Source organism: Acipenser ruthenus, chromosome 22 (genome assembly GCF_902713425.1).
Source record: "Acipenser ruthenus chromosome 22, fAciRut3.2 maternal haplotype, whole genome shotgun sequence".
NCBI lineage: Eukaryota > Metazoa > Chordata > Actinopteri > Acipenseriformes > Acipenseridae > Acipenser > Acipenser ruthenus.
Window position 1 is genome coordinate 30,154,438 of NC_081210.1, and position 144,179 is coordinate 30,298,616.

General features: G+C 41.0%; 6 protein-coding genes across 9 annotated transcripts; all 6 read right to left on the reverse strand.

Moving 5' to 3' along the window:
- Positions 1-5,904: 5,904 nt before the first annotated feature.
- Positions 5,905-28,816, reverse strand: LOC117431046 (homeobox protein EMX1-like). Its single transcript, XM_058996494.1, has 3 exons — positions 27,975-28,816; positions 9,897-10,081; positions 5,905-8,433 (listed from the first exon to the last, which is right to left on the reverse strand). The coding sequence occupies exons 1-3, from the start codon at positions 28,315-28,317 to the stop codon at positions 8,266-8,268; spliced, it is 696 nt and encodes a 231-aa protein (XP_058852477.1). The 5' UTR covers positions 28,318-28,816; the 3' UTR covers positions 5,905-8,265.
- A 9,804-nt stretch (positions 28,817-38,620) lies between these two features.
- On the reverse strand, positions 38,621-39,955 carry LOC117431739 (homeobox protein not2-like). Its single transcript, XM_034053038.3, has 2 exons — positions 39,448-39,955; positions 38,621-39,246 (listed from the first exon to the last, which is right to left on the reverse strand). The coding sequence occupies exons 1-2, from the start codon at positions 39,818-39,820 to the stop codon at positions 38,873-38,875; spliced, it is 747 nt and encodes a 248-aa protein (XP_033908929.2). The 5' UTR covers positions 39,821-39,955; the 3' UTR covers positions 38,621-38,872.
- Positions 39,956-46,258: 6,303 nt separating this feature from the next.
- LOC117431368 (beta-1,4-galactosyltransferase 7-like) lies at positions 46,259-52,185 on the reverse strand. 2 transcript variants are annotated; one of them, XR_004548675.3, is made up of 7 exons: positions 51,512-52,185; positions 49,727-50,077; positions 49,059-49,284; positions 48,505-48,588; positions 47,979-48,083; positions 47,085-47,310; positions 46,261-46,731 (listed from the first exon to the last, which is right to left on the reverse strand). XR_004548675.3 is itself a non-coding variant. In XM_034052226.3 (6 exons), exons 1-6 carry the CDS (start codon positions 51,562-51,564, stop codon positions 47,155-47,157), a joined length of 975 nt encoding a protein of 324 aa, XP_033908117.3. In that variant the 5' UTR covers positions 51,565-52,185; the 3' UTR covers positions 46,259-47,154. The 2 variants fall into 2 exon arrangements, 1 of the variants encoding a protein (XP_033908117.3); XM_034052226.3 differs by having other exon boundaries at positions 46,259-47,310.
- Positions 52,186-53,080: 895 nt separating this feature from the next.
- Positions 53,081-57,350, reverse strand: LOC117431242 (transmembrane emp24 domain-containing protein 9-like). Its single transcript, XM_058996497.1, has 5 exons — positions 57,138-57,350; positions 56,140-56,240; positions 55,746-55,871; positions 55,506-55,652; positions 53,081-54,683 (listed from the first exon to the last, which is right to left on the reverse strand). The coding sequence occupies exons 1-5, from the start codon at positions 57,286-57,288 to the stop codon at positions 54,534-54,536; spliced, it is 675 nt and encodes a 224-aa protein (XP_058852480.1). The 5' UTR covers positions 57,289-57,350; the 3' UTR covers positions 53,081-54,533.
- Positions 57,351-57,814: 464 nt separating this feature from the next.
- On the reverse strand, positions 57,815-65,511 carry LOC117413480 (vesicular integral-membrane protein VIP36-like). 2 transcript variants are annotated; one of them, XM_058996495.1, is made up of 8 exons: positions 65,208-65,511; positions 64,184-64,302; positions 63,657-63,774; positions 62,333-62,415; positions 61,160-61,321; positions 60,543-60,657; positions 60,219-60,338; positions 57,815-59,903 (listed from the first exon to the last, which is right to left on the reverse strand). In XM_058996495.1, the coding sequence occupies exons 1-8, from the start codon at positions 65,404-65,406 to the stop codon at positions 59,743-59,745; spliced, it is 1,077 nt and encodes a 358-aa protein (XP_058852478.1). In that variant the 5' UTR covers positions 65,407-65,511; the 3' UTR covers positions 57,815-59,742. The 2 variants fall into 2 exon arrangements, with proteins under 2 accessions (XP_058852478.1, XP_058852479.1); XM_058996496.1 differs by lacking the exon at positions 62,333-62,415 and adding an exon at positions 62,203-62,282 and having other exon boundaries at positions 65,208-65,510.
- Positions 65,512-73,071: 7,560 nt separating this feature from the next.
- Positions 73,072-138,359, reverse strand: LOC131696650 (5-hydroxytryptamine receptor 4-like). Of its 2 annotated transcripts, XM_058996500.1 has the most exons (8): positions 138,070-138,359; positions 117,429-117,510; positions 109,318-109,464; positions 109,002-109,202; positions 102,052-102,205; positions 99,589-100,154; positions 89,765-89,849; positions 73,072-76,252 (listed from the first exon to the last, which is right to left on the reverse strand). In XM_058996500.1, exons 2-7 carry the CDS (start codon positions 117,452-117,454, stop codon positions 89,786-89,788), a joined length of 1,158 nt encoding a protein of 385 aa, XP_058852483.1. In that variant the 5' UTR covers positions 117,455-117,510; positions 138,070-138,359; the 3' UTR covers positions 73,072-76,252; positions 89,765-89,785. The 2 variants fall into 2 exon arrangements, with proteins under 2 accessions (XP_058852483.1, XP_058852482.1); XM_058996499.1 differs by lacking the exon at positions 89,765-89,849.
- Between the last annotated feature and the right edge of the window lie 5,820 nt (positions 138,360-144,179).

A 144,179-nucleotide genomic window follows, 5' to 3' on the forward strand; every position in this document is an offset into this window, starting at 1 on the left:
TCTACATAAACTGGATGGATGGATGTGCAAATACATGAGGAGAATTAAAGAAAGGCTGATGAAACAGGTAAGCAGAGAAAAGTAAAATTACAACGTGTTCAAAACATCAACACCTTGGATTCACACACCTGGTCCCAGAATAAGTACCACCTACACGCTGAAGAAATCAGATACCAACCTGGCTGAGGTTTTTTCTTCTTTTTCATATCACACAGTCAGATCTGGCAATCAAAACAAGAATGTTACACCTCCATGTCTGCAGGGAATGCTGCAGAAAACTTGACAGAAAAAGTACGTTCTGCTACAAATAGCGGATGCACAAAACTTTTCTCCAGTATGGTTAATAGAACTACGGCAGAAACTCTGTGTGGAGCAGAAAGCCACTTGGAGGCAGCGATTTGAATGAACACATAATGAGGAACGTTGTGTTCTACGTTTTCCTAAGTTACCTCTCTCGTTCATCGCTAGGCAGCATTATAAAAACATCGCCACTGTAGAAATGCAAGACAGAACACACAAAAAAACTCAAACGCAACGTGAAATGTAAACCGCGGTTTGCATGACATGGTCTGGAAATGTATCATTGACTGTTGATAACTTATTTGTTACTGTGCGATAAAGCAAACCTTCTTTTCTGTAACATTTCTGTTCAGAATGAAGTATTTTCTTTTTGTTTAGCTTGTTGGCAATGTAGGAAACGGCTCCCAGTATTCCTGTTGGGGGTCCACGACTCTCCCAGAAGCGATTCTAAACAGGAAGAGATAGACAGTGTCACAAGAGCAGATAGCAGCGAGGGGCAGAACCCTTGTGCAGGAGAGAGGGGTTCATGGGCATCTGTGACACTCATGCAGTGTAGTTAATAAGTGCTACGGGCAGTGCTGTGTGAGGCACAGCCATTACAGATTCTATCCCCTGTCGGTGAGGTGAAATGAGATGAGGTTAAAAGCTCTGTAATGAAGAATGCAGCTCTTCTGCACAGTGGTTAAGATGCCCTGCCTTCCACCCTGTTACATAAGCAATTGAAATGGTCCATCTGCACATTCATTAACTGCACTCATTCAACAGCGCCAAATACTTAAGCACACTCAAACGCAAACGCGAATGGCATTTCAGGTTTGAGAGTTTGAAAGCAAGAGCATCCATGAATATTGGAATATTTCATCTGCAACACTTTAGAATAAACGCTGACAAATTCACCTGAATTCCAGCAACTGAACAGCTGATGTTTTCTAGTCATTTTACTTAATTTAATTTCTAGTGATAAAGAGGAGTAACAAATAAAAAATGGGCAGAGGTTCATAATGAAGTAAAGTGGAAGTGCTTAGGAGTAGCAGACCTCCCATCTGTACAAACCTGACTTACTTTCTCACATGTACTACACTCAGAAGTTAAGCCACCCTTTCTCACAAAGCAGGGTGATCAAAGAAGCGCTCGCCTCAGCCTGTTAAATATCACCCCTAAAGAAAAGGTGTTGAGTGCAATGTACAAACTCCGCTTAGCTTATCCGAATAGGGAAATCCTGTGTACAGTAAAACCACTTGAACAGTGATAACCGAGCTGCTGTCTTTGCACACATCTCTACTAGACCTGGATTTCTTATTCATTCATTCTATTTATTTTTTTTGCTCAGCAGATCAATGGGGGAGACATGATTTATTCCACCTCCGACAACCAGCTGGAACACATCTGAGAGGGCGGTGAGTTTCGTGCCCCTGCTACACCCACTTAACTACTAGCGCCATCCATCCAGCCACGACTGCGAGCACCAAGTTGTTCAGTAACTCAATCATTTGTACACTGTATATTGTATATTGTGTACGGCTTGGCAGACAGACAGGCTGTTTCATTTTTAATGCAATGATTGCATGAGACCAAGATGGGCTCTTTCACGCTAAGGACTGTTTTCTTAAATCCTATTGAGATTTATTAAAACGAGTTTGCAGTTCACGAAAAATAAAAAAAGGATTGAGTATTTATTTACAACTGCAAACACAGTAAGCTCAAAGAGCAAACAGCAGGGTATGACTAAAGCATTCCCATTGCACAGCAGTTTGAGTCACCCCATTATTTAGAGTAACTATTCCATTAAAGCACAAATCAAAAGCAGAGGAGATTCCGATACAACCGGCAAGCGCACCCTTCACCCCCAGATCCTGTTCCCTACAAGGGAAGAGGGTCCGTGCCGTTGTTTAATCAGAGCCTCTTCTAACAGCAGAGATCAATCCCATCCGCCCCTGCCGACCAAGCCCAACACTGAGCTGGCACTTCATTGCTCTAGTCTTGGTCCTGTTTACATTTACATGCATGGAGGCTGGCGGGATTCTCCTGCAACAAGTGCTGGCAGCTACAGCACCAGACCAGGCATGCTGCTGACATCACTGGATTGTCAGTCTCCCCGGCTTGGTTTCCTTCTCATCGCCAATAGAGAGGTAAAGGCTGCACCCTGTGTACTGCAGAACCTCAGAGCAACTGAGCCACACCCTGCAGACCCTGCAACATGACATTAAACCTGCAACCCAGACCATCACTGAGCAGCCCATACTCAGCAGATGTCATCCAGGGGGTATGACCTCTTCAGGCAAAGCAATTACTTCATATATTTAAATAATGCAAAACACCAATTGCCTTCAGGTGGTATTCATTAATTCACCACAAAAACCTACCAATGCCTCTGAATCAAAATTGTACTGTGCAGAATATATATATATATATATATATATATATATATATATATATATATATATATATATATATATATATATATATATATATATATATGTTGGCCTATACTACAAATAATACTGCAAAAATGAATCAATTAATACATAATAACCGGAGTATATCAAATAGCTGGCTTGTTCATGTAAGACACACAGTGCTGGGCCGCCTGCAGAGATCATTAGGGAACGCGCTAACCCGGTCCCACACTGCAATAATGGCGTGGTGCTGAACAGAACATACTTACCTAAGAAGAGGAAGAAGAACGCACGCCTCTTCAGCTGCAGATACACCCACAGCCTTAATACCTGCTGAGAAAACAAAACCGACACCTGAACAATGACATCTCTTCACACTCTTAGAGAGCTCGGGTTGAATTCCTATTCAGTAAAAGCTTTCCCCTATGTAAACACTGTGCAAGGAAATGTTCAAGCGCACCGTACATACTTTCCACGTTTAGTTTATTTTTTCCGTCACTGAAGCGTCCTCCTAATTAAATTGGTATTGCTACACTTCAATGTTAACACAAGTTTCAAAAGGGATAGATTATTATTATTATTATTATTATTATTATTATTATTATTATTATTATTATTATTATTATTATTATTGCATTTGCTCATGTTAACACGTCGTTGGTGTTTATGCCTTCTTTAAAAGCAGGATTATCAAAAATCAAACACCCAGCCTTACAAATCTGTAAACACGTGTCGGGGAGGAAATGGGTCATAAATTCAATGACACACGTTTCGATTAGAAGTCTCCTTCAATGCTATTGATCTTATTACGTTTATGTTAGTATTTCTACAATCAGCACGAGTTACTGTAATATTTATGAATGAATTGCTAAATTAATTCAATAACCTTTTATACAACCTAAACCTGGTCAATCACAACATATATGCCCGTGCTGTGGTAGTTCCGATTCCCGCATTTATATCACGCCGGTGGAACCGTTTGATGATTTATAAATAGCTCCTAATCCGGTCCAACACTGTTCAGTCAGAATGCGGGATATGCGGCAATGCAGTTTCTATGGAACATTTGGCCCACTTGAAGATGAGGCCCTAATGCATTTTAAAATTAAAAATACCTACCTTTGTAAACCTGTTGAAATACCTCACAGCCTCCAAAGAATTAGTTTAAGCGGGAAGTATATATCAGCACATGCCGTGCTGAATTCCTGAGCCTACCTGTTTGTTTTTAATGCTCTTGTGTAATCCACAAACTGTAAATAAGGTTTGTTTAGAGTGTTTTAACGACTGTGTCGTTTAATGCATTGCCCTGGAGCGAAGGAGCGGGGTGTGGCGTGTGTTTCCCCCCCAAACAAGCCTTCTTAAATGTATAGACATCGACAGTGCACTAAACAGAGCGGGGCTGTCTGTCACCACTTCGATCTGATTTGGCGTATAACTCGTTAAAACAAAAACTTTGTGAAATTTCAGAAATGTAGAAACGTGCAAAGACAGTGTTTTTTATGTTTTAATTCTCTTGTAATATAATCCCGTGCTGTTTTAATGTGACCCAGTTGAGACCGAATCAGTAAAGGCCTGTGTTGTACTATCGGCCAGTCTGCGGTAATGAAACAGTGATTTATAAAGCATCATTTATAACTTTGGTTTTATACCTGCTAGTATATAATACACCAATAAAATGCATTATCCTAATAAAACACATATAAATAAATTAATCGGGTGCAGCAGAGCATTTTTTTTACCGACTTATATTCACACAACTTTGAATTACGTCTGTTTACGTAATTAGAGGGAACATTTAGGGACCAAAAATATTATTATTATTATTATTATTATTATTATTATTATTATTATTATTATTATTATTATATAATAATAATAATAATAATAATAATAATAATAATAATAATAATACACGAGGATGTAACCTATGCTATTTAAACCAGGTAAGCAATATAATTGCCACACAGATAGCTTATACCAGCCAACAGTGCATTTGAGGAAAATATGCAGCCATTATAAATTAATCGTTTAAATTAATAAAATGAAAACACATTTAATTTTGGTCCGACATGGGTGATGAGGCCGTAGTCTAAGGTAATTTATATATATATATATATATATATATATATATATATATATATATATATATATATATATAAATTATTAATTATTTTTCTTATTTTAGTCCATTCTGTTAATTTGTAAGCTATTTAAAATTAATTAATTTATGTAAAGGGATTTAAATGAAAAATAAAAATAGCCTACTTTTTATATGGGTTTCTGATTAAATACTACTACTACGACTACTTAATAATAATAATAATAATAATAATAATAATAATAATAATACAATTGTATTACTAATATTTTTAGATATAAAACTTTTTTTTAATTCCAATGTTTGTATGTTTTTAGTATTTAGAATGTTTATTTTATGATACCTGTTAGGTAAATTAACTTCAAGAAGACTTTTCTTGCAAACAAACTGTAACTTTTATTGTGGAAAAAAAAAAATTACTTGGAATAATTTTATTACAGTCCACATGGTTCGTCTTTTACAAACGGATATCAATTCTATACAACCAAAACAGAAAACATATATTTTACAAGCAATGTTTCGAAATAATAATAATAATAATAATAATAATAATAATAATAATAATAATAATAATAATAATAATAATAATAATAGGAACACACAAACACACACATCTTCTATATAAAACATCACATTTCAGAATGTATTCCTGCATGAAAGAGATCCAGTAAGCGTGCTGAAGAATTGGAAACGTGTGTCGTGCAGAGCTTCGTATTCCATTCTCTATCATTCTCTCAAAGCCCCGTTTACTTTCGAGTCTTTACTCAGGAACAGAAGAGGCGTTCTGAATACAATCGTTTGATCCAATAGAGTCAGATTTCTGAGCTTCCAAATTCTATGCTTCTAAAATTTGCCAGCTTTTATTATTAAGGTTTACAATACGAAACATCAGACTACGGTAAAGGGTTTTGTATTATTATTATTATTGAACAAGTTTCTAATTATATTTTATTTGAATTGTAAGTTAAAATATTCCTCTAATTCACAAACAGTAAGAGAATATTTTTAGAACAATATTTTGTATATATATATATATATATATATATATATATATATATATATATATATATATATATATATATATATATATATATATATATATATATTGCAATTGTCCTTAAAAGTGAAAAACAAGGGATTCATTCAGAGAAAGAGAATGAACGAGACGCTGCTGTGCACAGATGAACCCTGTTTGAGTAGACCTAACAGGGATTTAGATACGCGATAACGAGAATTTCATGGTGAAATTATGTCAATATCCTTCTAGACTTCAACATTTAAAGAATAAAGGAAAACTAAACTTAATTTACAAAAAAAAACAAAAAGAAACAAAAGTAAATTACAAGTGTCCATATATTGCTGTAGTCAGTAAACTGCAATAGGCGTCTTTATTATAATGCAGACGTCATACTTGGACATACTAAGATATAGCTTCAATAATTTAAAACAAACACTCACACAAGCAGTCTGTATTTGAAGACGTCAAGATTCCACAGGGAAACAAATTCAGATTGTGTTAATTAAGATTGCGTTATTATTATTAGTGCTTAAAGTCCCAGTGCAAATTCTGACCATCACAGAACGATTCTTAGCAATATCGTTTTTTTTTTCTTCAAAATGACTGTTTTTAAAATTCCTTTTATTGCAGCATACAGGAAATCCTGACAAAAATGTTATTTTTTTTTCTCGTCGCTTTTAAGTTCGTGAATCATAGGAAACAATTATTTTAAAAAACTAAACTAAACAAAAAAACGTAATGCCTCCAAAATCAGTCATCATTTATTTACATTTTTTTTCTTTGTTTTTCCAAAACTTTCGATGTCCTCACGGCATGAACTGTCTGAACTGCAATCACTGTGATATTCTCCCAGAGCGACAATGATCCTTAAAATCCAATCAAAGCCTAGCTGGACACACCTGAAGTTGCAAAAAAAGGTTGTTTTTTTTCACTTGATTACTTTTGCGGTTTTAGCCCCCTTTATTGCACGCGCATTGGTAATGCTGTGTACGTCAGTGTTTTTCTTGTATTTCAGATGTTAAACTATATTTACTGCAGGGAAACCCCGAAATGACACCCCCACTGACGCCCTGTAATGGTTTGCACCTCAAGACTTTGTACAGGTAACTAATTAATAACGGAGATGTGAGCACAGATCAAACAGTCACAGATCAAAGCTTCCTTTTGCACTCTGTATCGAATAAAAACGAATCCGACTGAATAAAATGCAGTTGGCATAGCGACATTGGCAAAAATGAACCTTGTGTTTTATTCAAACATGGAGGCTCATCTCTGACTGATGCAATGTGTTTCATTGGGAATGGTTTTGCAGGAACCCTATAGGCAGTTTAGTTTACAGTCTCTCGCCTTACTCCCTCAATTTCGATTCAAACCCCAAATAAGGTCAATCAGGTCTCGGGAACATGAGAACCATTGACCAGGCATAAAGGTTCTGAGGAATTATTTCTGTTTTCCCTCAAAACCTGGGTTTTGCTCCGATCCTAGAATTCTCCATGTTTAAAGTATAAGGAGGAGAAAGAACTTCGGAACCCGTTCTGGTTTTTTTTGTTGTGCCCACACCAGTGCAAAGCTGGCACTGGAATAGATTTCAATTGCAATTGCGTTGCAGTAACTGCAGATTACCATCACTGGCACTGCATTGCAACGGTAGAGCAACTCTAAGTGCAAATGATTCCATACACCTGAAGGGTTGTAAAACGAGGAGGAAACAACTGGAGACATTAGTCTGCCTACCAGCTTGCTTCCTGCAGGGTTTACTGCATTCAGATGTTCACCTTGTTGGAAACATACAAGCACTCTTGACACTGCTGCAAACAGAACTAAAATCCAGCTCAAATATTAATGGGGTCTGTTTAAACCAACAGGGATTGGAGAATGTGGCCTACAATTACTGCAGGCTTCAAGGTTTTTTTGTTTTTCATTTGCCAGGAATAGCTGACGTGTGGTGTGACTGTTGTTTCTTGTGAGTTGCTTCTGCCTAGACTGTGAGACTCTGCTGGGATTTGAACCCGGGATCACCGGGCTCTTAGTGCTTTATATGCACCCAGATTTGCACAGACCATTTGTTTCATAATGATTTCCTTTTTCATACAATGTTTTCAGATGTTTCAGGCTTCAGTGATCATGTCTGAATTGCAGTCCTTTTTATGAAATAGATTTCTGAGTACATTTGAATTGCTATTCTGCTATTAACCCTCTCCACCCTCCCTCTTCACTGTAGTTAAGATGCAAGTGGATAGCTTTTCTTCTTTAATCCTGAAAGACTTTTTAAACGGTTTGGTAGGTGGTGTATTTGCACAATTTGATATTCAGTCTCGTCTTGTGTGGTGCTCTCCAAAGCCCCACATGTCGCGTAGCACATTCATTTTGTAATAAAGGGTCTGAGCTGCTGCACAAGGCTGCTGGCTGTGATGTGTTTTTCTGGTTCAGTGTGCGCAGGGCTGGTGTGTTCTTCAGTCCTCTGATAGGATGTCGATATCCTCGGGGCTGCCCTGCTGCGTCGCCACCCTCCAGCGACTCACATGCTGGCTGCCCTTGCACTTCTGCTGGGATTCGGGAGATTCTTCTTCCAGCTTCTGTCTCTTGTGTTTTGTCCTTCTGTTCTGGAACCAGACTTTTACCTAAAAAACACATTGCATAATAATAACGCTAACAATCATCATCATCATCTTCAGCATCATAATCTTAATGATAATAAAAGATGTTGGGATTCATCTCAGAACCGCGGTGAAGCATTCTGAAATCACGTATGAGAAATTACCAATCATCTTAGAGAGGGTTTGTCAAACATTCCAGTACATCACCTGTGTATAGATGTCTGGATGTCATCAGGTGCACTGAAGACACAAAACAGTCTTTTTTTTTGTAATAGTACTTCATGAGTACAAGCATTGAGCTGCCAGAGCCTGCATGGGATGCCATCTCTTCTATCAGAAGAGACCCCAGCACACAACATGCCTGCCTATAAAACAGTAGCACTGCTCTTTAAAAAGGATTAACCACCATGGTATTCACTCATCCAAAGCCACTCCAAATTGTTGCTTGTGAGTACAATACTGTAGGTACTTCCCACCACTCCCTCACATACCAAACACTACGTGCTTACAAGTCCTGGGCTCTCCTTGGCTTTTTCATTTCACAAAAATCTTAAAAATGGCTAAATTACAGCTTTGTGTTTTCATGAATGTCTTTCAGTACACACACCATATACCTGAAACAGATACCTATAGTAATTTAATGAGAGCTTTTAGAGGATATGATTTTCTCATCCACGCTTGAAGGACCACATTATCTACACACAATAAAAGTTAATAAGTGTATCATTTTATACTCTAACAACATACTTCACAAATACTAGTTATACGTTTTTGGGAGTTTTGTAACTCAATATTTCCAGCCAAAATTATGAAGAAAAAAAAATTGAATCCTGCCGAAGTTTTACCTGAGGCGTAAACCTGTGCTGCACTATATAATCATGGATATGCGTCTGTCTCTGAAGCAATACCATAGAAGGATCCTATTTCATGCACTACATTAAAAGGTGTACAAAGACTATATAAATCATGACATTAAAATGTTTCCTAGAATTCAATTCTTCCAGACTGTCATGGGCAAGATAGATCGAAACACAGACAACAACCAACACGTCAATGAATGGATTGATTTAATAAGTGCTGATAAATACTGAAAGGGAACGATGGGTTCGAGTACCAGCACAGCCCTGTTAACCAGGTCAGTGATGAGTGGAATGGTCTGTTTACTACACTGCTGGTCCATATATACAGAGTGTAGGAGTAAATATCTTGAACGACCCTTTACTATTTACACCACTCGCTCCCTGTTATTATTACCCTAACCCCAGCCCTAATCATATCCTTAATCATTACAACCCATTACCTTATACTTAATATTAAAAAGTCAGCTTGTGCAGCTGGAATCCTTGCGCAGCCCTGTCCGATCGTGGTGTTCTCTGCGTTTCCTTGCGATTGGCATTGCGGGGTTGAATCGATTGCGTCCCCTCCCAGCCCTTCATGTTTCAGGCGTTTGGAATGTGCCGATCCCTGCCCTCTCCTCTGACTCTTACCTGAGTTTCTGTGAGGCACAGCCCGTTGGCCAGCTGCTTCCTCTCGGCTCCCACCACATAGTGGTTCTTGTCGAAGGCGCGCTCCAGCCGCAGCAGCTGCGAGGGGGAGAAGGCGGTGCGAATGCGCTTGGGCTTGCGGGAGAACGGGCCATGCAGGAGCAGGCTGTCAGGGCTGCTGTCCTCACCTGAGGGAGGGGGAGACAACACCAGCATCAGAACACGAGTAAACAAAATGCTGGATCATCTGCATTCAGTGTCAACAGCATGGCTTGGTAACCCCTTCCATACCCTCAACACCCTCTCTCTCTATCTCTCTCTCTCTCTCTCTCTCTAGAGAAGTGTCTCCTACCCTCTGTCCTGTCTGTCTCCTCTTAATTTCCTCTGGTCCTGGTTTCCGTGCTGCGCTTGGAAGTATTCGTCAGGGTTCATTTTGTCAGCTCCTGCTGTATAAAGACACCCCCAGTGGCAGCTCTGACTAGATCATTGATTTCAAAAGCAGAGGGTGATTAAACCCACAGGTACTGTTCATTGAGTTTAACGTATGAGCGTGCTTGCTAATTCTGGTCCACCCCACTGCGGCTGCCAAACACATTCCTAGTACTGTGTCTAAAATGTGCTACCGGTAAAAGGTTCTGTCAACAGTGAACGGAACAGAAACAAAAAAGTCATGACAACAAAATAGATATCAAAAATAGACAGTAAAAGCACTGACTCCAGCCAAGAGCTGGTAGGGTCTGTTTTCAAGGATATCGTTTTTGTCAGCAGCCCTGGAAGCAGTTGATCTGAACAGAACTGGCTGCCGTTTCCTCATTTAGGACCACCCACGTGAACCCTAACCGCAGTCTGGATGTACAGTATTTAACTACATCACTGTAACTGGAGCTATGCAGGGGATACCCACAGTGTGGGATGAGAACTCCACACTCATCTCACAGTCTTCATCTGTTTCCAGCAGCAGAAAGCAAAGGAAGAACACTCCTCTCCTGCTTGCATGTTGCACACAGCTGACCACTTACAAGTAAAACTAACAGAGGTTTAGGATTCATGCAAAAGAACAATTTTTACTAATAACCGATGATGGCACTGACGGCCAAAACATCAATCAATCAATCAAGCTGGAGCTGGGTGTCATCAGCATAGGAGTGAAACATGAGGCTGTGTTGGCGGATGAGGTGACCCAAGGGAAGCATGTAGATATTGAAGAGAAGGGGCCCAAGAAACATGTGTCTGCTGTGTTCTAGTTTGGATGATTTGCAGCGATGAACTTCCAGCACTGCATCCCTGTCTGTTTAATCATCAAGTATGGAGGCCCTGCAGTGGAATCTGCAGCTCCCAGTCAAAGTGAATAGAACTCAATGGAATCAGAACACACTTTTAGACACTTTTCTAAATGGGTCTCTCTCTCTCTCTCTGCTGACCTTCGGTGCCTTCTGTAGACTGTACTTCAGACTGCTGTTATAATGAGCCCATCGTCTACAATAATGAATATAACAACTCCCAAGTCAGTCATTCTGGGGGAGTGTTTGATTATCTATTAGCAGCCTGCTGTTTCTTTGCACATGGTTCATGGAACACAGGAACTCTTTATAACCAGAGAGGGCTTTGCAGGAATGAAGGGTGCAAAGGTGCAGTGACTCATCTCTACGCCATCACGAGGGCGGTAACACTGACGGGAAAGCAAGCGCTGTAGTTAACATGGCATCTGCCAGCTCTCCAGGGAGGGCAGGTTTTTAACAGCCTTGCGATGCTAAAGTGACAGCAAAGAAAACACTCTTTCAACCAAGTGAATCTACCATCATTTAACAACTGCAAGAGATCATCAATCTGCCCTGCTAGAGATCATCAGTCTGCCCTCACATAACAACTGCTGGAGAGATCATGTGAGAGTGGCATGTGTAGGCAGGTAGTCTGTTGTCCCGTGAAGGGATACCGCTGACGGTTCCTCTTGCACATGGCTCGGTGTATTATAATTTAATACAAACCACAGGGTGATGGCCTGAACTTGGCAAATGAGAAGGTCACACACTGATTTCCATTCAAAAGTCATTTCTATTTCGGTCTGGCGAGGCCTCGTAAGGAAATGAACTAAGCTGGAAAAAATGCAAAGCTGATTGTCGTTTTCAGGCGCTCTTAAAGCAGTTAATCAAATCTGAGTATCGTCTGTTTGTGTTTCGCAACGATGTCATAAAGGGTAATATTAAAATGACGGCCTTCTATGCTTTCAATGTTTTTTGAGCTTCGCCCATTTAAGCACAACATCTGCCACGCCAGGAGCAGGATCCACATACCGTTTATTAAAATCAATGCGTAAAAACAGAAAGATTTTACATAAGCAAATGTGGCTGTACAGCCTGAGCCCGCCGTGCGTGTGGAGTGTGCCAACATGAAAGGAGCGTAGAAAAACAAAAGCCATTTTTAAACGCCGCTAAACAAAACAAGGACCGGGTGAAAGGGAGGGGGGTTGCATGATTAGAAAACAGGCACAGCTGCAGAATAAACACCTTGCTGTACCAGAGAAGCCACTGAGCGCGTGCATCTCGTTTTGTTTAATGGATTCAGGTCAAAAAGCGATCAGGCCTAATGGCTTAGTTATTATGTCGGGCCAAGACTATTAAATGCAGGTGGCACGAGCGACACAGGTACTAGTATTGGTGATACACAAAGTGCCTGCCACACCGAAGCTGCTCCAGAGTGTGCCTGCTGGACACGGGGCTTTCAAATCCTCTGCACCCACTTTTTCTTTTTTTCATGATCTTCGCTTGGATGCCGATGAAGTTGCACGCTGCTGATTGCTTTGTGATGTTTCAGGGGTTGTTCAGAAGGTTTGGGGTGCAGACAGAGCTGCTGTTGGCCCGTCAGGGTTGTGAGATCGAGGCGTGTTCCTTGGTGTTGAGCACTTAGCAGCTCATTTTCTTCACACCATGCCCGGCTCTTTAACCTTTTTCTTTGATCAGAAATGATGACTTTCAGAAGTTGGACTGCTCTACGGCTTCATAATGGCAGGCGAATGAAACAGACACGTTTATAGATTTTTACAACAGCCTCCCCCTCCCCCCAAAACCCTGACTCTGCCTTTTAACAGATAATCATATGCTGACACACATTGGTGTGACTTCCTGTGTTAGTTGCATGCTTTTTATTAAAAACCAGGCTTATGCTTTACAGGATTTTGCATGGTTTACCATGCTCTAGGCTACCTTTCTCTAATTAAGCTTTATTCTAATGCTTTTACCGAGGTATACTGGAGTACAGGTATCAGGGATTTGTGTCATCACTCTGTGTTGTGACAAGGACATCGATAAGATAAGAAAGGCACTGTTTCCAAAGACCAGGAAGGTCATTAAGAATCCAAACCAACCTACGCTTCTGTCTTTTGTGCAGCAGTGTACAGTGTTTTACTGTCTCAAAAACCACAGAAGCCAGCCCATGTTACTGTAGTTCACTCCTGAGTAAAGACATGGTATCTGTCACACATACTTTCCACAATGTTTTATGGCTGGTCTGCTCTATTTAGACACCTTACAGCGTTACCTCCCTTTGCCAAAAATAGCAGATTTTCTGTTTTGGCATAAAAAGGAATGCAGTTTCGCTTCTCTGGAGTGATGTACAGTAGGGTTAGGGGTAGGGTTAGGGTTTTGATCCCACAGAAGACAATGTCGGTGGTTTAGCTGAAGGGATAGAATGTAAACGCTGCATGCTGCAGAGGAGATCCAACTGCTTGAAACTGAAGCAATCAGCAAAGCCTTGCAATCGAAGCCGTTGATTACAATCCAGAAAGAAATACCGGCAAAAACTCTGCACGTTTCAGCTGGATTCTTGTTTTCATTTTTAAAAAGGGGCAGCGTAAGAAATAGGCCTCAAAACCCAATGTACAGTTTGTCACAAAATAATTTTGTAAATGGAGTCAAAGTGTCAACCACCAGCACTTTTACTCGTCCTATTTGAATATTTCTTTATAACATTTGTTTGTTTGTTGGTTTGTTTTTTTTGCTGCTTTTGAAAAATCCTTTTGAATATGCATTGGGAGGATTGTTGACTATTTAAAGTTTTGGTCGCATTGTGGTTACAAGAGAAACCACAGACAGTACAGTGTGTGAGTGCAGGGTACAGCAATGTCCTGCAGTCTTGTCTTGTGCATTTAGTCCATGACAAACTGGTGAGGCAGGAGACGAGCACATCCATATTTCCTCTTTTTTGAGGCTATACCACAGCTGCAATGCAATTATGAACTGGAACTGCAGTACAGGCATTACGCAGCCGAACTGCAGCTGCATGCAGCCTACACGGCACTTTGTGCATCCATTCATGTGCTTTCTCTGCATCAAGCTGCCGTTTGTTTTTCACCTGCCCTCTGCCTCACCTGGGGCACCGCCCCACCTCCAGATCTCCGCTGGGGATCGGAGAAGCACAATGTCCCTCCAGACCCTGCCCAGCAGTGGCTCTACACCCTTCCGAACAGTAGGGAGGATCCCCGGGGGGGCAGCGAGCAGACAGATGCCAGGATATCCTTGGGGTAGACGCCCTGCCTGCGTGGCTGTGAAACTGGCGAAGCACAGATGGCATCCTGAGTGGGGCTGCTGCTGTGTGCCATGACTGAAGCTTGAGACGATTGGTGTAACCAGCCTGCATCTAGGTGGAGAGGAGGTGGAAAGGGGGTACGGTGCCTTGGGGGGATTAGGGAATCTTTCAGTAGAAGAGTGCATTGTGATATCGCGTTTCAAAGCAACCTGGTTGTGAGTTTACACTTCAATAGTGCAGAAGTGTGCAGAGCGTGCATGTCCGCACACAATGCCCCCAGGACTGAGGAAGTGTGAGCAGACAGGTGGCATTTCTGTTCAAGGTCGTTAAAATAAAACTTACATGCCTGACAATAACAAAGAGTGGTAGTACAGACAGCCTGTCCCGGTATTGTGAACATTGTAATTTCTATTAATAACAATGTAATTACTGTGTATGACAAATTAATTCATATATATATATATATATATATATATATATATATATATATATATATATATATATATATATATTCTACACTTTATCCTGAACCATAAACCCAGCATGAATTCATCATCATAAGAATTCCTGATAAGATGTATAAGTAACAATGGCATGACATAAGTAAAGGAGGGTATAGAGACCTGACCTCGACGAGCACCCTACTGGAGCACAGACCCCAGTAAGTGTCTGTCATCTTTAAAGGGCTATAGTGTGAACAAGGTTCAGATAAACAGACTAGCCCCCTAATCTTATCCATGAAGTGGATTTCAAAGTGGCAGCCCTCGAATGAAAGTCCAGGAGGCTTTATAACAGTTGCATGGAAAGCAGTTGCTGCAGATTGGTTGCCAGGTTGTGAATTTGAACATTTGAAAGATGAGTACAATAGCTGTATTTTCACTCGAGCCTCTACGACACTGATGCTGTCTGTTTTCACGGTGGTTTAAGAGATCCACGGGTTCCAGGGTAATTCAGTAAGTGCTGTCATTATTAAAGAAACCGCCAAGCAGCAAGCAGGCTGATCACAGCTCATGACACTCACGCCAGGTACTCCTCTCCCTCTATCCCCCAGGCAGTATTTAGGCTTGTCTAAACACTATTTTTACAGTTATTGGACACCATTAGTAAGTAGATGTCTTTTGTCAGTAAACAATGGGGCTTTATCTTCCCCCCGGATCTGAGTAACAACTTCCAGCAATTAGCTCAGCGAAGCCCCCCAGGACTCTGGCTTAGCCCACTCTAGAGCACCTGACAGCTCCGAGGCTGACCCACTAGCAGGGAGCCAACCAGCCGACAAGCGCTCCTTCCTCCTGTTAGTCACTGGGATCACCCATCCTGAGCACTGCTGCGGAGTCTGGAACACAACCAGACTCCTGTTAGTCACTGGGATCACCCATCCTGAGCACTGCCGCGGAGTCTGGAACACAACCAGACTCCTGTTAGTCACTGGGATCACCCATCCTGAGCACTGCAGCGGAGTCTGGAACACAACCAGACTCCTGTTAGTCACTGGGATCACCCATCCTGAGCACTGCCGCGGAGTCTGGAACACAACCAGACTCCTGTTAGTCACTGGGATCACCCATCCTGAGCACTGCAGCGGAGTCTGGAACACAACCAGACTCCTGTTGGTCACTGGGATCACCCATCCTGAGCACTGCTGCGGAGTCTGGAACACAACCAGACTCCTGTTGGTCACTGGGATCACCCATCCTGAGCACTGCCGCGGAGTCTGGAACACAACCAGACTCCTGTTAGTCACTGGGATCACCCATCCTGAGCACTGCCGCGGAGTCTGGAACACAACCAGACTCCTGTTGGTCACTGGGATCACCCATCCTGAGCACTGCTGCGGAGTCTGGAACACAACCAGACTCCTGTTAGTCACTGGGATCACCCATTCTGAGCACTGCAGCGGAGTCTGGAACACAACCAGACTCCTGTTAGTCACTGGGATCACCCATCCTGAGCACTGCCGCGGAGTCTGGAACACAATCAAGCACGAGGAGAACCCAACCAAACACTTCCGGGGAGTTTCAGTGTACGTTGTTCAAAAGGACGCACTTCTTTAATTGTTTAGGACACTTGTTGGATCTCTCTAATGTACGAACAAATGATCAAACATGATGTTTTATATGGAAGGTGTGTGTTTTATATAGATGTGTGTTTTATATAGAGGATGTGTGTTTTATATAGAGGATGTGTGTTTTATATAGAGGATGTGTATTTTATATAGAGGATGTGTGTTTTATATAGAGGATGTGTGTTTTATATAGATGTGTATTTTATATAGAGGATGTGTGTTTTATATAGAGGATGTGATGTTTTATATAGAAGATGTGTGTTTTATATAGAGGATGTGTGTTTTATATAGAGGATGTGTGTTTTATATAGAGGATGTGTGTTTTATATAGAGGATGTGTGTTTTATATAGAGGATGTGTGTTTTATATAGAGGATGTGTGTTTTATATAGAGGATGTGTGTTTTATATAGAGGATGTGTGTTTTATATAGAGGATGTGTGTTTTATATAGAGGATGTGTGTTTTATATAGGAGATGTGTGTTTTATATAGAGGATGTGTGTTTTATATAGAGGATGTGTGTTTTATATAGAGGATGTGTGCTTTATATAGAGGATGTGTGTTTTGTATAGAGGATGTGTGTTTTATATAGGAGATGTGTGTTTTATATAGAGGATGTGTGTTTTATATAGAGGATGTGTGTTTTATATAGAGGATGTGTGCTTTATATAGAGGATGTGTGTTTTATATAGAGGATGTGTGTTTTATATAGAGGATGTGTGTTTTATATAGAGGATGTGTGCTTTATATAGAGGATGTGTGTTTTATATAGAGGATGTGTGTTTTATATAGAGGATGTGTGTTTTATATAGGAGATGTGTGTTTTATATAGAGGATGTGTGTTTTATATAGAGGATGTGTGTTTTATATAGAGGATGTGTGTTTTATATAGAGGATGTGTATTTTATATAGAGGATGTGTGCTTTATATAGAGGATGTGTGTTTTATATAGAGGATGTGTGCTTTATATAGAGGATGTGTGTTTTATATAGAGGATGTGTGTTTTATATAGAGGATGTGTGTTTTATATAGAGGATGTGTGCTTTATATAGAGGATGTGTGTTTTATATAGAGGATGTGTGCTTTATATAGAGGATGTGTGTTTTATATAGAGGATGTGTGTTTTATATAGAGGATGTGTGTTTTATATAGAGGATGTGTGCTTTATATAGAGGATGTGTGTTTTATATAGAGGATGTGTGTTTTATATAGAGGATGTGTGTTTTATATAGAGGATGTGTGTTTTATATAGGAGATGTGTGTTTTATATAGAGGATGTGTGTTTTATATAGAGGATGTGTGTTTTATATAGAGGATGTGTGTTTTATATAGAGGATGTGTGTTTTATATAGAGGATGTGTGCTTTATATAGAGGATGTGTATTTTATATAGAGGATGTGTGTTTTGTATAGAGGATGTGTGTTTTATATAGAGGATGTGTGTTTTATATAGAGGATGTGTGTTTTATATAGATGTGATGTTTTATATAGAAGATGTGTATTTTATATAGAGGATGTGTGTTTTATATAGATGTGATGTTTTATATAGAAGATGTGTATTTTATATAGAGGATGTGTGCTTTATATAGAGGATGTGTGCTTTATATAGAGGATGTGTGTTTTATATAGAGGATGTGTGTTTTATATAGAGGATGTGTGCTTTATATAGAGGATGTGTATTTTATATAGAGGATGTGTGTTTTGTATAGAGGATGTGTGTTTTATATAGAGGATGTGTGTTTTATATAGAGGATGTGTGTTTTATATAGATGTGATGTTTTATATAGAAGATGTGTATTTTATATAGAGGATGTGTGTTTTATATAGATGTGATGTTTTATATAGAAGATGTGTATTTTATATAGAGGATGTGTGCTTTATATAGAGGATGTGTGCTTTATATAGAGGATGTGTGTTTTATATAGAGGATGTGTGTTTTATATAGAGGATGTGTGCTTTATATAGAGGATGTGTATTTTATATAGAGGATGTGTGTTTTGTATAGAGGATGTGTGTTTTGTATAGAGGATGTGTGTTTTATATAGAGGATGTGTGTTTTATATAGAGGATGTGTGTTTTATATAGAGGATGTGTGTTTTATATAGAGGATGTGTGTTTTATATAGAGGATGTGTGCTTTATATAGAGGATGTGTGTTTTATATAGAGGATGTGTGTTTTATATAGAGGATGTGTGTTTTATATAGAGGATGTGTGTTTTATATAGAGGATGTGTGTTTTATATAGAGGATGTGTGTTTTATATAGAGGATGTGTGCTTTATATAGAGGATGTGTGCTTTATATAGAGGATGTGTGTTTTATATAGAGGATGTGATGTTTTATATAGAAGATGTGTGTTTTATATAGAGGATGTGTGTTTTATATAGAGGATGTGTGTTTTATATAGAAGATGTGTGTTTTATATAGAGGATGTGTGTTTTATATAGAGGATGTGTGTTTTATATAGAGGATGTGTGTTTTATATAGAGGATGTGTGTTTTATATAGAGGATGTGTGTTTTATATAGGAGATGTGTGTTTTATATAGGAGATGTGTGTTTTATATAGAGGATGTGTGTTTTATATAGGAGATGTGTGTTTTATATAGAGGATGTGTGTTTTATATAGAGGATGTGTGTTTTATATAGAGGATGTGTGTTTTATATAGAGGATGTGTGTTTTATATAGAGGATGTGTGCTTTATATAGAGGATGTGTATTTTATATAGAGGATGTGTGTTTTGTATAGGAGATGTGTGTTTTATATAGAGGATGTGTGCTTTATATAGAGGATGTGTGTTTTATATAGAGGATGTGTGTTTTATATAGAGGATGTGTGTTTTATATAGAGGATGTGTGTTTTATATAGAAGATGTGTGTTTTATATAGAGGATGTGTGTTTTATATAGAGGATGTGTGCTTTATATAGAGGATGTGTGCTTTATATAGAGGATGTGTGCTTTATATAGAGGATGTGTGTTTTATATAGAGGATGTGTGCTTTATATAGAGGATGTGTGTTTTATATAGAGGATGTGTGTTTTATATAGAGGATGTGTGTTTTATATAGAGGATGTGTGTTTTATATAGAAGATGTGTGTTTTATATAGAGGATGTGTGTTTTATATAGAGGATGTGTGCTTTATATAGAGGATGTGTGCTTTATATAGAGGATGTGTGCTTTATATAGAGGATGTGTGTTTTATATAGAGGATGTGTGTTTTATATAGATGTGTGTTTTATATAGAGGATGTGTGTTTTATATAGAGGATGTGTGTTTTATATAGAGGATGTGTGTTTTATATAGAGGATGTGATGTTTTATATAGAAGATGTGTATTTTATATAGAGGATGTGTGTTTTATATAGAGGATGTGTGTTTTATATAGAGGATGTGTGTTTTATATAGAAGATGTGTGTTTTATATAGAGGATGTGTGTTTTATATAGAAGATGTGTGTTTTATATAGAGGATGTGTGTTTTATATAGATGTGATGTTTTATATAGGAGATGTGTGTTTTATATAGAGGATGTGTGTTTTATATAGAGGATGTGTGTTTTATATAGAGGATGTGTGTTTTATATAGAGGATGTGTGTTTTATATAGAGGATGTGTGTTTTATATAGAGGATGTGTGTTTTATATAGAGGATGTGTGTTTTATATAGAGGATGTGTGTTTTATATAGAAGATGTGTGTTTTATATAGAGGATGTGTGTTTTATATAGATGTGATGTTTTATATAGGAGATGTGTGTTTTATATAGAGGATGTGTGTTTTATATAGGAGATGTGTGTTTTATATAGAGGATGTGATGTTTTATATAGAGGATGTGATGTTTTATATAGAGGATGTGATGTTTTATATAGAAGATGTGTGTTTTATATAGAGGATGTGTGTTTTATATAGATGTGATGTTTTATATAGAAGATGTGTGTTTTATATAGAGGATGTGTGTTTTATATAGAGGATGTGTGTTTTATATAGAGGATGTGTGTTTTATATAGAGGATGTGTGTTTTATATAGAGGATGTGTGTTTTATATAGAGGATGTGTGCTTTATATAGAGGATGTGTGTTTTATATAGAGGATGTGTGCTTTATATAGAGGATGTGTGTTTTATATAGATGTGATGTTTTATATAGAAGATGTGTATTTTATATAGAGGATGTGTGTTTTATATAGAGGATGTGTGTTTTATATAGATGTGATGTTTTATATAGAAGATGTGTATTTTATATAGAGGATGTGTGTTTTGTATAGAGGATGTGTGTTTTATATAGAGGATGTGATGTTTTATATAGAAGATGTGTGTTTTATATAGAGGATGTGTGTTTTGTATAGAGGATGTGTGTTTTATATAGAGGATGTGTGTTTTATATAGAGGATGTGTGTTTTATATAGAGGATGTGTGTTTTATATAGAGGATGTGTGTTTTATATAGAGGATGTGTGCTTTATATAGAGGATGTGTGTTTTATATAGAGGATGTGTGTTTTATATAGAGGATGTGTGTTTTATATAGAGGATGTGTGTTTTATATAGAGGATGTGTGCTTTATATAGAGGATGTGTGCTTTATATAGAGGATGTGTGTTTTATATAGAGGATGTGTGTTTTATATAGAGGATGTGTGTTTTATATAGAAGATGTGTGTTTTATATAGAGGATGTGTGTTTTATATAGATGTGATGTTTTATATAGGAGATGTGTGTTTTATATAGAGGATGTGTGTTTTATATAGGAGATGTGTGTTTTATATAGAGGATGTGATGTTTTATATAGAGGATGTGATGTTTTATATAGAGGATGTGATGTTTTATATAGAAGATGTGTGTTTTATATAGAGGATGTGTGTTTTATATAGATGTGATGTTTTATATAGAAGATGTGTGTTTTATATAGAGGATGTGTGTTTTATATAGAGGATGTGTGTTTTATATAGAGGATGTGTGTTTTATATAGAGGATGTGTGTTTTATATAGAGGATGTGTGTTTTATATAGAGGATGTGTGCTTTATATAGAGGATGTGTGTTTTATATAGAGGATGTGTGCTTTATATAGAGGATGTGTGTTTTATATAGATGTGATGTTTTATATAGAAGATGTGTATTTTATATAGAGGATGTGTGTTTTATATAGAGGATGTGTGTTTTATATAGATGTGATGTTTTATATAGAAGATGTGTATTTTATATAGAGGATGTGTGTTTTGTATAGAGGATGTGTGTTTTATATAGAGGATGTGATGTTTTATATAGAAGATGTGTGTTTTATATAGAGGATGTGTGTTTTGTATAGAGGATGTGTGTTTTATATAGAGGATGTGTGTTTTATATAGAGGATGTGTGTTTTATATAGAGGATGTGTGTTTTATATAGAGGATGTGTGTTTTATATAGAGGATGTGTGCTTTATATAGAGGATGTGTGTTTTATATAGAGGATGTGTGTTTTATATAGAGGATGTGTGTTTTATATAGAGGATGTGTGTTTTATATAGAGGATGTGTGCTTTATATAGAGGATGTGTGCTTTATATAGAGGATGTGTGTTTTATATAGAGGATGTGATGTTTTATATAGAAGATGTGTGTTTTATATAGAGGATGTGTGTTTTATATAGAGGATGTGTGTTTTATATAGAGGATGTGTGTTTTATATAGAGGATGTGTGCTTTATATAGAGGATGTGTGTTTTGTATAGAGGATGTGTGTTTTATATATATGAAGTTGGTTAAGCAGCAGGACTGGGTGTACAGTATGACTGGGAGACTGAATCAGAGTGTGGGTTATATAGAGGATGTGTGTTTTATATATATGAAGTTGGTTAAGCAGCAGGACTGGGTGTACAGTATGACTGGGAGACTGAATCAGAGTGTGGGTTATATAGAGGATGTGTGTTTTATATATATGAAGTTGGTTAAGCAGCAGGACTGGGTGTACAGTATGACTGGGAGACTGAATCAGAGTGTGGGTTATATAGAGGATGTGTGTTTTATATATATGAAGTTGGTTAAGCAGCAGGACTGGGTGTACAGTATGACTGGGAGACTGAATCAGAGTGTGGGTTATATAGAGGATGTGTGTTTTATATATATGAAGTTGGTTAAGCAGCAGGACTGGGTGTACAGTATGACTGGGAGACTGAATCAGAGTGTGGGTTATATAGAGGATGTGTGTTTTATATATATGAAGTTGGTTAAGCAGCAGGACTGGGTGTACAGTATGACTGGGAGACTGAATCAGAGTGTGGGTTATATAGAGGATGTGTGTTTTATATATATGAAGTTGGTTAAGCAGCAGGACTGGGTGTACAGTATGACTGGGAGACTGAATCAGAGTGTGGGTTATATAGAGGATGTGTGTTTTATATATATGAAGTTGGTTAAGCAGCAGGACTGGGTGTACAGTATGACTGGGAGACTGAATCAGAGTGTGGGTTATATAGAGGATGTGTGTTTTATATATATGAAGTTGGTTAAGCAGCAGGACTGGGTGTACAGTATGACTGGGAGACTGAATCAGAGTGTGTTTTATATAGAGGATGTGTGTTTTATATATATGAAGTTGGTTAAGCAGCAGGACTGGGTGTACAGTATGACTGGGAGACTGAATCAGAGTGTGGGTTATATAGAGGATGTGTGTTTTATATATATGAAGTTGGTTAAGCAGCAGGACTGGGTGTACAGTATGACTGGGAGACTGAATCAGAGTGTGTTTTGTATAGAGGATGTGTGTTTTATATATATGAAGTTGGTTAAGCAGCAGGACTGGGTGTACAGTATGACTGGGAGACTGAATCAGAGTGTGGGTTATATAGAGGATGTGTGTTTTATATATATGAAGTTGGTTAAGCAGCAGGACTGGGTGTACAGTATGACTGGGAGACTGAATCAGAGTGTGGGTTATATAGAGGATGTGTGTTTTATATATATGAAGTTGGTTAAGCAGCAGGACTGGGTGTACAGTATGACTGGGAGACTGAATCAGAGTGTGGGTTATATAGAGGATGTGTGTTTTATATATATGAAGTTGGTTAAGCAGCAGGACTGGGTGTACAGTATGACTGGGAGACTGAATCAGAGTGTGGGTTATATAGAGGATGTGTGTTTTATATATATGAAGTTGGTTAAGCAGCAGGACTGGGTGTACAGTATGACTGGGAGACTGAATCAGAGTGTGGGTTATATAGAGGATGTGTGTTTTATATATATGAAGTTGGTTAAGCAGCAGGACTGGGTGTACAGTATGACTGGGAGACTGAATCAGAGTGTGGGTTATATAGAGGATGTGTGTTTTATATATATGAAGTTGGTTAAGCAGCAGGACTGGGTGTACAGTATGACTGGGAGACTGAATCAGAGTGTGGGTTATATAGAGGATGTGTGTTTTATATATATGAAGTTGGTTAAGCAGCAGGACTGGGTGTACAGTATGACTGGGAGACTGAATCAGAGTGTGGATTGTCGTTGCACAAGATGCAAATACTTTCTTATCTATTGTCTATACTTCGAGGCATTGCTTGTTTTAGTAGGGTGGTTAAAGTTCCAGCTCACAATCTACAGTGTAAATTAACACAGGAGCTGACTGAACACGAAACACGTCATTAATAAGCTGATCAAGAACTTGTCAAGTACTCTGAAAAGTTCCGGGTGATCAGCAGTACCCAGCCACATCTGCATTGCATCCATTGAAATGATGCACAATTTGTTTAAACACTGCAGGCCTACTTTTACTGCAAATCATTTTTCAAGGGGCTAGCAAAAAAACAAGAAGAACAATGAATTAACAAAATCTTAATTAAAGGTGCATTTGAAATGTGTACTTTAGTTAATGAATAGTGTAATTTCCTAGTTTTAGGTGGAACCAAAGTCGCTTGAGATTCACAAATTACATAATTATATATTATGCTTTTGTCACAATTTTTTAAAAAATGTTTTTTAATTGCACAGAGGATAGTGTTGGATTTGTTGCCTGAGGGGGGAAGTCATGCTGCTGCACGGGTTTCCAGACAAATATTAAATCAAACATGTGACAAAGTCTACCACCTTGTCCTGGCAGCAAACATTTCACATCCCTGCCGATCAGCTACATCTGTGCTGTACTGAGGGAAGCTCAAACTAGGTCAGACCTAATCCCTTCCACACACACACACGCACGCATGCACGCACACACACACACACGCACGCACGCACGCACGCACGCACAAACACACATGCATGCACACACATGCACATGAAATCTAGTCTCCTGAAACCAAGTTCCAAGCCACAAAGAGACTCCATGTTCGCACAGCCTCACACAAACATCATCATCATCATAGCATCTAAACTGTGCCATTGATCAAATATATATATATATATATATATATATATATATATATATATATATATATATATATATATATATATATATATTCTCGTTCACGTTCTAAGGCTGTATACTGTTTACTTTAAATACTGTAGCTATTGAGAAATCACAGATAAATATGCCTACAAACAGATTAATCTGTTTTAATAATTAAATAAAGGAGCGCTTAAGGTCTGGGACTGCGTATCTCATTTCTGAGAAGTATCGAGTATCGCAGAAATACCCAGGTGCTTTTCAGCTACCTTTTTGCAACAGCATTAAAGGAAAATAAATAAATACCTACAGTTTGCTCTGGAATAAAACTACCTAGACATTTTTGAAGAGTGTATTTGTAAAACTGTTGCATTTTCCTCTTCGTTAATCACAGTTTTTATTACTTTCAGAACATTTTGGAACAGGCTAAAAGTTTTGCACTTGGCAGCAGTTTGGGAGCCACTGTGCAGTGTTATGAAAACATCTTGGTCCAGATTTAAGATTGGAAGCTGTTCTCAAAAACTCTTTTGGCCTAGGCTACTACAGCCACTGCTTTTTGCTTCTTTATTTTCATAAACAATCTGTTGATAACACTATTCGGTAACTAAAGTGCGCATTTTAAAATGCCCCTTTAATTAAGGTTTTAGAAAAACAAATACGCTTTGTAGCAGAAGTGAGCCTGCAGGTGTTTAAAATTCAACAAGATAAATAACACAAATTGCACATTCTAGGGTCCATAGGCCTCATAATTCAGTGCATGTAATCATAAAGGCGTCAGACTTGCGTGCTCATGACTTCCGAATACAATTGTAGTCTATTCTTATCGCGGCTAGTTGAGAGTATTTCACTTGAAATTCCTTCATTTCAAAAGGCTATTGTTACAGGCCATTCGTGTGACAGATTTTACAATTCCAACTGGCTCCCTAAAGAAATGGCAAACTAAATGGCCATTCATATTTCAAATGAACAAATGTATTGAAACCCGAGAACGCTCGTCTGTTTGATTTAGGCTTACAGTTCCACTCGACTGTAAATTTGTTGTGCAATCTCTCATTACACACCATTTACAAGTTTTGTACAGTTTTTTTTTTTTTTTACCCTGACATGCTTTATTTTTTTTTTCATTCAACTTTTTTCGTTATATTTTGAATTAGCTTTTAGTTTAAATTTGGTGTGAATACTTCAGACAAAACGGTAAACAAATAATGTTCGTTTTAAGTGTAAAAAGGCTGGTATATGTTGCTGAACAGGCTATGCGATAAAGAAATGCGTTTTTTATTTATTGTTTTACATGTGCTTTACAATAAAAACACTGCACAGTTATTTAACAAAAATATATCGAACTATAGTGATCTCCTGGAATTCAAAAACCTTTGAATAAAATATTCACATGTTATTTATATTCCTTATGTAGGTCTGCATTTACATCTGAAATATATTCCTTTCTGAGGGAGCCATATAAGGAACAGTTAATAGAAAAATAAATATTAAAAAATCGCTTGAATGATCTGCTGCGGCATGGTTCGACACAAAGTCTTGTTATGTATGGAAAAACATTTGTTGCAAGACAGGAACCAATTATTTTATCGTCGGAATTGTATTCGGATGCTTTATCTGGGGGGTAAGGGGGTGGTTTGTACAAACTGCTTGTGCAATACTAAATAGCAGAGCCCCGAGGAATGGCAGTGTAGCTTTCAACCTTAAAAATATCAATATTGTCATTACCTGGCACTCTCCACAACATCTCCGAAAGGACCAATTAAACCACACAGTGAAACACAGCTTCACCATATCTGTCTGTCTGTCTATCTATATTGTGTCAGGATGAAAGAAGTTCAGAAATGAACGATATTGTGATGTATCTTTACGGAACTCAGCGCTCGGGTATCGGCTATTACTATATTATTTACTTTCCGTTTTTTTTTCATTTTGTATTATCAGCTCTTAACTTGCTTTTAATATTTAGTATTGAAATACAGCGCTGGCGGTGACGTTACTGTATTAATGTTGATAAAAAAAATCAAATGAATGTTGCTTTTTTAATGCAGAGAAATGCTATTATATACCAGTATTTTTGAAAAGGCATTAGACAGTATTATGGGATATTTATATATTTATTTTAACTTTGAGAAAGCTCGTGTTTAAAATGATGCATGATGGTCACTGTACACGTGACAGTGGGTACTAAGGCTAAACCCGATGTTTAATAGATGACTGCATCAATAACTAAAGTAAGAATAATGTATGTCAATGACTGTTATTACAACACATTATTGCAAAACTGTGCACCATTAGCAAATATTTACTTATCCTAGGCCTACATAGTCCCTAATTAAATAACGCAAATACTTTAATCGTCTCGCACACAAGGGCTCTAGCTTAACACACCCAGTACTGTTTGTTTTGTGTGTTTAATTCATACTTAGCCATAAAAAATAAAATAAAAAAAACATTTACAGTTTTCAAACCGCAAACTGAGCAAGCCTTTCAAATATGTGATCTGTGTCTGCTGTTTTACATACTCATTCTACAACAAAACGGACTGCAAATGTAGGACTACTACCTATAATAATAATAATAATAATAATAATAATAATAATAATAATAATAATAATAATGTCTTAATATATTGCGGTTGAGTTTAGTGCCGCAAATATGTTTTTAAACTACAGTAATATGGATTGTCTTTAATATTTAATAAGTCGCAGCCCATTGAAGTTTTTTTTTTTTTTATGATATTACTATTTTACTATTTATTTTAAGGTCAGATGCATAATTATTTAATGATCAAATAAACAACAGCAAAAGATCACACGTTATCACAATAGCCTAAATCATTGTGCCGTCCTCAATATGTAGGACTACAGAACAAATCCTTGTGAAATACCGATAAAAACCGGGCCACTTGTGGCTAATCGCAAGGTCAATGTTACACGATGCTGGAACTGTTCAGGCGTGTGTATTTTGTGAAGCTATTCAAACTATACATTACAAAGCCTTTGTTTATATAACGTGTTAAATAAACAGGTTTCTTTCTTCCGGTTTAAATTGTGCATGGGTACCTGTAAAACGTAACCTCGCGGATTATACAGCATAACTGAAAGTACACAGAATTGTTTTTTACACAAATAAAATAAAAACCAATACAAAACTGAGCTATACTTGCCTTGGAATCGGTGTCCTAAGTATCTGTTTCGGAGGACCCATGGATAGTAATTCAAAGCCTCCCTTTGGTGTGGGTTAAAGAACGGCTGAGAAGACAACTGGAGCGGGTGCAGGGAGAGAGCGGGGTTCGCGGAGTGAGAACACGGCTCTGGGAACATCAGGTCCGGGCTGCTGTACAGGGTCCTGCCGGTGCTCTGGAAGCAGCTCCCAAAGGGAGGAGGGTGGACTGACTCGGTGAACCTTAAAGCCGTAGGTCTCACTGGCTCGTCCACTTCCGATGAATTCGTTTCTTTGCCAACCAGGGACTCAATGGTAAAACATTTCTTACTTGTGTGTTGCAACATGGTCTACAACAAATAACAATAATAATACAAATACAATTTTTAAAAAAACAGATGTAGGACAAGCTGCGAAAATAAATCGAAAGATTAATGAAACGCCTCTCTCTCTCTATTAGCCTTTATATATTTCAAAGAAGAAAACCGGACAGCAGTTCTTAAAATCCACACGTTATATTAATCCACGGATCAATCCATATTTTGCAGGCGCTTCCTTGAGATTTAAAACTCGTATGGGAACTTCCTGTAAGATGAGTTCTGGTTGAGAAGAACGAGCAGTTGTTGACACAGTTCGCAGTTTTTTTTTTTTTTTGGGTTTTGTTTTTTTAGTGGCACAAGCAAGTCTTACAGCTTTGTAGAGTTAATCAAGGACAGTGCTCATCTCTCTCTCTTTCTCTCTGTGTGTTTTGTGAAGTGGCTCTTTAAAGATGTTTTAACTCTGCTGTGGAATCCTGCCTGGTCTTTTTGACAGCACTGATGTACCTTCAAGCTCTCCAGAGAAACATTTTTTCACGCTAAAAAAAAAAAAAGAAAAAGCAGTTGGGGATCAGCTTCCCTTTGATATAAAGTCCTGTCACTCAATTAACCCAATACCTGCCCCCTGGCTCCTGGGGAGTGAGGTGTGGTGAGCATGCGCACATGAAGCCACGGGGGGCTACTAGAAATCATTGTTGTATAGTCTGCGTATTTATTTTCTTTTATTTATTGATGTATTTAAGAAAATTAGCAAATGCATATTAGATGGCAAACGCAAATTCATATTAATACTACTACTACTACTACTACTACTACTACTACTACTACTACTAATAATAATAATAATAATTAGTAGTTGTCTTATTTAATCATCGGCTATGGAGCTACACCAGCTTTCAAATATCAGCTAGAAACAGATTTTATTAAGCATCGTCAAACAGAGGGTGTTTAACTAGATTTAACCAAACCCCGGTTTAAAAAGGACTGTTAATTAAATACTCATTTGTAAAAAAAAAAAAAAAAAACCAAAAGAAACGAGGCAGAGCTCTCCATTTAGAGCCGACTTGAGAGTCGATAAAGGCAGCAGTGCTTAGATATCCAAACCAGAACGAGAACTCACAATGCCGTGCGTAAAAATCCACGAAGGAACGAAGGAACAGGCTTTACAGCTATAGAGATGTTTCATAATGTATTTCTCCAATCGGTATTTTATCAGCGCGTGAAAAATAAGTCATGGATATTTTGATATTGAGTTCTACTTCTGGTATGTATGTATGTATGTATGTATCTATCTATCTATCTGTCTATCTATCTATCTATCTATCTATCTATCTATCTATCTATCTATCTATCTATCTATCTATCTATCTATCTATCTATCTATCTATCTATCTATCTATCTATCTGTGTCTGTCTGTCTGTCTATGTATCTATCTATCTCAAACATGACATCGCATTTGTTTTTGTAAGTGCAGGAGTAAACTAGTGTAATTTTTCTTGTATTGATTGATGTATTAATAGAGTAAGGGAAAGGTAATGTACACCCTATGCGTAATAGCTGCACTATACTGTAAAGCACGCATTCACAAGTACATGATGGAAATGTCGCGTATCAAGATTATGAACACTTCTCAGTATTTATTTACAACGTCATTGCAATGCCATGTTTAATGCCCGGGTTCTGTACTCGACTTTAATGAAAAACTATTAAACATACAAAGAGAGCTGAATATAATCGTTTAAAAAACAAAACTTGCCTTGGTTTCTCTGAAAGTATAGCCCTGGTATGTCACAATGTGCAATTATACTAACAACACAATCAAGGAACAATGACTAGTAAATGTCACGCGGAACAGTGACGCTGATGTGTCTGTAAAAACCCAGATAGAACTAACTCCTTATGAACTATTATTATTATTATTATTATTATTTTTATTATTATTATTATTATTATTATTATTATTATTATTATTATTATTATTATTATTATTGAGGAGCAGTAGTAGTAGTCGTAGTAGTACAAATGTCGCTATTATAATTTATTCAAATAATCTCTTATTTTACAAATAAAATGGATGCAACAGTGACGTTTGTTTTTGGTTGTTTTCATTTTTATTAGTGCTAGTTTCAAACAATGCCGTGCTTTTTAAAAGACGTGTGAGTAACTATTTATATGGGCTATTTATTTAATGTTTAGATTTATTAACTTAAAGTGTGCAATCGCAGGAGTTTAATTATTGCTAGCCCTCTCGGAAACAACCCGGGTTTAAAACTGTTTTTCTTTTTTCTTTCTGTTTTGAAGTTATTACATGAATGACTGCTCTCAGAGTCACACACAGAACCATAACATTTCCATTATCATCGTGTGCTCTTCTAACTGGTTAATAATAGGCTTTATTTGTTTATCATAAATGCAGTTACTCCTACTACTACTACTACTACTAATAATAATAATAATAATAATGTTTCCGTTCAACAAGACACTGTTTGTACCGTTTTCTTTAGAGAGAGAGAGAGAGAGAGAGAGAGAGAGAGAGAGAGAGAGAGAGAGAGAGAGAGAGAGAGAGAGAGAGAGTACCATACAAAAACATACCCGAGCAGAACGTGTTGTCATGAGCGATGCGTGTAGCAGCATTTGGCAAGAGATTTGACGAAGTAATTACACATTTCACTGGTGAGAAAGCAGACCGCAGAATATCCGGCATTATAAAACCGCGTATTTGCATGTTGAGAACTACACTATGTGATGCCTAGTGGGAATAACTGTAAATTCGTGTATCAACAGGTACTTTTATATAACCATCCTTTTAATGGCATCCAACATACATGCTCTTTGCCATACGTTATAGCAGCATTGTGTAATTGTAAACCATTAGTTACCATCCATTTTAAACTCCTTTTAAAGTTTCCACATACTTTATTGGCATGCCAATAATACAATGCATTAGAGATGACAGCAGAAGAGACGTGGAATAAACAGAATGATATTTGTGTCAGACTCCTCTGTGCCTCTGGCCCTGCACAGGACGCTGTAAACACTGTAGCTATTACTAACACTTTTAAACACATTGGAACCATTCAGACCTGGAAGACTTTGAGTTGCAGCGCATTTCCAATGTGTCTTCTCTCTAATGGCTGTAAGCCCTAGCTTCCTCTCCTTCACTCTATGTATGCGGTTTGGAATCTAGTTGTGGCAGGTTATGTGATTTAGAAACAGCAGCGCTGGCATGTCATGTGTGCAGCTTAATCAACTGTCTCCTCCCTAATTATATACAGTACATGATTAAGATAGATTTAGAGCATGTATTTTGGCAATAGCTGCTTCACGGAGGAGTCTCGGGAGAGGGTAGCTCTCTGTTGGTCTAGTTTGCAAAAATAAAGACCTGTTTGTTCAGAGACAGCACAAAGGTGCCTGAGGATCAGCTGGTTACTTTTTACCTGCTATACTTGATAACCATGGATTTCAAATACTTGGTCATGCCTACTGTTAACATTAGCAAAGTGATCAATTCCTCCCCACTCCTTGGGTTGTGCAGAAATATATAAGAACATAAGAACATAAGAAAGTTTACAATTTTTGCTTGCTTGCTCGTTTGGTTGTTAGTAGCATATTGATCCCAGGATCTCATCAAGCAGCTTCTTGAAGGATTCCAGGGTGTCAGCTTCACAACATTACTGGGGGTTGGTTCCAGCTCTCTGGTCTTTGCTCAGGAAATGTATAGCTTTTCAAATACTAGCTTATAGATTCTTGGTAATCATTTCCAAAGTGATCCTGTACTGAGAATCAACAGTAACGATGACTCTATCATGTTTCATTTTAATACAATATGCATGAAAGTAAAATAACCCAGAAGACCCTCAGAACAGGTAAAGGGTAAAGTGATAATGCTGCCAGCTCCAATAAAAGGTGAATATTAAGCCTTGGTTATAACTTCTTTTCAATGAGTTTGTATAGTAGATGGAGTCCCGCATTCAGACAAGTCGAATACAATTAAAATGATATGCATATACAGTACATATAAATGTATACGCACTTGCATACACACACACGTATAGGAGCAATGATCAGAGGGCTTCAGAGCAAAGGCTTAATCCTTTTGTCAATAACAATCTCCATGATCTCTGAGGGGGAAATATATCACAGCCCCCAAACCCCAGGACAGATGTCCTGCTTTTCATCGCAAACAATCAGGGCTCAGCGCTGCGACAAAAGCACCCCGGCACTGCCTATTGACAGCGAGCTCAGGGGAGACCCATGAGAACCGGACAGGGGAGGCGCCCTACAGAATATGCTAACAGCCCCTCTCCCCTCCCCTCTCGCCCCTGCCAGGATAATTCCCAGGCACATAATTAATAGCTTTCACTTGCAGCTTTTTGCCCCTTTGCCTTTGATTCAAGTTGTTCATTAACATCGATTAATTTTGCCTCTGGCAATGAATCAGATGCCGCGGCCTTCTGAAAGGAGGTTTTTAACCGGATGGGTTTTTTTTTTGTTTTGTGGGTACTGGAGGTGTGAAGCTGAGTTAGAAGTGATCATTATCCTCCTGCCTGGAACAAGCTAACTGAGGTTAAGTCCTTGCACAAAGGAACCCCTTAATAAGCCAGCGTTAGCTATTTTACTGGTCATGAAAACCGCAGTGAAGGGGATTAGAGGAGCTGGCTGCCATCCTTTCCCGCACATATTAGGGTGCACAAAATGTCCTCAGAATCAAACCAAACAGAATGCAAGGAACAACAGCATGATGATTCCTGCAATCATTTCCCTTGACTGGTGTCTGGAAATGCAGAAGATAATTAGAGAAGGCAAAAAGAGCAACATACATTGGCAATGGTATATTGCAATAGGCAGCACAGTGTTTGCTCCAATTGGGCACAAAAAGAGAAACTGGGGTAACGGACCCCTTTGCCTCTGAATCCAAACACCCTCCAATATCACTGCTCAATGGTACCCATGCCCCTCCAAACACCCTCCAATATCACTGCTCAATGGTACCCACACCCCTCCAAACACCCTCCAATATCACTGCTCAATGGTACCCATGCCCCTCCAAACACCCTCCAATATCACTGCTCAATGGTACCCACGCCCCTCCAAACACCCTCCAATATCACTGCTCAATGGTACCCACACCCCTCCAAACACCCTCCAATATCACTGCTCAATGGTACCCAGGCCCCTCCAAACACCCTCCAATATCACTGCTCAATGGTACCCACACCCCTCCAAACACCCTCCAATATCACTGCTCAATGGTACCCAGGCCTCTCCAAACACCCTCCAATATCACTGCTCAATGGTTTCTCACCCTGTGCAGTTTTTCTGTAGATGAGATTTTGCGCCATCTTGTGGAAATGAGGCTCACTTAATTAAAACCTGGATTTGTATGCCTTGCATCATAGTCCCAAGTACCTATTGTTAAAAAAAAACACATACTAAAAAAAAAACAGTTTAATGTTGTAAAGAAACTCCTAATAAAGTCATGAGAACAAACGTTGCAATACTCTTTCTAATGTGCTGTAACCCTGATTGAACACCATGGAAGAGGCAGTCTTGCTGTGCAGGGCTCTCACGCAGAAATATGGGTGCAACCAAGACCACAGAGCAGCAGAGGGGCTTGGGCTGGGGTTGAAGAAGGTAGCAGTGAGTGATCCAGTTACAATATGTTATGCAGGAGATGTCTCAGTATTAAAGGGTGTTGGGACTTATTATTAATACATGCAAATGATAAAAGTTGCTAATTATATGTTTTGTTACTGTTTTAATATCGAGCTCCTAATAGACATTTATCTAAAAAGGTCATCACATCTCCCACCCCCCGCTCCTTGGGTTATTCATAAAAACTTAGTTAAAAAAAAAGATTACAGAGATCAGTGTACAAGTGTGGTCATGCTGGCTCTCTGTGTAAGTGACGTGACATCTGCCACATCTAAAACGCCTGTTATCTGATACATGTGGGGGGGGGGGGGGGGGGATCTTACCTAATCGTTAGTACACAGAGGGGCGCACTTGGAGGAGCAACAGGTATTGCACCAGATGTGCTTTAGTTGTCTCATTGACACACAGTAACCGAATGCTGCTTTGCTCTTTTTGTATTGATACAGGCTTTTTGTGCAGAGTTAACTTACAAAGGTAACTGTGCAGATCGGTGCCAGTCAATACCAACCCATGCACGCTCTTCTTTTTCTTGAAGTCTGCTGTGAGGTTTTGTCCCGTGCTTCGTTCTGCGTTATTGCAGTGCTGTTCTGATATAAGGCTCGCATTGTGTTTGAATTGAACTCTGAGTCTAATGGAGCACTGCTGGGTCGAGTGGACAGGGGAAACAGATCTGTTGAGAAGAGTAGCCGATGAATGCTAGCCTAGACTTGTGCTGGGATGAATCCAGCTGAGTCCCACGTTTTAATAAAGGTGCACTGAATGCAGGGAGAAAGAAGGAAGCCAACCAGAAACCAGAGTTAAAACATATGCTCTCCTTAAAAAATCTTTACACTAAAGGGAGATATTAACACTGAAACTGTTAATGTGAAATGTGGGATTAATAACGCTAATGACAGAAGATCAAAGACATCAGTCAAATACATCAAAGTGAAGTACCAGCACTGTTTACCTTCAATTAGCTCAGATACTAACAGCCTTGCAACAGCACCTTACAACTGCATCATGTCCTCTTGCTAAGTGTTGACTGGTGCATGGATTGCAGGGCAGTCTGGCTGTGGCGCACAGCACTCCACAGGGCTGCCTTGCTTGGGCCAGTGCTTTAGTGCGCAGTGATTGGAGGAACTTATTTTCCTCCATAGTTTAAACCTTTTTATTTTTTAATATCACGTTTAAAGAAAACTTGAATCACAGTGATGACACCTGATTGGCTGAACAATCCAAGGCCATATCTTGGGGGCTGCTGGCCTAAATGAATCTCTTTGTTTCTGATACAGAAAGGTGACCCATTTGACTTGTCTGTTTCCTTCAGACACTAAACACCGGCCAGGTGAGATAACTGAAAGGTCCTGCCGATTTCACTTCTTTATCTCAAAATATTTCATTCCCCCAAAAAAAAGACTCATTGAGAAGCAGAAAATACTATCGCTTTACAGTATTATTTTTATTTAAATGACGAATTATGTGTCACTTTGCGCGATGTGTTTCTTATTCTCTTTAACCAGCAGGGTGCCGCCCATGAAACTCGCCCGACTCTCTCTGTCAGTGGGTAAGTGTTTCATATGAGTCGTGGAACCCCCAGACAGTAAATACACAACACTCTGGTTCGTAGCGTTGGAATCCAGACGTTGATTAGCAGCTGGATGGCTGTTGTGTTGTATGCGTTGTGCAGTGATGATCATGGGAACTGTAATGCAATCCTTGTAATGGTAATTGAACCCCATTATCAGAAGAGAAGCACATTCAGTTTCGCAATAAATAAATAAATAAATAAATAAATAAATAAATAAATAAATAAATAAATATGGTTTGTTGTCTGGTATTTATTAGTATCACAGGTCTTCTAAAATACAGCTTTAATTAAAAAAAGAAAAAAAACACGTAGCCTACCACCATAATATGGTGTTTATTTTAATTACATTGTTTTTGTTATATTGATATTTACACTATACCAGTACCCAATAATTTAATTATTAAATAGCATTGTTATTGAAATTAAAAAAGAATACATTATTATTATTATTATTATTATTATTATTATTATTATTATTATTATTATTATTATTATTATTATTATTAATAATAAATTAATCATAAGAATAATGTATTTAATTTATATTCTATAGAAATGACATGTGCTCAATTGCCACGGTGTCATTTCTAATTCTTATTAATCAATTATAGCGCCTCCCCTGTTCTACATATTCAGTCTGTCTATTTCATATTGTTGAGGGGGAACACTTTCGTCTATTTTTATAATAGACGTGAAACAGGTTACAGAAACGTCTCGTTTGCCATGCCTAGACTACTGTATGCAAGGAAAGGATGGCCTTGTATAACACAGCATGCAAGCAGCAGCGGTCCTCCTCCGTCCTTTAATCTCTACAACACGGCCCGACTGACCCTCTGTAAACAAGCGAGCTGCGTTATTGACCTGTTAATTAGCGTCTGGAGACCAGGGCTTCGGGCCCCAAGCGTGTGTATTCGCGTGAGTCTGCATCCACCTGCACACAGTGACTAGCTTCAAAACATAAACATGGCGTGCCCGATAGAACCAGCTATACATTACAAAAAGCGACGCTGCGTGTAAATGGACAAACTAAGGTGCACACCTCGTTTACAAGGGTTCCCCGGTGCATGCATGCAATTAAAAACAGAACGTACAGGCAAATACATACAGGTCCCTCTAGCAGCACATGGTTAACGTCTAAGTAAGTAACTGCTGGAGATGCACAAACACAGTTACCCGATCCATACACAGATTCAAGGAAACCTGCTGTCAAATGCTTGTTTAATGAAAAGGTGAATTTGTTCATCGTTCCCACAAAACAAAAAGATATTGACTATAGGACCTTGCACGTGCCAGAATGGAGCTTGCTAATGACATTGTGTTGTTGTGGTTACAGGTCTTGTATTACAGTAGTGTGGCATATATGCCTGTCCTGAATGTATGGCCCCTAACGCTAGCTCTGGTTGTTATTAACTCTAATGCTGCTATGCCCTAAATCAGAGCCCTGCCCCACACGCCCCTCCAGCAGTATGTCATGTCAAGCTCTAGATGATTACACGTCGCCCGAATGTTTGGATGGAAATGTTGGGGGTGAGCCTGAGTGTTGTTAACTCCTGTAATAATTACCCTGTGAATGTGGCCTGTAGCAGGGCTTTTAATAGGCCTCCACACCAGACAGATAAAACAACCCGAGGACTGGCTTGAACGCGCTACACCTGTAAACACTGTCGTCTTTATCAACAGCAGGGGCAGAGCATCTCCCAAGGGAAGGGTAAACAACGTTATCAAAGTGGAAATACAAAGACACTCATCTTTACAGCTTTGTTGTTTTCTTTCCCCCTCTTCAAAGGGATTATATTGTTTCAATGAAGTGTTATTATGGAAAGGGTTGTAAACAAACCAGGCCTGGAGCCTTGCACCCTACATTTTCTGCCACAGCTTTGCTAGACGAGGGAGTGAGCCACGATAGCCTCTAATGAGGTAAAGTAAGAGAACGCTCCGCAGTCCTGATGTTTAAATGACTGGATACAAACTCCCTGCGGCAGGTGTCACTACTTGCCTGTTTGACTGGAATGATCAGTACTTAGCGGTTTAGGAAACAAGGCCAGTGAAACCCTCAAAAGTAAATCTCTGTTGACAGGCTATATTAAACACCATGCCAGTTTGAAATCCTCTTCATAGAGGCTGAACTGTTGAGCAGCAATTAACCACAACACCTTGGAAATCAAGGACCCCATTAGACACTGGGCCTCAAACAACAAAGACTTGAATTCCCAATGTACACACCGCTTCCCAGTCCTAATTACTGTCCAGTAGGCTGGTAATAGGATACAATATCCCAGGAATGTTGCTTTTAACAATAGACTTTACTCCCGTCTTTAAATGACTTCTGGTATAGAAACAGAAGAGAAACAGTTTGAAAGACAGGAGTTAATTCACTAGATGTCTCAGTATTTACTAAAGGCTGGGGCAAACACTTTGGAATAATGCTTAAAAGATATTGAAATGATTATGGAATGCATAAGCAACTCAGTAATGAATGCTAAGGGAGCATCAATATTTAGTATGAAGCTATAGTCAACTGTCTGGAAAAAGCAGTACCTGTAAACAATATAAAGAATGCCCACTAGGGACACTGTCTTCAGCTATGGCTGCTGTGTGAAAGCATGGCTAGGGCTTTGCTTGCATCTTGGTATATTTGTATACCATGTACAATTATCTCTTTAAAAGTTTAGCAAACTGGAAGAAAATCTCACCCAGGCTTGCCTATTCGTTTTAGTAACTTATTATTGATTTGACTTTAAAAGGGTTTGGACTTCTTTCCCTGTGTATTATTTGAATTGAAGCACACAGAGAACTCTGCCCAGTGCAATGCAATGCTTTATTTTGGAGTGGAAGCCAGGCTCCTGAACATACAGTCTTTATCAGGAACCCCTATATTGTTTAGAACCCCTTTCTTATAGTGAAATGGTTCATTTTACAGTAGAACTAAGCTCAGTATATGATTCTAAAGAAGAGCTATGGAATCCATGCATTTATATAAAATACTTACTACCCATTTTGTGTTATTACGTTCTGTACTTTTTCGCTTGGTTGGAAACGTGGATATTTGAAATGCCTCTTATAAAACCAAATAAAATGAAAACAAATATATATTATTTTTCCCTTGTGATTTATTGGAACAATGCACACAGTAAGATGCCACTCATCTCCACACAGTGGAGTTAAATATATGCAGCACAAATAAAACAGTGTCTTGTTTAACAAGAAGTTCATTTTACAGTCTATACACAAGAGCTTGTATACCGGTTACACAAGAAGCAGTCTTTGGTCATACACTAGCTGATCAAGAATAAACACTTAGTCCATTGAATTATTAAGGCCACCATTGAAACAATGTATCAAGTCCTGCGCGTTGCGCTTTACTGTGACCAACAGTCTTCCTCGTCCACGGAGATGAATTCGTCTTCTTCCTCCTCTCCACCGGTGGAAAGATGATCATCGTGCCCTTGCCCGTCGCTTTTGGCCAGGCATGTGTCGGCTGAGCCAACCGATGTGCCTCCCTGGATCTTCCTCCACCGGGTTCTCCTGTTCTGGAACCAGACCTTTACCTGTGTCTCGGTGAGTCTGAGCGCCGAGGCCAGGAGGACCTTCTCGGTGCCGGTCATGTAGCGCTGCTTGCTGAACACTTCCTCCAGCCTGCGGAGCTGTTCCTCGGTGAAGATGGTCCGGATCCTCCGGCAGCTCCTTCTAACGTAGTTCTTTCTGGACACGAGTTTTCTGTCCGGTTCATATCCTGATAAAAGAAGAAAACAGATTCGAATAACATTAGAATGATAACAGAAGAAAGAGTGCATGCGCATTGCAAGTCAATGTACAGCCACATGCACTTTACAAACTCCGGGAGAGTCAATCAGCAACGTGTCGCTGTGGTTCAGTATAAACATATAAAACATGAGTTTCAGATTAACGCGTAAAACAAGAACCAGTTTCTTACCTTTGTTGTACATGAGCTGGTTGCGGGTGTCCTGGTGCAGCGCCTGTGGCCGGTAGCCCATACAGTAAGGGGAGTAGGCTGGGCTCTGACGCGGGTATCCAGGGATCCACATTGGCACAGGAGGGCTCGGGGTGCCAGGATAGGTCTGCACCTGCTTGACGCAGGGCTGGGGGTCCCAATACCCCGCGCCTGCTTTGGGGTGCACAAGATCCCTGGGGGGCATGGAAAGAATGGACTCGATGCTGAAGGAACTCCTGTGGATGTGGCCGGGCTCCGGGATCTTCGTAGACGGCAGACAGGTGGTCTTCAGCATGCATGTCGAATATGGAAGCGTGGAAGGGTAGGATGGTCCGTTTAGGAAGCCTGCCTCCATCCTGTTGCGGCGTAGTTTGAAGGTTTCAATCACTAGTAGGGAAGATCCTTGGGTAGGGCTAACAGTAGCAGCAGTAGTCGTAGTAGCTAGCAGCTCTTCTGTGGAGTGAATGTGCCTCTATCTCCAATGGGCCGGTTTATATACCTCTGCGTACTGAGCTGCAGAGTGTACCCGGGGGGGGACGGACACTTTGAAGAGATTAGCATTAAATGGGATCACTTGGTGGGAGCTGTGTTTCAGATTGTGCTAATCGGTCAAATCGGGGGCGATAACGTTTCAGTGAAGGCTAAAGAGGTTTCAGAAGCATGGCGTCGATGAAGTGAGAATATGTCAAATAAAAAATAAATCTGTTTCATTCCCTTTGTATAGGTAATGTATCACTTGACAAAGGAGCCGTTTCATTAACACGTAAATTTATAATCGCCACAAAGAGGAGAATTTATGAAAATTACAAAAACACGCATTGCTTTAAAAGTATTAGAAACGCTACAGAAACTCTACATGTTATAAAACGATGGGGTTTTTTTTACGATGCATATACAGAGCTTATATAAAGTATACTAATTTTAAATCAAATGAAACCAATTACAATGTTGTGCTGAAGCAATATTTATATATTAACTATATAATCGGTGCATAATCAGACCAAAAAAGCAGATAATACATGAAATAAACAATTTAAATATCACTTGATTTAAAAGTTATTTATTTTCTAAATAAAGTAACATTTTTGCTTTATTTACAGTTAAGCTTTTATTTATGTATTTATTTATTTTACTAAAAGTTGTTCCGCATATTAATTGTGTTTTATTGAATTGTGCATTTGTTAAACTTTCAGCACAGTGGCATTATAGGTAAACGTCCGTAAATTAAAAGAAAAAAAACGAAATAAATAGGATAACAAACATGTATATATGTTTTATTAACACCACGTCTAAAAAGTGTTTTATACGAGTTTATATTGTGTCATTGACGTCATGTCACGAATAGAACATTTAATAAGAATAACGATTCCATGTCTGAGAAGTGTATGTTATAATGTGTGTAATGTAAAATATAGCGCTGTACACATAAACAGAGACCATACCAAGCATTTTGTTTGGTTTTATTCTCATTCAAGTTACACAAACAAACAATGCCGGGTTTGTGTTTTAGCTGTGTATTTTTCCAGAGTTTTTGTTAATTATAAAAGGGAACATTGTAAACGCAAATTTTGATAATCAACTTAGTGTTTGTTTAATTGTTTGAGAATACACTTCAGACGCGCACACGCACGCACACGCACACGCAGTCAGACAGTACACAGAAATACAGCATGTGCAAAATCTTCTGCGTAAGACTTCTGTTTAATTATTTAAAATTGTGATTACAGTATAAAAGACACAGGAAAAAAAACTGTTTTCTATCAGTCTAGTAATATTAAAAATCAGGAAAAAACAAGTACACTGTACACAGGCAAGTCATAAACAACAGCAGCGATGACAATCCCTTTTATTAGAAATCTAATCCTGTCTGATGGACCCCTAGAGAGAACTCTTGTTTGGTTTCGATTCGGGGATTAGCCTAACATGTGCCTGAGTCTTACCCCGAGGCTCAGTGGACCTGCCCCGTAGCGGTAGAACGGTGCAAATTGGTACATGCAACATTATAGAGATCCCGCAATCACGAAATACATTGTCCCAGATTGTGACACTGTTAAATAATGGGGTTTTGGCGTCATACATCTGCAGCCTATATTATTTTAATTTTTTAGCAGGTCCGCCACAGTAAAACGTTATTTTAACTTAATACAACTTAATCATTTAAAACATTTAAGCAAACAGTTTGATAGTAAAATACTGCCTATTAAGTTGTTATGGGTTTATGTTTAAGAATTAAATTTAATAGCAGTATTTGTAATATTGTATGTAATATTTTACAGCATTCAAAATCCTACTTGAGAATATATTTTGGGTGGGCACAAAGTCAAATAAATAGGCTAAACTGTGTTTAAAAATCTCTATTTATGTTTGATTATTAAAACATATTAAATTTACAGCCTATTACAGATCGTTTGGTATTATTATATATTGTATGTAGGCCTGCTATTTATTAATAATCTTTATATTCTGCGGTCTGTAAAAAAAAAAAAAAAACCTCAACATGAACTTAGTGTTTCTTGTATATTCGTCGCTGTTGCGTTATTTTGGTGCATATCAGAGTTATTCTGTTTGGTTTAATTCTGCATTCATATATCAAGAGTATTAATAAACAAGGTCATTCCTTTGCTCTGATGCAAAGCTTCGCTCATAAATGATTGACATAATTATTGGCCACCCCACCCCCTATCCAAAGAAACAATATGTCCTGAATGAACTAAGCTACTCCAAACACGGCCTTTGTCACAATCTCATTCTTGACTTTTGGTAATTCATGGCCGATAAGTAGGCATGCATGCAGGTTTAGGATTTGAGGAACACGTTTCATTATAATAACTATGGACCTTGACTTACTGCAGATCAAATTGATTTCCATTATTCTGGTTAAAAGTTTTTTTTTTTTCTTTTTTTTTCTTTAGCTGGAATAATTCGACAGGTGTCCAATACTGAATAACTCCACTCGCCCCAGCTTCAAACGCGCTTCACTGATTGTTTAAGAGTGAATTGAGAGGGGCAGGGAGGCGCTCCACAGCACCGAGGCTTTGTCAAGGCTTCCCGCTGCCTACACAGTGAAGGGAGGTGCTGTAGACAGGCCGCTGTGGGCGGTAACAATGCCCGCTCCCCGTGGGTCTCCGAGGATTGCTAAGGAAAGGAAGTGACTGCCAGTCTTTACAATATGCCCTGCAGTCCAGTCCACAGGCGCACGCAGTATTGTCCAGAAAGATATTTAGGGTGTACTGCAAACTGCGACCGCTTGCTCAGTACTGAATGATTACATTTCAGTTCGATTAATCAAGTCAAATATATGTCTGGTTTCACAGGCTAAAATAATAAATGATTGCAAATATATATTTATACACACACACACACACAGCTGTAGTTATATACGCGCAAAGAGATATTCTTTTTAGTTTCCCTCTACTAAGAATAAATGTCCCGTTAAATATGTATTGCACTTTGGGTACGAGGCCAATAACCGATTAAGGGAATTCGACCCAGTATCACAATACACTAAACCATTATAGTGACTCTGAGGTACAGCTGTGGTTTGAATGCCACCATCTATATATTGGGAACATAAGCTAAATGGGTACATTTTGAATGTGTACTAAAAACAGTGTATATTGATGCAACACAACATGGGACATGATAAGCGTATCATTATTGCTTGAAAAAAAGTTATTGTATTATTGCTTGAACAAAAGTTATTGTATTTCTTGCTCTTATTGTATTACTTGTATTGTAACACTTAATGTATTTGCTTACGATTGTAAGTCGGCCTGGATAAGGGCATCTGCTAAGAAATAAATAATAATAAATAATAATAAATAATAATAATTATTACATTGCTAGCTGCGACTCCAGATGTTTACTGTTACTTCAAAACCATTTAAATCGCCGAGCAAGAGCCTACCTGAGTCCAGGTATTGTCATTGCTGCCCTCTGCTGTTAATATTGAGCACAATGAAACTGTGCCTCGTTATAGAAATGTGACTCTGCTAGTACTGCTACCAGTAATAATAATATCGCTGCATTCTCAAATGTAATACATACACTGGAAAGAGGAACGTGGCTCGTTTCTTTTCTTTGCACATCTGTATGGGATACACGATAAGATTAACACAAAGTCAAATCCTGGTTTTGTGTATGTTTGTGTTTAAGGAGTGGATGCACGCGCGTCAAGACGAACATGTCTTATTAGGACTGCCTTTGTCTATATCATTTATAACCCTATTCACCCAAGGTTAACGAGGTATAAATCGATTTTCGCAGTTCCTTAATTTGCCTGATTGCGCAGGTGGCTAAAAAAATGGAGGCCTGAATTTGTGCTAATGCTCAATGAATAATGAATTTGTGCTAATGCTGTAACAATGGCTCGTTAAGATGAAAGAGAACATCTAAAGGTTCTCCCCTCTGCCTGTTCACAAGGGCATTAGAAATGCAGTAGGGTACTAATACCTTTCCAGAACAGCAAACTACACTAAAGCACCCGCTATTCAAGGACACTGCAGCGCGCAAAGCTATTGCCACATGCATCATTAAATCAATCCAGCGATATCATAGTTGTATTTCTTATCGAATTACGTCACGCTATAAGCAATATGCAGGCATCTCAAAAATACACCGCCACCCACAGCCTCGAATCATGCCTGCTACCCATAAATACATTTCAGCTTCGGAAAAGAGCTGGTTAGCACCAAATTAAACACACACACACACACACACACACACACACACTCCCTTTCTGCACCTGCGCGGAAATGCAACCCTTATAATGTGCACAGCAAAACATTACACAACAATTTGAATTCGTTTGTTAGTAATAGGTCTTTATTTATCACAGAAAGTCAAATTCATCAAAGCGAACAAAGGCCCCTTTTTACAAATCGAAACACAATACAAACAGGTCAGCACATGTTCCTTTATATCGAGCTGGCTACTGCTAACGCGCAGCGGGACACTCACGATTGAAAAGGCTGTACAGTACACAGTCAGTACTGATACCAATGCCCGTGACCTGTATAAACATGCACAGCAGATTTCTGGACTCTAGTCTAAAAACACTTGCACAAGCGTGCCCTCTGCTGCACTTCCATGGTACTGAGTTCTCGGTTTTTTTTTTTTTTTAAGTTCACATACAAATATTTAAATATAAATGTTGACAATGATGAGAAAAAAGAAGAAAACTACAATTATAGACACCGACATGAACTTTGTATTTGTTTTATTCTGATAATGTAAATAAATACATTTCTCCACCTCCAGCATGTTATCATCTTGTGACCTGAATGACTAACAATCCAGGATTCCTCATGTTTATTAATATGCAGTATTTCTTATTAAAAGGAGCCTGCTTTCAATAAAGACCATCTGCATGGCTTCACAAGCCATTGAAACAGTTATGGAAGACCAGGCAACACACATCCTCTTATATGAGGACACAACTATTCATTTCCATTCTGCACAATGTATAAATCAGTGTCACTTTTAAAGAGTAAAACAGTCTCCCCCAATGCATCCTCTGTTGAAACACTTGTCTAAGTTTCTCTAATACTCTAATAATATAAATATTAAAACAAGCCCCGTTCTTTCTTGAAAACCAAAAGGCACACTTTAAAAGAAAATGGATACAATCCAAAGCTTCTGTTTTTTCGTTTGCATTCCATGCTACAGTATTTCCTTACATATACAATGCAGCGATCACCTGCTTTACCCTCAAAGACAGCAAACGAGCAATCAGATAATTCCCTTAGTTTCATCAAAGCCCATTACACTTAAAAAAACAACAACAACACAGTAACAAAAATGACTTTAAAAACTTTCACATAAAGACCCTTGGATTAAAACAGTGTCTGAGCATTCTCTCATGCCAGCACACTGTTACAATTGAACATCTTGTGTATCGTTGTTGTGTTAGTTTTTCCCTGTTGATTTCTCCTGTCATGATTCTTCATCACCTGTTGTGTCTTGAGGTAGATGACCCATGAGCGGTACCCTACCTGTCATAACACTGAATACAGCATACCAGCTCTCACCATAATACATACAGATACGTGGAGAGGTCAGCTGTTTCTATCAGCAAAGTGACCCTGCTGAAAAACTCACTAAGCAACTCGTGCTTTTGTAACAAAATTGTTTTACTAGTTAAAACGCACTCGACTCAATAAAAAATCTTGCACACAAATGCTGTCGCTGTTGCAGGACAAAAGCTTGCACACCAGACTTTAACACTGTGCTGCAGACTTCCATCCACACCGTCTCCATTTCGCAGAAGGGTAACATTTTAAAATGAGTGCATCCACAGGACACAGAGCTGTAGCTTCTGCTCACTGTGTCTCCTAGAGGGGGCTGCTTGTAGAGTTCCAGCACAGTTCTTTGGCTTCTTCCCAGTTTGAGTTTATCCCAGCCTGTAACTCGCAATGATGAATTTCCAGGTAAAGAAAAAAAAAAAAAAAAAAAAAAATGAATCTGGCTGTATTGGTGTTTCCCCACAGTGAGCACAGATTTCATGATTTCTGTAAATAACTGTAGAAAAAAAATGATACATTCTTCTGCTTTAATAAGTAAATCGTGAAATATCTATTTTTAGAACATGATACAATGAAATGCTCTGGGACGATTCACGGGGAAACACTGCAGTCTTGTTACAGATCTACAATGGTAGTATTTTAACTCACTTTATATTGCACAAGAGAGGAGTCTACATACGTTTATATATGCACGCAGGTACCATAATTCAATACAAGCGATTGTCTTTAAAAAAAAAATATATATATATATATATATATATATATATATATATATATATATATATATATGTATGTGAATATGTTTAAGCATGCAAGCTCCATCTGCCATGGTCTGGAAAAAAAAAAACAGAACTATGAAGACGATTCTGTGCACAAGGGTTTGCAGCTGGATTATGAAAAAGATTCTGTGCATGAGGGTTTGCAGCAGCACTATAAAGAAGATTCTGTGCATGAGGGTTTGCAGCAGCACTATGAAGATTCTGTGCATGAGGGTTTGCAGCAGCACTATGAAGAAGATTCTGTGCATGAGGGTTTGCAGCTGGATTATGAAGAAGATTCTGTGCATGAGGGTTTGCAGCTGAAACTGGTTTATGCACCTTCGCGTTTTTGCAGTGTAGCTTTACATAAATATTGTGCAAATACAGGCAGAACTCCAACCAGTCTGTAGCCTAACGAAAGTCAATTGATGATCCCATTACTCGTGAGAGTGCAGACTGGCTTTCAGAGTAGTCATTCCCTGCTGCTGTGAACAAAGAGACACTCGCTAACAAAACATCCAAAGCAGACCACCATGCCCTAGAACAGCTAATTAATCTAGATTTGATCTCCCAATAAAATCTAATAAAATACAAATAGGTTCACATTGAGCATTGCCTTGGAAAACATGAGGGCAAAGTCAAAAGCTCATGATGCAGTATTTCATAACCCAGCGTCTACTGCCAGGTTCAATAATAATAATAATAATAATAATAATAATAATAATAATAATAATAATGATGAGGATAAATTCATTGTATCAGTTCAGATACTGCACTGCTCTCAGCAGGCTGTATATATTCCAGCTTCCTACTCCAGCAGGATCGACTCTCCACAGACCTGTATTAACAGAGAAGAGATTCCTCATGTGCTCAGCATTAGGAGGGTCTCCTGAGCTCTGCACCTCTGATCAGCTCAGCAGGCACCACGGGGTCTCATTGAGGTCACAGTCCAGCAGGATATTGATCAGTGTGCATGGAGCCCCGCTGATTGTGAGCTCCCTTTTAGAGTCCACACTGTATCGCAGCTTGGACAGCCCCCCTTCTCTGTCCACTTTGAACTGCTCCTGGCGGGGAAAAGGATTACATGTTAATGTTTAGAGAGACACAAAACACACACTGCCCAGCAAAGCGTTCGTAGTATAGGAGATCTTACTGAAGCGGCAGTCAGCTCCAGTCCATCTCTAAACTACAGCGTTTGTGAAATCCATGCACGCACTACCATAAAAGAATCATTTTACCCGATTCTCGGTGGGTAAAGACTACTGGTTCATTTGTTTCAAAGATTTATTGGCACAGATGTACAACACAAAGAACCTACTATCAGGGTGACGATCACGGTTAGTAAGTAAATGTCTTCATACAGTTACCTGCTTATTGTCTGAAAGCATGTGGTTTTGTCATTGATCTAATGCCTAGATATGTATGAACTGTATGACTTTAAATAAAAGCAAGATGGAGCCACAGTGATGTAAGCTGGTGGCCAAGACTCTCAGTTACTGTGCTGGTGTTCACCAGTATCCTTCATGTCTGCTGCATGTTTCTCAGTTACTGTGCTGGTGTTCACCAGTATCCTTCATGTCTGCTGCATGTTTCTCAGTTACTGTGCTGGCTCTCACCAGCAGCCTTCATGTCCGCTGCATGCATCAATCAGAATGCACAAGCTCAGCAGTGAGAGCGTGCAGTGTGAGTGCACAGTGCTGTAGAAAGCAGCTGGGTGGAGAGGGATTTGTACCTGTTTCTGTGAGGCCACTCTCTTCTGGTCCCTCTTCCTCCACGCCGGGTCGTGTAGGTGTCTGAATGTCTTGTACCCGGTCGTTATTCCTGTAGGCCTGAAGAGCTACATTGAGAACACAAACACAGAGCATTAGGATTAGTGAGCAGACAGACGCTGGGTTTAAGATACCGTGCAGCGATCCTACCACCCCATTCTCCCTGTGGATTCACTACAACGACCACACCTGAAACCTAAAACTGCCTTTCTGCACAAAGGAAGAAGATCTGCTGCACGGGGAGGGGGCTCCACAGTGCTGTGGCAGCACAAACCAGCTTAATCAGTTTAAACAGGAAAACTAAGGGCAGGGCAGTTCTGTTGCATGCACTGTAGTTTCTTGATCCTAAACATGAACACTCAATAGTAAACACTGAACTACATTCAGATGTTTTGTAACTATGTCTTTTACTAGAGATATAGCCGGTATTCTGAAGAAGTTTCTGAGCAGAATGAAGGCTTGCAGATTACAGTAAGCCCCCGGGGTCACCTGCAACCCTGCTGCTTTTAATCTTCTGTAGAACTCGTCGTCCTCTCTGCCCCAGCCCCAGAAGCGGTTCGACATCCCATTGCACTGCAAGAGAAGCACAACAGATCCAATCACGCAGCACAAACACACACTTACTCATGCACGACTGCATTTCAGGGATGGCAATAAGACTCCCATTGCATAGCAGTGTGATCCATTCCTGGTTTTACTAGCGAGTTTAGTAACACACACCTGAGCTCGTTACCTATACACTGAGGCTAATGAAGCTCGTAATAAAAACGTGGAATGGGTGAAACTGCAACTGCTCTGCAATAGGGGTCTTATTTGCATCGCTGCATTTTTATATACTGTGGTGCAATTCATGAATTAGACATTTATAACACAAAAGAACAATACTCATTTTACAAGATGAGATGTATCTGACTGCATGTCTTTCTTCATGAGAAAAGACAATCTCTTCTTCAGTTTGTGCTGAAACCTCCAGGGGTGTAAGAAGCAGCATTTGGAGCTGTTTTCGCTTCTCTTCCGATGCGCTTGGCCTGGCCGTGCCTTACCATTTGGTAATGCTGCTTGGTGAGGAGCAGAATCCCCCCCACGTATGTCTTGTAGTGGTAGAGGGGGTGCAGCTCTGGGGACGCGATGTGGAACGGGCCCTGATCTGGAAACCCATAGTCCAGATCCTCATTGAGTGGCAGCAAGTCCACATCGTGCATGGCAATGTAATCCGTGTCGTTCCCACTCTCCAGAAATCCAGCGTTTATCAGGGAAGCTCGATTGAACCTGAACCAAAAAATAAATAAATAAAGCAACGCTGAGAACTTCATATTGGAAAACCCATCATGCAACATTACACAGTAATGAGATAGAGTGGAAAGCAATTTGAAATCTCTTCGCTTCCCAGAACCATTTCAATGCAATTTCTACAACAGGGACGGGAATTAGATTTCTATTGAACTGCAATTTGAGACGCAGCCACAGTTTCTAGGTAACAAGCCCAGGTGTGTATGACTAAGTAAAGAGTAAAACATGGAATGGATCACACTGCTATGCAATGGGAGTCTTACTTGCATGCCTGTTATTGGGACTCTGACAGTACGAGTTGGAACACGGACTGTGGGAATTCACTCCGGCCCAGTCACTTTGCAGGATGAGGTGCACAGAGTCAGTGGGATCTGAAAGCAATGTGTTCAGCAGACAGCCTAAACCCAGCAGGATGCCTCACCTGTAATGATCTACCTGGTTGATCACAAAGATCTTGTGTCGTACTTTCAGCTTGTTTAAGAAGGAGTGCATGTAGGGCACAAAGACCATGAGCTCCTCAAAGCGCTCTCTGAAAGGGATGAGGAGGGCCAGTTTGTGAGGACCCCAGGAAGGGTCGTCTGTTGCGCTGGCCTGTCTCTCTGGGGGGCAGGGCTGACGGGGCAGGGTGCCGTCCTCGACACCCCTCCTGGGCACCTCGCCCGAGCAGCTGAGCTGGAGCCACAGCAGAGAGGCAAAGCCGATCACCACGCAGACACAGAAGAGCTTGAAGATGGAGCACTTTCTGGACAGGACGCCGAAAAACACACGGGACCTGATAATCAACAACAAAGGCAAAAGAGATGCTTGGTGAAAGACACTGGTACATTTGTAAAAGTTCAGATTCCACTGTTAGGTGTAGCTCCTCGGGGGACTGGCTGGGGTGGGGGTGGGGGGCATTAGGGCAGACCAATAACCCCATGGCTTGCCATTAGCCTATATAGAGCCCCTCTTGAAACTTGGCTACAGCACTTGAAAGTCATGCAGCAGTGAGAGTATGCTAAACATTACTGATTTCGAATGCCCAGCTCACAGACCAAGAGATCTGAATAAAGCTGACACAATCGCATGCATATCAGATCAGTCTTTACTAGGAGCATGCAGCACAAGCACACCGATGAAGCAGACTGTTACTGTGCTATGGACTATTACGGATTAGGGTTTCTCAATGGTAAAGACGATCCTTTTCACTCAGTCAGGGCAAGACAATTCAGACCCCCCCCCCCCCCCCCCCCCAAAAAAAAACAGTCTAGTACCACCAAAACACAATTAAACACTTACAATCTTACAAGACTTCTATAGACGAATGTGATGAATTTATGATGCATGTTGCAGTGCAAATCAATCAGGTGCTACTGTCTTATGCAGACCTGCATTTAATTAAAGGTGTAGCTTTAGTCTGCATATTCTCTTATTTTCTTCAATGCTGGTGTAGTTTATAAGCCCTGTTAAATCTGTGTATCTGTGTTTTAGGGCTGGCACTCCCCTCAGTTGCATACCTTCATGATTTGCCTATCTGCATTCAAACAGAGCTTGCTTGCCTGCAGTACCCTGTTTTATCTCTTATCAGTTTCAGGTTATCTGTTGAAATATTCCACATATTCAAAACAGTCTTTGGCTTTGCTGGGTTTTCATACATCTCTTCTTGCACATACAATGAACACTGCTATTTGTACTGTCTGTGTGGACTGGATATTCTGCAAAGACAAGTCCCTGTAAATGCAATAGCAGCTGGAATCAATCCCACCGGAAACATGTCACATGAGTAATAACATTAACTGAAATATTACGTTTTAGTTTCCGTATCTCAATTTGTAGCAGCACACACCATGCCATTAAAAACACAATTCCAGAATGTCAGCTGCTTCTAAATTAGTTCTGTGGCTGTGAGGCGGCCAGTTCTATGCTTACTTACAAACGCTGCTCTTGTGAAGAACTGTTCTATGAGTCTGGGAATCTGTTATCCACAAAACACACAGGCACGGCGTTGAATTAGCGTGTTGCACGGTACGTAGAGGACGTGACACGTTTCAGAAACTAAAATCGAAGAACAATTCCGTATCACTCCACACACAACACAATCATGTTTCTGTATGGTTTCTCTTATATCGCGTCTACAATTCTTTTTCAACGAAGCGCCCCCTACTTTTATTTAAATTGAGTAATCCGTACGAGGAAGTTCAGTTGAAAATGAATGCATTTGCCTTACCGGTTCTCCTCCTTGAAATAAAGCACAGGTTTTCTTCTAGACGAGTGCATCATCTTCAAGGCTGTGTGATTCCCTTGAGGAGTGTGTCTTTTCAAATCTGGTTAATAATGATGCCACTAGATCCCGACTGTTATTCTGTATTCTCTACACATCCTGTGAAGACGCTCATCGCGTTTCCGTTCCTTCGATTGCTCTGTCCATCTTCTCTTTACTCGGATTAGCTCCCTTTTTATTTTACTGTTAGTTGTTTTTTGTGTCCCGCTTGTATTTTTCTCAGCCCCGTTATCCATAAACGTGTAACATTTCCCAGCCGGTCTTTACTTTCATGTATATCGCTTTCTTTCTAATAAATCTTAGTTGCTCGCCAGCGTTTCTTTATTTTCCTAGCGATCACCTTTGAACAACTACACATACGGTATTGCAGATTAACGATCCCAATCCGAGAGTCCACACGAATCAGATGCTTCCCCAATAGCAATATAGAAACATATCACTAGGAGATTTTAATTTTTTAAAAATATCTAATTTCTTGGGTTATAAAAAACATTAAAATACTTTAATTATCGTTTATATTCACTCTGAGTCGTTAAAATCAGCAATTTTACACGCTGGCTGTTTTCAAGCCAGTTCAATTTGTACAGCGGCCCTACCCGGAAACCTAGTACACTGAATACAGGTTCCGACTAGCTACCCGGACCGTAATTAGAATTGCACTGCAATGCCGATACATTGTTTCATTGCAATCGGCGGTGAGGTTACTAAAGCTACATACAATAACAAGAGAGAACGACTTGTTACAATGTAAACCAGTGACAATAAGGGCATCGGATCTGACATGAACACAATACAGCCATACCGTGGGGTATGTCCACTGCATTCCGCTCTGTATGGGACATATACAACGTGTTGTATATTACACACACACACACGAATATCAATGGAGATATTACAGTCCAGTATATGGCACAGTATACATGGGATAATGCACTTACAGTCAACAAGTGAAGGAAAAAAGAAAATTATTAATAATAATAATTAGTCATTTAGCAGACGCTTTTGTCCAACGCGATTTAGAGACTATAGGGTGTGAACCACGCATCACCACTGCTGCTGCAGAGTCACTTACATTAGCACCTCGGATCTACCTCTCATCCGAAGAACGAAACGCGTTGTTTCACTTTCCATGGAACCGCCGTGGCATATCAATGCAGAAATTAACGTCACTACTGCCAGGTTCTTACTTTCCATTTATATTGAATCCTAAATAGATCCTCTCATGACAGTTTGCATATTTTAGGTCATTTTTTTTATATTTTGCATCTATTTTAGATGTGATGCATATTGGGCCTCTCTACACTTAATATTACTGCCAATATTCCTATAAACTATATCCATCTACATGTATACGTGTGTAAAACACAGAGCCACATTATCAGAGACACTTTTGCAGGTCAGTTAATGAACAGAAAGCATTACTAAATGATATACAAGACAATGAGTAAACATGTAATCCTTAGTAGAGACCCAGACTTTGCACATTTCAACATTAAACCACACCAAACGAAGAAAGACAACAGAGAGACGCATGTTTATTTGTAAAACTGTAATGTGGCATGAAGAATTCTCAGTAACAGAAACCCTAAAAAAGGTTCAATAGAAAAATCTCACATCCCCAACATTTTCACCCTTTGCTGTGTGCTGACAGAGGGCTCAAAAACAACAGGCATTGAAGTCAGCAGCTGTGCTGGCAGGGGATCCCCTTCTCTCTGTGCATGCTGCTGCCAGAACATGAAGCATTATACCTGCCACATTCAACAGCTGGACCACAGCAATATTCCAGTGTCATTTTAATTTCAAACAGGGGAGGAAGCAGTGGTGAGCTTTCTATACAGTGTCCTGCCCCAATAACAGTGCAATCCTTTTTGTTATTCCGATACCTTATAGAGACTACACGAGGTGGTTACACACACAGAAGCAGGCAACCACAGCGCATTTAACGGGACTCCCTGTGGAACCCAGTGAACTCAATTAGGAAAAGCTAGTCAGTTATTAAAATGCAAACATACACGATGCAGAAAACTGTTACAGGCCTCCAGAAAAGCAGGTTGCATTTCCTTTGCAACATCTACGACCAGACTTGAGTGACACACACACAGAAAAAAAAAAAAATACTTACAGGGGAGGGGAGGCGAGACAAACCAAAACAGAGGCTTCCACTAAAATCCTTAGTTTTTATTCCAGCAGGGTCACAGCCCAGCTTAACAGACTGTACAGCAACTTAGAATTGAAAGAGAATTCCAAAAGCAGGCACACGTGGTGTGTACATGCATGTGCCAGCAACATTACTGAAGGGATCTCCCAGAAACTGTGAAGTCATACGGTCCTTTGTGTTACGAGCAGCACGCCGATGCAACAAGAGAGGCCACTCATGGGGAAGTTTCACCTCAAACACATTAAACTGATGGAACGGGTTGGTTTTTAGATAGAGTTTTGGGCTCTAAAACAGATTGGTTTGGGGCTTAAATAAGTCAGTCCCTCCCGCCACCCCTCCCAGAAAATATAAAAATAAAATTATAAACCGACCCTTTCCATTGAAAGCTGGTACTGCACGAAACTTTGTTTCAAGTTGTGTTTTTTTTTTTTTTTTGTTAAATCCAAAAAATCTCTTAAATTATAAGCAGATAACCTTTCAAAAACGGCAAAGAATTTGTTAAGTACAATACTATGATTTGTAATTACTTTCATGAGTTGTTGTTCAGGACACTTAACTGCAAAACTCTTCATATAAACTTAAACTTATTAAAGGAGATCTTGCCAAGACAGTGCATCACTCAAGACTACAAACTGTTTTTGTTTTTTCTTTAAAATTACAACAGTAAAAGAAATTTAAACCAACAAATTCCTTGCATTTCAAACGTTATCTCCCCACTCTGTACTTCAATGTTTTTCAAGGGGCACACAGACAAGGAGTCTGTTTTGCTGTTGTCATACTGCATTGTATATAAATCAGAGGGAGGGAGCTCTAGACGAGCTTCTTGGCTTCGAAGAAGCTCTTGAGGTGCTTCATCTGCCAGAATCCGATGACGACGAGGATCAGGGTCTGCACGATGGACCACCACAGGACCCGCTGGTTGGTGCTCTCGCTGGTCTGCCGGAAGCGCTCCTCACGGTACTGCAAGGAAACAGAAGCACCGCTTTACTCCTCAGCACTGCGCACCCTCACGAAACAATCACGTCGCTGTCTGTTCAAAGGGAACAGCAGGCACGTGGCTCTGTCATGGCGTGAAGTCGTTTCAGGCTCTTGTGCTCAAACACTGCTCCCGAGAGCCAGTTCTCTCCTGCAAAACCGGGTTGAGCCCTTTTCACTGCCATGCAGTCACCATGATTAGATGACTGGAGTCACACAAGCACACTGATGGATGGGGATACTCTCTTTACATGATACATCATATCGTAATAGAAGTATGTATCGGGACACAAGAATAAAAACACAACAGAGCTCATTGCAGTTCACCAAATGATTCATGAATGAGGAATTTATTTTATAGCTGGCATGTGGAGTAGTGGTTAGGGCTCTGGACTCTTGACCGGAGGGTTGTGGGTTCAATCCCTGGTAGGGGACACTGCTGCTGTACCCTTGAGCAAGGTACTTTACCTAGATTGCTCCAGTAAAAACCCAACTGTATAAATGGGTAACTGTATGTAAAAAATAATGTGATATCTTGTAACAATTGTAAGTCGCCCTGGATAAGAGCGTCTGCTAAGAAATAAATAATAATAATAATAATAATAATAATAATAATAATAATAATGAATACATACCCTCCCATCATTTAATGTGTTTCCTTTAACAAAACAGCCCATCGTTAAATGATCCTTTGATCTTATGCATCATACCTGCAGCATCGCAATACTTAGTGGAATGCGACCTGCATATCGCGATACGTATCATCACACCCAATAAGGAGTGCAGCACTCTCTCTCTTGCTCTCACCCTCTGGTAGTCCTGCTCTTTCTGGATCTGGTCCACCTGCTCCATTAGCTGACGCACTCGCAGCTGCAGCTCAGTCAGTTTATCCTTTGCTGCGATCTCTGCGTAGTTGGTGGCATGTTCCCCAACCTGGATATCGAGGTGGACTCTCTGGAATGAAACAAACCCAACAGAGCTTTAACACCAGCAGGGCAGCAGCAACAAACCCCATCCAGAACTAGAATAACCCCCAGCCATTCCTACCAGCATGCCTCCGGCAAAGAGGGCGAACTTGGAGGAGTTGGAGTGCAGGCAGATCTGATGCTCTCCAGGCGTATGGGAGGTGAATGTGAATCGTCCTTCTGAGCCATACTGTCTGGACATGATCACCTGTAGCAAAGGAAGGGAAAAAACACATTATATATATATATATATATATATATATATATATATATATATATATATATATATATATAGATATAGATATATATATATATATAAGGAAATGGTGCAGTTCCCCCTAGCCATTGGCCAATTGGAGCCATGCCATGTAAGCAAATGTGTGGGATGAGATCTACACACAGGATAAGCTGTACTGGAATTAGACTAGCCTGGCTGCTTTCTGGTGTTGGTATTTCCAATGAAGGGACAGCAGTACCTTGTCATCTGGGTCTTTCACTTCCACAAACATCCCGAGCCCGGGAGTGGCAGGCATGTACTCTTCCCTCTGCTTGTCATAGAGCTGCGTTCGGTAGTTTCCTACAAAACAAACACACAATGACATGACATTTACAATGCACCCTGCTGTTAACTGCAACACAAATCAATCAAATAAATAACCTGCTGTCTTGATCTACACAGCAGTTCTAAACTACGCAAGACTGCATTTAAAATGACTGATCTGCACTGTGCCTGGACTGCAGAAGAAAAAAATAAACAATGTTTTTGCATTGCCTTTTAAACGTTTCAAGCCTCTCTTTCCCAGCGATGCTGCCTTAGATCAAACGTGTCATTTGTTTTCGGTGGACACGCATTCATGATCTTGTTGTAGCGACTTGGTAGCATACGTTAGTATTGACAGATATTTTCTCAGTACTGTAAAGAATAGTATATTTGGCAATATGGTGAAGCTAACAGTAGGGTATATATTGTGACTATTCTCCAGGTAATATATTAACGAATAAGCAGATGGTGAACGACTGGCCGTTTGTCTTTTAAAACTATATTGTCACATCAGCATGTCCCCTATAGTGTTTCCGCCTATGTCACTTACAAACGGTGACACACCGGAAATAACTCCCTGTTCCACAAAAGCAGCACTACAGTAATCACTTTTGAAAAGGGAAAAGTAAACATCAGATATGGCTTTACAATAAAACACAGAAATAGGTAGTCGATCTGCAAATCAGTCGACTCTCTAAACCATTTCAATTCCAGATAGTCGAGCAATCGATTCCGGGAAGCTGACAGAACAAACGGTGAATTAGTTGAACTGTCCTGCCACCAAAGTTATTTGTTTTGATTACTTTTACAGGATTTCTACATGCTTAAAAAAAAACCCTCGTAGTTTTAGAGGTTAATCTGCATACCGGTCCAGGATTGCGTGCTGGACGTGCTTCGGTATTTCAATGTTTTAAGCTGAAAACGTTATGTTACCTATAACCATGGTCTCGTCCGGTATCTCCTCGATAAAACATTTCTTCTCCGTCTCCCCGATGTGAAAATACAGGGCAGACGTTAAACTAAAGAAAACGTTCAGCAACAAAACAGACAGCCCGCACAGCTTCATCGTCCTAACCGCCTCCATTTTTACAACCGGGAATTAAAAGAAACAGGCACTGCCGAGGAGTCTGCGCAAGAAAAACAGTGCCACGTAACCGCTCGCACCGCACTGCCCAATCAGCAGCGGCGGAACTAGTAGCGCTGGATTGTGGGAGGTGTAGTTTTAACACACCGAAGCCCATCCCGCACACGCTGTCGAATGGGAGAGCAGAAGTAAACGTGTCAGATAGGCTCCCGATGATTCATGATCAGGATTACAAACGATACAATCAGATGTGTAGCATTTGCAAATATAATTTACAAATACTGTCTGTCCTGTGGATTGCATTTTATTTGCAAAATAGATTTGTTTAAATTATTATTTTTGTAATGAATGATATGATGATTGAGTTGAAGTGCTTTTAAAAAAGGAACCAATATTCTGCAATACTGGCCAGAGGATTTACAATGTATTTCCAGGTGCATGCTTAGTGTTGTTTGTGTCTCTGTGTGCACTGCACCCATTTTACTGCTGTGTTTTATTAATAAATGAAGACAAGGACAAAAGGACATCACTAGAATCGCCTTTAATTACTCCAGGACCACACACAAAGTCCCCGTCCCGCTGCATTAAAGTTAGCATGAACACACACTTTCCACCCTTTATTCCTTCTCTGCAGGGCTCAGAATGAAGAATTGGCAGCAATGGCTGCCTCTGCTGTCCAGATCAACTTTAGCTAACACGAACAGACATGCAAGGTTGTAATAACCCTGCAGAGTATGCACACATTAAAGACATGCAAGTAAATCACCAAGAATCACAAACCATTGCATGCAATGCTCGCTGTGGCAATCAGCCCCACGTGTGACTGTCCAATCCATTTTACAATGCCTCCTTTAAATGTATGACTATTATTATTATTATTATTATTATTATTATTATTATCATTATTAGTGCATTCACTAGTGCCAGTTTAATTTCCTGGGAATGTATTTAGTTCAGTTTGTATGGTGAAGTGGGGGGATAAAGCAGCCTCTGGTGCAATAATAGCCTTTCAGGTTGAGAGGGATAAGGTGATAAAAGGCTGGTTTCACAGACACTGACTAGCACTAGTCTTGGACAACCTAATGTTATTTCAGGTAAGGAATCCAAGATTAGTGCTAATCGGGGATAGCAGATGGTTTGCAGCTTTTCTACGCTGGAATATGCTGTCAAACACTGGCTAAATGATACCCAACAACATGCACTTTTCTAGTTTCCACAATACAATGAAAACCGCCTTTTGGCACAACTTGACTGCATTAAAATACTTAAGAGAGACACACTGTTCATTCTGAGCCCTGATTTATTCTTTTTTTTTCTACAGAAATGCATAGATCTCCTCTTCTGTAAGGATTTCCAATAATTTCTTTTTGAGGATAATCCCACGCAGAGAACCAATACCCCTCCACCATCAGATACCCATGTTCTCTTTCTGAACCTTTACTAGGAACTAAGCCGACAAAAGGATGATATTAAAGTACACTGAAACATTAAAAGCTCAACACCTCTGATTTCTCTACAGACAATTCAGAGTAACCAACTGCTGTATAAATCATAGTAAACTATCCATCCGAAGATTCTGTATTTTCATTTAGCTTCAGTACACACAAAAAAACTAAAACAAAAAAAACATTGCTTACCTTGAACTTGTTTTTCTAATTTTATTTTGCTGTTCAGACGAAAACTATTACAACTGCCTCACTGTGCGTTTCTTTCTGAACGGCAAGGCAGATTTATGTCTCTCAGAAAACTTGTTTGATTTCACATTGGAAGACAAATGACTATTTGAAACGGTCAAGAATACGGGCTTTGAAGCTTGGGTTGCAAAAGGCAACGTGAACAAGAATATGACCATCACACACACAAACACATGGAATCTGTTTCAACTCTTGGAACCAGTTTGGAAAATTTAAAAACAATGCGCACTGAGAATGCTTAAAAAATGAGTTTTGAAAGTGGTCACACACCTGTAAGCAAAAAGATAGACAGAGTGCACAATAAGGAAATTACAAACAACAAAATAAACTTCAAACTAAAGTCAAAACATCATTGGTATGAAGAAATAAAACTGCTAGCTCGCTGAAATGAACAGAGGCTGTGCATTTCAGTTCACTGTACAGGACACACCACAGGCTTACTGTTTAGCAAAGGGGGGAGAAAGCAGGAGGGAATATGTGTTTTACTACTTGTCATAGTAAATCAAAAATAAGAGAAGAGAACCAGTACTACCTAATGACACTTCATTGAACAGACACATTTTGTTTAGCAAAGACATTCTCTTTGTAAATACAAAAAAAAACCAAACAAACAGAAAATATTACGCTTGTTCAGACCCAGATTCTCGCAGATTCTTTCTTTATGCTGTCACGAGGCTGCTGTTTAAGACAGCATGTCCTACCATATGAACATTAGAAAACAATCTTATGTTAAACAAAATCGCACGGATTGTTTTCCTGTTCAATAAAAACGCTTGTTTCTCTCCTGGCGCTTCTGGAAGACTACGGCGCCCACGACCGCACAGACGATGATGCCAAGCAAAGCGCAGAGCAGCAGCAGGAACACCTTCCACCCAGTCAGAGGGGCGCTTCGGAAATTACCAGTCGGGTCGTCGATGTTGTCTGAAACACAAGCAGCATAATGAAAGGGGAGCCGGAGGTGGAGGGGTTTATCTTTCTTCACCATTTCACTCTACACCAAGTAGCCTGGCTGGTAAATGTAACTTTCACTCCAGAGATAAAGTGTATATAGTGGACTACGTCCAGAGTCAACCGTGTATATAGTGGACTACGGCCAGAGTTAACCGCTCCACTCCTGGGCTTTGTTCCAAAGCTGTTCCAGACCCTGAGGTACTTCATGACCTCATTTGTCCTGTTAAACCTGGAGTGGAATGGCCCTCCAGGACCGGGATGGGACACCCCTGGTCCACATCTTACCTTTGGGTGATTTGAGCAGGCTGACGCTGGGCTCTATTTTGGTCCAGTCCATGCTGTCCTCCTCAGGGGTGTGCTCCACCATCAGCTGGTACACCTTCATTGAGAGGATGTCATGGTTATCTAGAAATCAAACACACACAACACGTCAGATTTGCAGTCCTTTATTCTTTGCGCTTGACTTGGGGAAGAAACACTAGCGAGAGGTTTTACACTTTGCTGTAAAGTGTTTTCAGAGCACTGGAAAGCGCTTTGCTCTCTGCAATGCAGGAGCTGTGTTTCAGGGGGACGACAGGGTCATGGACAGACCCAGGTATGCTGACTCACCTGCAAGGTCACCTGTAGCCGCAGAGGACCCAAATAAGTATCCAGTGGGGAGTCGAACTCCTGAGACATCAAAACATTCCTTCCATTCGTTGCGGTCTTCAACATCAATCATAACCTGAGCAGATGAACAGAAAATCGACTTACTTCCTTAACAAAACCATTAATCAGACTGATCTGGCAATAGTCTGACATTTCAGAGGAGTCCAATTCAAGATTCAGCATCACAGGCTACACCCGGAAATATACCCTAAAGCCTTGATACAATGCTGTACACCCACGGACAGATAGAGATAGATCTATCTATCTGAAGCCTGGCTGTGCACAGATTAACAAGGTAAAACTATAAGAACCTAAATCAGGTGGAGAAACGCTTTGGTTAGTAACCTTTTCATCGTATCTTTTTTGTTTTAACTTGACTTTGCACAAAAACAAACACTTTCTGTTTTTTATTTACAGCTACCCGAACTAAGCAGTCGGCACAAACGTACAGTCCCTTAACAGGGAGGGAAATAAGACATCGCTGTGCAATAGTGGTATTTCCCTCCCTGCTCTGGTCAGTTCAGTTTTCAGGGTGGAGTGCAGTGTATAGAAGCTGGGTAGGTGCCTCTGGTTCTTACCGTCAGCCTGCCCTTGGAGTAGCGAACAGCCAGGTAGGTATCGTGGTCCTTGTTACGGACCTCTGCCGAACACCCCCCCAGCTCAGTCGGGCGCCCGTCCTTCCCGTGGTCATAAACCAGGGATCCATTATTTATCATGGCAGATATATAAGGGAATGAACGCTGTAGGGGAGGAAATGGGGTTTAAAAAAAAAAACAAGACCACAATTCAATCAATACGAGGCACCAAGCCTATAGCCATCCTTTTATCCCTGGAACTTAGCAATGAACCCATTGTTTTACCCGTGGAAAAAAAATCCCTCTTCCAAAACAAGAACACGTCTCCACGTCTTTGATGCTAACTAACTGTCCCCTTCAGGTGGACGTGTTGCTGTTCTGAAAATCACCGTCATCTATACAAAAGTTATAATACTTTATTTCATTTTTTTTAAGTAGATGCCAAATGTATTGATTCCCATAGTTCACGAATCCATACATTTCATAACATCAACCAAAAACAGCTTTTTATAAATAAAAAAGCAGCAGTAAGCAAGTGTTTAGTGACTTGAATGGCTTCTGCAGAATGCAGTGCAGGGCATCGTGTCCTATGAGCGTTCTCAGCTTGTGGTGAGTACTAAACATGCAACATGCAGAACTAAAAGGGTGCGAGTGTGGGGTTAGTTTAGCAACCACAGTGCGGAGCTGTTCTCAATGGATTCAGGTCACAATACACAGATTCATGTGTACTGGGCCTCATGCAGTACTTGCATTTCTATAAAACAAAACCTGACATGTGCAACTCTAGCAAAGCACAGACCAGCAGCAGCAGGGACACCTTCCATCCAGTCAGAGGGGTGCTTCGGAAATGACAACTCTATGCTGTGACTGGGGAACTGTCACAGAACTGCACATGTGAAGAACTGATCACTGAAAAATGTATTATGGTCTAACCGTAATACATGAGCCCTGAATCCTCTTTCCATCCCCATCCATTTGTGTCTGGTGCTCTGAATCCAATGTGCTTTAAATTAAACCCTTAAAAAAAACCTTGACCAGTCACTCACTTCAGAAGACTCATCATTGGGGTACGTGTCTATAAAAATGGCCAGCCCAAGAAAGTTATCTTTGCTTCCAAACACAGGCCCTGCGGAGAGAGAACTTGCATCATTAAATGAAGGCCTCAGACGCACTTACATCCATTCCTTGGAGTTCATTGCGGAAAGTATCCACAAAAATGCCCAGTCCAACGAAATGATCCTGACTTCCAAAGACAGACCCTGCGTGAAGGCAGAAACAAGGTTTGAGAGAAGTCAAGAGCTACTGCGGGTTAAGAGGGGGCCGGGGGGCAGTAGAAGTAGCAAACCAAAATGAATCAAGCTGCTGTACAGTATTTATATTAGCCATGTTGCTTACAGTCAAACCTGCTAATTAACCACTGATAGGATTCACCAGCATGGTCACTATACAGGCAGGCCATCCCATATTAAAGGTCTGACCGTACTTTCAGTTCTTATCTATATATTTGCAGAAGAGTAGAAAAAAAATGTAATCCAGCAAGTTACCAATTGACCATAACAAAGCACACAAGTGTACTGTGCAAGGACTCTGAGCACTCAGCTTCACATAAAGCACACAAGTGTACTGTGCAAGGACTCTGAACACTCAGCTTCACATAAAGCACACAAGTGTACTGTGCAAGGACTCTGAGCACTCAGCTTCACATAAAGCACACAAGTGTACTGTGCAAGGACTCTGAGCACTCAGCTTCACATAATAAAGCACACAAGTGTACTGTGCAAGGACTCTGAGCACTCAGCTTCACATAAAGCACACAAGTGTACTGTGCAAGGACTCTGAGCACTCAGCTTCACATAAAGCACACAAGTGTACTGTGCAAGGACTCTGAGCACTCAGCTTCACATAATAAAGCACACAAGTGTACTGTGCAAGGACTCTGAGCACTCAGCTTCACATAAAGCACACAAGTGTACTGTGCAAGGACTCTGAACACTCAGCTTCACATAAAGCACACAAGTGTACTGTGCAAGGACTCTGAACACTCAGCTTCACATAATAAAGCACACAAGTGTACTGTGCAAGGACTCTGAACACTCAGCTTCACATAATAAAGCACACAAGTGTACTGTGCAATGACTCTGAACACTCAGCTTCACATAAAGCACACAAGTGTACTGTGCAAGGACTCTGAACACTCAGCTTCACATATAGCACACAAGTGTACTGTGCAATGACTCTGAACACTCAGCTTCACATAAAGCACACAAGTGTACTGTGCAAGGACTCTGAACACTCAGCTTCACATAATAAAGCACACAAGTGTACTGTGCAAGGACTCTGAACACTCAGCTTCACATAAAGCACACAAGTGTACTGTGCAATGACTCTGAGCACTTCACTGTCCTGCAGCATTTTCCTGCCTGATTTTTACATGCCAGTGAAGTTTCTTATTCTGATAAATACACACACGCCAGCTCATCTGAGAATATAAACTGTATACCAGGTTGTAGCTTCTCTTTTGTGTACCAGATGCCAATTCCATCTCCATGCAGATTCTTCCTTCCTGACCCATGGATTTTGAACTGGACGTGCAACTCCCAGTCCTTCAGGAAACACGGCTGCAGAGAGAGAATCACAGTTCAAACTCTAGAGGCGAATGGTTAAACTCTGAACTCACTGGAATAAAGTGCGCTGCTGCAGATGCTGCCTCCAGCACGTGGAGGTCACAGCCTCTGCTTTCAAACACATCAGCTTACTGCAGGACTGAAAATGTCAATCTGCCTCCCTTCTGTATTAGCAGCAGCTTGAAATGAGAGAACATGCAGCACTGGATAGCAATTCCTTTATTTATTTTAAAGTATAACCTGCATCTATAAACAATACATCAGCCTGGCCTCTAAGAAGTTCAGATGAGTTTTGAAATAATACAACAGATGACAGGCAGAGAACCACATGGCATTATAAAACTCCAGCTGAACACAGATTATACCAAACCACACTCTCTCTCTCTGGCTGTGAAACACTCACCACTCTGTTCCAAATGGACCCCTGTTTACTTCTCTCATCAGGGGTCAGTCGGACGTACTGGCTGGTCAACAGTGTGCTGCCTCCGAAATCCCACAGAGGAGTTGAACTTGTCCCCACACCTACAGGACGCAGACAGAACGCAAGGGTTTTGTTTCAGTGTTACTAGCGTTACTGACCCAGTCAAGCACAGCACCTGCTCAAACAGCCAGTACACGGGTGAAAACACTCCCAGTGAAAGCCACAAGGGGGGGCTGCAAGGGATAGAAAGTGACATCTTCTTAAGCAAACAAAGCAGTTCCTGTTTGCCAAGTAGACAGGGAAATGTTTGCATTATCTGCTTTACTTACAACTTTAAGTTATTAAATTGACGCCTCTATGAAATACTGTATTCTGTGCTTTGAAAAATGCACCAGGTGTTTGAAAAGGCTTGATCAGATGCGAGTTGCAATACGTGGAGCTGGTCTTGGAAGACAGACTTAAAAGAATATTTTCAGACATGTATGTTTACACAGTCTTGGAATTAGAACTGATAATCATACAAAAACCGAAGACATAAAACACTTAACGACCTTGAATTTCTCTCTTAACGGGTTGGGCGTATTTACGCTGCAAACTATGTATGATTTTACTGAATTAAAAAATACTGATGAAATCTGAGCCAACCGTATCAACTCCCGTTAGAGCGCATAGTTTAACTTCACAAAACAGTACCTAAGGTGTGAAAATAAAACACAATAACGAAGATCAACAGGAACCGTTCCACAACTGCCTACCCGGAGGGGTTTAACTCTTCAGATAGGCAGTAATTGCAACAAGACACTGCATGGGTGCCCCAAACTAGCGAAGCACGCTGCATCACGGACCTGTGTGTGACGCATAGTGCACATAGTGTAGGAAATTAATATGTTCAGTGTAACTGCGAAGATAGACATCGAGAATGACACGACAGAAACACTACAAACGTAACTGCATGCGCTACCGACAGTACAAGAACAACAACAGCGTTATAAATAAAGTCATTCACCCTGGTATGGTTTGATGAGCGAGTGCTCCCGCTTCAAGTGTTCGGTGTTGCCGTCTGTTATATCGGCCTGGACCAGAAAGACTGGGAGGCACCCCAAAAGCAAAAACAGGCTGAAAAATCGGCAGAATGTCTCAGTCTTCCAAGACCGGACACCCCGGAGCCCCGACATAACTGCAATGCTGCTCTTTTCAAACGCCATCTTTCCCTGGTATGGACTCGTCTTCCTGCTTCCTGGTGTTGCACCAGTAACGGTTCAAAACACACACGGCGCTTCCTGGAGACGGATTACAGCGATGCTAGTGCTGTACTTTTATATGTTTAGAGTCAGAACACAAGGACATAGCTTCTATAACTCTATTAAATAATATGAACACACACACACACACACACACATATATATATATATATATATATATATATATATATATATATATATATATATATATATATATATATATATATATATATATAATTATTTTCGAATAAGATATAACTGTGATCTTCGTAGGCAGATCTCAATGGTATATGTAGACCTTGCAGTATGTGTTGTAGCACGGAATGTTATGTTGATTGGAACTGGTAGTAGTCGGAGTTGACCAATCAAAAACGAGCACATAAGTGTTCTTGACGTCACCTCGGTAAAGCCCTGCTGTCACGTGTCAGAGAGTGGATTTACTGTAGCGTTTCTTATCCTCGTCTCACAGTAGACCGGTATGGTGAGTGATGCACTTGTTGCAACGTGTTTCACGAGTACAATAAAGGGCGCTGGAACTAGGGGTGCTGGCTTTGCACGGATTCCATCATATACAGGGGTTACAGTTTTGTTCAATGGCTTGCAGCACCCCCACTTTAAAAACGGTTCCAGTGCCACTGAGTACAATTGTACAAACATATTAAAGCAGTGTGTAAATATATATATATATATATATATATATATATATATATATATATATATATATATATATAGATATAGATATAGATATAGATATAGATAGATAGATAGATCGTTTATTTTATTTTATTTTATTATTATTTTTTTTTCTTTAGGAACTTGGAATGGCTCTTAATAAAAACTCTGGTATAGCGGTCACATGTGCTTTTAATATAAAAACAGACAATAATACTAGCAGTTCATTTTTAAAAATCACTTATTTAGAAAGCGTGAAATTACCACGCAGCATTAAAACAATAGTTATTTCCCTGTGGGTCCAGTAGGTGTCGCTGTAATCCCATGTTTCGGTAGCTCAATTCTGTTTCCTTCATTATATTGAGTAGGTAAGGATATGGGGCAACAGGGCTCACATTATATAGAGAATTTGAGCAGTATTATGAGATGCCTAAACTTTTCCGATATAATCAGTGTAAAGCACAGTAGCTCAAGAGACTAGTACTTATAATGCTGCTGTAGTGTCTTCTGGCATGATATTGCTGTCATGTTTGCACATCCAAAGATGATGTATTATAAAGAACGAAGCTCCATTCAAGTTAACTGTGGATGAACGAGGCTCACCTCCCCTACATCCCGTTTCATTTTGCTCCATTGTCCTCCCGTGCATGTGATTAAATTAGGTCATGCACGCCACAGAAATCTAACTCCCTTTCCTGTGGAGAATGAGAATCACAAGCAAGACAAGATGAGTGCCAGCTTCATGTGATGGCTTATCTTCCCATTTCACAGGGTCACTATGAGAGAGTCTCTGGCACAGTCAGGAAGATTAATGGGCCCCATTTTCTACTGTGCTGCAATCAAAAGGCCTGACTTATGTGCGTTAATTATCAAAGGTATAACAATGTAACCCTTTCGCAGTCTATAAAATGTATTTTTTTTAAATTTAGCAGTCGCCAATTATTTTCTCCCAATTCAGAATATCCAATTATTATTTTAAGCTTGGCTCACCGCTACCAAACCTGTGCTGACTCTGGAGCGACGAAGATGAACACACGCTGTCCTCCGACCGCTTCTTTTCACACTGCAGACTCACCATGCAGCCACCTCGGAGCTACAGCGTCGGAGGACAACACAGATCCGGGCAGCTTACAGGCAAGCCTGCAGGCTCCCGGCCAGACTACAGGGGTCGCTGGTGCGCGGTGAGCCGAGGACACCCTGGCCGACCTAAATCCCCCCCCCCCCCCTCCCCGGACGGCACTTGGCCAATTGTGCGCCGCCCCCTGGGAGCTCCCGTCCACGGTCGGCAATGGAATAGCCTGGACTCGAATCGGCGATGTCCAGTCTATAGGGCGCATCCTGCACTCCACGCGGAGTGCCTTTATCGGATGCGCCACTCGGGAGCCCCCAAATGTCTTTTCTAATCTTGCTGCAATGAAGTTTGGGTATTTTAACCCCATCCCTGCCAAACTTACATTAAAAATAAAGTTTATTTATAACAGAAAAACACACACTTTTACAAGCATTTAGTCTTTTGTGCTTAGTTCACTGCACCGACACACACACCCACGCACGCACGCTAACACGTGCACATATGCACAGGCACGCACAGGCACGCACACGTGTACACACACGCACACACAGAGACACACACAGACACACACGCACACACACGCACACGCACAAGCCATTCCCGTGTACAAATCAATACAATTAAGTTCAGTTATATAAGGAGTACTTGTGTACTAGTATCTAGAGATGAAGTTAATTGTTTGCCAACCAACACACCACCTCCAAACAACTGTCAGGAGCCTGAAAACTTCTAATTGCCTTTTCTGCGAGTTCCTCACACTTCACTATCAATGTCAACAGTAAACCAGCCAGAGGATTTAACCGGCTTATTCACCTGTCATCCTTCAGTGACATCTGCCCTGGGCCCAAGGGAGCAGAGATATAAATTGAACTAAATTGAAAAGAATTGCTCTGAGATGCTGTGCAGGGAGAGCAAAAAATGACAACATCCATTTTCTGTAAACCCAACTTGATAAAAAAGGAGAAAAAACCACACACACTTAACCCTTTCCTTGGATTCCTGTTGCTGTTGCACAGTGTAGTCCAGTAATCCGCTCAGTGGAGCAAACCCAATGCTTCCTGTAGACAGCAAGACAACCTACCTACAAGTTATATCTCACGCCTCATCTCACACAGAGCTTAGTAGCATATGATATGGTGGATTTAAATCAAAGTAATTTAAACCAAAAAAGAACACGGATATCTTGGCTTAAAGGATTACAGAACAGCAGTGTTACAAAAAACAAAACGCGGCAATTTATTTCTCAATGCAATGCTGATTGTTTTGCTGTTCGATTCCCATCCCCAGACCCTTTACTTTAATCACAGCATCAGCAGTGCTGGAGGGAATGTGAACTCCTTGATAAACTGTGATGTGCACAACACAAGGCATGGCGGTGCACCCATGCCTTTTTTTTTTAAAGCAGTCTACCCTGAAAGGTATCTTTTCTTTTTAAATGAGGTTTTTAGCAATGCCTGACCTTTAAAAGGTTAATTGCTGCTCTTGTTAGAATCTTGTCAAACCAGAATTCTGTAGTCAGACCGCATTCTCATTACTGTGGAAGCTACAGGACGCCAGCACACACACTGTAATGCATGGAGATGAAAGAGATGAAAGCATGGCAACTCATAGGGGTCCCCTGTGTAAAACACAAGATCCCGGGCTAGCTCTCATTCCATTTAATGATGTGTTATTTACACAATAAAGATCTCTTTCCAGCTCTGTTGCTGGATGTCCCAATGCCATTACTAAATTGAATTCATCATTGTAAGTTTGCAAGAACAGGTCTTGTTTGCATACTGTAAGAACTTATTCAGATTCTTATTTTTCAAAATTCTTTTTAATGTTGAAATAACAAACTCCTTCAAATCTGCTTCATGGGTTAATCTTTCGTAGCTTTGGAACGGCTTTGTTTGATGCCTCAGTAGGTCATGCCAAACACTGTGATGGTTAATTGACGTGGTTTCCTATAGTGTCCTGTGCCTAGTTTCAGAGCTGCCAGCCCTGGGGCTTTGCCACAGGTATTATAAATATTCATCCGCTTCGACACATGCTTCATCAACGTTCGGCACTTCTCCTGGCAGCCATGTAAGACTTCATCAATGGTGCAATCAGAGCCACTGGCAGATTATTTATTTGCTCTTATTCTTTTAATTTGGTGGGAGCTGCTTGTGCCAAGCAGCCTGGCTATGTTATCAGTCCTGTCTGAGTTCCCGTTCCTGCTGCACTGTTTTCCCTTCTCCGTCTTTCTCTTCCCATTCCGAACCTCTTTATTACAACTACTGCACCATTTAACCGTGTCGCTGAGACGAGATGAGGTTAAAAGCTCTAAAACCACCAATGCAGACGAGCCCGGCTCTTTTGTATTGTGGTTAAGACGCTCGCTTGTGGTGCGTGGGGTCGCTGGTTCACTCCCAGCCTCTGCCCTGTTACACAAGCCCCTGCCTGTCTCTGTGTAGTTTAGGTCTATATATTCATTTCCAGAGGAACTGCACTAAGCAGCACGGCTGTACATTAATGACTGCCTCTCTGGTTCTTCTCTAGCAATTAGCACCTTGCAGTTCTGACAGGTACTTTATGGAGCAACACTGATGTAATGAGTCCACCACACGCTTGGTTATTTTTTTACAATTGTTATTTCAAAGGTTATACCACCTACATTTTGGTTGTCTTTTTCCTCTCTACATTTTCTACTATAGGTTATTCCTCTTCCCAGCCTCATTGCTACACCGCTACCTGTTTCTCTAGCAGACTGTGAACATGCCTGTGGCTGCGGATACCCTCTTGGGTCTCAGATCTCAGAAGCCACCCCTTTAGCCTAAACACAACCTAAGACCATAATGGAAGACAGATGGGTGAGAGTTTTGAACAAAAAGCACCTTGTAATTCTTGGGTTTACAGACGCTAACCCTCAAAGTGCTGTCTACTGAAGCACAGTTCCCTGGATAATGTGTTTCTCATCCCAGAGGCAGCACAGCCAAGCAGCCTGGGAGTGGCGAGTGGGACAGTTGAGACTAAACACAAAAGAAGAAGACATGTAGAAATAAATACAAAACTGATCCTCTTACCAATACAGCATTGCCATGAATGTTTTAACAACAGGATAATGCTTCTGTTGTTTTTAATAAAACTAAATCTGGAGGCACTTTTCCTGCTGTTTCTCCACTTGCACCATCAGCCCCTTGGTTTTAATCTGGGATCCTGTATCTCAAAGAGACGGAATTGGAGGCTGACTGGCTAACAGACACACTGAGGTGTTCTTATTTTGCAACTGCAGATTCCAGGACCACCTACACTGTCATGGGGTGGGCAGCAACACCTGCTGTATGTCTGATAGCATTAGAAAGAGCTCCATCGCTGAGATGACATTACAAACAGCTTAGCTGGCTTCTCACAGGGGCACAGAGAGTGTTCTTTAATTCAGTCAGGAAAAGGGGTTTCCACTGCAGCAGCAGGGTACATATACACAGGGTTGGCAAAGATGCACGGTGATCTTTGCCAACCCTATATATATATATATATATATATATATATATATATATATATATATATATATATATATATAGATTCTCTGGAATTTCAGGAATGAACTCCAAGGCTATTGATGGTTTGCCTAGACGAGGTTTTGTCTCTAATCTACAGAGCAGAGAACAAATAAATAAACTCACAGAAGGAATTTGCAACTTAAAAAAAAAAAAAATGTTATAGACCCAGTCAATGGACAATGTAATCCAAACATATGGGCATCAGTGAGAATGCTCTCAAGATTTCTTAGCAATTCATTTTATGAAAAATAACAGCCAAACAAAATAACCACAATAACCACAGTTTTTTCTTTTTTTTTGTAACAATCAGATCCCGGAATTAACCAGCGTCCTTCTGCACAATCAGAGCTAATTAAAATAATTGACAGAGATTGTTTTCTAATGACTACCAGACAAGGAAATACCACAGATTTAATTTCCTCAGCTGCTCCAAATCTTTCCTTTTTAATATCATGTAATGAATGACAATGGCTGCCGAGCTAATTCTCTTATTATCAGCTCTCCCCAGATTCCTCCCTTTCGGTTCCTTTCTACCGTCAATAGCCTGTAATCGATGCGAATTCCCTTTTTCTAGTGTCCCAGGGTTCTGCCTGCCAGTGAAACAAGAAGCCAGTGTGAAGATTAGTTTTATTCCACTGTTTGACTCCTATGATAGGTATGAATGCAATGAACAAACTATGATGAATAAATACAAGTTAAACCAGCAGTAAGAAAGCCAAAGATGAACAGAAGCCGCTTGTTCTGAATTCACAGCTTTCTGTGGATCGTGAGTGTGTCATCGTATCATGCCTTAAACTGCTCCTCAATTGAATGCTATGCAAAGTGCAGGATTAGGGTTGGCAATGTGAGAGCTGATATCGTGAACCGCTTACTGTGGGGCAGGTGACCCGCAGTGCAATACTGGTGTTAGTTACTGTGCAAAGTGCTTATAGTCTCCCATGTATGTCATGTCTGATGAATTCTTCTTCTTCTTCTTCTTCTTCTTCTTCTTCTTCTTCTTCTTCTTCTTCTTCTTCTTCTTCTTCTTCTTCTTCTTCTTTAGTCATCGTTTTGTATTCCCCATGCTCGATGTTCCACAGGGTTTAGAGGCTTCGTACTTCAACCACACAGATCATGTTTGGACAACTTCCCATTTTACATGAAACTGGGAACTGAAACGGGTCCCTTTTCAGAGTAATATTTCAGGCAACAATTTAGTTTAAGGATCCGCCAATAATGCAGCTATAAACATGTTATAAAGCATGTTGTTTACAATATAAGACAGATATATAATAACAGACTAGAGTTAAGAAACATGTAACCAAGCCATTCACAATCTATAAACGTGTTAAGGTACACTAATAAGAGTTACAGATTCTGACTAGAAATCGCACTGAATTACAGCACACAATTCGTTTTTGCTGTAGCATGCTATAAGAACGTTATACACAGCGTTATTACATGATTACGCGTGGGTACCACTTTACTGTAAGTATCCGTTATACTTTCTATGCCTGTCTGTCTTTACATGTCTCTCTCACCAAGTGTATGGGGCTGCTTTGCTTTTACAATACAGTTATTATACACTTTTTTTGTTGCTATGGTTTATAATCACTTTATAACAGACCCCTAAACTAAAGTGCTACCAGCATGTGTCTTTGAGATATTATTGTAATAAGCTGTTATTCCTTAGAAATAATCAACAAACCTTATAACCTTAATAACACAAGTATCGTTTATAAATGGGAATTTATGGAGCTATCTTTCTTCTGTCTTCCCCCTCTGAGATTTGAAACGACCTTGTCTGATAAACAACGCAGCTGTGAACTTACATAAAAACACAGCAATGCTGGCGTTTTCCTCTGAGGAAGCTCAGTCACAGTGGAAGTCACCCCTGAAAGACCCTGTGAAGACTCATACAGATATTCACCTTCATCAGCATGCTCAGTTCTCAGATATTCTACTGCATTTAAATGACATCATGGATGACAAATCTTTAATAATGTTAGGATTACGCTAATGAATTCCGCTAACCCTATTATGTACTTCAGAAATTGCAGGAACAATAAACTTGATGAATTAATTGACTCAGTTACAGTTCAGTAACGTCACCCGTGATTCGTTGAGTGTATGGGTGGGTGGAAATGTAAAGAACCTTCAAAATGAAAAAAAAAACGACTCCAGCACCCCTATTCATACTGTCTGTATCTGTAAGAACAGTACAAGAAATGGATGTTCTCTGAGGTTGGGTTCCCCAGAAAAATAAAAGCCCTTTTATCTGTATACCTTTACTTGAAGAGTAAGTAGCTTATACCAAACCGTATTGGATTGTATTTTGTACATCAAAAGTCAGACACACACGTAGGCTTTTTTTTAGCATCTTGTTCTTATTTTTTGTTTATTTATAGTTGTCACATAGCAACAGAAAAAAAAGTAAATACACTTAGCTCCTTGAATGAGAAGCCTAACATGAAAATACCCATCATATCAAAATAAATACTGAAGACTTACAAAACTAAACATAATCCTGTGCAATATTTATAGATTTACAATGTGTTTGTGCCATGGGTTCATCCTCTGTAGTGTTGGTGAGTGGCTCGTTGGTTAGGGCACTGGATGCAGGCTTGAGGAGCTTGTTTGCTGCGCTGCAAGATAATGGCTCAGGGAAACCGTAGCTGTTTTTGAGTGTTCAGCGTGAAGGGTCCTTGTTTTAAGATCTAGCTGTGGGGTCAGGAGGCTGGTGTAAGGTTAGGATATAAGGTCAGCATGCTGTAATGTTTACACGCAGTCTGTGCCCAGTTTAGCTCCCATCATAGAACTACTCCAGCCTCACGATGGGTGCCTCCTCTCTTTGGTATCTGTTAGGTCACACAGTAGAGCTTTAGTGGACTGATCCGTCAATGAGCAACAAGACTGACTGACCTGACCGGGCTTATCATTGTGAATACAGCTCCGACTGACTGAGGAAAGAACAGGAGAGGCTATCAGTCTAAAACGATACAAGAGGAAAGCTGTATAGAGGGGTCGCCCACTTCAAACATTCTCCAAGCATCACGTTGGATCATACCCATCACTTCAAGGCGCAATCTGGTTACAAACTTAGTCAAACTTAAATCATGTAATCAATCTTTTTGTTAATTGTTCATATTTGGTTTATACTCAGTTCAGAGTTTGTATTCACATAATACAATAATTTGGGATTCTGAACTCCAGTGTGTTTAATATTCCAGTCACCATCTTGAAATAAATAACTGTGAGCGCTGGGGATTTGAAATGGAATATCATCATCAATTTAGATAGAGCAGTGCTGGAAGTCAGTGATGTAGTGTAGCAGGCAGTCCCACATGTTTAGCGCATTGACAAGCCGTGTATGGTTATGATAGTGTGTGAGAAGATCAAAGCTATCCCCTTATTCATTGTGTGCTCTGAGATAACCGGAGTGCACCGGATAATCCATTTGTAGTGCTTGCTGCCTCTGAAGGGATTGCTATGGGGTTTAATAAACAGGACTCAAATGACAGGGCTGTTTACTGTGTTCACTGATTAACGGCGATTAGGGGGCTGTTCTGCTTTAAAGTGCATACTGTATATTGTATCCATCATCACACATATTCATAATACATCAAATTATTTAACAAGTGAGGAAAGCCCTGGTATTATTATTTTTCCCTGCAATTATAAATTATTTTAGCATATCCCACTGCAAGCATAGCCAGCGATTCTGCCTTCTTGCAGCAGCATGCACGGTTTTGAGCAACGTGTGTGTGTGTGTGTGTGTGTGTGTGTGTGTGTGTGTGTGTGTGTGTGTTTTAACTGTACATTTCACCAGCGGTGGGGGACAAAAGTCAGAAGGTGACACATGATCATCAGTTACCAATTACAAAATACAATGCTTCTGTCAGAAAGTGGAACATCATATTCAAATAGGATTGAAGCATCAGAACATAGAACTGTTGAGAATGATTGCAACCACCAATACTTCATGTAGATATCCCAAAGCGTTTGGTGTACAATCTCTCTGTTTCTGCACTGAGCAGTGGTAAGGCACTCAGCGCTGTGTGCTGAATTCTTACTGGTGTATACTGCTAGCAGCACCTGCTGAGAGGAAACCTGTCCCGTGGAGAGGATTACAAACCAACTAATGAGTGCCCATGCAAAACTCCTGTGAAACTGGTTGGATAGTCTTTGAGTCAGTGGTAAAAGAGCATTGACCAAGAAGGAGTTTCAAAACAAACAAACAGACAAACAGAAACACATCACTGACATGTTGAACCAGCAACCACCAAAAACATAGCGAGCGACACAACCACCTGAAACAAACAAACAAAACAAAACAAAACGAACAGCAACGCTCAAGTTCACGATTCTTTCAACATCAGTTTCCCGTTGTTGGTTTCCACAGTGCGGTGGTGAAGATGGTTCTTATAGAGGAGTAATCCGGGGCAGGTCCCAGGAGTTCAGGCTCTTTCACCTCCTGTCCGGTTCTAATGCTGTGTTGATGTGTGTCACGCCAACAGCGACTGAGAAAACACTGAACCCACTCGACTGAGCTTCAGTTCTTTATGAGCTCAAACCAAGCATGATGGAGTTTTGCATATCTGAATGGGCTTTCAAGGGGAGCTGCATGAACATGGTAAAGAGAAATTAACTTTGATCCAAGACTCCTGTTTCCAAAGCACGTGATTCAATCGTGTGCTTATAAAGTCACAAGTCTACCCATTTTTGGATTTCACTCATTTCTTTGTGATGTGTGTGTTTGATAGAGAGAGCGACAGAAGAATAATGAAGAATGAAATGCCTTTTCTTGTGTATAATACTATTCTGTTTTGTGTATTTTTGCCCAAGACAAACTTGCATTAACACGGCCAAATTTAGCTTCCAACTTTTTGGCTTTGACCAGATTCTTAGAAATCTGAAACATCTGCATTTAACTCAAAAAATATATTTGTAAACCTAACTACACCCGCAACAAATCCTTAATAATATTATATTAAGCTTAATCTGAAATGCAATACCTGCGGTAACACTCATCATACAGTGCTTGTTAATCATTACGTTGTAATTAGTGTCATTACTATTGTCAGCTTGTTTTCTGTGCTTTCCTTTCAAACTCCTTCCAGAGAGAAACCTAAATTCTTAGGATTTTGGCAAACTGTAGTTTCAATAGTCTGCAAACCTAACATTATATATTTAATAGCTTTGGCAATGTTTGGTTAATGTCCAGTGCACCTTTGAGGATGATAATGATACAAAGAGAGAGCGAGAGAGAGCTTAGAACAGACTTTCTTTTTTGTTACTAGTCAATCAGCCACTGAATCCCAAACAGGATTTTCTAAACTCGCCCGAATGAAGTCACTGCTATGGTAATTAAGTTGGTGTTGTGGACAAGCGATTCCAATCCGGTGGCACCAAGCCCTGCCTCATCCTCTGTGTGCATCCCTGTTCCCAGGTTCCATATGCCTCTCTCTCTTCGGATCAAAAGCAAGATTCCCGGGACTCTCTACGGTTCTGAAGGGATAGATTCTCCTGTTTGGGGTGATTTCCATTGTGCAGCACCAAATACCTGAAACCATACAACAGGAATATTAAAAGCAAAGAAAACAAAATGTTATATCATTGATTTACCAAAGACCCCTGCAGCAAAATCACAGCTCCCTTTATTATGATTCACCCAAGCAAGGCCTCACGATCAAACCCGAACTATATTCAGACACCTGCAGAGGGGGGTGACAATGGTAGCGATGAACCCATTCCAATCCAGGTAATTATTCTGGCTAGGCTGCATTCACCACCCCTTGCTATATACATTTAGAGGTAATCATTGCCAAGGTATACTTACTAGAGGCGAACATGCAGCCCTTTTCTTTAGACCGAGATGCTTATTTATAACCATTATTACTTTAATATAATGCGCTTATTTTAGGATAATCACAAGGCAATGAGGGGAGTGATTGAAGCGTGTTCTCTTTCCTTTGTTGTATTGCCCTGCTCAATGTCCAAAATCTACAGTCTAAGCTGCTTACCAGCATTGCTTTTTGATACACAAACACACTGGCAGTTGGAAGAGGGAATTGTTTGTCAGATGTGTGACAGATGGCAATGCTGCTGCCAACTAAAACAGCTCCCCTGGAAGGAATTATTTGACACCACGTTTTACTCTCCTGCACGAATGCAGAGCCGGGATTGGGGGGGGGGTAGCTGGGAGCTTTGCTACAGTGAGGTATAGAGGGGTACAGATTGAGGGAGAGCTGGGGACTCTGTTACGAGTAATAAGCTTTGTACTTGTGTAAGTCGTTATAAATGCTTGCTTTTACTTGGTACTCGGCACACCCCTATTATACACACACTTTTGTTTTGACCATATTTATGTGCTGGACCATTAGGCTGGTACACAACAACACATTGCGTGCATGTATTTATTCAGGGTTAGGCTGGTATTTTCACTAAATAATGTTTCTCTTTACTTTTTTAACAAGGCTACAGCTGAGTTGCCAGTAGAACACGGCTCACTAGAAGCAGCAAGGCACTCCCTGGATAGTAATGCCAGTGCTATTACCCTCTAACCCAGCTGTTACACTAGCCTTGACATTTTCATGCTTGAATTCATGACGCAGTAATGGGGAATATGCTATGCTGGAGCGCAACCTTGGAGCAGAAATCCAATTAAGGAAAAGAAGAACAAATATTGACTACCTTACCTATTTTTCGTTTCCAAAATAGCTGCCCTCCTACAGCAGACCATGGCCTTTAGTTGAACTCATTAGATAGAACTTTATGAGCCTTTAAAGAAATTGCTGGCTCTGAGCGTTTGCTATTTAAACTAGCCATCTTTATATATCTAAGGACAGGTGAAAAATAGGATACTGTCGTCAGCTCTTTTTAAAATGATACGTCTGTCCCTTATTTCAATAGCAAACTCCTAGAGCCAGCAATTTCTTTATAGACTCATATATATTTCTAAGATGTTGCTAAAAATAAAAATCCACATATTGTAAAATGTATGACCCATCTACAACATAGATTTTAGGCACAGTTTCAATTCCACAGTGTCAGCGAGCAACAGACTTGAATCAAAACAGGCTGCACCGCAAAACTGGAAGACGTGCATCCAGGGTAGCTGCCGTAGATATAGAGTATTCAAGGGGGTCTAGGTTCAGTCCTCATTTAGATAATAACAGACTTGGTCACGGTTAGAGACATGCCCACACATCCCCGGAGTGCTAATGGATTTTCTAATCGTGTTGTTCTTACAATGAAGCAGCGTAGGTGTGACCCCCCGGGCTTTGAGCCTGCTGACTGAGCACAACACAGTAATTGCAATTTATCTGACAATTAAGTGTTGCTTTTGGAAAGTAATTGGGTTCTAATTTGCAGACAGGGGCGTTGCAGATTCTTGTCGGTAGAGAGGAACATTGAGTGAGCCTGGTTAATACATTGTGCGAGTCCTACGCGCTGTCTGTGCCTAGATCAAACCCAGGTGGGTTCAGCACAGCTCTGTTTGAAATCCTGAGCCACTATACACACTGCTTCCCCTCGTTTATTGTTGAAAGAGTGGCGTTTATTAAAGTCTGATTTTGTAAATAAATAGCAGGATTCCAGTCTGGTGTTGGAGTCAACAGTCTAGGAAAGTTGAATATCAAAAATGTGTTTGAGAGGGGAGATAAATCCAGCAGGAACTCTGTGAATTGCTCAAAACCGATGTTCTTCATAGTAATATGCACATTTAACCCCTTCGTTTTTCTTTATTTAAAATGCAGGTTGATGCTGCAGTTATTTTATTATGTTCAGAAGTAAATGTAGAGCATTTTGGAGGTGCACATTATTTCAGGCACTAGCTTGGTTCATCGATTTCTTGAAATGCATTCCTACAGTACATGCAATTAAACAAACCAACAAACAGGTATCTGCACCATAGTGTGGTACACATAGACTCTCATGCATTCTCAAGATAGTGCGGTACAATTAGGTGACAAGGACCACCATTCATCTGCAGCAGAGAGTCTAAGGAAAGGGCTGCATGCATCTTAATACAAATATCCATCCAAGTCCATCACATTCAGGCAAGTGGGTATGAAGACGCGAGCCTGTGCATAAGCAGGTCATCATGAAATAAGGACATACAGAAAGCGCCAGTATATTTCTGTTGGGTTACACACAGCTATCCACTCATGTAACTCGGGCGCTTTGCTTTCACTCCGGGCCGTTTCTCTGGGACCCAGACTGTGCTCCCTGAGCTCCAGCAAAGCACTAAAACCATTAACTGCTGTTTACATAAACAAGCCAGCCGGAGACAATTCCTGGGAAGAAATTGGGCTGAAAATGTACCTTTGAACACAGCGCTCTGACGTTGTTGGAGTGCAAAAGAGGAAACGTGCTTCAGGTTTTAATGTAGCAGAACGCAAAATTGTTGCCATGTTGCCGTATTGGGAACCCACAACCAGACGGCTGGCTATCACCGAAATCCAAGCTATCTCGTGGAGCGCTGTGACAAAGCTTTCTCTCAGCAGACATCAGTAAGGGATGTGTAAAGGACTGGACCCTTGAAAATGCCAGCTTCCCGGAACAAGGGAATAATAACCCCCTTGGTGATGCTCTGCATGTTTGTGTGATACCAGAGACTCATCTTGTGTGCATGTGTATGCATCCTGAGGCAGTGCAGCATTGCATGTGGGTCCATTTCTTTTACCACAATAATTCTTAGCACTTCTAACAAGATTTCATGTTCCTTCAGAATGAACTGAACAGGATCTCTCTTGTCTGGTCCTGTTGCTACGTACAGACAGGGTCAGGTGAATATACAAAGGGAACACAGTGAGTGTGGGATTAAAACTCGTCCTATTCCATCATACCCTTTGCTCTGATCAACAGACCACCCCACGTTGCTGCATTTGCTTTGCACATTTAGCGTCACGGTCTTGCTGGCTGAGACTGGCTGACATTAAAGAGACGCAATGAGTATCGGTTACAAACCTACCCAGGAATTGACTCTGGAAGAGTGCATCTCTTATAGCTCCCGAATGCAATCTTGATAATGTGCAGAATGTATACATATTTGCTAATGTGTAATAGTGTTTAATATAGTGCAAGCAGAATGCTGTCAAAGAGCCAGCAAGGAAGGTAACCAGTGTCAAAGCTAATGAGAGTATCACTGATGGCTCTCATGAGAGGAAGCCAGTGGGTAGAACATTCTGCAGCTGTATCATTGAAGAACAGTGTAATAATAATAATAATAATAATAATAATAATAATAATAATAATAATAATAATAATAATAATAATAATAATATAGAGGGTTGGCAGAGAGGTGAACACGGGCTGTGGAAAGTTCAGCTTTCTCTGGTGGCTTGAATAGGAATATCAGCTCAGAGATGGGCCAGTGACAGTATTTGTGATGGTACTGTGTTACTGTGCTCCCAGCATTTACAATGTTACTAAGAAATCGGGTAACAGTGGTAGTTTCAAAAGCTGTTGGAAAGGAATCAGGTGTACACACTTACACCTTCTGCCTGTGAAATAGCAACAGAGCCACACAAAGGCACGGCACTGCCCTGTAACAAACACAGCTCTACCGGTGAGAGTGAAGGGGACTTGAAGCAGACAGTTAACTATTTCACAAAGCTAGTTTGACGCTAGTATAGAGTATAAGCACAATGCCAGTGCATTGTGGTCTTGTTTATTTCCTTGTCAGTTCTACTCTATTTTATATTATAAACAGGGGTGGAAAGTACTACATACCAGAAGTAGGCAGGAATCCCCTGCAAGGCTCAGCTAGCAACGCTGTCATTTTTCTATTGTCTGGTGTGTCTTTCTTACATTGTGTCTGTGCTATATTTAATTAATGTTCTGCTGTATGTTGTTGAAGTCTTTCTGGAAACCATTGCAGATAAACAACTTTTGCAAATGAATGAATGAATGAATGAATGAACGAATGGATACATCTCTCCAAGCCTAGCTGCAGTGAACACATCACATTACAAACAAGCCCCAACACAGAGCTGTATTGATCCATTAACTTGCCCACCCCTGCCATGCATTATCAGGCTCTCCCAGATGAGCTGGAGCGCTCGTCTCTAGGGGTCTGATGTCTTTAAGAAGCGCTGAAGCTTTTAGCATGTCCGGTTGCTGCTCCAGCTGCCAGCCTGACTGAGCTGGAAGGAAAAACAGCCCAGTCTGATCTGTTTGTTTTAACTTCCGCTCGGCTGCGGAGCTCTCTGCCCACTCGCTTCATCTCACGTTAATTAAATTGCAATCACTCTTCAACTTTTCAGCTCAACTGAGTGTAAGTGCGTCAAGCTTTAACATCTGTAAGAGATTGCGGGCATAGCCTTGGCTTCATCCCACGCATGTCCATTTCAGGAATTATGGACAGCACCTTCGCTCACTCCTCGTAAGATTCTGGTCCGTCTCGACATTCTTAAATACATGTTTTTAAAAGCCTATTTGTGCTCCACACAGATACCTTCGTGCCTGTTATAGGGATCATGGTCAACATGGATTTTTAAAGTTATTTACTCAAATAGAAAAATACACCAGAACCAGAAAAAAAAACACCTCTGATGTCTAATTTGGAAACTTTCCATTCACAGAGAACAAATCTGTCAGTGTTAATTTGACAGAAGAAAAGCATTAATAATGTGCAGTTGTACATTGTGTTCTCCTGCGGGTAGTCTTTATCACCGTTACTAAAAGGTTTGTTAAAGAATAATTCTGCAATTTGAAAAAAAAGTAATTCCTGGAAATCGAATTGTCTTAAACACAAACCTCACTGACTGAGAGGGCCTAAGTGCACTTATCCCTGAAGTACTAGAGGTATTTTTATATGACTTAACTAAGACAATTCTAACTATAATTCTAAAGTGCATAAGGAGTAGAATCAGAGCATGTGAAAGAACAGGTCATGACCAGATAACGAACGCTGCTGACAAAATGCATACAACACAAGGAACTTAAAAAAAGCGACGCTCCCTTAAAATATCACGCGAAATAAAACACAGAAACACATCTTCAGCTTTAAAACAGCAAGCTCCATTGAAACAAGAGTCGTTCCCAGTAGCCTGAATATATTTCAGGGTTCATTAGTAAGATCTGCTGCAGCTGCACTTTCATTCCTTCACAGTGTGCTAACCTACTAACAACAATCCAGATAACGAGTAGGGAGGACTGCCGGCATGACTTTCTCTCACAAATATTTCGATTATATTGGACTGTTACATGCTTTCAGATGCTTATGATGTTTCTGGGTGATGCATTTAATGTAGCTTTGGGATCCATTTACTCAAGCTATGTTCCATATCTATAAATGCATATATTTCAACCTGTATTCTCTTATATAACTTCTAAAAACATATTACAGAAAAGTGGATACTTGTATTTCAATTTCTTTCTTTCTTTCTTTCTTTCTTTCCTTCTTTCTTTCTTTCCTTCTTTCTTTCACTGCTTCAGCCACAGCCACAGCTATTATTACACTATTCAGATGAGTAATAGTCAATTGATCGGGATGATTACAAATCTCAGACCTTTGGTGGGAAAATCATGGGCAATTCATGATTTAACAGCTAGGGGGCACTCAGGTTCTTAACCAACAGTGGCCTGTTTGCAATCATGAAAATCCCCTATAGAATACATTCGTTTTATTAAGCTATCTCTCGCTGTGTCTCGCTGGTCTACCCGACCCAGACTGCATGCTTTAAACAATCGCAGTGAGACTGCACTCTGTCACAGTTCAAGACAAAGCTATAGGGAGCTCTCCTGGGTTACTGGCTGTCCCTTTGCCTGTGCAGGGTCGAGGATTGAAGGTATCCCGACGTTACTAAAAGAGAAATAAAAGGGAACATTCTTAAAAAGACAAATATCCCAAATCTGAGCGTTTCAACGTTGGAGCTTCTGGAAGCATACCAGTTTGGGAGAAAGAAACCCAAATAACAATACAAAGAGATTCTGGTCTTATTTGATGGCTTCAGAGCAAAAAACTGTTACTCAGTGAAGTCCTCAGCATAATCAAGGGAAGAAAAGGATGTATTTACTGCCTACAGGAAGCAGGCACAGTGAGAAATCTGAGGAACAAAGCAAGTGATTAGGGTATTATACAGTACATGCATGTGCTGATCTTGACACGTGGTCCATTCGTGAACCCTCTGATTACAGGCACTCTTTCTAATCAGATTGTATTTCCAATCCGACTCATACACAGTGCGGTAAGGGACAGCGAAGTTTAGTTTGCTGTGTGATTCAGAGATACACCCTGGAGCCCTTATTTGGCATGCAGAATATACTCTAATTACAATTTCACAACTCTATTTGCTATTTCTACTGCTATCTCATACAGGATCTCATTTTGAAATCTAGACGTACTGGAGAAACGAGCGTGGGTGCTAGCGGAGCCGCTATGATGTTCCAGTGCCCACACAGCTCTGCTTATGAAGCCCAGAGTTAATCACAGCCTTTAGCCTTCTATAACAGGAGCTTGTTTTCATCTCAGAAGCTGCACGTTCTTCACATCAATGCCGATGCCTTTTCCCTGGTGGATCCAGAGCCAGGAAAGGGTGCTGAATATTATTATTTGCAGAGTGGAAAATTGTGCTTGCTTGCTTGCTAAGCGTAGAGTTGTGAAAGTGCTTGTCTAGACGTGACCCTTCAGCACTCTGTGTGGTGATCTGCTTATATAACAAGTGCAATGCATGGAATGACAGCATGTTTAGACCTCAATTAAAAAGCTGGGTTTGAAACAGTGCGATTCACCCAGTCACACCTCCTGTCATTGGATCTGAATGAATGTATCTATATATAGATAGATAGATAGATAGATAGATAGATAGATAGATAGATATAGATATGGATATGGATATGTACAGTATATTCTGCATGCCAAATAAGGGCTCCAGGGTGTATTTCTGAATCACACAGCAGACTAAACTTCCTCCGAGAGTCTACAGAGATTGATGTTGCTCGTCTTTGTTTGTGAAAAGCTCCCAAGGTACTTGACAAGGCTAATCGGGGGGGGGGGGGGGGGGGGGGCAGGAAGTCTGAAATGTAATGAATTTCTTGGACTGAGTATTGCTTGAGTTTGCACAGGACTATCAGCCCCCGTACACCTGGAGCGTCTTTCAAGACTTTCAAACACCATCACCCCTCCAGCACGCCGCCGCTCGTTAGCTAGCACATGCAGGTCCGTGTACAGTCAGGGGATTACACAATGTTGCATCTATTTCTATGTGAACGCGTTAGGACTTTGTGCACGTTGATAGAAAAAAAGAAAAGACTGTACGTAGGTTTTTTTATTCATCACTTGAGGGCCACTCAATCTCCCAGCCGGCTAGCTTCTCGATGAATGGATGAGGATGGGTGAGAAACTAGCCTGCCCCACTGTGAGGCATGTAGCACTATAGAGAGGAAAGGAGGCGAAGGTCACACCAGCAGGGGGCACTTTACCAAGCAGACAGACAGTCTAGGGGAGGGGTTCACATGTCACTCTTTAGTCAGGGGCTCTTTGACAGTCTCTAAGTACCAACACAAATTGAAACTCTCCAAATGTATTTTTTGATAAACCTTGTGATTTCCTTGCAGCACTGCGGATGCTGTTGTTAATGAAAAAAAAAATCTGTGGTTATCCGAGAAATAGATTTGGTGCTAAATGGTGTCTTCTAAATGAATTTATAAATGCGCCTCGTAGTGCTGCTTCTGAACCAGCAATAGTTTAATTTCAAGGCTCATCAGGAATGTAAAAAAAAACCTGCTGCTTCATAGCGCTAACCTTTAGCGGTGCATCACAGACAGTCTCAGGGTCCACCACTTAGCACAAAACTACAGACAATCTTCCCAAGGATCGTGAAAAAGAGGCCTTGGTATATGTATCATTATTTATTTATTTATTTATTACTAAAGTTGCACAAATACCCTTTTGTAACTGTCTCTGTTCCAGGTAAGTCACAAGATAGCATGACTATATTTTGTCCCAGGTCTATTTCAAGTCCCTAAATAAATGTCCTGTTTTGAACATTTCCAATACCCATCATTAGGAGGGTGGTACAGAACAATGCCAGCACCCTTGGTTAGAGCTGAAGACCGGACGACAGTGGAAGCTTGTAAACGCTGAGCCCTGACATGTTTCTGTGTGCCTGCGTGTTAAGCATGTTTCTGTGTGCCTGTGAGTTAAGCATGTTTCTGTGTGCCTATGAGTTAAGCATGTTTCTGTGTGCATGCGTGTTAAGCATGTTTCTGTGTGCCTGTGAGTTAAGCATGTTTCTGTGTGCCTGTGAGTTAAGCATGTTTCTGTGTGCCTGCGTGTTAAGCATGTTTCTGTGTGCCTGCATGTTAAGCATATTTCTGTGTGCCTGCGTGTTAAGCATATTTCTGTGTGCCTGTGTGTTAAGCATGTTTCCGTGTGCCTGTGAGTTAAGCATGTTTCTGTGTGCCTGCGTGTTAAGCATGTTTCTGTGTGTCTGTGAGTTAAGCATGTTTCTGTGTGCCTGTGAGTTAAGCATGTTTCTGTGTGCCTGTGAGTTAAGCATGTTTCTGTGTGTCTGTGAGTTAAGCATGTTTCTGTGTGCCTGTGAGTTAAGCATGTTTCTGTGTGCCTGCGTGTTAAGCATGTTTCTGTGTGCCTGTGAGTTAAGCATGTTTCTGTGCGCCTGCGTGTTAAGCATGTTTCTGTGTGCCTGTGAGTTAAGCATGTTTCTGTGTGCCTGTGAGTTAAGCATGTTTCTGTGTGCTTGTGAGTTAAGCATGTTTCTGTGTGCCTGCGTGTTAAGCATGTTTCTGTGTGCTTGTGAGTTAAGCATGTTTCTGTGTGCTTGTGAGTTAAGCATGTTTCTGTGTGCTGGTGAGTTAAGCATGTTTCTGTGTGCTTGTGAGTTAAGCATGTTTCTGTGTGCTGGTGAGTTAAGCATGTTTCTGTGTGCTTGTGAGTTAAGCATGTTTCTGTGTGCTGGTGAGTTAAGCATGTTTCTGTGTGCCGGTGAGTTAAGCATGTTTCTGTGTGCTGGTGAGTTAAGCATGTTTCTGTGTGCCTGTGTGTTAAGCATGTTTCTGTGTGCCTGCGTGTTAAGCATGTTTCTGTGTGCCGGTGAGTTAAGCATGTTTCTGTGTGCTGGTGAGTTAAGCATGTTTCTGTGTGCCTGCGTGTTAAGCATGTTTCTGTGTGCCTGTGTGTTAAGCATGTTTCTGTGTGCCTGCGTGTTAAGCATGTTTCTGTGTGCCGGTGAGTCAAGCATGTTTCTGTGTGCCTGTGAGTTAAGCATGTTTCTGTGTGCCGGTGAGTTAAGCATGTTTCTGTGTGCCGGTGAGTTAAGCATGTTTCTGTGTGCCGGTGAGTTAAGGAGAGAGCAGCATTCTTTAACCACGTGCTGATATTTGAGTACACATGGCAGTACCATTCAAAGAGCTAAGACAATCATAATGTTTAGAGCTCTGCAAATGACACCGTCATCCGCACCTTCGACATCCTGGAGACTGGCCTTGCTGTCACTTTGGTTGGAGAAAAAAGAAACAGAAAACAATGTCGCTGTCACTTTCCCATCGGTTGGCTGGCTCACAGGTACCAGTACTGAGTTTTCTGTATTGAGCTATCTTGAAATAGGTCGACACACATTCCTTTCATCCCTGCTTTCTTTGTATTTAATGTGCTTGTATTCAATTCCTCAGCATTGATTTCTCTGGGGTTTTTTAACTTCTCCGAACCTCCAGTATTGAGTTTATTGAATTTGCTGCACACTGGCTCTTAAAACCCTGTGCTGAGCAGATAAGAGCACTATGTATTGAACTTGCATGTCTCACTACCAATTTATATGACAAACAGCGAAGCATGAAAAAATATGAGAAGCTGTTAATGGACATGGTTGTGTATCTGCGTGCGGATGGAGGATGTGAAGGACTGCTATAAGGAGTGCATTTATTACAAAAACATAAAACACAAACAACATGTTCTTAAAACAAACTAGACCACTAAAACAGACAACCTAGCTTCATTAACACCTATATCTAGCCAAAAGAAACCCTAAAGTCCACTTTTTAAAGGTTTTTCACATACTTGCAAAAGCGTTGACTGCAAAGCGTCCGATATTCGATGCAAGCCTGTACCCTGAATGCCATTACCCTCGCTCTCCATCTCAACAACCTTCAGATCACACCCTGGGGATCCTGCTCAACACCCCTCAGATCACACCCTGGGGATCCTGCTCAACACCCCTCAGATCATACCCTGGGGATCCTGCTGAACACCCCTCAGATCACACCCTGGGGATCCTGCTCAACACCCCTCAGATCACACCCTGGGGATCCTGCTCAACACCCATCAGATCACACCCTGGGGATCCTGCTGAACACCCCTCAGATCATACCCTGGGGATCCTGGCAGCTCCTCAGGGTTTCTGTGCTGCGATATGGTACATTAGATTAGAAGATGATGTCATGTTCACGGCCCATTGCCCACAGCAACAAATCTGTTTTGTGTAAAGCCTTTTTTTTTTTCTAGCGATTGCATTGTATAAGAAAGACAAGATATGCATGATTTATTGGGGGACTGGACTGGGATTCTCTTTTTAAATGTTTCAGAATGGAAACCACACCGCAAGCAGCCTAATAATGTGCAGACTAACTGGTTAAACTTCAGCAAGACGTTTTAAAGACTGTGGCCTTCGAGTGCAGCTGTTGTCTGATGTGAGACGTGCAGGGTCCTAATTAGATCAGCACATGTCATTGTGTCTGGAACAAAGAGACCGCTCAGCCCCTTTGACGAGCTATAGAGCAGGTTATACAACGTCTTGACAGCGTTCTTGCAAACACTCCAGCTTGTTAAGAGTGCACCAGAAGCAGCCCATGCACGTTCTACTGCAAGTGCACCCCAAAGGATGTCACAAGCCAGAAAATGACTCCCCCCGCCCCCGTTATGTAACTGGCCCGTATCAGATGAAGCCCATCCTGGACATATGGGCTGCACAATGTTATGTCCTAACATTTGTATTCAATCTGTGGAGTTTGCCTTTCAGTGATGTCACCGCAGCTGCTATGGCTTTGACTGCTTCACTGTTTGTTGTTGTTGTGTCTGCTCTCAGTCTGGATTCGTTTTTCATTGGGGGTCAGGGCTTGCAAAGCAGAACGTTAATTTGTTTAAAAAAGCAACGCTGTAGTAACATCTGGGTTAGGGGGTACTGTCATGCCGGAGTGCTGATGGAGTGAAAGCAGGTGGAGCTGCTCCAGCAATACACCATGATGGGGTGTCAATTGATGGAAGAAGCCCAGATTACAACCTGGCAAATTCTGTGCAAAATATAAGAGCCACTCAATGTATAGGAGATATGAGGATGAACCGCAGTGCAGGGATCACACCAAACACAGCAGGGGAGACTGTCTGCATACAGAGGAGGCTCCACGGCTGCCTACAAACATGCAGCTCCTGGGCTGTGCATTCCGCAGGGCCAATTGAGGAAGGAGAAAGATGGGAACGTTTCATTACTGATAAAATCTTCGCGGCTGGGAAGGTTCATTAGCGGCTCTAAGGCTGGGCTTGCAGGCTAGTTGAGTTTTTGCAAGATGACTAATCTCAGGATTCATTTAGACAGCAACCCTCTGATGATCACATTCTGTGATATCTTTGAAGATAATGACGAGATGACATCAGTAGCAACCTATTCCAATTCAGGGCACTTTCACTCAGTCCCCCTCTATTCGGCTCTGTGGACGATGTACGCGCTGCGTCTGAAGACCAAGGCTGCTGTGAACAATGGCAGCAGCAGCAGCAGCAGAGAGTGTTACAAACAACTATGCAGCCACGTTTAAAAATGCAGGGTCCCACACATTACACTATGAACCCTGGATGAATGTTGAATACATTTCTTCCATTCAGTAGAATTACAGAATGCTCATCTCAGCAATACATGTGTGCACAGCACTACAGTGAAAACACAATGCAATCAATGTGAATCAAATTACAGAGACTAATTAAGAAGCTATCTATCTATCCATCGATCTGTCTATCCATCGATCAATCTAAAATACGTTTATATACAGTTTAGATATATATATATATATTACATATAAGAACTTTGCACACTTTGTTGAAATGTAGACTCTCTTATTAACACTGAATGGGGCTCTCTGAACAGCGATGCATCGTCATCCTGAATGAAGGAGAGAGATTGCTTATACTGAAAAGACCTTTTAAAATACTGTATTCCTTTGAGTTTAAGACACGCTTTTTAAAAAAAAATTTTCTTCTCAACAATAGCCTGCTAAATTCGAGTACAGTATAGTGATGTGTGTACTGCTGAGAGAAGACGAACTGCCGAAATACGCAAGCAGCAACGTGACTGACTGCCGAGATAGGACGAACCAAAATGTTAGTGCCCGATCTTGAATCATCCATGACATACAGGCAGCCTTTTTTAAAGAAGCGTCATTAGCTTCCTGAGGAATTTGAAGAGAAGTTTTTAACAATTTCAGCATTTCTAACAAACAGTACCAGCCTGGACGGATCGGAAATGATGATCAGTCCCCAGTATTTTTTTGACATGCCAAGCAATACCACAGTACACAAATTGGGAGAAAAACAGGTGTGAGTAATTAGGACTGGAAATGAGAAGAAGCACATCACTGTAATGCTCTGTGTGACAGCAGACTGGAAATGAGAAGCAGCACATCACTGTAATGCTCTGTGTGACAGCAGACTGGAAATAAGAAGTGGCACATCACTGTAATGCTCTGTGTGACAGCAGACTGGAAATGAGAAGCAGCACATCACTGTAATGCTCTGTGTGACAGCAGACTGGAAATAAGAAGTGGCACATCACTGTAATGCTCTGTGTGACAGCAGACTGGAAATGAGAAGTCTGCCTGTCTGCCTGCCTGCCTGCCTGCCTGTCTGCCTGCCTGTCTGCCTGCCTCACTGCCTGCCTGCCTCTCTGCCTGTCTGCCTGCCTGCCTGCCTGCCTGCCTGCCTGTCTGTCTGTCTGCCTGCCTACCTGCCTGCCTCACTGCCTGCCTGCCTGCCTGCCTGCCTGTCTATCTGTGTGTCAGGGTAGCTCTGGTTGGAGATGTGGAAAGAGAGAAGCTGACGGTGGAGAGGGGAGAGAAGCAGACTCACTTGCACGCGCTCCAGGCAGCTCTAGACCGGAACGGGTCTGGTGTTGCAGAACCAGAGCAGGAGTTTGGATGCAGAGGAACAGCCGCTGGAGAGGATAAGAGAGCAGCAGAGATCCGGAGGAAGAGAAAAAGAAGGAGGAGGAGAGAGAGAGGGAGGAGGAAGGGAGGAAAAGAGAGGCAGAGAAGAGAGAAGGTTAATAAACATGACCACGACTCCTAACTAACCACTGGAAATAAACAGTGGTGACCTGAACCCTGCACATGTTAATGCTGGAGTGTTGACAGTGAGGTGTCTTCACCACCCTGCACTGGGACATAGTAACACAGCATCATGGCACTGCACAGAGGGGATTACTGAAGAGCTCTGCTATCCCCAGTGCACAGAAGTACTGAGAAGAAACCAGTGACACAAACCCCCACCCTGCTCGCATCCTGAAGGCTGGGGGCCACAGCTCTGTATTGGAATGCAAGGCACGAATCACTTGGCCTCGGGGAATAAACATCTTATTTACAGGCTTATCAACAACTGTGAAAAATAAGGACTGATTGCTGGAAAAGGTCCCGCTATCAGACAGTACTGTAAGAGGAGGGCTGTCCTAGCTCAGAGCAGCACAGTCCTGTAAGAGGAGGGCTGTCCTAGATCAGAGCAGCACAGTCCTGTAAGAGGAGGGCTGTCCTAGCTCAGAGCAGCACAGTCCTGTAAGAGGAGGGCTGTCCTAGATCAGAGCAGCACAGTCCTGTAAGAGGAGGGCTGTCCTAGCTCAGAGCAGCACAGTCCTGTAAGAGGAGGGCTGTCCTAGCTCAGAGCAGCACAGTCCTGTAAGAGGAGGGTTCGGTTGACGTGGGAGGCACAATTAAATAACAAACTGTAAAAACGACATATACAGCGAGGCAGAAGGGGATCATTACATACTTCTGTTTCCCAGGCAAATGCTTCTGCTGCAGATGATTAAACCCGAAGAGAGTACAATAATTATCATCTCTGGTTTGTTTTACAATTAGATTATGTTTTGTTAGATGATCAAACAGAGCTGCATGGCTCTGTGTTGCTTATCAGCACCTTTCTAGAGCCTCTCTGTTTCTGGAGCACTTGAATAAAGGAAATTCTCAGCTACAGTGATCTGATACAATCCCGTTGAATGGGCACTTCAAACAATCTGCATCATACAGAACAAATGCAATAGGAAAGATCGTTGTTTAATCAGGTGATAAGAAAATCGAAATCTCTCAATCAGCGCTCTCCCTTGATATAACCTTACACTAGGTTTATTGAAAAGGAGAGCTTTGATTGGTTAAACACCTGTACAGCAGGCTGTGACTCGTGCCCTTACCTCAAGAAGTGTTGTGCATTCATACTTCAAACTACTAGCAGTGCACAATGTACAATACCGAGAAAGGGAGGGACACGCTGTGCAACAAAAAACACGATCTCCAAGACAATCTCTTTGGATAACGTCAGAAGGCAATATTTTCCTATGTCAAGTGGCAGTGATCTAGCGTCAGAGAAATACAGCTTTTCTGGTAAAATGGAAAGGTTTTCCCGGCTCTCCAAGGAGAACTTGGCAATGAAATGTGAACAAAATGACTCTTCTGATACAAAGCAGATGAGTCTTAGGGAGCTAGCAGTGAAGTGGGGAGGGGTCTGTAATAACAGGGGATATTAACACGTTACACTCCTCAGCATGCAAATACAGAATTACAAGCAAAAACAATACCCTGACACTACGACCCGGAGCACACAAACATGTTCAGACTAAGCAGGCTTTCATATTTATATAGAAATCATCTTACTTCAAGTGAATTCCCCAGCCAATCACATTCCAGAGACACATTCGGTTTATTTGCTGATAAACCCATTTTCAAAAGCTACTGGCTAAACGAAATCTGTCTGTGTTAAACGCTAAACAAACACAGCAACAAAACAAAAGGAGAAATGTGTGTTTTTGTGAACAAGCAGGGATTCTTACTTTAAGAGCTCTAGAACAATTGCATGTGTTTCTCATACACATCCAATCAAACTGGGAATAGGAGGACACCAACTGCAAGTCCTCTATGCAGAGTTGAGCCGTATCCTTCACCCACCACGACCTCCCTCAGGCACTGAAGGGGTTAACTCAGAACAATGGTGTTGACTAATGTACTGAGCATTTCTCAGTGTACTGAGTTTTGCAAAAAAACATTTGGAGAAGGCTTTAAAACAAACATAAATCATACAAACAAAAAAAAATGCATTGGATTTCTGTGCCGGCTGTAGAAAAATGGGTGTATAGTGTTTCTCTCCCGGGACTTACAGTACATGAAGAGCACATGCTGGCACAGACCCTATGAAAATGTCATTGGTCTGAAATGTTCAGTACAGTAGCCCTGATAATACATCAGCAATCTGATAAAGTCTTTTCAAAGACAAATTACATGCAGTCTGCTACTATATATTCTTAGATCTTCTGACAAAAAGTGAAGTAGAAAAGCTGTTCGATCCAGTTAGCATTCACGCCTCATTGCTCCTGCTCGGTTCAATAACACCGTCTATTTGTCAAAGTATTAGTGCAAACATTTCTCTTTAGGTCTGCAAAGCAATCCTGCAGCACTGCTCATACTGTGACTGTGATTGCACCCTGCGGGAGCTGAGTTATAAAGGGTTAAACAAGTGGAGTTCATGTTGCAGTGTGGAGGGTCATGCCGTGCGCGGCCCCTCTCTCCCTCCAGATTTGATTTATGAGCCGGGGAAGCCTATGAAACAGTAACTGTCCCATTCATCACTGTCCCCAGCCTTTTACAACACTATGTATAAACAGCAGAGTACAGAGCGAACAGACAGGCGGCCCTGCTCTTCAGTCACTGCGTGATTACTCAGAGATGTCGCTTCTGCTTTCCCTATCATATCCCACTGTCATGCTCTGTCTCGTTGGCAATGCTGTTTGACCACCCTCAGCTCTGCTTTACCATGCGTTACTATGCATTGCTGTACTTCACAGAACTAATATTTATATCATTGTTTAGAAGCCAGACCATTCCAGACTTCCTTCTAATGTTCTCTATGAAACAGGATTGTCAGTATGAATCCCTGCTCCTTCCGGGTAGCAGGCTTTGATCTCTTAGTAGCGCTCAGTAAGAGTGAACGCTCTGCAGAGAAGCATTGGTTGCCAGTAGCACATGGATTTCTCAGGGCCACACAGACCCGCTGGTTATCATTATAATTCCCTTGATTGACTGAACAAGGTTCTGGTTCAGAAGCTAATGAGCTGGGTTACTCCCTGCAATTGAATGTATTGTTTTCAAACATGCCACCCCAGCCCCACGCTGTTTAATAAGGAGGCATTCAGGCACTGTACGAGATTCCAGATTACTGGTTTTAAAGGAGTGTGGTTAAGTCTTTCACCTAGGCTGGCGTGCCTTCTAATGGATGATCGGATTTCAATTTTCATTGTGATGGAGCAGCGCAGTTAATAACAGTATCACACGCCTCTATTATATGACTATTGTGCCGCAAATTTGTAAAGATTGGCTCTAGCTCCTTATTCCAGCCCTAGAGTAATGTTGTGTAATGGTAAAATCAGCCAAGTGTACTACTTGTGAGGGGAAAAGACTGCAATCAATAGAAGAGAGAGAATATAAGAACTGTATTCTTGTAAAGAAGAAACGATGTTGGCAGACTGAGAAAAACTGCTTAAAGGGAATCATAGGAAATCAAACCGTTTCATTCTCTTACATTTAATTTAATCCCAACCGGATTCCATGAACTACATCTCCGTGGTAATCCCAGGATCACCCCCAAGCGGTAGATGCAATCCCAGGGGATTCCCTGCTGGTATAAAATGCTGTGGCTTATCCCAGCGAGGTATAGTTATTGAAATCAACCCACAGACCCCACACAATGCGCTGCCTCACCAAATACTAGCACTAGAAGAACAGGAGTTGAGGTGAGTCATCACAAAGAGTGCCTCTGAACAATTCTCTACAGCACCACATGTGCAATAACCAGAGAGATGCTGTAACAGAGCGTATGCAGTGCTAAATATCCCCTTTCCTCCCTTTTACATACCATATAGGCACGCTGGATGTACGGTACATGCAGCGTATATCTATACACTTGAAGCTGAGGCTTGCACTTTTCAAGCTCTGACCAGCACACACCTTCAGTGATGGGATGATTCATGTTGTGGAACGAGAGGGGATCTGTCTGTGCCCCGAGAGCTGGTTAATTTGACAGCATATGAATCTTTATAATGCAACACAACCAGGTGTGGATCTATTCATTCTACAGGTGCAAGAAGGGAGGCTGCTTCAAGAAGTGAACCCCAGAGCCCTGGCTTCAGTTCACTGGGACGTGCAACAGCAGGGAATGAAGACAGCAGAGAGGGCTCGAGTCCTCCAGCACTGCTGAATCTAATATATATTTTGGGGGTTTTATTGTAAGGCCTCTCATTTCTCATTGCATTATCCAGTTCCACTGATATAAAAGTTTACCATATTACATTTTCAGTTTTCTAATGCTTTTTCCACGGTGGAACGCTGCACTTACCATAGCTTCCCATGATTTTTAATATGCTTTATCATGCCTTTCTGGGCTTTACAATGTTTACCTATGCTTTACTATGGTTTCACTTTGCTTGCTTTCACTTTACTGTGATTTTACTATGGGGGGGATCTTTTAAAAAGGTTGCTTAAGCAGTCAAAATAAATGCATGCTAACCCTATAAGATATCAGTAAGAAACATTAGACTGATGAATAATGCATTTCTCCCCTGACAAAACATCACAGTGGCACCACCACTTCCAGCAGACACCATTGTCTCTTACCAGAGCTGCATGGCTTGAATTCCCTGTTAGCTTAAACCATGACATCTCACGTATCAAACCAGTCACAAGTTCTACTAGATTTGATTAAGAGTGGGGGAGAGAGGGCCAAAACAGGGGAAACAAAACACCCTGACTGTTTCTGCAAAATGTCAGCAACAAAAAATTTATTTATGATCATGCTGTTTGCACAATTTTATGGCATGACTATAGAATGGTTAAGAGCTCATTTGTAAATATTTACATTGAGACATACCAATTCTGAAATCTCCATCTTCAAATTACAGCAGAGTCGTTGGACTCCGAGAAACAACATAAAAACAAATAAGGACGTGGTTTGCACGGAAACAATCTGCAGCTCCCGCTGTTGAGGAACGCAGAGCACATTGTGAGTCATTGTGTAGCTCAATGCATTGGAAGTGCATAGGACTGAAGGAACGCCTATAAAACAAACCCTCTCATCACAGTATGGTCTGGCACGTTCTCATGGGGGTCTGCAGTATGTCACCAGAAACAAACAGCCATACCATGGCATCTTTCCCCATCAGAGAGATCCTGGTCTTTTGTTAGTTCAATCACTATCTCTGTATGTCTTTGAAATGCTGTTGAGCTGTTGGCTGTGGTCCCTGATTCCAGAAAAATGACATTGCGGTATCTGACCCAGAACTCCCCTACTAAAAGTCCCTCATAGTAAAAGCACAGCAAAGTGTAATAAAGCACGGTAAAGCATTATTATTTGTTTATTTAGCAGACACTTTTATCCAAGGCGACTTACAGAGACTAGGGTGTGTGAGCTATGCATCAGCTGCAGAGTCACTTACAACTACGTCTCACCCGAAAGACAGAGCACAAGTGACTTGCTCAGGGTCACACAGTGAGTCAGTGTCTGAGGTGGGATTTGAACCGGGGACCTCCTGGTTACAAGCCCTTTTCTTTAACCACTGCACCACACAGCCCCTTGTAAAGAATAGTGAGGTATGGTATAGTATATTAATAAACATGACAAACCAGGATAAACTGGGAAATTAATTGTATAATCATGAGGAAAAGCATAGTAAAACTGCAAAAACACCGAGCAAAAATACCATGGCAAACTTTTATAAGGGTCAAGCTGTTACAAGGGTTTGCTGTCGATGGCTATTGGGTGAAAGGATGTAGCCATGTAAGTCTGTTCACAGAGGAGTGAGATGTTAATATGACACGTGTAAATTGTTGCCCTTTTGATAAACCACAAATCACTAATGGCATTTATTAAGTACACAGTTTTGCGGTACAAGTATTTACATGTATTCCCCGCAGTATCATTAATTTGATTGTCCTGCCGTTCCTCTGCTCACGTCTGAATAATCAGCCTCCCCGGTACGCTGTTTGTTTGCAGTGAAGTCACATCATTTATGATACAATTTGGTCTGTTGGTTTTAATATCGCAATAACGCGGGGCGTGAGTAGTCCTTGCAATACAGCACGGCATTCCTTCATTAAAAAAAAAAAACATTTAAAAAGAGCCTGTCGCCTCCCATTGTATGACTTGTATTGTAACACTTGAATGTATTTGTATTTGCTTGCGATTGTAAGTCGCCCTGGATAAGGGCGTCTGCTAAGAAATAAATAATAATAATAATAATAATTCCCTTGAATTAACACCTAACACAACGTGTGTTCGGTTTGTGAAACGGTTTGTTCTTTTATCTTGGGTTTCACAATAAAGCCTCTGCGGATTACAATCACAACTGCTTTTTAATGTTACTGTCACTAACGTGCCCCTGTAAAACTGAACCTGCCAGCAGCTGCTGTGAAAGCGCTCTGATCTGCAGTCTCAATGAAGTCCCAAATACAATGAACTTTATAGGTGGTTAAAATGCATCTCATTTCACAAACGGATTGACTCCCCGAGGGAAAATCTATAATCCTATAATTAGTATAATTTAAAAAAGAAAATGGAAAAGATTTTTCCCATCTGCATCTTTTCACTTCACATGTTGATGAGTTGTGAGCCTGCAGCAATTGTACCTGACGCAGCATGCACTACCAGACACAAGGGGTGACGGCTTAGCATCCCGTGCTCAAGGGCTTTTATATGGGAATGTTTTTTAAATGTGCGTGTGTGTGTGTGTGTGTGTGTTTGTGCATGTGTGTGTGTGTGTTCCTGGGTGTGTGTTCGTGTGTGTGTGTGTGTTTTCCTGTGTGTTCCTGACTGATACAGATACAGAACAGGTGGGCAGCAGATCAGGTCCTTATTTTTAATTGTAGATCAATAGAGTTCATGGTTCAGAGTCCGCTCCCTTTGGTCTGCAGCCTCTGGTTGACTAAAGGTGTTTGACATCTCCTGACAGGCAGGAACGTGCACGCATGGCTCTTACAATTGGCATCCTGGATTGTTATTTCTCTTTTGCAGCGGTTAACAGTTTTAATAGTTTTCTATATATAACATTAAAGCATGCACATTGTTATAAAAAAAGAAAAACCTCAGAAGATCAGGTGTCTTATGCTGGTTTTGCAGATCATGTATTTTGGATTGTGTACACATGAAAAGTGTTCTAATATAGATGATGCGACAATATTTCTTTCTCAAAGAATGCAGACGCAGACGGAGAGATTTTTGGTTTTTTTTGCCTCTTCGTATGAATTATCTATACACTCTTACTTTGGGGAATGCAGCTAAATGTCACTGCTACTCCATGCATAAATACACAGCAATGTTAAAGAATGCATTATCCTTATAGATTATTCAAGAAATAAATCATTTTCTATTAAATATAGAGGGAGGTTTGTTTTCCTTGGATCTTCTCATGATAATTGCTGCATTTGGGACTCGGGATGATAATTGAGCATCAGTCTCAGGCACAGCTGAGAACAGTGTGCTTATGAAAAGATTCTAACTTGTATCTGACTGCTGGTTTTGAACGCAGGCTCCCAGCACAGGGATGTCAGGGAGCCAATGCTCTACATTATTATTGGGGGCTTTTTAAATCTATATTATTATCTGATGTACATTCCCTTAGAAAAGCTCTATCAAATCATAGTGATTGCACAGATAAGTATGACAAACCTCTGTAAATAAAAACATGGGGTAACCATGGGAAATGCATCTTATAAACATGTGAACAGCGTGGGAAACTGGAATGACGGGGCAAATATACCAGTGCAATATTCTATACTGCCGTTTTACTGGAGTGTTATTGTGTCTTACTGTATAGTATTTGTAATTTCTAGTATTCTTCTTTAGTGCTAGCAAATCCTTCAAGGGAGTGGATTTAAAGGGTCAAGATTTAAAGGGTCAAGGTCATGTGACTGCTGCCTGGAGCCTATAAGTTCAGCTTCGAGGGTCAGTGGCCAGCTGATGCTGGAGCAGATCTCTGAGGGAGTTCCTTGGAAAGAGCTGAAATGTTGCAGCTGTATATAATGTAAATCATTCTGAATGGGCCATCTGCACTTTTTTTTTTAATCCAAATCTGCATGTTTTGAAATAACTGCAGTGGTCTGGGCTGCATTATTATCCTGCTGGAAACGCTGGCTGTGAAGTTTTGTTTTTAAAAATATGAAGCCTGAATCGCCGAGGGTTTCTGAGCTACGAGGTGCTGAAACTGCACATTGAGTTCTCAGAGGGAACATCAGGCAGACGCTCACCAGCAAATGCCTGTAACATCTGGAACGAAGCCAGGCAGAAAATAGCCATGACTAATTGACAAATAAAGACCTGCAGTTTCTCCTGAAAGCAGAGGATGCAAAGAGCTGAGAAATGATTCCAAGCACTTGACATGAAGATCTTCAGATCAAATTCAAACACTAGCGAGGCCTGACAAAGCTGTTCAGAGCTGTTTAGACAGCCGGTGACATCTGAAGCTCCGATTCATGACGCATCAGGATGTTTTATCAATGTTTGATCGATTGCAATTCAATTACGCATTTACTTGTCATCCAATCATCATTCTTGTATTTTCAACCACTTTTGGTGACCTCGTTTGTTTGAAAAAAAGAAAAGTTATATAGTAGGCCAGACTTTTGCCTGTGATTATTACTTTGTTATTTAGAGTAAACAGAGTAAACATTTTAATTCCAATTGTAATTACTACAGTATAATTGTAACTGTAATTGAACAGAATAGCATTGTAATTGTTTAATTGCAATTTCAGCAAACAATTCTGCTGTACTTGTACTTGTACTTGTACTTTGATTTAAACACGAGGTTCACTGATTGATTTTGACATGGCCATGGACCTCTTGAACCACGACAAGGTGTATAAAGAGACTGAACAGAAGGGGAAGCCTGCGGTTATATGCTATTTATAATACAACCTCCTTTACATCCTCAGAGCGCCTTTGTCTGCACCAAAGAACTTTACTACACAACACAGACAATAACCTGAGCTACAAATGTGGAAATTCGCTTCAGTAAAAGTGCAGATAAACTCCCGGTAGAATATCTTCCCCCGCACTTGTTTAACTGCAGTTTACTTGGTTACACTTCACTGTAGTGATACTGGAACTGCTGCTCCTGCTCATAAGAGTTCCACAGTGCATACAGCTGGAGTCCTGTGATCTCCAGGAGTACTGCACTTAAAAGACAGATCCACACTTAGCAATTACTGCCCTAATTAGATGCACTGAATCTGCAGCTGTGCACTTAAATAATCAGGAGACAGCTTCATTATATAGATATATATATATACTGTACATCAGTGTGGCTGCCAGATTGCTCACAATGAAGCACTGTGAGAATCAAAACCTGCATGACCTCTGGATGCTAAGAAAACAGATTATTCTGTGGGTTTGAATACATGCAGCAAGCAGCTATAACATTAATTCAAGTAACCCGGTGCAGATCCATATAAGTAACTATAATAAAAGAATGAATCAAAGCAGCTGACATCTCTCCATGTTAAATACTGTGCCTGATTTGAGAAAAGTGCCACTAGATGGTATCATCTACCCTGCAAGACCAGATGTAATGGGGGCAAGAGAAGCTGGCTGGGCCTCCGACACCTGATGCCTGCCTTTGGCAAGGTCTAGCACAGTAAGCGGACCTACCTCAGCACGTGTGTAGATCCGTTGATTGTAGGGGCAGGGCAGGGCACGCTGGGCACCAGGAGGGACTGCCTGCGAGAGCGCTGGTTCCCACAGCACAGGATGATGAGGAAGGCACGGCGGAAGGATTTGTTCAGAAAGGCATACAGGAAGGGGTTGAGCATGGAGTTGATGTAGCCCAGCCACAGGCAGGCGGACCACAGTTTCTCGGGCACCGTGTAGTCGATGAAAGGGTCGACCACGTTGGTGATGAAGAAGGGCGCCCAGCAGAGGCAGAAGCAGCCCATGATGATACCCAGAGTCTTGGCTGCCTTGGTCTCCGTGCGCATGCGGTGGTTGCGCTGGTGGGCGGCGCTGTCTGAAGAGGCGCTGGCACCCCCCGCACGCTGCAGCATGTTGATCTGTCGAGCGTGCTCCCGCGCGGTCACGTAGATGCGCTGGTAAGCCAGGACCATCAGCCCCAGAGGGATGTAGAACGCCACCACAGAGCAGGTGAGCGCGTAGGGTTTGTTCACCATGAAAACACACATGGTGGAGTTCGAGTCCCCGCTGAACTTCCTTGCTTCTATCTGCCAGGGAGCGAACAACAACAAAACCATTACGACCAGCACTTAGGGTTACTGTTTAATCCAAACAGGGAACATTCTGCTTCATGTACAGAATTAATTTAACATCCTTGATCAGTTTATTATTATTATTTACTTCTTAGCAGATGACCTTATCCAGGGCAACTTACAATTGTTACAAGATATCACATTATTTGTACATACAATTACCCATTTATACAGTTGGGTTTTTACTGGAGCAATCTAGGTAAAGTACCTTGCTCAAGGGTACAGCAGCAGTGATTGAACCCACAACCCTCTGGTGAAGAGTCCAGAGCCCTAACCACTACTCCACACGGCTGCCCCCTTTTTTAGCGCATACCGTTCTCTCATCACCTGGGAATTTTTGTGTTTTTTTTCATACATGAATTAAACATTTGTGATCCAGCACCACTGACCTCTACAACCTTTGTTCTATCAATTTTGGCTGATTTAGAGAAAACATGACCTACCTTCACAGTAGAATGAGAAAATCATAGAACATTGCTGTGTCAAATTTGGAAAATATCAATGGAAAATATCAGCTGAGGCCTCTAACTGCTGACATTCTTACACCCTCTATCATCAACATTGCCGACCTGTGCTTTAACCACTAAAATACTCAAAGCAGGTACTTTCCACAGAAAGCTGAACCACCTAACAACTGAGCTTCCTAACCCACTGCATTCCACACTGCAGCCCAGCGCTGCAACAACTGAGATATCTAAACCCACGATCTTCACCAACTTCAGCACTGCAATTTACAGAGCTCTAGCTACTGAGCCACGTATTCACACCAGCTGCTTTTCATGTTGAGCCCCGAGGTCAGTCTATTAAAAAGATGCTACCATACATTTTGTGAAGGAAACTGGAAGTGTGTGTTTAGATTGCTATCTGATTGCTCTGCAGATACCGTCACAGGATTAATAGCCCATCCAGCAGCAGGGACATATTTTCAATTATTCGCTATACTTGACAGCTATATATATATATATATATATATATATATATATATATATATATATATATATATATATATATATATAGTCAATTTCATGCCCTAATAAGATTTCGGCTTTGTGTTTATCTTAGTGGTGCCCTCATCGCTGGTACATACTGTGTTACCTAGATACCTAGTGCAGAGAAGTATTGAGTTCTCAGTGCTTGATTCACTGTATTTCTTTGCATTTGCTGGCTTTCACATACTCTGTATTCTTGTCATTTAATTTGCTGAGTTTTCTGTTCTGAATTGTGTTGTTATAAATACAATATGGGCAGCAGTGTGGAGTAGTGGTTAGGGCTCTGGACCGGTAGGTCATGGGTTCAATCCCACGTGGGGGACACTGCAGCTGTACCCTTGAGCAAGGTACTTTACCTAGATTGCTCCACTAAAAACCCAACTGTATAAATGGGTAATTGTATGTAACAATAATGTGATATCTTGTAACAATTGTAAGTTGCCCTGGATAAGGGTGTCTGCTAAGAAATAAATAATAATAAATAATATAAAATCACTGAACACAGAGCTCAAATATGATTGTTTGTATAATGCTAGGATTAATTATAATTAAGGGCATGATTACAAGCAAGCAAAAATAATTTGAGGTTTATTATATTCAGAAGCCAGAGATCAGCCAGCGTCCGAAGTGTGGCTCATTAAAATGTAGTACACAGGTCATTAACAATGTTGACCTAATAAGTGGCATATTCAATAGGAGCATGTTAGATTGTGCAAAGGACTGGGTGGCTGTATTTTTTTTGACAGCTGTACTGTAATTCATGACATCACAAGCATGAACACTGAGCCATACGGTCACCGTAATATTAAAATGCAAACTATACAAATAAAAGGACTGAAGTACATTTTATTGATGGCACTCACCAAATGATCTATCCCAATGCTGTTCCAGCCTTGCATTATGGGTAGGAAGGAGATGACGGATGAGATTACCCAGCAACCCCCCAACATGAGAGACACCCTCAGGGGCGTCATTCTGTTGCTGTAGACCAGCGGCTGACAACAAATGGCGTAGTACCTGCAAATGGAAAACAAGACTAGGCATGACTTCAAGGAGTGCTGCAACCCAAGGTCCTGTTATCACTGGTTCCCTTATTCTCTGTTGAAGATCGATTGGTTTTTTGCTTGCATGTTATACTTAATTTGGATATGCTGATCTCATACAGTATATCTATAGTGAATGATTTCACTTGTTGAAAGGTTCGATAGCCCTTTTGCAGAAGACCCAGACACAAGATTGAGGTGTTTTTTTTATTAATTACAGAAATAAAAGCCAATCCAAATCAAAACTAAACAAAAGCCTAACTCCACTTTGGAGCGCTAACTAACCTTTTTAAATTAAAAAAAAAACTATAAAACTAGATGACTTACAAACACAAACAAAAAGGTTGACACACTATCTTTTTCTAAACCATACACTATTTTTTCTAAACCACACAGGTTTCCCCCTCCCATGCACAGGCACTCAGGACAGACAAAACATGAAACAGCAACACAAAACGATACAACACATAGCATAAATAGCCAGATGGCTACAATACATTCACTAGAGTGACCTGCAGTTCAGAGAGGAGCTTTCATTCCTAAGGGCAGGTCTGCAGGTCTGCAGTGTTAAAGAGTTCGCTATAAGAACAAAACAAGAAGCAAAAGTTCTTCAACACAAGCGTGATAAAACGCTGCTGATGTTAATAGGAGGAGGTAAGAGCCTTAAAGCTTTGGCTGGCAGTCCTGTAGCTACTACATGAAGAGCATCAGTGCTTTGAGTCCGTGTGCGTCTCCCTCCCACAGCGTGCTTACAATCGCTTCTGTATTCCTACACATGCTTTGCTGCTGGCAGAGAGTGCTTTGTGTCCAATCAAGATTTAAGAGGCCAGAGTGTAGTGCAGCAGGGAGTATTGATGCTTTATTATAAAGCACTTTGCACTCATGAATATCAACCACAATGCAAAGCATGCCGTCTGTCTCATTGGGCCGTGGGCACAGTCTGTCTTCACCCTGACCTGTCAATGTCACACTTACACTCACGGATAACAGGGAACAACATTCTGTCAGCCTGCATGCTAATGTGCAGTTAATAATGGACAGATTAATGTTCTCGATTTCCGACGGGGGTCTTTCATAATATACCCCGTTAGCAATAATATAGATGAATCGCACGTCCTTTATCACAAAGCTTTTAACTCGAGAGTAGTTTAATAGGATCATACCCTAGAGAGTGGTTTCCATGTGAGTAAGAGAAGCAGATGAAACTGAGAAGCAGGGGCAGTAGGGCTGGGAGGAGGAGGAGGGAGGAACCGGTGGCTGTCTAGACAGGATAGAAGGGACAGGCAAAGAGACCCCGGTTTAAATTCCTATATTGCACTGCATCCCTAATTGCAGCCCAACAGACCCCTATTGGCCACTACAGACTTATTACAAGGACATTCCATTGTGCACTTTTGACCCTCACACATGATGTACACACACCCACCCGGGGGGGAGATCCCTGAATAAATTCCCCAGTTTCCATGTGTTTTGTTGCAGTACCTGTGTTTGTATCTATCCTCGTGCAGTGGAGTGCACCACGTCTTCATTGTCTTAGTGGCACAGGCATGTGACCTTTCAGTCGTAATCGAATCATTTTGTCACTTTCACTTTCTCTGGTCAGCTCTGACCTTCCTGCACTCCAGGGTCTACGGTCCTTCACGCTTGCCATTTTCAACAAGCGTCAAGCTCTCCAAACTTATCTGCTCTCATTCCAGAAGACCATTATAGGTGACACGTCTCCATGGTAACGTGCACCAGGCAACGAGATTGAAACTCACAAACAAACCTTACTGCCTGCGCACGTCACCAGTTACAGCTGGTCTCTGCTGGTCTCTGCTGTCTTGAGTTTGTTTGTTGTTATTAATACAGATGCAACATTCAGAAGGCATTTCAGTTACGTTCAGTTGCTGTAACAGTCTCATATCTTGTGATCCTCTTGGGAGTCTCGCTGTGTGAAGTTCTGCACACAGCTGTTGATATGTGCAAACCCTACAATTAGGTTTTCATTAATCATGTAACAAAAAGGGTAGCATTTGTAGTATTTTAGCTGTAAAACAAACAAATACACAAACACACAAAGCGTAAAGCAAGCCTGAGCATGGTGGAATTTCTGTGATGAGGACATGGTAGCTAAAGCCCCATTTTAATATGAAAACTACCAAAGCCACTATGAAAAAAATCAAACAGTCAAAGTCAATGCCGCTGAGAAATCTGCCTGGGCAACGACATGGCTGTGCTTCAGATATAAAATAATGGAAGTTGCTTCAAAGGCTTATTTTATTCAAGGGGAGAGTGTGAGCAACAAGAAAGAGAGACAAGTCTGTTGAGCCAGGATCCGGGGAGCAGGCCAGCCTGCCGCTGTGGTGCGCTGGGATCCCAGTCCTTCACACATCTGGAGGACACATCTGTTCACAGAGCCAGGAGATGACCAGCATGTCCCTCAGTGTGTGTCTGCAGCTACCTTCCTAACACGGGTAGCCCAAACACGCATGCTTTTGACTACAGAATGTCATATTTTTTTCCTTCCAGTTCTCAGACATATAGGTCAAAACACTGAAGTGCATTTGTTTTACATTAAATGGTAAAAATAAGTAACAAGCGGGAGCTTTTACAGAAAGCACTTCTCTCGCTGTGTTTCTAACGCTGTAGCCTGGAGGCTGAGTGAATGAATTTACAGCTCAGCCTTCCTTCAATGCTTATTCAGGATCCACTCTCATTCATTCACTGTCTAATGCACATTACAGTAAAATGCCATCATGACTCGAGGCTTTTATACACCATGCTTTTATAAATTCCAGTTTCGTATGTCATTGGTTGGCCTCCCAGTGGTCTCACCCACACAACACAGCACTCAATAAACTGCAACAGCACTCTACTCGCTATGTTTTATTCAGCCAGAGCTCAATGTGATAACAACATTTACATCCATGTATGCTTTTGATAAAGTATACAGACCATGACGGGGTTTGAGCATTAGTTAACCCTGAACAACACTTTAAGCACAGGACAGAAACAAGGCCAGAGTTGTAACTTGAACATAGACTTAGGACAGAGGGAAGGAGACACTTCTTCACAGAGAGGGTGACAAAGGGATGGAAGGCAGTGGGTTTGAGTAGCTCAGTGGTGAGAGTGCTGGGCTGCAGTGTGGAACGAGTGAAGGCTTGGAATAGACTAATCCCAAGGTAGCAAGCTGACCTGATTTAGTCACCCTTCTCTTATTGCTATCTGACTTTATCTGCTGTCCAGCTCTGAAGCGATTTGACATTTCCAGATACAGTCACTGCTTATCAGTCTGCTTTCCACCGGCTGATTTCTAATCACAGAATGACATTTAAAATCACAGAGCTCTCTAAATCAAGGGCTGGAGATCTTAGCTCTGGTGGAATAGATACAGGGCCATCTCAACTTGGACCAAATTACCAGGAAACATAAACCAAATACAAGAAAACATACAGTGGAACTCCAATGTGCTCACATGCATGACAGCACCTAGATTGTAGAGGCTTCACGTGTGGGGTTTAGATAGATACTGTACTCTCATGTGCTCTAAAGACTCCTTCATTATGTAGTTTGAGAAGAATGGAATGGAATGTGGATGGCAATGGGTTTAAATGGATCCATTGTTCGTGCTGGAAGGTAGTGAATTCAAGCATATCAAGCATATAGTTACAGCAGCAACTTGTAGCATTACAGCCTCTTGAAAAAGCACAAGCAGCTGACAAACAGCACTACCGGCTCCTGTTACCAGCTGTGACCAAACCAGTTCCGGTCATTGCTTGGATTTCCAATGAAGAACATCTCAAACATTTCAGCATTCGCCGTGTTTAATGACAGCGGCACATTACAACACCCTACCGGTAAACCACTAATCTTCTTTCTGTATTCAGAATCAGAAGACAGTCACGCCTACAACTTCAAAAGCAGGAGGAAGCTGGACACTTCGCTAGTCCGCTATTCGATTCAAGATACCATTGGCTCAAGATGTGAAATTCGGAGGTGCTCGGAGCCGCAGTGTCAGGGGCACAGCATCCCCACAGTGACATGGATTCACTCTGCTGTTTAGAGAGCAGCTAGTTAATGTGTGATCTGCCTACTTCCTTTTATGAGACGGTGTAAAGTGTGAATCATGGCTGGTAATCAGCGAGAAAACGCCCCCTCCGCCCCCATTCCTGCCTCTCTTTCTTGTAAATGATTGGGAGATCACTGTAGATGAGTATTAAAACCAGCACAGCTGCTTCTGGAAGTGTCACACTCGTACATGAGAACAGAGTTTGAGGTATAGGGTTCATGTGCAGCCAAAGACTGGCAAGCTCTTAATTCCAACACTGGTACACAGCACAAGCAGCCACAGTGGTTATCTGAGCAGTCCACAGCTTTGAGCAAATCCAAGCCTTACTGCTTCTGTAACCCTCCCTGAAAACTGGCTCTGTGTTTGCCAGTGATTTGGAGTGACAGATCAATCACTACCTTAAGACACAGGAATCATTCCTTTTTTGTCTTGTAAAGCTCCGAACAGAACTGACTGCACCGCAGATAAGGGCTGAAAAAGCAAATGAAAATGAAAACACACACACAAAGAAACCCAGAGGCTTTCTGGCAGCTGTCAACATTTTTTCCAGGCGTTAAAGTTGTAGCAAAAAGGGAGTTGATTGCTGTCTGCTCATAGCGCTGCGGATAATGCAAATTAGTGGTTGTCTGGGCTAAGCTGCGAGCCTGGAAAGTATTTGATTTCTTATCAACATTGAAATGGTACTGAAAATTTTCATCCAGGTTCAGCAATACAAACAATCAATGACATTTATTTTGTATAGCACCTTCATACAAACATATGCCTGTAGTTAAAGCTACCTTTACAGACAAAATATATCTCAGAGTTGGGGAACATTGTCAGAGCAGAAGGAAGCAAGTTTTCTTCCAGGACAACCTTGTACTTGGCTTGATTCATGCGTCCTTCACAAAGACAAATCTGCCCGATTCCAGCCTTGCTGAAGCACCCCCAGATGAGTCCAATTTTCAGCTTTGCCCAACACCTGGTCGTCTAATGGTTAGACAGAGACCTGGAGAGGCCTACAAGCCACAGTGTCTCGCACCCACTGTGAAATGTGGTGGAGGATCGGTGATGATCTGGGGGTGCTTCAGCAAGGCTGGAATCGGGCAGCTTTGGCATGAATCAAGCCAAGTACAAGGTTGTCCTGGAAGAAAACTTGCTTCCTTCTGCTCTGACAATGTTCCCCAACTCTGAGGATTGGTTTTTCCAGCAGGACAATGCTCCATGCCACACAGCCAGGTCAATCAAGGTGTAGATGGAGGACCACCAGATCAAGACCCTGTCATGGCCAGCCCAATCTCCAGACCTGAACCCCATTGAAAACCCCTGGAATGTGATCAAGAGGAAGATGGATGGTCACAAGCCATCAAACAAAGCTGAGCTGCTTGAATTTTTGCGCCAGGAGTGGCATAAAGTCACCCAACATCAATGTGAAAGACTGGTGGAGAGCATGCCAAGACGCATGAAAGCTGTGCTTGAAAATCAGGGTTATTCCACCAAATATTGATTTCTGAACTCTTCCTAAGTTAAAACATTAGTATTGTGTTGTTTAAAAATGAATATGAACTTATTTTCTTTGCATTATTCGAGGTCTGACAACACTGCATCTTTTTTGTTATTTTGACCAGTTGTCATTTTCTGCAAATAAATGCTCTAAATGACAATATTTTTATTTGGAATTTGGGAGAAATGTTGTCAGTAGTTTATAGAATAAAACAAAAATGTTCATTTTACCCAAACACATACCTATAAATAGTAAAACCAGAGAAACTGATAATTTTGCAGTGGTCTCTTAATTTTTTCCAGAGCTGTATATATAGTATGGGGAGTTGACAGGGTCGAAAGGTCACATTGTCACATGATTTGAATGGAATAGTGTTTCATAATTAACTGTAAAAAATGCTATAATAATGATAATAATAATACATGTATGAATGAATAAATAAATACAATTATATAAAATTGAATAATAAATAGTTAAAAGTTTCTAGACCAGTGTTTGTTCTGTGTATTTGCTTTATCAAATTAAAAATAACATAATTTCAATGACATTCATTTGAATAAGCAATGCAACGCTTTGTAAACATCATTAACAATATAACAGCTAAATAAATTAGGCCATACATATTTATACATTTTCTAATGAGAAAAATGCAAATGGCTTAAGACTCATTAAAACAAACCCCCTTGACAAGTAGTAGTCAGGACTATTTATACTGATAAACTCCAGCTTCTCTTCTGCGTGGGAACCCTCCACCCCAGCCCACTACAGACCCTCCGAAACCTTACAAGCAGACCCAAACACAAACAGGCTCGAGTCCTTCTCAATAAATATACTCCCCTTAGGAATGAACTGCCTCGGAATCTGAAAACAAGCTCTGCACTGCATCTTTTTAAACAATTAGCCAAACAGTATTTGCTTCAAAAACCAATTAGTCATCGCGCCATCAGGAAAGAGACGCATACTGTGCTCCCCCTGCCCCTCTCTCTTTCTCCTCCTTACGTAGTGTACAACATTTACAACCACTTTCCCACTCCCCCCATGCCTGAGAGACATTACTAATCTAGTACCCCTCCACCCGCCCTATAATTAACCTTCCTAAATTGTTTTACTGAACCACAGGATAGGATCTCAATGTAAAACAGCCCTTTTGACTGGGCTAGCAAGTCATACAGAATCACTGCTGTATGCACAGGGCTGTAAAGGCCTTTGGTGTGTAATGCATAATAAACAGCCCACCTGTCCAGGGAGATGCAGCAGAGATGCAGGATTGAGGCGGTGGTCAGCAGCACGTCCAGCGATGTCCTGACCAGGCAGAAGGTCTCTCCGTAGATCCAGCTCTGGTGGACCAGCTCGATGGCGCCGAACGGCATCACCATCACGGACACCAGCAGGTCTGCGAACGCCAGCGACACAATGAAGTAGTTCGTCTTGATCTTCCTGGACAAGCAAACGAGAGCCACACTTACACTGAACTCAGCTTTCAACTGATCGAGATTAGTACTGTGCTTTTACTGTGGAACACTTTTATAAGGGTACTGTGTGCACTGCTGACCTGAGCTGCCGGTCCCTGCAAACAGCCACCATGACGAGCAGGTTCCCCAAGACAGTCATGAGCATCACCAGGGAGAAGAAGGAGATGAGGGCAATCCTCTCGACCACTCCGTAGCTGGGGACCGCGCGGAGCTCAGCCTTCGTACTGCTGCAGGGACAGAGAGAAGGGACAGTCAGTGTAATGCAGCTCAATAGGACTTTACACTGCAGGGGCCAGTCTCGTAGTGAGTGCCTCTGCATCTCTCACCCTGGAGGCTCCCCCTCCAGACACTGCAATATATCTTCCATGTGCTGTATTAAATAATGGGATGAGGAGCTGTTTTCAGGCCAGCTCAATGAGGGAATTTCCATTGAAAGCTAAAGAATATTAATGAGTCCAGTTCTCGGTTGAGACAGCGATGCAGTGTGCAGTGCATGGGTCTGCTGCTGCTCTAATGGGTGTGTTTACATTCCAGGCATCGCGTGCTCTGAACGTGGCATAAAGCAATTACAGACGATCAACCTTCCTGCCCTCACTGAAGCCCTGTAATCACGGCTGCACAAACCCAATCATTCTCTGCAGCTTGAGCTCGTGTCAGGTGCTGGCGGCTGTGATACACTCCTGCTTCATTCGATCTATGTGTTCATTCCACAATTAGTCACATGCAAACCTTTCTGTTCTATCCGTGACCTGGGTTCAAGACTCAGGAGAAGTGTAACAGAGAAGAACTGATGATGGAAACAGTGTTGCTGTAGCTAATTCATTGCTCAGTGATTTCGGAAAAACTCAAAAAACACCCTTGTTTTTATCCAATTAAAAGCATATGCTAGCATTAGCAACAGATTGGCATATAGCTAGTATGCCCAGTGACCCAAAACAGTCCCCAGTCTCATTTCACTGCTTCATTCATGGATCTGGAGTGGGTCAGGTGGAAGGTCTCGGTCACTATAAAGGTCATGCAGTTATCCCTGAAAGAATATGTTGATAATAGGACAGGGATAAAGGTTATGGGTGAAACTATTGTGAAACTATTGTGAAACTTGACTCATTTCCTGCTCAGGTTAATGATGAAATTAAAAATTCCCCATTGTGTGTCATCTGAGATTTATTACTGCCATTTAATACAAAGGCTCTATGTTTTACCTTCAACAAACTGAAGCCTTATTGTACTAGACATGGAAGATACTGTACTGTAGGTATTCCCAAGAAACATGTTATTACAAACAGTGAGTTTGTGGCTTTCCTCCGTCACTCTGACCTCCTCCTCCTCCAGACAATCTCAGACAGACCCCAGGGCAGGGGTACGTGTAAACACCATGAGACACCTACATCCAGCTCTATGCAGCATTGTGCTGTGCATGAAACAACAAACCCCTTCATAAACCCCAGCCTCATACTCATGGCAGGAACACATTCTCAGAGCTTCCATCAATACAATGCATAATATTACCAGCAGAGGAACCAAGCCCACGTGCTAATGCTAATAACTCAATACTATAATAAATGGATGTCTAGCTGCGTTTCTCTTCATATTACAAACACCTAGCTTTATAAGTCAGTATGACAAAAAACAACACAACAACTCTATTACATAAAGTGAAATTGAATTTTTGTTGAAAATAGTGTGATGAGTAATCGAAGCCTCCAGCTGCCCTGATTCGATTCAGCCTTTCCTAATGGACATTGAGTGGCAGTGCTTGCACGCAGGCTGTACTGTATCTGTCTGAGGACTGTAACCGTTTGGAATGTGTATATGAACACTGTAAAGGAAGAAGGCCCAGCATGCAGATCCATGTACCCTGCTGTGCACGAGGTCAGACGTTGACATGTCATGTCAGGGGGTGACCTGGACCTCTTGTCTGCTAGCATGGGATCACGGCTTCAACTGACAAACTCTATTAAAGATTCCCCACCCTTACATTGCATCTAGAATGCGCCCGTTTCCATCGCAGATTCTTACGCTAAGGGAACACAGAGCCACTTTGTGGCTTGGAACTTGGAACACCAGGGGAGACTTGGGGTTTGATACAGCAATGTTGCCTCAGACTAGGTCTCCCGGTGATCTCCTGGAAGCAGGTTTCAAGCCACAGTTCCTGGCCTTGTGTTCCTCAGCGTTACAGTGAGACTTGAAAGTGAGCTGTGACAGCCAGGTGTGGTCAAGGTCTTACACAAGGTGCAATTCAGATAAAATCATGCGTTTGTAAAGTATGTCCAGGTTGTTTGTTTCTATATGGGACAACTTGAATTAGTATACATTGATAAATCTGATCCCAGCTGTCTAATTTTGTATCAGTAATGCAGGAGAGCTACCACAATCCATCAGTGCTATTAATGAATATACAGCATTAACCACTGAAAAGAACCAGAAAACTGACGCCTTTCTTTGGGAAATGCAAATCTACCACGATTGCACTCCTCGTGATTGTGAGTCGATTTGATAGACGTTTGCTGCTCTCTGAATTCCATGGCCTGACATGCTGTGGATTATTTTTTTCTCCTTATCGTGTAAAATTCATTCCCCTTGAGGCAGTGAGTTTGCTAAAGGACTCGGCTGACCCCTGCGTTTCCGATGGCTTCCAAGCCCTGGAGACCCTGAAAAGGACAATTAACTCCCTCACCAAAGGCTGAGCAATTGATCGCCTTTAATTATGTGTCCGATGGGCATGAAAGGTGACTGGAGACAGAATCGGGAGGGCATTCGACCACATGCAAGTGAGGAAGCACACTGCAGTCCAGCATCACAAATGCAGGGCAGTGTTGAGAATGTCAAGGGAGAGCCCAAACGCCAACCATCTTCATCCACGATATATTTGGAGAAAAACTGGAGAGTGCAGATTTCTGATTAACTGTGATGTAGCTTAGGTCTAACCGCACAGGGTTTTAGAATGTATTTTAAAACCCTTCTCTTAAATTACAAGCTAGATTAAGAATCTAGTGTCGAGGGAAAGTTATGAGATTTTGTGCAAACAGTGGTTTTGTTGCAATGCAACATGATTCTTTTACTCCTGGTCCAACATGGCACCAACCAATCCTCTCTCTTCACCCAACAGGTCCCACTTCAGCAGCTCAACGCTGGCTAACAAGACCCAGTGGCAGGCAATCAATACAGACAAACCAGCAACACTTTGGGTTGCATACTGAACGGAAACCCATGTATAATTAGAACCGACAACCTAAAGAGGGAGTAAGTAAGCAAAACACTGTAAACCCACAAATAGACCATGAAAACCCATCGTGTCACCTTCCCCCATTGCCATCACATCTCTTCCAATAAAAACAGTAAAACATGGAGCACTCTGCAATATCCAGAGGGCTATCCTCTCTCTCTCGCTCTCTCAAACAAGCACTAAAGACTAAAAGCTGCTTTGACGTCTGTTTGCACGCACTCTCATCTCATCTGAGCACATCCATTTAACTTCAAGGCAGCTAAATTAACTCGGAGAGCATCCTTGAGTCACAGCCCAGATATATCTATATCTATATCTATTTTTTTTTCTTCGTATTTTAAAATCGATCCATTTGCTTCTCCAAAGGAATCATAATGTGAACCTTTTTTGTGCTTTTTTTGTGTGCTTCAACATTTCAGTAAGAGTGAAGAGATTTGGGTAAGGATAGTTATAAACATCCAATAATGCATCTATAAATGAGAAACAAAGGATGTTATAAACAGCAGCACACATTCCTTGGTATTACATCATATCTAGGCGTTTTATACATGCAGTAGCTCCTTTAGGGTCCCAGCTGTTTTCGCCTGTTTCTTTACTGTTGTTAGATTTGTGGCTATAACTCTTTAACTGTAAAGGTTACTGGTACATGTCATGCATGAAATGAATGTGCACACACTAGGCTGCCATAAATAAAAAGTTAAATCATCTGAGACTGGTTAGTACAGAGAACAAAAACCACAGAAAAAGAGACTCTGTCTTACAGTGCCTGAGTAAAAAGAGTTCAAGGGCCAGCTTGCCAGGAGGTTTTGTAACATTAGGCAGACCCTAAAGAGTTTTAAAGTGTGATCCTGGATTGATGGAGTGTTATTCACCCTAAGGAATGTTCTTACTGTGGTTTCATTAGCTCTAGAACCAAAGGCTTTAGGTCTCAGGTCTTTCTCTTATCGAGACTCCACATTACTGAATAGCAGAAGTCCATTTTACAAGGAAACTTGCAGACCAGCGTCTGCAGAAGGAGCACAGACTCCCATGAAAGATATTCAGCTCAGTTCAGTTGTGATATGAGGGTATTGTGTTAATAGGCATACCCAAAACCAACCTCATAACAAGTCCCATTCTGCTGCTGAGTCCAATATAAAAAGGTGAGACACATAGGAACAGGCTACTGTTTGTAAGCTGCTCACGCATCTAGCATTAGTGAACGGTTGACCAAAAACATCTGAGAGGAGAGAGCAGGTGTCTGGGAGCCTGGGGTTATTGCAGAGGTTGTTAAAATGTAAATAAGAACACAGGCAGCCAGACTGGAGGGTCTTCTGAAGGTTAAATGATCCCTCAGAGGAACCAAGCTAACAAACTCGCTCTTTTGCTTAGTGGTAAAAGCTCATACACACTCCATACAAATGATATGGGAAACCAATCATTCCCATGACGAAGGCACAAGCCAGAAAGTGTGTCTACTTGACCTTCATCACACTGTCATTTAATAAACAATGTCACCTCCCTGTAGATTTGAACGCTGTACTGTCGACGTGGCCCAATGTGTCAGAGTAAGATGTTCAAGCTGCAGTTTATGAGAGTGAAGTTCAAGACCTTCCAGCACCCGTTTTCTCCCTATACCAGGGTGCTGGCCGAGACGGTCCAGATTATTCATAGGAGCTGCTAAACTAGAGCAGGTTATTTCTCAACTGTAACACTGTACTTGAATGCTGATAGATAGAGTGCAGCAATGGCAGGCTGGGATCATAACAGATGGAGCAACTCTACACTGCAGGTTCAGTTTCTTCTTAAAAAAATACAGCTGGAGCAGGTTGAGAGAATGAAAACCGTTGGAGAGCCTTGTTGTGCTGCGGCTCGATTCTCTCTTGTCTTTCAGAGGGAAGCCCAGGGCACAACCTGGCAAGGACCATAAATCCCTTTAGGAAGGTGTAGGGTTAATACAGCGAATGTGATGTGCGCTGTTCAGATCCTATTTCCATATTATTCTCCAGCGTGAAGATCTGGCCTTTTTTTACATTTAACACTTTACTATTGAATAGAAGTACTCAAAAGGAGTAGAGAAAAAAAAAAAAATTCACAGAATTCATGTAAAGTCTTTGATCTGCCAGAGAGGGTACTGTGGAGGAACAAAGCGGTGAATTAGCAGTGGCCACGGTCGAACCCTTATTGCAGGGCTTGTTTAGCACGACGTGTTCTCTTGAGACAGTGCTTTCAAGTCTGCATGGAGAGCTCTGAAGCAGCATTAATGCTGTACCTCGTATTCGTCTGCCAGGCGTTCTGTGTGCACATGTTCTAAAGCAAGGCAAAAACTAACATCTTTTGTCAGTACCTTCCTACAGTACATATTTTCTTAGATCTTTTTTTTTAGTTTAAAAACCATGCCCTCTCTCCCATTTAAAAATGGGTGCAACCCACGTACCAAACTGCTAAACCCTGGAGGCCTGGACTCAGCTTGCCCAGGCTCTGTCTAGTGGAGGACCAGAGGGAAGAGATTCCTGATTTTACCCATAGAAATAAAATAATTTATTCTGCACAGTAGAGTTAGTAAAAAAAAAACACGCTGTGCTCTTCGTGCGGCTGACACATCTATTGATCACTAACTTATACAAAGGTAAGAACGCTTCATGATTCATCTATTTTTACTGGCATGATGGTCGTGTGGTGTTGAGTTGGGAGATACGTCTATTATATGATAATATATATGATCAGCGTCCCGCTGAACAGTTTGTTGGCAAGTATGATCAAGGCTTGCCATGGAGTTTTGTTGTTTGTCTATATTATCCCCCCCACTGGAAATTTGACAAATCGCACCCTGATCTGAATATTTAATAAATGAATCCACATGCCTTCAAAATGCCCTCTTAGTTTTGTGCACATTGTTACCGGTTAGTGGCAAGCCAGTGGTGACCTCATCATCCATTAACCAGCACCTTTCTTTACTGTATACAAGGAGCCCCATGTACCACACTGCAGGTGCCAGTTTGAAGAGGTCATGTTCATTCACCGTGTTCCTATTTCCCCTGTCCTCTCCTCTTAAACGGGCTTACTAAAAAAAGAAACTGGAATAACGAGGAATATGAACATGGACAGGAAGACCTTCCCTCTTTGTAACCCGGGATTTGTGTTGCTGCCGTAGCCAGTTCTGTTGGCTGCCGTGTCGACTGAAGCTGATCATCTGCCAGAGAACAAATCAATATGGAGCAGCAGCTGGGCCCCAGCGAAGGGAACAGGTGCTCTGCGGTTCATACAGTCCCAGCAGCACGTCTTCCAGCATCGAGGGGATGTCAAGGAGCAAAAGCAAACTGTGTTTAATCGGAATCAATACATTTTTATTATTACACTCCTTCCTTATCAACAAGCCCAGTTAAAAAAAATGCCAATTTCATTTCAGTTTTTCATTCATTCAGCTCTAAGGGTATGAATTTTCCATCTGTGTATGTTCTAAGCTCCATTCTTTTGCATCATTTTTTGGTTATTATTTAAAAAATGATTTCCCCAGGAACTCCTTTGAATGGTCGTTGTACGTGAAGTGCATCATTATTTTGAAGTGCTGTGCCCTGTTCTTCAAATACATTTACGTCTGTCTCATTGATTTCTACTGAAAGCTCTTAGCTGTCTTGGTTTGCCTTACTCTGTGAGTTAACACTAGCTCATCGGATCCAGCAGGGGTGTAGTCTCAGGGGTGACAGTGGCATCACTGCACAGTGTGCATCACCTGGAATGTGGCTCTCAAAGCGTCTCTCCGACCAGGTAAATGACGTCGTTCTGTTGGTGAGCACACATGACAGATGCTGTCTAACGTATACACCTGAAAGCTCCCCTGTATTGCAATTGGTGTGGCTAGCGAGTCTCAGCAAATCAAACAGCCCGGTTAGCTGGGTTTCTGGATAACTCCCCCAGACCTTTTTTTTTATTATTATTATTTATTTCTTAGCAGATGCCCTTATCCAGGGCGACTTAAAATTGTTACAAGATATCACATTATACATTATTTCACATCATACAGATATCACATTATTTATTTATTTTTTACATACAATTACCCATTTATACAGTTGGTTTTTTTTACTGGATGCAATCTAGGTAAAGTACCTTGCTCAAGGGTACAACAGCAGTGATTGAACCCACAACCCTCTGGTCAAGAGTCCAGAGCCCTAACCACTACTCCACACTGCTGCCCCTTAAAAGTATGACAGAAAACAACCACATTCACGACAGTCATGAATACCAATATAAACATCTGGCTGTTTTATCTGGACAGCCAGCTTCTGAGCCATTGGAGTCGTTTTGTTATTCACTTGTGAGAAACACGGTGGCGATTGACGTCAATTGCTGCACAGCTGGTTGTGCTTTCTACTTTTCATTCTGTAAGAAGATACAAATCGGAGCACAAGAGAGCAGGCGATCTGTCAGAAGAACTGGGTCTGTTTAAGATTGTCTCTTTAATCCACCTCGAGGGAGGTTCCCTTTACTGACTGTGAAGAAAACAAGACCAGGGCTCTATGCTCCATTTCATTATCGAAAGCACACGGTGTCTGCCTTTTTATGGTAAGAAGGAAAGTTATTGCAATGAATATTAAAAGCATGATGCAAAGAAAGGTTAGCGATATCTACGGTAAACATCCTGCACTATTTCAGAAAAAACAAAACTAACAAAAATAATCATTTTGACAACAGGAGGGAGCTCATTCATATTGTCATCTGAAAGCTTACTAGAAACGCTCACAGAAATACCACACACTGTACACCTTACCATTTTAATTAGTACCTTCAGAAGCACTCTGTCCTTTAGATCTACAAACACAAGTGAATGCACAGCACCAGGTCCACTTCTACTCTGGTCTTTCTACTGGATAGTCCTTGAACTGGTGCATTCAATAATTGCTCACAGTCATCATGGTTCTTATTATTTGGTACTTATTAAATTAATTGATTGATTGAAAGTTTTTTCTTATTTTTCCTACTTACCTCTCATTGATATCAGCTTCGTCCATCACAGGCAATCGGCCCTGGGATCTCAGAATCAGGTACCCACAGACACACAGACACCCTGCAAGCCAAAACCAATAAGATGTTAGGGATAAGAGACGAAGTGATAGAAATCAGGGGTGTGCAGAGTAATCAGGTGATATAAGTATCCGTTACACTTGTAAATAGTTATTAATGGGCACTTGTTGCCCACGTGTAGGTCGTCTGCAAAAACCCTTGTAGAAATCAACAGACAAATGTACACAGAGAGTATAATTTGCTGCTGATCATCCGTTATGTCTTATCAATGTCTTCATTTTAGCTTTGTATGCATAATAATCTGTTTCACTAAGATACTTTACAAGAATGGGATTATCTTAATGATAAAATACTATTAGCAACAGTATCATGCATAAGTACCATTTACCTCTGATCATGCATTTATATGCTTTACATGGTGAGCATGATAACTGTCTTGAATTTTCTTCTCCAAACAGGTACCTGAAGAATCGTGCCCGAATTACAACTTTCATTGTAGTGATTCCCTTTAAAAGTTCAAGCTCCCAGAAAATGAAATGCTTTGTTCAGGAAGCAGACTGTTCCATTCAAAGTGCACATCACATGCAAATGTAGTTGTAAAGCTCTGCGTTCTCTCACACAATCACATTGAATGGAACTAGTCGTAGTGCTTAGACATTGGAACCAATAAATCAGGGAGATATTAAACATAAGCACGGGAATACTGAACCGTAAGACAATCACTCCCAGGATCTAAAACAAGCAAAGCCAGTTGTGAATAAAATGAATGAAGTGGTGAGGTGTGTGTCGTCAGCTTTTGAAGGTTTTGTTAATACATATTTTATTTCAATATTGCTGTTCTCTATACCTTCTGTTCTATTGCTACCTCCATCTGTTTCATACTTGGGCTCCAGATGCACAGTATATAGAAAGTTGTGCAATGACCCAAAAGCATGCAGTCACAGATGGGCAATAAATGCACAGGTGCTTTGGGGTCAACGCCACACCTGGATTTCATATTGATATGACAGAACCGGAGCTGGGAAATGTAATTGCATGATAGCGCTGACATGTCAATAAATTCCAGTGCATTTTAGAAAATGGAATTAGTGGTTTTGTATTTGTGCCAGCAAATGTTATTTTAGTTTAAATAATAATATGGCAAATATAGCAACTTTATTATATTCTTTTTGCTGATACTACGCAGTGGCAATCATAAAACGAATAGTAAGTCCTAAATAGAACCAGATTTTTTTTGTTTTTCTTTTCTTTTGGAGTCTGATTAATAGTTCATTAACCTGAATGGTTTGTTTTTTGACAAATCATGTGGGATATTCCGCACATAGAACAATATTTTATTTTCAAGTCTGGGTCCAGAGGTAGGAGATCATTAAAATCTGTGCAGTTTAGGACAGTATGATTGAACACAATGTGACAGGTGCTTTTAATTAGCAGACCTCCAGGACTGCGAGCTGGTGTAAACAGGAGCTGATACGCATGCAGTTCCTTCCAGTCTTTCACCTCGGGGGAGCGTCTGTGTCTTCAAGCTACTGATAAAGGTTATTAGCTTTGAAAGCTTTTTACTCAGAGGCTTGAGCACAGGACCTATGAACACAAAGTGCTGTCAACTGCAATGCAAGATTAAGGCAGAACGAAACACTGTAACTGTTTCTGCACTGCGAAAACTCTGCGATCCTCGACTGCATGTTAAAGTGTTCATTTTGACTGATGTGCGAGTAACATAGTTCCTTGAGTAGAATAATATTTCACTGAATAAGGAGTCCAGACGCGTCGTTTTCCGAAGAGGTTTATTGAGATCACACACTCCTCCCATTCAATTACACAAGCCACAGATAGACAGGTAAAGCAAGCCGCTGTGTAGAACACAGTACATTTACAGAGTTCACTTTCTGGTGCTTTGTGGCATCTCTGAAATACTAATTCAGATTGCATATTTACTTTGTGTACGGTTCCGATATCACTGCATAAGCTAATTAAGAACAGCAGCGCTTTGCTAACTGCACCCCGCCTAGCAACTCCACGAAGAAGATCCAAAAGGGCATGTTATTCATTCTTTAGGAGTCCTAATGCACAGCAGCCAGATCCATTCGACAGGGGAAAAAACAGTCCATTCAAAGTAAAGAGGTTAAAACAAAACATATTGACGAGGTGGAAGAAAAGATTTGATGAAGATGTTTTCCCTGAAAAACAAAACAGCAAACTCCACAGACTTATTTGATAAATACTACAAACTCCAAAAGAGGTTCTGTGTCAGAAAGTCATCAAGACAAAGGTATGCAGCAAGCAGCTTTTTGAGGCTGGCATGAGAAAGCTGTAAAACACATGATATTTTTTGTGTAGAAACCTGATGCTTCCCTAAGCAGAGCCCAGAAGAAAACGAGAACTCTTCCCGTAAAGCTGTCTATGAGAAAAACGATTTTGTAAAGAACGATCTGGTGTAAACCCTCTACAGTGCTTTTTCAATTATACCACCTACTGAAGAAAAAATGTGTTGCAACAGAAACCTTTTACTTTAAAAAGTATAGTGTATTGCCTTACAGTAGGGCCTGCGTCTGTCTACATCAGGAGCAATCACAGAAAAATAACCACACAATCTTCCAGTCTGGGGATCCATTGCTGTACCCCGGGGACCATGTCATTTAATTTCAGATTGCATGATCAGAAAACACTAAGACATTACTTTCCCTTTTTTTGTTACCGTTACTGTGCTCATATTTCAAAATGCAGGAGTAACAACTGTGTTTTTAGACCACAAGCAGATACTACTAGCCACACAGAAACACAAGCAGCTGTTGGGACGCTGTTTCGGATTTAGCACTTCATTATTTCCATGCCTTATCTGGAGAAATCCAGATCCTACAACACAACAAGCTGCATTGTCCAGCAGCCGGGACCTTCTGTTAAATAAACTCATTTGTAAGTCTGTGATATTTACTTTTGTCCCTGTCATTTTGCAGATAATAACAGCCTGGTTAAAAAGCAATTTCATTGAGGGATGGTAATCACTCTGCATTGTCACAGATCAACACAGGAAAGAGAAATCGCTGTGATACAGAACAGAGGAAGTCATCAGAACAACACACTTTTCAATGGCGAGGGACCAGAAAAAGTCTTAAGGAATCAATCCTAAAATGGTTAACATTAATGTCTACGTATAACGAAGGATGATTTCATAGTCTAGGCCACCTTGTACCATTAAGGTATTTTAAGTAGGCATTTAAGACTTAGAGAAGACAGGGTCACCTGCACATATTAACTTATGCTATATATAATAAATGCTTGCAGTTGAGGACTGCTAATCATAGAGAGCTAAGAGGTAGTCTTGGAGGGTTAGGGTTCACAGTATATTTCACTCTGTTTGAAGCACGCCTACTGAAGGAACTGTATATTCTAGAAGGTTTTTTATTAGAATCTGTCAGGCAACTAACATTCTGAAACTGTGAATTCCGCTACACATCTGTTATTTTATTTTAATACGCCAACTAATGACATAACAATGAAATATGTGTTTAGAGGCCATGCAGACATTTCATGTGATCCAGCCCTGAAACAAAGTGGCTTGCTAAAACTGACGTGAACAATCCTTTTAGAAATTCTGTAGATTTTGCAACCTGGGCTGTTATGCGTAAAAAGGCGAGCATTTGGATGATAGCAAGATAGTATTCATGAATTCAAATATGAAGCAATAAACAAGACCCTTTGCTTTCTAGGAAAAGCTGCTACTTACAGACTCCAAGAAACCCTAAAGGCTTCCTGAATAGACTGAGAAGCAAGACAACAGCAAAGAGCCTTTAAGAAAGAGATCCTGAGTGTCAGCACTAAACAGCCGTCCTGATTTCACTCAAGTCATGTGACAAAACAACCTTTAAACTGATCGCCTCACCGCTATAAATATAGAGTAGATCTGGCAGCGTTGATAGCCCAATCAAAAAGCACAGCCTGGTTATAAAGCAATTTCAGACTAATACAGTAAATCACATGCACTGTCACAGATCAACACTGGAAAGCTGAAAGGTCGCACTGTCATGTGACTTGCGCAAAGCACACTCGAAGCCAGGTAGAGGCAGATTTAGAGAACAGTGATAATAGCTCGTATCGGAGCGACAAAACCCAGACTGGAAATAAATACAGCCAGGGAAATACAAACTGGGATATTAAAATGACATTGGAAATGGCTCACTTGTTTACCGATAATATAGTTCACCAAAATGCTAATAACACATTTATATGGATAAGCAGCTGCTGTGAGTTTATTTAGACGGTCATTTTGGGAGTTCAAAGATAACATAAGAGACTTCGCAATATGAAAATAAATGCATTGTCTTTAAACCCGGTCCCTGAGTTTGCAGTCTGTAGCGTACACCTGCATTCTATGAGTGTGCCCTCACTCATGCCAACAAAAGGAAAGCATCTTCTTTTGAAAGCGTCTCCCTGCTCATGTAAAACACTCTTCAACAATGAAAACCTGGATAATAATATCATGATGTATTCCGTTTCCATTTAGATGCTAATCTGGGTTTAACGATCGCTGGTAGTTTTCAATTGCTTGCACAGCCGTGCTGTGCTCTTCTTTGCTGCACAGACTGGTGCACGGAACATGGGCTCCAGTGTATCGGTAGAGGTTCATATCAGGATCCACGGAGAGGAGCTGGGGCTGAGCAAGGAAACAGCCCCTTCCCAGAGGACTGAGTCAGCAAGTTCAATACAGAACACTGAGTATCTGGAATTGGTCCTAAGCAAAGCTTGCTCTGCCTGTTCACTTAAAACTGTTAAAGTTGACAGATGTTGTACTAATGTTCCTCATTGCTGCAGCTGTTTTTATAAGGAGGTGATAGAGTGCAGAGCAGCACAGTGCTATTAGAAGCTACAAAAGTAGCAACTGGGCTGGATGGACATAAAAATACATTTGAAATAGAAAGAAGCAAGCTAAAGGAAAATAATAATGATGGGAAAACCTCTCAACGGCATGTGATTGGGTCTTGTAATGATAATTGCTGCAGCTGCTGAGCAGCCCATGTATTTAATCCTCAGAGTGGCTGTTCAACGGTACAGTACGGCAGGAGTTCACATTTTTAGAGGGTCTTCATTGAAAAGCCACTCCACTCAAAAGCCAGAGAAAACATCATTTACACATTTGAAAAAATGGCAGCAAATATTTCTCATAGCAAAAAAACCTTTAACTTGGGTTTGTAACTTCACATGTGAAAGAACAGCTGCAGCAGTGGTTTGTGTAGACAGTAAGGCCAATGTAAGCTTTAGTGCTGGATTACCAGACCAGGACTAACACTAACACTGAGCAACTTTACCTTGAGGTAAAGTTCAAGTGTTAGTGCAGGTAGTTCAAGATTAGTCCTATCAGCAGCAGTGCTTGATCTGACTGGTTACCAGTGCTGCTTAAGATCAAACTGAAAGATGTGCCGATGAGAATAACTCAAGACACTGGCCCCGGGGTGACCTGCGTCTTGGACAAACACGCCCGCAATCACTGTCCAGTGTTTGTTAGAGCACGTACTAGCAGGTATGTGTCAGACAGTGCACACCCTTCCTGCTGCTGTAGTGTGTTTCACGAGACTCGTGGGAAAGGCTTTGACACGTCCTGGTGAAATCCTTTTTCTCCAGTGTAAACTGCCATCTGGTCCGGGGCTTCTTCCACCACAGAATTTCACCGTCCACGAGGCAGGTCCAAGAGTTTTGCCGGTGATCCTGGGAAGACCCTAATCCAAATGAATGATCATCTTTGAGCTATCACTAAGGTTGGGGCTTTCTCTGTATTGACAACAGGTCCCGGTTATCCAGAAATGTACCCTTAGAAAAGTGAAAGCATGGTGAAGCATAGGCAAGCATTCTAAAGAATAGCGAGGTATGGTAAAGCATATTAATAAACAGGGTAAACTATGGTAAATGCATAGTATAACCATGGAAAAAGCGTGCTAAAACTGCAAAAATACTGTGCAAAAATACAAAAGGTAAACTTGAATTCTTCCTTCATTCCCAATATAATACGGATGGACTGTGTTCATTCTCATACCCTCTCTAAACAAGCTCATGCATAGTGAGATTTGTCTTGTGTAAAGTTTAGGTGTTGCCTCATGAGACACGGCATCTGCATTCTCCAGAATCGCAGAGATCATGCCAATAATATCACAGCATTCCACAAGACGACTAAATAAAAATCCTTAAATGTCATGAGAAATGTCATCTTCGCGAAACAGAACGCTGCTGCAGTTTTTTTTACAGGGGTAGGCAGTAGACAGTCTCAAGTTCAACACACACAAAGGAGTCTGAGACAATGTATTAGCGTGAAGACATTGTCACTGAATGTGTTACGTTTCTCTTAGTATTTCTGAACTCTGCTCCTAACTGTTTTGTTTCGTCATGTAGCTTGGGCAGCCGATAAGACTGCCCGCATCATCGCCTCTCTAAACTAATGCAAATAATCCCCTTGTTCTGCAATGAAGATGAACTCGCCAGTCCAGCCTTCATTGCAAAAATGCTTTATTGCCATGTTTGAAAAGCCACTCACACAACTGAGGGGCAAAAACCAGGAAAAACACATTTTACAAAAGTGATCATCTTACAAATCTGTGTCTCTACAAACAAAAAACTCATTCCAGCTTGCATGTGTCTATGGAAATAAGCTTTCAAATGACATGCAGGAAGTGCAGAAACCCTGACATTTATTACACTGTGTGTGTGCATATATATATATATATATATATATACAGCATAGTGAAAGCATGGTGAAAAACAAAACAATAACTAGGATAGACCCTTTTAATGTACTCCGAGCAGCAAGCTTCATGAAGACGTGCCCCCTTTCTCAGTCGTTCACTTACACAGTCAAAAGCAATCTTGTTCACTCAAATTCAGCATCTCAGGTTGATTATTACACTGTCCCACTGAAGGCTAGTGTGCATTCTAATGCGTCCAGAGTAACTAGTAAGCCCCAGCTCTCAAGCATGATGTTAGGAGACCTCGCTGCTCTTATTACCTGCTTTACACTTCCATATACAAATCCGCCCCTTTAATCTTGATCCAAGCAGCGCTGCGTTTGACATAGGTAATATATAACCGTTCACCTTGCTGGTTTCTTAATCGCTGTTTATGCTTCAGCTGAGGTTATGGACACAGCACTGGGTATGCAGAACACTTTTTATACTTGGAGAACAACGAGCCAGGAGTAGGCTCAGAAGACACAGTGGGGCCTAATTTCATTAGCCAATAATTCAACTCATTGTTAACTTCCAGCTAAAAAGTTAATTGAATTGGTCCCCCCCCCCCCCTTTATAACGCTGTATCGGGGAGCCAAAGTAAGATTAAATCTCATGTTGCTTTTATGCTTCATGAACCCACTGTAAGAGAGTGTGCTATGTGAGTAACAGGAATAGAGAATACAGCCAGTGTTATGATCAGCTGAACACTGATCTGTGCAAGTGCCCTCTGAGGGTTCAAACATATCACAGGGGCACCTGGGTAAAGATATTTAGAGCAGCAGGCACGTTATTGAATCTGCTTTTTTAGCTGCTGTAAATGCATGTTAACGTATGGGATAGAGAGTGCTTTCCCTAAATTGACTTGAGTAAGCCAGTGACGGGTTTCTTTTTCTCTCTGGTTTAAAGACACAGTGCTAGCGTTTATATTTTCTCTCCTGTACTTCACTGACAAAGGAAATGAAGGTTGTAAAAAAAAAAAAATGCAGCTGCCAGAGAAATATTATTTAGTCTACCGAAGGCTGTTCCACCACTATTTAATGAATTCTGTTATCTGTACAGTTTCAGCTATATTTAATAGCTTATTTGTTAATTAATCAGCTATTATTTCAACATTCTGGGGTGCACACTACCCTCAAACCACATAGGATGGGGGTGGTGTTGTGTGATGACCATGTATGTGTAACTGATCTTGTCTCTCTTTCCTATGTACATTGTGTGATGTGCATGTATGTGTAACTGATCTTGTTTATCATTTCTGTAAATGAAACATGTTTGTAAAAGAGGCTGAAAGTGTATTCATTTAAGTTTTTAAGTTCCCTTCATTTTCCATACTTTAATCCAAACAGATACTCTTAGAGATTTTATCCTACGGTATAAACCATGAATCGTTATAGAACCACGTTCCCCCTGAACTTTCTTTCTCGATCATGTGACTGATAAATGATTTACAAATAAAACTGTGTGACCAGTCAAGCTGCAGCCTACGTCAGCGTCTGTGAGAGTCGGAGCGGCCCAGGCACAGGCTGGCGTTCTCGTGCAACGCTCAGTTTAAAAACTAACAAACACGATGTTCAACAGAGTATTAAAAAAATGTGAATTTATTGCAGCTTCCAGTTGGTAAACATATAAAACCTTCAAAATATTTTATTCTCCAAGTAACACAGACACACTCTGAGGAGCCTCCCGGTCGAATCCAGGGCTAGATAATAAATGAAGGGTTCTCGCTGTGCCGCCAAGCTCTCGAGAATGTCGTCTCATACCCAGGTGATAAAGTCCTCAGCAGCCCGCGCCAGCCCAATCGCTGCAGGTTCTCTCGCTCTGCCTGTGTTAGAGTAAATAGTTTGCAGTTTGCTGTCTGGTTTTCATAGACTCCTCTCCCTGTGAATGTTATATCTGGATCCTTCCGTTGCAGGAGGTTGGCGGGGAATCATAACTCACCCCCCCACCCCATGTCTTATACAAGCTATTCCTCTCCACAGGAAAGCATTTGAAATGGTTTCAGTCATGCAGACCAGATCACAAGTTTAACCCCATGGAGGTCTAGCTTTCTGTCTTCCCCAAGGTCATCCTGAACGAGTCATGCTCGGCTGTTCAAAGAGGAGCCCCACTGTAATCAAAGGGGCCCCCCTTTTTCAATCACGACGGACCCCAGTTTGTGCTCCTGTTCATGCGTTTCACACCATGCCTTTCGAAATGAGATGATCCCGCTCTACGTTTTCGTTCTTTCTGTATTTCTTATTAAATAAATAAAGCACACAGTCCATCTGGACACTTAGTCACTGATCTGAGTTTGAACTGTATTATTTAGATGTGCTGTGGTTTTCCAGGAAAAGCAGGTCTCTCCAGTCCTGCACTAATAACCACTCTCCCCCTCGCCTCCCTGCCTGAATCTCTCCATCATTCTTCCAGCAATCCAAACTGGGTGAAAACAAACATAAAGAATCCCAAGAGACAGGAAAGAATCTTAACAGGGTTCTAGAACACACAGCTTCCAAGTCCCTCAGCTGTCACAAAAGGAGTATTATTATTATGTATTTTATTATTTAAAATCTTCCATCACCAAGTCTTTTCAAATATAAAGGCCATCTCATTTATTAAGATGACACTGGCATTAACACAAATAAATTAATGGAACTGCTGTTTAAAAACATTGCAATTTCTAAACAATCCTCAGTTTTAACTATTGGACTACAGTACTAATAAATCACACAGCAAAAACATGAACTAATCAGAAACATGTGACGAGTCTCAAGAGCAGCTCTTATGAACTTTATAAGGGTGAGTTAACTGTAAGTCAGCCAGTTCTGACTTCCCAGCCAGCGAAGAATCTGGACATACTGTAAAGTCTATAATACTTTAAAACTGGGGAGGGGGAGGCAGGTAGATTTGTATTAGCCTGACTAAACTTCAGCAAAGAAGCCCAGTGGAACTGTGTCAGGTTTACTCATTATAGATCTGCACTCTGCATGTCATCCTCACTTCCCAGAGACCAGGGAGGAAGAACACCGTTTGGAAGCTGCCTCATTAGACAGCGTGATTTATGATTTTTTATTTTTTTTTATTGGGTCCATTTTGCGTCAGCTGGCTTCCGTAAAAAGCATCGGAGCTGTAAAAAATGTAATTGATTAGGGAATAAACTGTCTAACTATGAACAAATAACGACACCCCTACCACCACGACTTCCAGCAGGAATCGCTTAAAAAGTTTAACAGTTTGTTTGTTTTTAACATCACAGGCTGATAGCAAGCCTCTGCTGTACATCAGGCAAGCTGAAGAGGTCCTAGACAGCGGTGCTTATACCCTGCACACTTGGGCAATCCAGCACTAATAGAAAACTATTCCTTATTTGGGCACTGCTGCAAGGTTTTTGAGCAACACAGTGTTAAAGCAGTGCAGAGGGAGGGAGGAGTGGATCCTGGCCTCTATGCATCAGGTACTCCCATCATGCTGTCCCACACTCCTGCTGCAGAGCCAGCCCCTGCTGCTGTGGATCACAGCCACAGCCATTCTGTACTGTGTGTTGGGACTTAATTGGTCCCAGGAGAGCACTGCTGTGAGGAATTCACTGCATTTGCAGGGTACTTACACAAGAGAAATGCTGCTTCCAGCCCTCTGCACAGCAATCAAGATGGGGGCAGAAAGCAATGCGGGCAATATCCCAGCTGAGAGAAACGAGAATACACTGAAAAAAATATCACATGAAAGCAACATCTGACAAGAAGACGTGTATTTTTGAGTGAGATCAGAAATGAATCTACATGGTAATGCTGATCAATTTTTCTAAAAAGTTTTTTTTAAAGAAGAAATGAATATTATTTAAATAAAAAATGTGCTTGTTTAATATGTTTACTAAGCCATCAGTTGAGGCCACCGCTTAAAATGATTTTTGATGCACAAAATCCTTTGAGATGGATTAAAGCCCTGACTTCCAGAGGTGAAAGGTCACTGCGTAACCTCATGTCTACAGCACTAACCATGGCGTTTTACTGTATCTGTCCTGAGTCTTAATCTAAATGGGCCAATGAAAAAGCAGCAGGCAGAAATCTGAACCCGTGCCTCCTGTGTAAAAAATGTTAAATTCAGATTATTCCACTACTACTCCATATGACTTTTACCAGACAGATTTATGGGGCTTTACTGCTTCCAATGACATGTTAACTGAAAAATGAATAGATCAGAGCGGCAGGAACTCCCATTATTTCCATACAAGAACAGAAGAGCATAAGGGCCCATTTCAGCTCGCTCAGTTTGGAGCTGGAATTGGGTTCGTGGTTTCAATGGGATTCAGGAGCACATGGGTTCAGAAGCACCGAGTCCTCCGAACCCCACTGAGTTTGCCATGTAAACTCATTTTGAAGCAAAACAATCAACTGCAAAAAGATTGATTCGTTTTGCAAGCAAACCTGGTGTAGGTTCAACAATGGGTACACTGAGTTAGAATCCCAGGAACAAAACAACATGGAGTACCTGCTTACTGGTCATTCCTTTTGAGTGAAAAGGTATGGTAGTGTTGAACCATGAACCATTTGCATAGACACAGACCAAAGAAAGAGGAATGATGATCAGAGATAACCATGGAGACCTCTTATATTTATCAGTGAAAATGTCTAATCTACTAGCATAACACCGTTCAAATCTCAAATCTTTAATGCAGCTATTTTCAATGACTTTCAATTACTGTGAAATGCCATGTGGAGTGGTTCTGGGACACAAGGACAGCATATGCATAACAGATAACGTGTGGCGCAATTGCATGCAAAGAACAGTTCTCTACTTAAGGAGACATATGCGATGCACTTCACAGAGACGGGTGGAGATAGAGATGGAGTGTCGTGAATGAAGATTAAAACTCTCCTGCTTGTTTACTGAGGGAGAGAACACTCCATCTTCCATTCATGCAGTTCCGCTGCTGCGTTCTGCTGATGCCGTCGCAAAGAAGACTATAAATGATTTACTCCCTGTGGTCTTTCGAAGAGCTTCTATGGGTATTCTAAACAAACACACAAAAAAACCCTTTCCTGCTCTATGGTACAGAAACCTCAACAAGTATAAGGAATGCTCTATGAGTTTGCCAGTACTTCTCGGAGGGGTGCAGAGGTCAGCAAATTGAATATAGAGAAATCACTGAGGATCTTTCAAGAGACTTCACTGATGGCGATCCTAAAGTCAGTTTAAAGTCAGAAAATTCCAGGTATCTTATTTCCGATTTTTATTTAGACAGAAACACGTGTTGGGAGGCTGTAGATTTTCTACAGGATATTAAAAGTGCTGGAGTCATTAATCTCCACATCAGCACCCCGGTGGGTGTGTGATGCAACATCTAAAGTATTTTGGAGTATGGTGCTAGCTGACCCTGTGAGAAATTCCTGCATCGGTCATAATACAGACAGGCTGCCTTTTAGTTCAGGCTTATACAATTATCTGCTGTAGATTCTGAAAACAGAATGCTACAAAATAAATGGAAAATAGGAAGAAGATTCTGTTACATATTTCCTATTCAAATACAAATGTACCTTTACCATTAGTTATGACAGCTACAGGTTATACATAGATAATAATTTGAATATGTTCTATCCTCAACTATATGATCTACTATTTCATGCAATTCTTCAAAAACACTAGCCCGAATGGGCATCCTTCAATATAAAATGACCTTGACAGTACTCTCTGTGCGAGATGTATGACACTGCAAGAGGAATTCTCCGCAATGTCAATTTACCTTGTGATTTTAACACAGCAGTCTCAATATTCTGAAACTATGGAGCCACAAAACCCTAAATACTGCACATGTAGCAAGTACATCACAAGAGCCATTTGCCAGTGCTGAATTCCTTCTCTGATACAGTCCAGATACTTGGCCCTGCGTGTGAGGCGGAACAGTTTCCCTGGATGTTGATGAAGTGACACCTGACATGTGACAAACACTGGTCAAGTCTGGCTGCATTCTGTCCCCACAGCAATGTTTTTGTACAGCCTTGTCAAAGGCCTGCACTCCAGTAGGATACCCTGTCCCTTAGCACCCCTTAGCTGTATTTGATTCCAGTCCATTGTGTTGCCATTGGTGGTAATGCTGTTTTTGGCTTGGTTCTGCAAGGGCATCGTTCACATCTAGGAGTGCAGCTACCATTCCGTTCAATGTGAAGAGCTGCAGGGCTGGAGGCAGGATCATTTCATGGCTCGTCTGCTATAAGAGACACTTAAAGAGCTGAAAGCTGCCTGGCATTCCTGCTTCTGTTTGGTTTGCCAAGGTGAAAGTGAGAGACTGGCTGCAGATTGAAGGTACTGTATTGCCAAGCAAGGGATCAGTATTAACAATTTCATATAGAGCTACTTCATTTTAATTAAGCTTTTCACTTAACCCCTGAATAATAACACACACTAACCTTCCATTAACAAAATAAAGAATGCATTTGACCTTGCAAAATTAAAGTCAAATTTGCCTCTGCCACAGTATACCAACCGCATACATTTAAAATTATATATCCATTTTGAATTCATTGCATTTCCATAATATAAAGAGGAGAGTGCCTGAAGTGTTTTTTTGACAGCTGCTTCAGTTGAAGATTTTCACAGGAGCAAAATGAGTAGAGTGGCTAATAAACTCCTTCAAACCAACACCACTCACAGAGGAGGCTGGGAGCTAATCATGCAGAAAGCAGGGTGGAAACAGGGAACACATAAAGTAGAGGTCTTCACTGAGACCTGACCCATACCCGCCTCAGGAGTGGTTCTGAACTCCAATCCCGCTGTGTGCCTGGGTCTCTGTCTGCGGCCTCTACATAGTGTTTCTATGACCATGTATAGGTGGGACTGCACTCATTATGGGGAAAGCCTGAAAAGCATTGTGGAGGTGGAATTTATATCTTACATTTAATGGTTAATCAGCAGGAAGCATTTGCGTTCATAATCTGCTTAGTTACAGTAATTTTGTATCTCAATAACTATGACCCATGATGTTTGTGTATAAATATATGTGTTTTATTAATTAAGTATTTGCTTATAAGTTTTCATTTTATTATTGCTTCGGCTCAGGACTCAGGGCGCAGTTCCGCTTAAATGTGTCTGTAAGATGTGTTTTACTTCTGCAAAAGGTTAGACAACAGAAACTAGGTAGGGAACAAGGCTAAACCACATATGTACGTGCTTACTTGCACATAATACTAAACTGTTCAGAATGAAAGACAACCCCTTACATGGAAACCTCTTGAACCATCTATGTGATGTAAAGTGACTGTATAACTGTTGAATTCATCGAGACAGACTTGTGTTTTCTGAACGCATGTACTGTCTTCCTTTGCGCATCAAATTAAAGATCTTTGAAAACATATGCTCCCTGCTTCCTGTGTCGAGTCACTCTGAATACCCACTACACCATAAGAACCATTATTCTTCAGGCTCGGGCTGGATCCAGAGCTATTATTATGAGCTTTACTTCGGTTCGGGTTCGGGTCGGGTCGGGTAAAAATGATGACGGTTCCGCGCTGGATCCGGGTCTATTATTACGAGTTTTACTTCGGTTCGGTCGGGTCGATGACGGCACTGGGTTGGGTCGGGTTTGTTATTTTGGACATGTGAAGACCTCTACTATAAAGATGGTCAAGGCTTTTAAATTCACTGATCAGCTTCATTTCATTAATAACACTCCTTATTTGATTATCTTTTGGATCTTCACTTGTTTTTTCATGAAAGTATGGTAAATTAAATTCTAGATACACTGCTTGGTATCCTTGCTATATAAAAATAGGACTCTGATTAATTCAACAGGTCCCTCCCTGTCCTGTGGATGTCACTGGTCTTGCTCCATGCATGTGCTCAGAAAGATGACACTAACACACGCTCGCTGCGAGGTTGGTGGAGACTCCCTTCTCTTCACAGGTCTGCAGTCAGCGAGGAAAGGCTTTTTTCAAAGCCTGCTTGTCGTGATCACTGTGTCTGTCCAACCTGCAGTACCTTAAAACCTTCAGTTTCCCACGGTAGGCTTAAAGTGTAGTTTACTAATCAGCGCTAAGCCCTGGAAACACAACATTTCTAAACAAAGCTTTGTAAAGGATGACACCCCGTTAGACAAACATTTTGAGGGATTGCAGGCTCCTGCTTTAACACAGCCAGTGCTAAGCAGCTTGTGTGCAACACTCAACACATGATACTTTGGAAGTTGGAACTCATTTAAGAAGAAAAGCTAACGCGGTGTTTCAACAGAATAGGTGTTATTGCCACAGCTAAAAATTGCTGCAGTTCATTTCAATTAGTCATTACGCTGCGCTAATTACAGTTTGCATGGCACCTTGGATACTGCAGCACAGCAAGTTTGAATATAGGCTGAATGTAATCTACATTAAATACTATTACTCTTATTCTTCTTATTATTTATTTTAATGGTTAAACTTTATTGTTTTGCTGGGTTGTATTAATCATGTGATTGTTTGTATTTTTTCTTTCAAATCTTATCTTGAAGAAATTCTAAATGGTTTTCATGTACTGCAGCTATTTTTGGGATTTCTCTCTTACTTTAAGAAAGAAAACATAAGACATTTTACGAAACAGAAAAGGCAATAAAAGCTTTCTTCTAAAGAGGATTATCTTCACTTTCTCTCCCTGTCATATCTATAATGTCTCGAGTTCTCAATAACAAGATAATACCCATGTCTTCTCTTGCCTTCTCTAGTAACTCATTCCATATGTTTTCTACAGTGCTGTTTGAACAGCGCTATCGAAATCTTTTCTTCCCCATTGCTCATTTTGAAGTATACTTGTGTGTTTTGGAACTTTTAACCAGTGTGAAATGAGAAATCCAGTTGAGCTACCTAAAAGCTGCTGGGTAAAAACAGGACTGCTTGAGAAGGCAGCAGCCCCAGCAGCAGAACAGGCACAGAACAGGTTCCCATTGATCTGTTCTAAACGTCTCTGATCCGCTCAGCCAATCATTTTCCAAGTGCAGCAGTCATTATTCTACAGCAGAAGCCCTCTGAAAGCTAAAAGCACTGGCTTCAAGCAACAACAGCAATTTCAAGTAGACCAAGTGATCCAGTCCAAAATATAGACACAATGCATCTTGTTACCAGATACTCCAGTCTTGAAAATGAACTATCCACTGCCTGATTCTGATTCTGCAAAACAGGCACAAAAACAAGGAGGGCAAGGCAACTTTATGGTCTTATTAAGCAATCCCATGCTTTGCAAAAGTATTTCAGATTAATATACAAACATAAATAAATAAATAACACAAGCGACACCCACAATTAATAATTACCAGGCAGGATAAAAATAAACTATTCAACTATTATTGTAATTGAGAACATAGCCACCAGAAATGAACACAGCAGAGCTATATTCCATTCATCATTTCTGAGTACTACAGTAACTCCTGTTTTCATTCCAGAAAGCGTGCTAATAAAAAGAAATCTGAAAGAAAGCAGGGAGCCCAGTTGGAAAGGCAGTTTGGAAGGCTAGTGGATTGTGGTCCTATAAATCTCTCCAATAGGGGCAGTGAGATGATGAGAAGGCCAGGCAGAGGTTTGAAAGGCTTCTAAACGCTCTCCGTCTCCTGGAAAGCCGGTCCTAAGAGAGTTCATTCTTAGTGCACACCAGTGCTGTGATTAGGTAAGTCACGTTTATTAAACTGCAGGTGCAGTTGGCTTTATTAGTACTGTGTGTACAAGATGCATGGCCAACCCAGTCTTCTGTTAGAGTAAAGCTATCAAGGGAGGAAATCATAAATTACACAAACAAAAGGTGAAGTCAGAACTACAAACAAGAGCCTTATCTGAGATAATAACGCTGGGCAGCTAGCACTGCAACTGTATCCAGGAGGAGAAGAAATAAATGTGTGAAATAAATGAAAGTGTTAAATAACCATTGGTGCCAAGATTGTCTAAACAAATACTGTGTTTACAACAGCATTTACATAAATACACAGCCTCCCACAAACAAAAACAACAACACAACCATGAAATCCAAACTGCAACAGAACCTGCAAAACTGTGTATCTGAAGCATCTGCATGTTGAAAATGTAAATAACAATGAAAGAATGAAGAGATTCTCAGCACGAGACAGGAGTGCAGCAGTGATAGTCAGTGCAGCAGTGATAATGAGTGCAGCAGTGATAGTCAGTGCAGCAGTGATAATGAGTGCAGCAGTGATAGTCAGTGCAGCAATGATAATGAGTGCAGCAGTGATAATGAGTGCAGCAGTGATAGTCAGTGCAGCAGTGATAATGAGTGCAGCAGTGATAATGAGTGCAGCAGTGATAATGAGTGCAGCAGTGATAATGAGTGCAGCAGTGATAATGAGTGCAGCAGTGATAATGAGTGCAGCAGTGATAGTCAGTGCAGCAGTGATAGTCAGTGCAGCAGTGATAATGAGTGCAGCAGTGATAATGAGTGCAGCAGTGATAGTCAGTGCAGCAGTGATAATGAGTGCAGCAGTGATAGTCAGTGCAGCAGTGATAATGAGTGCAGCAGTGATAGTCAGTGCAGCAGTGATAGTGAGTGTAGCAGTGATAATGAGTGCAGCACTCCTTCAAGCCTGTGCTCAGCAATGAATACCAAGGATAAACACATGAGATGTGAAAGAGAAAATTATTTCCATTTCGCTCTGAAACTCAGTTTTCAAACCCAGCAGCGTGCAACAAAAGAAGCAATTACTTTCTGAACTGAAACCTGGTTGGCTAATTTAAGCTGTAATTACTGAGACTCATTCAGAAGAACTGCATGATATTGTCTATGGTCTGTATTTCATACCAGAACATAGGAAATGCAGGTGAAAGAGGTCCCATAAGAATAGTGAAGACATGATTTATCTGCATGGACATTTTCACCACATCATGCATTTAGTTATGCATTGGGCAATCTGCCTGCATGTTGCCTACCAGGGAAATGATCTGCCACTTTACACTTTAATTCAAAGCATTTTCTGTATCTACTAATAACACATGTGCATTCCTTGCTGGTGCCAGCTATGTGAAAACCCTAACCGTAACCCTAACCCTTTTCTATATAACACATGTGGATTCCTTGCTGGTTGCAGTTATGTGAAAACATATATTTTTCACAGTACTTAAACACCTTCAGTCATTAACCAGAGAAAGGCCAGTATCTCTTGTGTGCAGCTCAGTCGGTGTCTGTAGGAGACCCTCACATGCAGGTTCCAGTTGCACAGTATCTCTTGTGTGCAGCTCAGTCGGTGTCTGTAGGAGACCCTCACATGCAGGTTCCAGTTGCACAGTATCTCTTGTGTGCAACTCAGTCGGTGTCTGTAGGAGACCCTCACATGCAGGTTCCAGTTGCACAGTATCTCTTGTGTGCAGCTCAGTCGGTGTCTGTAGGAGACCCTCACATGCAGGTTCCAGTTGCACAGTATCTCTTGTGTGCAGCTCAGTCGGTGTCTGTAGGAGACCCTCACATCCAGGTAGGAGTTGCACAGTATCTCTTGTGTGCAGCTCAGTCGGTGTAGGAGACCCTCACATGCAGGTTCCAGTTGCACAGTATCTCTTGTGTGCAGCTCAGTCGGTGTCTGTAGGAGACTCTCACATCCAGGTAGGAGTTGCACAGTATCTCTTGTGTGCAGCTCAGTCGGTGTCTGTAGGATACCCTCACATGCAGGTTCCAGTTGCACAGTATCTCTTGTGTGCAGCTCAGTCGGTGTCTGTAGGAGACCCTCACATGCAGGTTCCAGTTGCACAGTATCTCTTGTGTGCAGCTCAGTCGGTGTCTGTAGGAGACCCTCACATCCAGGTACCAGTTGCACAGTATCTCTTGTGTGCAGCTCAGTCGGTGTCTGTAGGATACCCTCACATCCAGGTACCAGTTGCACAGTATCTCTTGTGTGCAGCTCAGTCAGTGCCTGTAGGAGACCCTCACACCCAGGTAGGAGTTGCACAGTATCTCTTGTGTGCAGCTCAGTCGGTGTAGGAGACCCTCACATTTCATCGAGCTTCAGTGTTGCTGACAGGCTGGAAACATGAGAGGGCACGAGCCTTCCTAACTGGTGAGATCTGACAGGATTGTAATCAACGATAGTGTAGCTGCAGGCAATTAGTTTGTATTCCAGATGAAATTCCAATGACATTTACCTCCTACACGGACAGCTTGAAAGTATCTCTGTTTACTTTCTTCATTGGCTGGAGGAGGGAAGGGTATTATTCAATAGACAGTAGAGGCGCTGAGCCATACTGTGATGTCCTTGATATATTAGAAAGAGCTCCCAGTATTCTCCGCTCTTGTGTATTAGGTAGGGGAATTATTGAGAGCCTCCAGCTTGTTAAGGGATTAAAGCGAAAGTGAAACGAGGTTTCTTTATTAGTTCTCCAAATAAAGATTCTAACCCATGACAGCAAGAACCATGAGACCTTGTAAGAAAGCAGTTCTGTTACTACGTTTATCAAAGAAGTGTGGTGCAAATAAATGGACAGCTTAAAAACACTGACAACATTACTGAAGAAACCTCTGTATGTGAAGTATGTGGACTATACCAAAGGGAACCCTGGAGTTTACACATGTGTAAACCACTTATTAACAAAAACAAAAGAACACCCAGGAAGACCAAACACACAGCGGTAAATCGAGCCCTGACCTGGGGGTTGCTACTTCTGTTTTATACAGGAACAAACTGAGGGAGTTGTTTTAGTTCGTTGCCAAGGTATGACGGCAGCTGAACCCAATCGACTGAACCCAATGCAGCTCCCGGGGCCAGCACTGCTCCACCGGGAATCAGCTGAACATTACTTTGCTGTTAAATAATAATAATAATAATAATAATAATAATAATAATAATAATAATAATAATAATAATAATAATAATAATGTATCACTTTGCTAGCGGAGAGAATGCATATGTCACCGTGCTTACGTTTTATTTCGCCCAGAATACCCGTTGTAAAAGCATAACCCCAGTTCTTCCCAAGCGAGGCAGTCCAATACTAGTTGCTTTTATTATTCATGCCTTCGCTACAAATGCAATAATTCTAACATTGTTGACGGGTCAAGTGTACCTCAGAGTCACTTCGATGGGCATCCATCCGCCAGACCACAGCGCTGCAGCATATCCCGAGCGCAGCGGGCTTGGAAAAGTGTATTTGTACGCAGCTGGGTAGATACTCTGCCACTAACCACGCAGAGTTCATAACCCTTTTAAGAAGGTATTTATTTACGAGTGCTGTGCAGTCACTACACCGATACTGAGCAAGTTTGCAAAAGCAAGAGATTGCTTTTCAGAATGTTGTTTTAAAACATTTTGTACTTTTGTGAAACACAATGTGTTGAGTATTCCAGCTTTTTAAATAAAATGTCATCGTACTGGTACTCGTAGTAATATTAGTATTGATACTAGATGTACAGTAGCGGTACAATAACAACAGCAGCAGCAACAATACTAAAACTACTACTACTACTACTACTACTAATAATAATAATAATAATAATAATAATAATAATAATAATAATAATAATAATAATAATAACGTTTTAAAGAAAGGTTTACACATGTTTGATTTATTTGCTGTTGTATAGCCTGTCGCAAAACAAGCAGGACACTATTTTTGTATTTGCTTCCTGTAATTTATCTTCATTTAAAAATTAATTTGTAAAACATTTCGCATTTATTGTAGTATATTTTGTAAGTGGAACTTTAAAAAGTCCTGACCAGTAATATATATATTATTGGTGGATTAGTTTTATACAGATACTGTATATAGCTCATTCAAAATAGGCTTTGCTGTGAAAATAAATCTTATTCTGTAGTTCTAAAAGCATAGCAACATGTTTGCCCATCCCATAATTAAAACAAGAAGGAGAACAACACAAGGTACGGACAGGTGAGAATACATTACTGCTGTTACTGCTAATACTAGCAAACCACAGGCAGATTCAGGAGAGAAAGAAATACTTCTTACCATCGCAATGTGAAGACCCCAGATCCCAATACCATGTTATTGTCCTCAAGTCCTTACAAAAAAAAATCACATTTTTTTTCTTCTTTTCTTTAAAAAAATGAGAAAAAAAATCAAAATAAAGGAAAGAAAAGTGACTTCAGATCAATGATCCCTCAGGAAGCCTACAAAGTATCCCATTGTCCTGTATTAGATACAGCAGCAGGTAGGAAAGGGACGCTTTCCCAGGAATGCCACACGCAGCTGGAGAGGTACACTGTTACCTCTCAGTGCGCACACATGCCATAGCACAGCTTCTGTATGCACTGGGCACGGGTCTGTGTGTGCTTGGAGTCAGGAGTACGCGGGCGGACAGCTTCGGAGAGGAGCTTCGGGAGCGCCGCCTTCCCAATCACAGCGCCTCCTTATCCAATGACTACAGCCTGACTCTGAACCCTGGAGCACCGCCTGCGAAAGAGCAGCTCAGTAAATACTGTTGTACAGTATAGGACACTTTCGTGTGTTTTTATGAATTCTATAGAGTAATGTAGTGCAATACATACACAGTACCCCGTGTTTTTAGTGCGGGTTCGTTAATGCCGTGGACTTTATGCCACTAAGTTGTGTTGTTGTTTAGCTTGTATAACACCAGTTGGCAGCTAGGCAACACTAAACAACGCCCATGCTCAGTTATTATGTTATTATGCACCAATAAAATTGCATCGTTGCTTTTGTCACCAACATTAGAATTGTTCTTTCAGAATGAATATTACTTCAGCCCATACCCGCGTCTCCAATCTGCCCCACACACACACACACGCACATACACGCACACACACGCACGCACAGACACAGACAGACACACACGCACACGCACACGCACAGACACAAACACACACGCACACGCTGTCAGTTTGGCATTCTAGCATTAAGCAAATATTCGTGCTGGGATTTAATGTAGGCAAGAGAGCAAAGTTAAACCATGACAAACAAATCACTTATCATATTATCAAATTATCAACTACTAACCTTGGACTGCATCTATAAAGGACACCTTGGAAGACAGTATAAAGTCTTGAGGATTTTATGATATCCATATAGATATAGAATATAACCCTCAACAATGTTATAGATATCTTGATAAATAACAAACCCAAACAGTTACCATGCCATCACAGACCTACAATAAAATACACAAACACTCCTTTTTAACCACACCACTATTATTATTTCACTTGTGTCTGTCACGATGATGATTCTTTCCTAAAAAGAACATTTAAAATGAGTTTTTAAACTATTTGATTTCCGAGAATCTTGCAGATTACATTGGTATGCCAAAATATTAAAATGTTACCATCGAGCATATATACCATGGCTCATCTCATTGCAGGAGTCCTTGTGCTACCACTGCCCCTTAGTACAAAACCACTGTGTTACTGGAGCACCAACACAGTGTACTGGGAGCAGCCGAGCTGTCATGGAGAGACATTGTAACTCTGCATTCCGATGAGCTCGGGGTTCTGGCACTGAGCTTCAGCAGAAGCAACAAATCACAGATGCCATAAAAAAAAAAAAACTGAAATCAATATCTATCCGTGAAGGCTGCCAGTCTGCCTAGAAAACACTGCTCCACAATGAAGACAGAGAAAGGGTTTATCGATGGAAATATGAATACACCAGAACAATAAAGAGTAGCTTAGCCCGATAATTGTGCGTAATGCTTGTGGCGCCCCAGCAAAAAAAAACCTATTCTCTTAAGAGCCTCCTTGTCTGGTCAAGGTGAGCATTATAAGTTTCCTTACTGAGCTTCACTGAATAAAAAAAACACCTGTCGAGTTCAACAATTGCCTTTGCAGTTGTGCTTCAGTTTGTGTGACTATCCCGTTGAAGATTCCAAAAAATGAACTCCTGTATAATTAAGGTAGGTCTGGTAAAATCAACACAGACAGTAGGTGGACGTTTTAGAAACGTTCTCATTGTGAAAGTATTTTAACATGGCGTTACTTAATAGCATTATTCAAAAAAAATAAAGTTTACCTGAAGTTCAGCAGAAAGCCCCCTTTTTGCTTGTAATTATTATTATTATTTTCTCCGCCATCTCATTCATTTAGCAGCATTCTGAATCCTAGCTCTCACTGACAAGTAAACACTTACAGTAGACAATCAGGTTTAAATTTCTGCAGGACCTCATCACAGCTGTGGAAAAGAGCCATCTATTCCTGTCTCTGCGAAGCCTCACTCCCACTCCTCCTGCAGCTTAGACAGAGACTCTTTTAAACGATTACCCCGTGGCCCAGACGCTGCACTTGATATTCCACATTGTAACGTGTGCATGGGGTCACAGCAGGGTTTGGCTCCTGCTGTGCATACAAGAGTATAAAAGATCCATCACCTGCAGGGCTGACAAATGCTTTCCCGTACTGGACTGCGTTCCCCTCCAAAACCAAACAGTCATCCTCACAATGTATTACCATCAAGCTGTGCTGCCAACACATCATTTGACTGATGTGTTATAATGAGCATTTTAACTACGAGTGGGGGTTTGTAAAACACCAGAATTACTGCCTGACCCCTGTCTAGTTTGCACTGTGCTTGCAGGAAACTACAAAACTACCAAATCTGATATCAAACATCATATTTTCTTTGCGGCTTTGAGAAACTGTACTGTTCTGGTGCAGTATATCATGACAGAAGAAAGCATTATTTAAAATACCGGTATGTTACTACACAGTATTGGCTTCTCTCAAAGTGCCTTTTTAAAATGCTGTTATGGATTTACTGTATGAATCCCATGGATTATTCCCAGGCATGTAGGCCCTTCCAGACAACATAAATAAAAAAGGGAATGTTTAGGCAGCAGGTGGATGTTTACCACAAGCTTTAGTGATTTCCTTCTGCAGCGTTTCCAGTCGTACGCTGAAGCCCCAACCCACACCCGTGCACAGAGAGAGAGAGAGAGAGAGCGCTGAGTGACTGTATTATAAAGTACCGTGAAACACGAGCGACTGCATAATATTGCGCTTGTGTAATATACCATGGCAACTGCAGTAAGGCTGGCACAGAGGGAAGTTCAAGTCATAAAAAAACAAACATTGTGATGCAAAAAAACATTCGCTCATAGTGTGAAAAACTTTAAAATGCATGCAGCATGTGTGAACCTGGGCTCTCCCCACTAGACCAGCCTTCTTGGCCAGTCCACCGGGCCCTTAAAAAAGATTCCCCTAGTCAAAGCTCAGCAGTGTCATAAAGCATAGGCAAGCATTGTAAAGCACAGTGAAAGCATGGTAAAGCATAGGCAAGCATTGTAAAGCACAGTTAAAGCATGGTAAAGCATAGGCAAGCATTGTAAAGCACAGTGAAAGCATGGTAAAGCATAGGCAAGCATTGTAAAGCACAGTGAAAGCAACATGAAGGAATCAGAGAGTGTATTCAGGGTACCTGTGTAACAGGGCAGAAGCTGGGCAGGAACAGGTAACCTCGCACGCTGCAAGCGAGAGTCTTAACCACTATGCAAAAGAGCCAGGCTCGTCTGCATTCATGGCTATAGAGCTTTCTCACAGACACGGGACAGAACAGCAGTGCATCACACATTACACGTGCTGCCAGGGTGGCACTGTTCTATGGTCAATTCATTTAAGGCAATAGTAAGTGCACAGGGGGACAGAACAGTTTTTTAAAAATACATTTTAGCTGGCAAAATGATCATGTGCTAAAGCATGCCTCTGTAGATGGAGGGGTTAATTGCTGGGAGCTTTGCCATTTACAGCTGACACCCTGCATCTAAATACACACTAACTCTCATAACATCAGCAGGAGTCTACAGAGCGTAGCGCTGGTTCTCTTGAAATCAGTGAAAATGTGCCGGCTAGGAGCCAGTGTTTACCCTATCTTACCAACCCCATTGCACTGGAATTTAAACAGGGGGACTCCATTTAGTTACCATGGAAGCTCTGCCTTGTAATCTTGTAACATCACGCAATGATTTTCTCTAACAAGATGCAGCATTGATTGATCTGATCAAACAGTAGGTCAAGCATGTTGCTTATCTGTTACACAGTCTGTTAACTACCGGCAGCACAAGTACACTGTCAGATTATTAAATAATTGTCAGATTACTTCAAACATGAGCAAATCATTTGCTTTGCTAATCGTTCCCTGTCATGAGCATTTCACGCATTGTCTGCAACAGCATTTCATGGCAGTTTTGTTCCAAAACAGAACTGATCATAGTGAATAGTCCATTCCCACCTGATTAAGTGTGTGTTAACATGCTGGATGTTGCGTCCTCAGCATATAAATGCGACAACGTGTTATTAAAACAAGTTGGGTTTATTGAAAAGTCTGTAATGACGCCTGAACTCCAGTCTGTGAAAGGTGATCTGGTCAGGATCTCCAGTAACACATTTCGCAATGGCTTACAGCATGTTAACTGAGCAGAACGTTTGGCAGCCCCTTAATATTTCTGTGAATGAAAAGAGTTTAAGAGAAGAAGTTTTAACAGGGTCTGCTGGACAATGCAATGTAACACTAGTCCACATTCAGCTCCTGCACCGTTCTCTTCTTGGTCAGCATAAGTCCTTGCTCTTGACCTTGGTCACTGTACACAGTGGTGTTAGAATAGGAAGTGTTGCAGTCATATAGTAGCTGCTTAGTATCTTCCTTTTGAACTCAGATTAAGTGAACATAAACTAATGTTGCAGCTCATCCACCAATCAGAAAGCTCCATTCCACAGCACCATACACATGGCAGATGACAGCGGAACATTGAGATAGGACGTCTAGCATGAAAAAAAAGACAATTAGATCTGTGCAATGGTTCCTAGTTTCCAATCACAATAAAACCCTTATTATCAAACATTATCAGGCATTGCCTTGTTGCCCTTGTCTCTGTCTCAGCCTCTTTCCTTCCTGATTCAGTCCACTACCAGACTGCGATGCCCTCTAATCTGGGTTCAGTTGCTTACATTATCCTGAAGAAGAAGCGGTGCCTCTCGTCATCATTTTGCATTGACCCACACATTTAGTTTGAATTCAACATGAACAGAGACAGCGCTGATATGAGCAGACACAGGCTGGTGGCTAATATGAACACCATAAGCATTCAGAGTGTCATAAACTGAAACAGCGTGTCCTTCTTTAAACTAAATGGATAAGCCAGTAAGATATCACGTGTTACTTTGCATGCAGTTGCATTGTTATTAAAGCACTTAAAAGCAACACCATGGGGAATCCTACAAAACAATGACACCAGGGCCATCTCCAATGGGGATCTCAGCAAGCCTCCTTTTAGCCATGTCTAGATATATATATTTAGTGGTGCATTTTGTAGCTTTCATACTGAATGGCAAACATAATAGCTGGGGACAGAAAGAAAAGAGACAGGCAAACATTAGCCTGGAGAGAAACTGCATTATGGCTCCACTGTCAAACAAAGTATAAATAGTTTGATGTTACAAACTTTTAAGCACTAGCTTGCAAATGCCAAGCAGTGCTTGAGACAAAGGGAGTGAAGGTAGCCTGTAGTAAATCGACCTTCGCTTGCCATTTAGCACTTGACAGCTTTTACACTGTATTGAATTATTATTATTATTATTATTATTATTATTATTATTATTATTATTATTATTATTATTATTATTATAGCAAACTTGAATATATGCCAGTATTTAAGATTACTATCACTGCCAAGAACCTGAAGGAATGATGCTATTTGTTTTGTTGCTGTAGTTGTTTTTCATACATTTTAGTCGGTACAATATGCAACTCTGCAAGCTTCATTTACACTCATTATAAAAGCTTAACTATAGAAATGTTCCGGTTCAGTTCCAGTCTGTGTAATTCACAGGTATGGAAGTGAGAATTGAAAGCAAAACAATTTGATAAATAAACATGGAAAAAAAGTGCTAAAACAAAAAAATAAATAGCCTTGCAAGTAAATGGACAGCCTTCGTAAATGCTACGGCAGTTTCTAGCAAGCTCTAATGAATTCCCTGGCAGGAGAGCTCTGGAATCAAAACAAAGCGAGTCCTTACTTTTTATTTAGTTTTCAGAATGTTTAAGTGATTTGCAACCCTGACCTTAGAGAGTAAGTACTGTTTGCAATGATAAGTTGAAATCTTCTGCAAGTGGGGCCT

Excerpts from the sequence above, each read along its gene's own strand:
- LOC117431046 (XM_058996494.1), bottom strand. The coding sequence starts at position 28,317 with ATGTTGCAACACACAAGTAAGAAATGTTTTACCATTGAGTCCCTGGTT. Across the intron at positions 10,082-27,974 it reads CTTAGGACACCGATTCCAAG|GTGAGGACAGCAGCCCTGAC; the intron begins GCAAGTATAGCT and ends CCCCTCCCTCAG. Across the intron at positions 8,434-9,896 it reads TGTGCCTCACAGAAACTCAG|GTAAAAGTCTGGTTCCAGAA; the intron begins GTAAGAGTCAGA and ends TGTGTTTTTTAG.
- LOC117431739 (XM_034053038.3), bottom strand. The coding sequence starts at position 39,820 with ATGGAGGCAGGCTTCCTAAACGGACCATCCTACCCTTCCACGCTTCCA. Across the intron at positions 39,247-39,447 it reads CCAGCTCATGTACAACAAAG|GATATGAACCGGACAGAAAA; the intron begins GTAAGAAACTGG and ends TTCTTTTATCAG.
- LOC117431368 (XM_034052226.3), bottom strand. The coding sequence starts at position 51,564 with ATGATGCACTCGTCTAGAAGAAAACCTGTGCTTTATTTCAAGGAGGAG. Across the intron at positions 49,285-49,726 it reads AACCAGGTAGATCATTACAG|GTTCAATCGAGCTTCCCTGA; the intron begins GTGAGGCATCCT and ends TTTTTGGTTCAG. Across the intron at positions 48,589-49,058 it reads CCAAGCAGCATTACCAAATG|TGCAATGGGATGTCGAACCG; the intron begins GTAAGGCACGGC and ends CTTCTCTTGCAG.
- LOC117431242 (XM_058996497.1), bottom strand. The coding sequence starts at position 57,288 with ATGGAGGCGGTTAGGACGATGAAGCTGTGCGGGCTGTCTGTTTTGTTG. Across the intron at positions 55,872-56,139 it reads TGAAAGACCCAGATGACAAG|GTGATCATGTCCAGACAGTA; the intron begins GTACTGCTGTCC and ends CCTTTGCTACAG. Across the intron at positions 54,684-55,505 it reads AAGAGCAGGACTACCAGAGG|TACCGTGAGGAGCGCTTCCG; the intron begins GTGAGAGCAAGA and ends GTTTCCTTGCAG.
- LOC117413480 (XM_058996495.1), bottom strand. The coding sequence starts at position 65,406 with ATGGCGTTTGAAAAGAGCAGCATTGCAGTTATGTCGGGGCTCCGGGGT. Across the intron at positions 64,303-65,207 it reads GCTCATCAAACCATACCAGG|GTGTGGGGACAAGTTCAACT; the intron begins GTGAATGACTTT and ends TGCGTCCTGTAG. Across the intron at positions 63,775-64,183 it reads GGTCCATTTGGAACAGAGTG|CCGTGTTTCCTGAAGGACTG; the intron begins GTGAGTGTTTCA and ends CTCTCTCTGCAG.
- LOC131696650 (XM_058996499.1), bottom strand. The coding sequence starts at position 117,454 with ATGGACGAAGCTGATATCAATGAGAG. Across the intron at positions 109,465-117,428 it reads GAAGCTGATATCAATGAGAG|CAGTACGAAGGCTGAGCTCC; the intron begins GTAAGTAGGAAA and ends CTGTCCCTGCAG. Across the intron at positions 100,155-102,051 it reads GCATTGGGATAGATCATTTG|ATAGAAGCAAGGAAGTTCAG; the intron begins GTGAGTGCCATC and ends GCTCCCTGGCAG.